This window comes from Jatropha curcas, chromosome 8 (assembly GCF_041381405.1).
Source record: "Jatropha curcas cultivar XTBG-Jc1 chromosome 8, XTBG_Jcur_1.0, whole genome shotgun sequence".
In the NCBI taxonomy this organism is placed as follows: domain Eukaryota; kingdom Viridiplantae; phylum Streptophyta; class Magnoliopsida; order Malpighiales; family Euphorbiaceae; genus Jatropha; species Jatropha curcas.
This window is the reverse complement of record NC_143158.1, coordinates 6,088,479-6,190,343: the sequence shown is the minus strand read 5'-3', so window position 1 is coordinate 6,190,343 and position 101,865 is coordinate 6,088,479. Positions and strand designations below refer to the sequence as shown.

Below are 101,865 nucleotides of genomic sequence, written 5' to 3'. Positions count from 1 at the left end.
AAATATTTTTACATACACTCACAATTTTACCTTTGCAAACAATGTATTTTGCAAATCTCAAAAAATTTTCACTCTTTATTTTACATCTTTCCTTATTTTACACGCAATCAAACATAACGTTATTCTCGTTGTCAATACCTGCAGACAAATCACCTTGTCTTTAGAGGTTGATGCTACGGCGTACTACAAGATCAAACGAAAATTCTCTTTCTCCTAATATTATCTCATGGATGGGAAGAGTTTTTTTTTTTTTTTTTTTTTTTAAGTATCTACTCTCTCTCTTCTAAAATTATAGTCTTGTTTTTTATATGCCTCAAAATAATAGTCATATATAAAAATAATTTTCTTTTATTTTCCATAATATCTTTATATAACAAGAGTATGAATAATTAATATTGGTTGAATTTGGAAAAAATTTTTAAAATAATTTTAAATTTTTATTATATTAATTATTTATCCTATTTTAAAAATCTCAATAAATCATTAATATACTATAATGTTTAGAATGTTTGACGGTATCTATGAAAAATAACAAAAATAATTAAAATCATAATTTTGGGACGGAGAAAGAATTATTTTTGTTATTCCTTTATAGAGATTGTTGAATGGTTTTTCTTTCGAATAAATGAGTGTAAATAATTGTTCACTGGAAAAAAAAAAAAAGAAAAGCATTTTTTTCTTCTTTTTGAAATGAAAGTTATTCGTTGATCGGCCGTAGATAAGTATTTTCTTTTTTTTTTCTAAATAAATATTATATTTTCTTAGACTGTTTTGAAGTATTGGAATTTAATACTAAAAATTTAAAATTAAATTTATTGCTAAATTTAAGGAATCAAAGTTGTTTAAAAGCATGAAATTAAATTATTGAGACCAAAATACAGTCGGAGATTATTTGCAGAAAATTCAAAGAGAGATAGAGAGAAGTCATTTCATTTCATCGTTTTTGTGAGGTTAAAAGAAGAGATTTGATGCAGCATCGTCTCGTTAAAGTGCATAACAACATTGTATAATCTCCATAAAAAACACATTATTCGAAATTCTTTTTTTTTAAAGTATGATAATATTTTCTTACTGGCTTACAATTATAGTCAGACCGTTCCTAAATTACTCGAAATTCGACTTTAAATTTTGAGTTTAGTAAAAAGCTTATTCGAACTTGTTTAATAGGTTTAGTAAGTCAAATTCAAATTTATTTAATAAATCTATTTAATAAATAAATCGAGTTCAAACTTACGTAAGGTTAATTTTTTTAATTATAAATTATAAATGAATCGAATTTGAATTTTTTAAAAAATTAACATATAAATTTATATGATAATATAAAATACCAAAGGTATAACTAAATCAACACATAATGATAGCTTAGGTTAGACTTAATAACAAAGCTATTGATTGTATGGAGGCAACCTAATGATTGAATGCTTGACTGGGGCAATCTTCTATTTTCTTTTTTCTTTTTTTCTTTTTTTTTTAAAAAAAGGGGTTCCAAACCTTAGCTATATATCTTTTTGATTAAAACGAAATTGACGTGTAAAATTGAAATTGCTCTAACCATCAATTTTAACGTAAATCTGCGGATTTTTTTTATTTATTTACTTTGTCACATGATTTTACGTGGCAATTAAATTTTCTAGTTGCAATGTACTCGAGGTCCTGCCTGCTAATTAGGTGTGATTTGATTGGTCTTTTTATTTCTTGTAAAAGATATAAAAACTGAGAATTCTCGACCATAAAAGTTATCACCAAGTCAGTGAATATTATTTAAAAGGAAGGATAGCTGTGAAGCCCACCTCCCATGTATATAAAAAAAAAATGTACTCAGAGGTCATTTTGGGAGTTACTGGTATGTAATATCTTTCCTAAACTTAAATATATTAGGGTTTAATCGCACCTAAATTTGTGAATTAAAATTTAATTGCCATAATTTAGGATAAATTTGAACATTAAGCTAATTAAAATTGGATAAGAGTTGACTTTCTTGGACTAAAAGGAACCACGCGTTACCTTGCTAACACAGACCTGAAAATTTTTCAAACTTTTTTTGGACAGAAAAATTTTCAAAGTTTAAGTTCATCATCTTTTGGGTGCAATATTAACGGTAAATAATAATAAAAAAACACCTTTGCTAAATGGTACAAATTGTATCTGGTGCAATCTGTGTAAATTTACAAACATACCCTCAATGCGACATCAATAATATTTAAACTGTTAAGAAGTTTTTAAAGGTCTTTTCACTTGTATCGGGTCCGGTACAAATTGTAAAAAAAAATGTTTTCCCAAAAAAAAAAAAAGTAAAGGAAGGGTTAGTTGCTTTCTAGTAAAGAATCTTGAAAGAAATATTGTTTAATCATTTTAAGCAAGAAAGTGAATAGAAATACTAGTGGTGGAAAACTATTTAATCCTTCAAAGTCAATGCCACCTCATCTAATTATAATTATATAATTTTAAATAATATTTATAAATTGTATGTTTGATTAATTAAATAAAACAGCTGCTTAATTATTTAATTATTTATTATTATTTTTTAAGTTAGATGCAGAGCATTTCTCCTTGACATATATGACAACCAATTGCCAGCCAAATAACTTCATTAGCAACCAGTTGAAGTTTGAGCCGGCCACGTGATATAACAAGAAATTTTTTATTTTCTTTTCCCTTTTACTTCCCATATTACAAATTTATCCAAGAAAGAAATAATTATAACTGCTAATTAAGCATAATAGATGTCGAGTGTTTTTGGTACTTTTTTAGTGGGGTTATTAGTTTCTCTCGTTTTATAAGATTGTTCTTTTTTATTGAAGAGTTTTTGTGTGGATCTTTTATTTTTCGGACAGTTTGAAGATGATGAATTATTGATTGCTTGTGGTTGGAGACTTCAGATCTTTAAGTTCGGGTAAGTTCATTTTACTAATTGAGTCAGATAGTGCGGTTTGTTCCTCTATTAAAATTTGATGTATTAAACTCTTCTGTGATAATCAATTGTAATAAGTTTTCGAAAAAAATAATGTTCCGGACAATATTATGAAATGTTTCTTTTGTTGTCCTATTTGAAAATGGATCAGTTTTTATCCGAAAGATTAATATTTTCTGCCAAGATAAGAATATCTCCAACCAGAATATTTCAATTTTTTATATTTGTATTTTTTATTCCTATGGGAATATTATGATTTACTTAACTTATATTCATTATTAATGAATTGTTAAATTTTTTTTAAACAATATTATTCTTATATATTAAATTAAATAATGTAAAGATATTATTGTTTTAGTATTATTTATTTTAATTATATGAAGTAAATAGGATAAAGAGAGGGGAAAAAAAAAAAAAAAGAGAAAATGGTAAAACTTAAAAGAAAATTTGGAGGAGGCATTGAAAAGGAAAGGAAAGAAGTAGTGTGGGGAGGACACGACAAATCCTAAAATCAAAAAAGGTGAAAATGGAAGAGCTTCAAAAAAGGGTGAGAAGAAAACGACATGGAAATGGACGAATAGAGATATTGATTGACATTCATAGTAGTTAATTTTCTTGCAAATTAATAAAACAATTTTGATAGCATACAATTTAAAATATAATTAATTTCACAAAATTAGCAAGACAAAATTTAAAATAAAATTCAATTATATTAAAAACAAAAATATGAAAGTATATGAAGAATCCTATTCTAATCAATAATAATCCAAAAGGCCTCATCGAAAGGAAATTAAGGAGTACTATTTTCAAAAAAAAAAAAAATAATAATAATAATAAAAAGGAAAGGAGTACAATTTGGAGGTGAAGTGGTTAGGTGATGGGTATACACAATAAGTAAGAAGTGAATAGGAGTGATAGCAATAGTTTGTGGCTGAAGGTAACATGCACAGTCAGGGAATATGAAAGGTTAGGTATAATTTATGATTTCAATTTTTATTATATATATAAATATATAAGTGGGAATAGGATTTTAATTTTATTAATTGAAATTTAATTTAATTGGTAATATTGATTTTTAAAATTCTATTAGATAAAATAAAAATAATATTATATATTAAATAAGGTGTATATTGAATATGGATAGAATATAATATTTTTAAGGATTTTATTTTATTGATTAAAAAAATAAAAGTGATTTAATTTTGATTGATTATATTATAAAAATTTAATTGTCAAATTATAATTATAATTAATTATTATTTATATTTTTTTTTATTTTGTGAATGCTCTTAGATTTGTAGTTCATAATATTATATTTATAATAAAAATTAATAGAAAATTATCTATAAAAATTAAATTATATTTATTTACAACCAGTAAAAATCATCTGCAATGGATTTTCCAGGGAAATTTTTTTTTTTTTTTTTAAATTAATATTTGGGCAAGGCATCATCAATTTGGAGCATAGTATATAAAGACAAAAGAAAGAAATAGCTTTGAATATAGTGATATAAGCAATGTTGATGCTTTATCAGTTATTGCAGATAAAAAGACAAAGGCCCAACTCACTTATATATTCCCTTTCTTTGATGTGGTCAACATTTATCTAATTTAAGTAATAAGCTTCAACTTCTTAAGGTAAGCTCTAAATACAATTCTATCCTTTTAAAACCAATTCTTTCTTCTGTGCTCCACCTCATCTTTCGTAAAATATTCTAGGAATTTTTGAGGATTTGACATATTATTATTTCATAAATAATATATATTTTTTAAAAAAAAATTTCATTGGCTGATAGCTGTGATTGTGTAACTTAATTGGTGCAGCCTCATCCTATTTATGATTTCAAAATCCATCAAAACAATGGAAAATGATTAATGAGAGATCAAAATTTTGAACAATTCATTAATTTTATTCTGCTTTTGTTATGCCAAATATGAAAAAAATGAATTGTTTGCCACATAATTTTATTATACAATAGATGAAAAGCTTATCCTTTGTCTTTAACTGTCATTAATGCTACAATCTATGAATAAGAAAACATGTATAGGCTACAACAATCACAAGATTCAAACCTTTGTTCCATGTTCAATTGATTCTTTGTTCCATGTTCAAGGCCCACCAACCATTACCCCACCCCACCCATGAGAAAAGTCTCTTGGACCCACTAAGCTCTACTACTATTCTTAACTTGTATTTTAGAAGAGTAGGCATATACGAACCAGTCAAACATGTCTTGTATTAATATAAAGTTATAAGCCAACAATCATAGAAGTAGAAAAAGGAAATAAGATTTCAAGCAAAATTCATAGAATTCAATAAATGATAATGTGTTTTCTACCGAGCGAGATTCTCGAATTTTAATACTAAGCGAAAGTCTCAAACTTTAATTATATAATAAAATAATCCTTTAATTAAATATTACTTATTTTTGAATCGGTATTAAGTAACGCGATAAATTCTTGATAAATTTTCGATCAGTTAGTAAATTCTATCAAGTGAAATAATAACCGGTCAAATGGCTTAGCTTTGTATACAGTAACTCATGTTTAAATAATAATAGGGACTAGCCATGTAGCTTAGACATCCATTGAAAAAAGGGTTTCATAAAGTTGGGAAATTGGTAATTTTCAAAAAGTATATTTTTTTTTAGAAAAGTATTTAATTATATGGGAAAAAAAAAAAATCAATCCCCCACTTTAAAGTTGAAAATGAAAGTAGTTTCAATCAAAGGGTAATTAAGTGGATATGCCCTCGATCATTTTCTTAATCAAATTGGTAGAATGCCTAGCTTCCTAAGAAAATATTTTGTTTCCTTTTTGTTTGGAAAACAATTATATTTTATAGTGCCAGAGTGTAATGGCCAATGTGGATTCCATTATGTAAGTAAACAAATAATTATTATATAATAAAATATAAATTTATTTATTTTATATTAAATTTGTGAGTGTTAATTCACAGTATGCTACATGCATCCAAGTCTCTAATAGATCTCTAAAATTTTAAGGTACTGTTTTATTTCCAGAAAATATTAATTTTGCTGAGCTAGCAGTTTAATAATCACAAGTAGCTATACCTATATTTTTTTATTTATATAAATATTTTATTCCCTTGTGCCTTTGATTTAATAATATTATAGGCAGACAAGAGCCCCATTTCATGGTATTGAAAAATCATATTTTCTTTTAAACATAATTTTCTAGAACTTTCATTAAAAGATGATATATGTTTTTGATTCTTATTATAATTATGTTTTGAGATATATATTTTTTTGGTATATTGAGATAAAAAATATGAATTTTTTTTTTCTTTTTTTTGTCACTAGAAAAATTGTTTTTTTAATTATTCTTGTTGGGTACTAAAAGGGAGAAATTTTTTTTAAAGATTATTTTTATATAAAAAAAAAGAAGAAAAACCCTTAATACCCTTTGAAATCCCACTCCTTTTATTCACTTGAGACAAATTTCATATGCACCCATTTGAGACAAAAGGCTTCCTACAGTTTACCATATTTTTTCTCTCCCAAGAGAAACAGCCTCCATTTCATTTATTTATTTATTTTGAGATGAAACTCTAATTCATGATGGTGGGCTTGTGAGTGGTACTTTCATTTCAGGTTGAAAAGATTAAAGTGTACATAATAATGAGCATATAAGCACTTGGTTGGATGCCTGATTATTACTACAAATATATAAAAAGTCAACTTGTGGATTTAGGTCAAAGGTGCAAACCCCTCTTGTGACTCTTACTATTCAGGAAATTTTCACCAATTTAATTTAAAAATAAAGCAATTTTCTTCCAATAGGTAGAAGGAACAAAAGTCAACTTCCTATAAAAAGTCAACTTGCCAACTAGTTTAAATGTTTAATAAGGGGGAAAAAGGAGAGAAAGGAAAAAATTATGTTGGGCCTACAAGAAGTTGGGCTACTCCTCCATCAAGATATGAGCCCTGTTGCTATTGGTATTGGGTTATGGACTCATTGAGATTTTATAGGGCCTTGAAACCTCATGTAAAATTAAGATTTTATACTATGTTCAAAGAGGAGAAAGAGAGAGAGATTGAAAATTTTGAAACTTGATAGAATTGTTTGGGTCACCATATTTCAAGAATAAAATTTGTACTTATGTTCAGCATTTTTGAGAATTTGGTGGGTTGTTTACTTATCATTTTCCATTTTGAGAATTGCTCAATTTTAATCACTGGAAAATTCTTGCCTATAATGGGCATATATGCTAAAATTTTCACTTTGTTTCCAGGAAAAAATGCATGAGACCCAATCCACGTTTTCTATGCCAATGTTATTGCCAAACACAGCCTTCATCTAATAGTATTATCTATCAACATATCCTTGTGATATCGTTTTCAGGTCCTGAATCCATTTCCATGTCTCAGAAGATGGATCACAATTGCAAGTTCAGACTGCACAGGAAGAGAGACAGAAAATCAAAGGAAATTGCGTTGGAAGACAAACAGAAAGAAAAGATATTAGGTCAAAAGCAAACAAAATGTAACTTTCATGTATTTGCTTTTCTGAAAATGATGAATAGATTTTATACAGGCCAATTCTGTCAACTTATAAAAGAAACCCAGATAAGCATATATCTCTTTCATTTTCAAATAGCACACTAGCTACATTGCTTTCCAAAACAGCTACAGAAGCTCCTAGCCTAAAAACACCTAACAGGACCTGGATCAAACAAACTAGTTGCAAATTCCTATCATCTGTAGAAACATACCAAGCAATAACAAAGCCTGGCTGCCTAAATGCCAAGTCCGTGAAGCAAGCAAATCCGATCTTCAAAATAGGCTCACCTTGCAATGAATCTATACCTGTATTGATTAACTACATTTGAGTTGCTACCTTTTTGCCCATCTTAAGCACTTATTATGTTTTACATCAATGCTTGGATTAGAAGTGAGCTGCTTTGTTGGTTGCATCATGGCAATTTTCTCCATAGCATTTATAAACTTCCGCAAGTGCTTGATATATTCAGGGTATGTTTCAAGGTTGCAATGGCCGCCACCTTTGACCCATAGGGGCTCATACTTTTCCTTGGAAAGTTCCCATAGCCGCTTCCCATGAGACCAATCAACTATGTCATCATTTGTTCCCTGAGAATGTTTAATTATTAGATGATGATGATGCAAATGTGCGTATTCAAGCCCAAAATCAACTAGAATCATGGTAAGACTAATAAGACAAACATATACTTGCATTTAAAATGGGCGTTTGATACCAGATAGAGAAAAACAGTTGATCCCACAGATAGAGGCAGAAATGACAGAAACCTGATTGTCAAAAAATACTTGGTTTTGCTCATAGACTGTCTGCATTCTCTGTATTCTTGTTTCAGCAAATACAAATGCTTGTGCTTCTAAGATCAAGAGTTGCCGAGTGGCCTCCCTTAATTAAAACTTAGAAGCCAACTAAAAGAGCATATTTAATTAACTAACCATGTGCAACAGGTGCCCCGTGAAAATTAGAAGGATTTGGGAAGCAAGTCATGAGAGCATATGGTTCATGTCTTTTTTTATTTTTTTATTTTTGTTGTTGTCCACTCAAGTTTGGTTTGTCTTAAATCCAGAAACAAGCATCTCAATTTCAACCATAAATCTGCATTGCCATAGTCCTACAGCCATGAATATGTTCAATTCCTGTTGATTCAAAACTCTTTTTTTGTTTCTTTAATGCTTCCAATGATTGGTGACATGCAATTCTTAAGAGATTATCCTATTGATGAGAAGGGTACTGTAGATTTTAAATTTTTCACAATTGTTCTTTTGTCATGTATAAATTTAGCAGAAAACTTTCTAAGATTTTACTGTGTCTCCTACCAAAAATATAGAAATTTACTGCATTTCTTATTCATTCCTATTAAAAAATATATATTTTCAACAAATACAACTTTATAGAGCTCTACAGTGACGATGACAAACAAAATTCCGAAGAAAAGAAAAAATTCACACTCGTATTGTTCAGCATTGGCTGCAAATTATCACAAGCAGTTTAATATGCTAGCAGTGTCATTTGCATCATGAACATAAATAGGCAAAAGTATATTATTAAACAAAGTTAGAAGCTGGAAATAATGACCAAAATAATAAAGAGAGGAACTTACATGTATAACCAGAACTGGACAGTTAACATTCCGTATTTTGTCTATATTCTGTAAATAACAGACAGTTTCTCCAATTAAAAATGAAGAACGGAACTAAGTTAATATCTTAAAAAGAACAAGAGATTGAAGGAACTGGTGCTAAACTTGCCTTGAAAATGTCAAACCAAAATGTCATCTTGACAGGATATAAAACCCGTATGCCCGAAAGGATTGCACTATGAAGAACAACACCTCTCAATTTATGTAAACGAGAAGCTAAATGCAGGGTTGGTCCACTTCCAACAGATTGTCCATACAAGATCAAATCCTCTTGCTTGACTTCATAATCATTTTTCAGACAATTATACACAGCCTCAATGTCATAATATGTGTTGAATTCAGACGGCTATTAAAATTATAGAAACAACGACTGATCAGGTGTGGAACTAGTCACGTATATAGGCGAAGAGACAAATGGAGACATGTAGGTAATCAAATTATTGACTCAAAATCTAGGGTTTATAGAATGCTTTTAGTTTATACCTTGCCAGAAGATGCTCCATATCCTGAATAATCATAGCTGCAGCCAAAATAGCAAAATGTCAAAATAAGTGCCAAAAAACATAACTTGCTATAATCTTAACAACAAAGGCTTAGCAGCAGCATATGAACTTATGAAACCTCAGAAAATTATTTTCTCTAAACCTTAACATGATGGCTTTTCGTTTTATTTATTTAATTTTTTTGCATGTATTTGGGATTAAGGCTTAGCGTTGTTGCTGTATATTGGAATGATAAAAAAGATATAAAATCTCGATTAGCTAAATTTGAGTATATACTCAGCATACAATCACAAAATGGAAAAAAAAATAAAAAAATAAAAATTCAGATAAATTTTAACACTTTAACACAAAAGCTAATTTGAATTAGCAGATAGTGACAAATGGTGCAACAAATTTCCAAAGAGATCGGGATAACACCAGAAAATATCTGGCTTATGATCAAATTTAATTTAGAAAGGACAATTTATCAAATTCCTTTGGGGTGTACTCAGAATCTAAGGTCACAAAAGTGAAAAAGAAATGCTTATAAATCTGCAAAATTATTAAATCAATGCCCAGATAAAAATTGGCCCATGATTCTAAGTCTTCCTCTCTATAAAACCAACAGATACGATAGCACCGACAACCAACAAATCAAAAGATAAAATAGGAAAAAATAAATAAATAAATAAAAGAGAGAAATCACGATCAGCAAATGATGGGTGTTGAAGTAATTGCACAAACAAAACAAAACAAATAAAAGCAAACCCATTAATCCATAACTAAAAAATAATTAATACCCAGAATCGATTATTATCCCCAGTCCAAAACAATCATTAAATAAAAGTGAGCCACAAAATCAGAAAATTAGTATTCAAAACAACCACCAAAATATGAACATAGAACAGGATTGAAATCGAAAATCAAAAAATCAGAAAAAGAAAAGAAAATACTCCCAGAAATGAAGCAATAATGAAAGAAAATGGGCAGAGAAATAATTCCAAAAAAAATCAAAACCAATAAACCAGAAAAAGAAAAACAATTATACCTCATAATATTAACCCTTAAATGAGCTCTAAGCTCAATAAACAGCTCAAGCATTTGGCCAAGGTCAGCTGCGTTCCCATGGGAATATAAAAGGGTAAACCTCGCAAAAGGGTGTTTCCAAAACGTTGCCACAATTTTATTGCCGGCTTTTGTCTCCAACAAGTGAACGTCCATATTCTTATCAGCTGTGACTCCAGGCAGAATCAACCTCCCATCTTCTTCTCTACATATATCATAAGTTGGCGGGTCAGGCGGGAAGAAAGCGAATTTCGCTGCCACATTAGACGTTACATTTCCCATTTACTTTCCTTTTTGTTTTTCCTCTATTACAAAAACAAATTCTTCAACGCAAACCCAGTTCAAAAATATGGCGTATATACAATAAATGATCGTTAAAGAAAAAAAAAAAAAAGATAAAAGATTTTTATCTGGTTTAAGTAAATTTTGGTTATGATGTTTTTATGGGTTAATGAGAAAAGATCCAATTTAAGAGGGCGAGTTGAAGATGGCGGTGATGATGGTGGTGAGGAGGGAACAGAAACCCAGAAAATGAATAATGATTTGGATACGAAGTTTTGGAGGACAAATGAGAGAGGGAGAGACAGAAAGGAAAAATATGTTTTGGTTTAGAGTTTTGGTGGATGATGAATTGTTAGTGTAAACCTGCTTCAATTTTTTTTTTTTTTTAAAAAAAAAAACCTGCTTTTGTTATTTATCTATTTATTTATTTAAATTATTTTTGTATCTTTGACCTGTTTTCTATTTTTGAGATGATGTTAGAAAGTACAGTTTTGACCCTTTTTTTCTTGTACACTCCATCAATTATATGAGCAACAAGAAAAAAAAAAATTGTCTATTGGTAATTTATTAACTTTTGAAAATTAATTTTCTTCAAAAGCAATATTTTTATCATGAAAAATAAATTTAAAACTCTTATTGTTAACAAATAAATTTAAAAACTTTATTTAAATATTTTCATGTTTTTTTAGGTTACTTGTGTCAAATTAATTTTTAATAGTCTCTTACTAATATATTCTTGGATTATACCTTTTGAGTTTTAATTTTATTATGCCAATATAGCTTAAAAGAAAGAAATAATGTTAGTTTTCATTTTTCAAAATGGAGGTGGATATATTATTTATAGTAAAAAAAATAGAATTATTCAAAATTTTGGGTCAATTTTGGTATATTTCTTGTTGTTTCCTTATTGTTTAATATGATATTTATTATTAATATAATATCTTAATTTTAATTCAACATTAGACATTTGTAGTTTGTGCAATTATAAATAAAGTTCTTTGAATGGAGGAAAACGTGTCAACTTGTTTAACTAATAATTAATCATTACTATTAAAAAAAGTAATTAATATTGCTTAAATAATAAATTTTATTTGTATTTTTTAATATATTTTTTATTAATTTAATATTAGATATCAGAAAATAGATAACCGAATAAGAAAATTATTTATGACGAGGCATATGAAATTAAGAAAAAAAGAGAGATAAATAAAAAAGAAAATCATTTATTTTTACTCAAAGGTGATATATAATTTTTTGCACATAAATCGCAATTTTGTCTTTTCAACATAAGTTGAAAGACGTCTTAAAAACGGAGGCTACGTCCTTCAAAAAAAGTGTTCTTAAACGTTAATTCCTTAATTAATTAAAAGTAATATAAAGATGAAAAAAAGAAAATAAAAAAGAGGGCATGATGATGGATGGACGGCAGAGCTTTGGTCAAAGGCTGCCGGAGGATCTGAGCCTGTGGAGGAGAAAGAGAAATGTCAGTGTCAGACATTCTTTCTTTCAATTGGTAAGCCCATTGTTTGCAAATCTTAAAATTCTTATGTGCATAAATAAAAATACAATACAAATATTTATTTAAAATATAAAAATAATAAAAAAATAAAATAATTAACTCTAATCTCAATGAGAAGATTGATTGGTTGGTTGGTTGAAATGTCTTCCTTCCTATCATGAATTTCATCTATTTGTTTTGAGAATTTTAGAACATTAATTCAAAATTGAAATTATCATATTTGAGAATGTTGATATTAGGATGTGATCTTGAAAATTGTTCTTTTATTCATAAAGTCTATTTAATAATAATTACAAAGTTTTGTTTTATTTTTCCTAATAAAAGATCCAAATCATAACTTCAATTGTTTTTTTCTTAGATATTTGGTTGAGTGAATAAAGAATATGACAGTGATTAGGATTGGTAATCTAAATCTTATTTTGTTTTTTTTTTTCTTTAGGAATAAAATCTTAATTTAATATTTGATTGAATATAAATTTAATTATAACGTGGAAATTTTCAAAATAAATGTTTTTAATCAAATTAGAAATTTCATTAAAAAGTTAAAATAAATTGTATGTGAAATACAGATCAATATGTTTTTATATTTTTATATAGAAAGTCTAATAATAAATTACTTATACAAAAACTAAAAAAAATACAATCTTGATTTGAAGTATCTGATTGAGCTGACAGAGCATAATATTTGCATAATATGTGATCGGTTGTTCCATGATCATTCTACAGTCCGATATGATCACTTTCAAATTTATTTCTTCTATTAAAAAGAAGATTTACATTTTTTCTGCATAACCGTTCAAATAACAAAATACCCTAAACTGAATATTAAACTATATAAATTACAACTCAACTATTATATTAACCTATCATTATCCTTGATATATAATTTATTTTATATATAAATGATGAAAGCCTGTATTATCTCAAACTTCAATATTATTGTATTAGACTAGGAAAATATATAAATGGATAGAGGAATAGAAATGCTATGTTTTGTCATAGACAATTCGGTAGGTGGTGAAATAGAAATATAGAATTGATTGACTAGTCCTTAAAGAATAGGGGACCCCACAAGGAGGGGACCTAATTAAATTCTATGGAGATAGAGAATTTGTCAATTATTAATTGGAGGTCCTTATCAGGAAAATGAAATTTGATTATTCCAATGCCAAAAATAGATTTTGAGGGACATATTTGCTATGTTCACTCCAAACTGAGGCACATGGTCTTTGTATTTATTAGAAGTTATATTTTCATTAAAATACATAAAGTGGATTCACATGAATTAAGATAAATAAATAAATAAATAAATAAAGTTAAAAGCCAATGGTCATCAAGTGACCCAATTACAGGAGTCACTGAAACAAGTAAAGCTGACAGCAGACAAAACAGACAAAACCAACTAATTTCAATCTTATGTCCCTTAAAATATCATAGACCAAGTGACTGTTATTTTTTTTTCCTAAAAAAATTATTTCAAGAAAAATAAAATTATTTTCAATACAAATAAATTTTAAAAAGGTTGAATTTTAGAAAAAAAATTGAATAATGAGCAACCCACAAAGTGCATTTTTCTTGCTTTTTGTAGAGACTATCTCCTCGTTACAAATGAGCAATTTTATCATTACATTATTACATTACAAATGGAGAAATATTTTCTGTTTATAAATATAGTTATTTGAGATAGTATTTTTATGCACAAATATTTATCGCTTTTGAATATTAAGAAATAATATTCTTTTCTTAATTAACAATCAGTAATTTGGTCAAAATAACGAACAGTTTAAATAATTTTTTAAAAAATTATTTTCTTAATTAAAGTGTAAAAAACTTAAATGACATATATTTATAGACGGAGGGACTACTTAATTATTAACATATTAACAAATTTATAATTAGTAATAATTCAATAATTTCGCAAGACATTTTACCATAAAATTTTGTTTGATATTTTTATTATTCTTTAATAGTAATAAAACACTAAAAAACTTTACTAAATTAAACAATATGATCCATAGATTTTAATTTTACTAAAAGTATTTGCAGTAATTTTTTAAATTAACCTGAGTAAAATTTAGGTTGAGTCCAAATTGGTAGACCGAGTCAAAAAGGCCACAACACAAAGTGCTTGAAAGTTGGTGCACAAAACAAAAGGGAAAAAGAAACTGAAAAGCAAAACCTTGGTCTTAAAGGATCGCTAAAGACAGAAATGCCACTTCTAAAATAAAATAGTACACAACTGTTAACAGGATATACAAGAGCCCACAAAATTACAATAAGATCAGATGTACTTCAACTCCATCATTGTATAATGGATCATCACTATCATGTCCGCGATACTATTAAAATTTTTACATTCATGGGACGGGACCAAGAAAATTAAAGGGGCGGCCGGCCGGCGGTAGTTCCACCATTGATGACATTAATTCGCTAATTACTGTCGATCGATTTAGAATTTAATTTTCAAGGAACATAATGAAGAAAATTGAATAAGTTAAAGGTTGACACTAAGTACGGATGTACAAGAAAATTGCTATAACAGTTTATAGCTCAGCAAAATCGAAGCAGTGAAGGTGGTGAAAGTGGAGCATGTGCAGTGGTTTGGAGTATGAGAAGCAGTGAAAACTGAAAGGTATAAGAAATTGAAATTGTGAAAGTTTATTTTCCCTAAGACTTATTTTTAATATTTTAATAACAGGCCTGGGTTAATATTCAAATAAAAATAATAATAATGTAAAATGAATTAACTTTATGTCAGGAATATGAAAACATACTCCTATGGCCTATTTTACAAAACTCAGAGAATAAGGCTAGCTATCTGCAATATATCACATAAACACAAGCACAAACAAGAAACATACTCTTATAAAAAATTTCAAACTTGGAAACTTCCTTTGTTTTTCTTTCTTTCTTTATTCAGATTACCCGATTAACATTGCATATAAGAACTGAAACAGCTGTTTATCTTATTAACATCGCACATAAGAACTGAGACAACTGTTTATTATATTTAACAGTACCGGTCCCCATAAATTTAAAAAAGAAAATTGCCCAAAGCACAGAACAAACAACTCATTTTAATACATAGAACCAATGAATAAGATGCAATAATAAAGTGGGCTGCAGCAATATAGACTTACTTTTGAGAGAACTTCTGAGTACACCAGGAATCGTGATTTCCCAAAATAACAGCTTTAGGAAATTTAAGATCTGCAACACTTTGGACGAGCTCTACATTCTCATTACCAAAATCACCTAAACAAGGCCCAAGGAGATGGGAGGACAAGAAAACATAACAAAAGGCCAAAAAGTCTAATAGGTTAGATTTACATTTTACTAGTAATGTTGCAAACGCATACTCAGAATGACTGGTCATGGTACATATAAGGCTGATTTTCATAATTCTCATGAACATGCATATAGTGCATCTGCATGCACTATATGTCAATATGAACTGAAAATTGTTGGTGTCCCACATGGAACCAGATCCCTTTTAAATATTTCCTTGACATTTGGCTTGTCAGTGAAGACAGTCAAAAAGGGTTGTGAAGGCACCGTGTATGAATTAAATGAGGACCAGCCAAAGACACCATACAGGTAAAAGGTGATGGAGAAGAAAACCTGCCTGTAAACAGCACCAAATCCAGCTGCATAATGCAACATATATTAGGTAGGTAGAGGATAGCTATGCACAAAAATAATAGGAAATGCTCACGGAAATCTGAAAGAAAATTGAGAGAAAAAAAAAATGGATGCTTAAAGGCAACAACACCAAGCTATAAAGAGTTTGTTGACCCTCAACAACTTAATCTTACATAGAATTTTTACTAAAATCAATTTTTAGAATTCTGAAATGAATCTCAAGATGGACTCCCAAAGTTAGCTAAACTCAAATAGGCACTACAAAAAGCTTGAATAGTCCATGGCCCAAATAAGCACATAGCAACCTCAACTTAAACTCAATCTCAGTCCTGCTTATTAGCATCCTTAATGCAGGATTGTTCACCTGTGTTACATTTTTCCTACACCAATATTTTTAAATATGAAATGTATGCATATGTGAGTGTCTTTAGTTCCAGCAGAAACTATCCTTCAATGCAGAAAAAGAGAAACACAAGAAAAGGGGCACTATGATGAGCATCAACTTAATTAAGGGTGTCTTTTGCATGCCAAAGTTTAGTGGTTTTAACTGATACAGACAACCCAATATAATGTCGGCATAACCACCTGTGTCTCTTGATTGCAATTGGGAGACGCAATGGTTGGCACCAGCATCAAGTTCATAGAAACCCTACATTGAAATTCTGTACTTTCAATGTGGGATCCAAGTCCCATAAATTATAATTGGGATAATAACATCATCTTTTTCTTCTCTTGGATCCTTGGATCCATGGATCAGGCCCACCAAAGTACGGCCATCCATTATCGTCTTTGTCTATTTCTCATGACTCCCAAATTCATGTTCAACGATGCCATCTAAATTCACTTTCCATAGATATATTGCATTTTGGCCCATTAATGAACCCAAAAACTCTGCAAAACCTCTACAGAACACCTAAAATGAATTGTGACAGATGACTCCTATTTTCACATTACAAATCCCAAAATCAGTGCAGATGTTTTCTCCTCAATTACAAGGAAAATTACTTTTTAGTTATGAACACGAATATATAGAATTATAGAGTAATAAACGCCCATCCCCCCGACAGACACACACACACAAAAAGCGAAGAGAAGTACCTGCAGAAGTTGAAGAGCCTTTGTATCCTCTTCCAGATTCCAATCATCATGCTTCAAAAAAACCCCAGAATTTTCAAACAAAGCAACATAATTTGCTGAATAAAAATTTTCCAAAAATGAAATGATTCCACAATTAAAACTTATATTAATCAATTGCTAACCACACCAACAAAACCAAAGATAGGGTTTCCAAGTTGAAAACGGAACACATGCTTCGAAGAGCAAATAAATGCGAGAGAGAGAAACTCACTACGTCTCCGACGACAGCTACTCGAGCCGACGCCGACATTGAAGAGCAATCGGTGGTTCGCTTAGAGGAAAGGAAGGGGCGAGTATGAGAACTGGACAAAAAGCACGGAAAGGGCGCGTGAAGAAACGCGCTTAAGTTTGACATAACATAACCTTCGCTTCCAATTTCGCGCGCTATTTTTACTGGCAAATACTAGAGTAGGTGGAACTTTAAGCCGTTAAACTAATACTATTGCTGTCCACGTCACTGCCGTTCCGTGTAATTATTATTTTTTTATTTTTATAAATTTTTGGGAGTTGAATTCATTTCGAAGCTAAAACTTATTTGAGTTTTAATTTAATTTATTTCAACAACAAAGATTTAAATTTTTAATATAATTTTTTTTATGCTTAATATAATAGTTAGAAGTGTTTTCAAACTAATTTATGAGCACTGCGATTAAATTTTCTTTAAATATTTTAATTTTAATTGAGTTGAATTCAATAATGGAAATTAGAAATCAATTTTTACCATGTGAATTAGAAAATACTGCCAAATGTCAATCTCAAGCTATGACTCATTTTTCAAAATTAAATGGCAATTTTTCAGAGCATGTGATATCAAAGCATTTTGCAGCATCCTTACTGTTTCCTAAGTCAATTTTTCATCTTCTGTTATTGTAACACGTCAAAATGTCAATATGAAGCTGAAATATCTCAACCCAAATTTCTCTAAGCTACATCCAAGATTTTTCCCTAATTTAATATGTCTATACAAAGATTTTTCTCTAAGCTGAAATATCAAATTTCTCTAATTTGATATATCTAATTTTTACATTTTACATTATTTTTACATTGTTTGATATATGATTTTTCAAGTTGGAAGATTACGTATGGAAAAATTATATCTAAAATATATCTGTCAAATATCTGACCTATCCAATTCTCTCATTTAAATATTTTACCAAAAAAAAAAAAAAAAAAAAAAAAAACAGTTACGTGTCAGAAGACTTGAGCTATCGTCGAAGTCAAAACATAAATGGGAAAACAAGAACTTTTCTTCATTAAGAACCTTACAAGAACCTAAATTCTCAGGCACAAATTAACAGCTAATAAGTATAAGCTCTTTCTTTCTTCTTTCATGGCTACCAAAACCACCATTACCCTCCTAATATTTCTAATCACTCTCAATTTTCATTTCTTGGGGGCAAAAGATTGGATCAAAGCAGCCTACTATGATTCCTCGAGTAACCTCCCTGCATCTGAAGTAAATTCTGCTCTTTTCACTCACATTTTCTATGCTTTTGCTGCTATAAACACTTCCACTTACCAGCTTTCGTTCCCCTTCTCTACTGAATCATCTCTCTCGACTTTCACAGTTAACATTAAACGAAATAACCCATCTGTCATTCCAGTTCTGTCAATAGGACTCGCATATAGAGACTATTCAACATTTTCTTCCATGGTTAGCAAACCTTCTTATAGGAAGTCTTTTATCAAGTCTTCAATGAAAAAAGCCAGGTTTCACGGATTTGGTGGCCTGGACCTCTGTTGGCTTTGGCCTAACACAACATCCGACATGGAAAATATTGGAGTTCTTTTAGATGAATGGCGTGAAGCTATAAATTTTGAGTCAAGAAACAGCAATGGTACTTCTGAGCCAAAACTTATCCTGACAATGGCTATTTATCGCCAGCCAACTATTGCCAATACGAGTTTCCCAGTTGAATCCATGCAAAGAAACTTGGATTGGGCAAATCTTGTAGCCTATGATTATCATTTGCCTTTAAAAGAGAATATTACAGGTAATCATGCAGCTTTATTTGATCCTTTAGGTCATATTAGTACTGATTCTGGTATAAAGGGATGGTTAAGGAGAGGATTGACATCAGAAAAGCTGGTTTTGGGTTTGCCTTATCATGGCTATGCATGGAAATTAGTGAACTCAGATGACAAGTACTCCATTGGTGCACTAGCATCAGGACAAGAGGTTACAAAGGATGGTTCAATAGGCTACAAGTTGATCAAATCTGTAATCCGTGATTATGGCTATGGAGCCATTTCAAGCTACAATGCTACATATGTAGTTAACTACTTTAGAATCAAATCAATTTGGATCAATTTCGATGACGTTGAGGCTATTCAGACTAAAATTTTATATGCCAAGACAAAGGGATTGCTTGGGTACAATGCTTTTCAGCTTGGAAACGATGATAACTGGGAGCTTTCTCGAGCTGGTATGGAAATTGTTCATCTATTACCTAAGTTCTGTTTGATACTTTTTGTTAAGAAAAGTAATCATAAAAGCTTGAAAGCAGCTAAATAATACTCTCCAACTACTTTTTCTAACAGCATAAAAAATTTTATTTTTCTGAAGAAATAGTTGCAATCTGTATGCCAGACAATCGTATATATAATTATATGCACTGGAATGAGGTATTTAAATAATTTCTGTAAGTTGTTTTGTGTATCTTTCTAATACCTGGAATAAATTGGCAGCTTATGAGGTTGGTGAAGTTCATGAAAGGAAAAAGCATTTATGGATTAGAGTTTCAATCCCAATTGCAATTATTACTCTGCTGATCCTACTTGGGTTTCTATCATATTATGTAAAAAGCAGAAAACTTGAATCAAAAGGTAAAGATTTTCTTATTTTTGCCTACATAGACTCCATTGTTTTGCTTTCTTTGGAAATAGGTAAATATCTATGAACATGATTCTTGACAGCATTTGGATTCTCTGTGTTTTATGTTTCAGGGAAACTGAGTTTTGGTGATACAGCAGTTGATGAATATCAGTACCAAAATGCTCCAAATTTGCAAATATTCAAGTTTTCTGAAATCAAAGCAGCTACAGGCAACTTTTCATGCGAAAATAGGCTTGGAGAGGGTGGATATGGACCTGTTTACAAGGTGAATTTCAACAAATCCTTCATTTTAGGTGCTTCTTATAAGGTTAATAAAACTAGTAACTATATATATGTATATAAAAATGAACTTGGAATGAATATATTCAAATTGCTATGTATTTGAATCATTGGGTGTAAGAAAATTCCATATTGACTATTTTGTTGGGCTTCGTCAGGGTAAACTTGCAAAGGGAGGGGAAATAGCAGTGAAAAGGCTTTCAAAAACTTCACATCAAGGATTTAAGGAGTTCATGAACGAAGTTAAACTTACAGCAAAGCTGCAACATGTTAATCTAATAAGGCTTTTGGGATTTTGCACTGATAGAGGAGAGAAAATGTTGATATATGAGTACATGCCTAACAAAAGCTTGGATTTCTATTTGTTTGGTAAATGATATATTATTTATTTCCCTATTTGGTTCTCTCTCCAGATTAGAAATAATAAAAGAAGCTTAGGCTCGTAACTCTGTTTTTGATGCAGATCAAAAGAGAAGATTGGAATTGAATTTGGAACGACGCGTTCATATCATTGAAGGGATTGCTCAAGGGCTTATGTACCTTCAAGAATACTCAAATTTGACAATAATTCATAGAGATATTAAAGCTAGCAACATTTTACTAGACAATGAGATGAAGCCAAAGATTTCTGATTTTGGTATGGCGAGAATTTTGCAGAAGGAGAGCAATGAAGCCAACACAGGCCAGATTGTTGGGACATAGTAAGTAAATTGCTTCTTGAAAAGCAATGTATTTCATACCATCTAACAAATACATACATACTTATATATACATATATGTGTGTGTGTGTGTGTGTGTGTGTGTGTGTGGCTTAATGATCTCATTTATTCATGAAAAATTGCAGTGGCTACGTACCTCCTGAATATGTGAAAAGAGGTACCTACTCCATGAAGTATGATGTTTATAGCTTTGGAGTTTTGCTTCTGCAAATCATAAGTGGGAAGAGAAACACATGTTTTTATGGTTCAAGTGAAAATCTAAACCTTCAGGAATATGTAAGTCACCTTCTTTACACTTGCTTTGACATATTAGGCAATTGGTAGATTGATCTTGTTTCGCGCATTGCAGGCGTACGAATTGTGGAAAGAAAATGGCGGTGAGGAATTTATAGATCCAACATTAGATGATAAATGTTCTTCCTGTAAGCTCTTGAGATACCTGCAAGTAGCCCTGCTATGCGTGCAAGAAAGTCCATTGGATAGACCTTCAATCTTGGAAGTTTATTCCATGCTGAAAAACGAAAATGATGCTATTGCTCGTCCTAAAAGACCTGCATTTTCTGTCCTGAATTGTGAAGACGAAGAAAATAGACACACACCAGGTCAAGAAATTTGTTCAGTCAATGATGTGTCCATTACCGAAATGTTGCCCAGATAACATAGCTTTGTCTTTTTCAAATGAAATTGTATAAACAGGCATACAATTGCATTTTAGAGTAAACAATTTCTAATCCATGGATGCTAACATTGCAATATGTTAAAACATCACCTATTAATTGACATTTTATTCCCTTTTTCATTCTAATTAACCCCTTCATTTGCATTTAGCAAACATTAGTATTTAATTAAGATGATTTTTTATCATTAAATAATAGAAATACAAACTAATGATATCCAATGGAATTATAATTAATAACCACTAAATAATGAAATTACAGTAATGTGACTAACTAATTGAATTGAAATATAATACCAATTTATTAAAATTTTGCCTTATAATTAAATCTTTTTGTATTTTATTTAATTATAAAAAATTAACAAATTAATAAACGTTTCAATTGAAAATATGAAGTTTCAAAAAGAAGAAAGTAAAAAGGACATAATTTATTTTATAAACATTTCAAATATTTCAATCTATTAATTAAAAATTTCAATTTATTACTTGAAAATTTCTAAACGGATGTAATTTCACATTTTATCATTTAATTAAAATAAATTATTTAAATTAAATCAACAACAGTTTTCTAAAAACATTTATCCTTCAAATTGTTTTAAAAAAATATACAATTACACAATATGCCAACCAGAATTATATAAACATACTACTACCAGTAATAAACTCAAAACTCTATTAATCTGGAGTCGTGGATTCATTAGTTAACTACCAAAATAAGGGCCAAAAAGAAATTATTAACATTTTTCTCCAATTAATCACTAAGATTTTTTCAATAAAAAAAAGGGAAAAAGAAAACATTTGTAAAAAGAAAATCCAGACCAAGAAACGTTTTGAGTCGAGGCTCAGATTTTATTGTGTCAATCAGGAAGGTGAACAGAGCTATGGCTGCAACAAAGAAACTAAGTGGGAGTGAGAGAGTTGGAGCCAATATAAATAAATAAATAAATAAACAAAGGGAAAGTAATTATTTAGTCCATGAGGTTCGAAGCAAACATTGTGCAGCCAAAAACGTTATTACCCTTTTGAGTGTCTGATTTCGCTGATCAGAAACATCATCACTGCCTCAAAAACACAAAGATAGATAGGAACATTTTGGTCATTGTACAAATTTTCCTGTGAAACAAACAAGGCTTGAAGAGAAAGATAAAAAGAAAAGGAGGCTCAGATCAGATATCCAAAGAATTGGACAAGAAAGAAACACCATTAAACCATGACTGCAATTAAGGAATGACAGAAATTGAGAGAAACCTCATTTTGCTTATTTCCAAAGATTGCCCCGCCAAGATAAATGGTTATTTATATCTAATCCTGATTTTTGATTACTGATATATCATCATAGCCTCATCAAATAGACATTATGTATATTATCTATGTTGCATGGAAACGCAGGAACGGAAACGGACAACATATGAGAAATATCCAGTTTATAGAAATGTATTTTCGAGAGGGGAACAGAGCTTCCAAATTGCCCCGAGGAGTTTCCAAACATTTCCGTGCGACATAGTATATTATATATAGATAGACAGAATGCAGAGGAAGTTGATTAATTAATTAATTAATTTTGTTTAATGGCTGTTGCCAACATAAAAAAAAATGAAATCATCGACTTAGCTAACAATCTAACAGGAGGAGTCAACCACCCTGAAACCTGCCGCCTGCCTGAGAGCAAAGCCTCATTCCCAAATTAATGAGATACAAGTTTCCAATGAACCAAACAAGGAGAGAAAGAAACCAAGGGATTTGGTAAATCACAAGGCCCCATTTACAAAATGACATTTCAAATGAATTTTCATTTGCACCAAACATGAAAGTCTAGATTTGTAAATGAATTCATTTAAAATTTTGTAGAATTCATTTAAACCAAGAGAGACGACGGATGGAAATAAACCACACTCATACTGGTTAAGTTACTCCCACTGCCAAAATTGACAGACAAGCACAAGGACATCTGGGAAATAAACTCTAACCTGCCTTGAGAGGTAGGCTCAGATTCGCCTTTGGTCAGACAGAAAAGAGAACAACATGACCATGGCTGCAACAAAAACAGGGGAAAATCAAAGCTCAAAGTTGCCTAGCCAAAGCTCTGTTCCTTACAACGTCTGTTTTCCACTAAAAAAAATCATCACAGCCTCATAAAAAGGAAAAATTTCAGCAAACCAAACAGATACTTAACAGAGATAGAGAAATCTGAAGAAAGACAAGGTTCAGATCAGATATGCCTTTGAATCAGACAAGAAAGAAACAATGGCATCACTATGGCTGCAGCTCGCAAAGGCTGCCCCGCCAAGAATGCTTCAGTTCTCTCGAATCTGATCTTTTGGGTCACTGAATATATCATCACAGTCTTATTATTATTATTATTACTACTACTATTATTATTATTATTGTTGTTGTTGCATATATATATATATATATATATATATATAGAGAGAGAGAGAGAGAGAGAGAGAGAGAGAGAGATGTTTTATTTTCCTTTTTCTTTCTTTACCTTTTCTTCCTTTTGGGGCTGTTGGTAATCTAAGAAGTGAAAAATCACAGGCTCCGCTACCGATCAGAGAGGCGGAAGTCAACCACCCGGAAACCATCCATATCTCTCTGAGAGCAAAACCTCATTCTCAGCTGGAATTTCCCCTACCAAAGAGAGAAATACCTAGCTCTTCTCATCTTTTCATTTCAAATTCTCTATTTATGGCGATATCACCTTGATTTGATTATTCCATGCTTAGCCTTCCTTTGTGCTGTATTTTGTGGAAAACTGAGGGGTATTATTGCCAATCTATTATCATTATTGCGATTGGTAAAAAGGGAATCAAATGGAGGTCAATTTTGTAATCACAAGAACCGAAGTACTCATGTTCATCTTTTTACGAGACCGCCACTGGCCTTGGTTATACCCGTGTGCTTAATGCGTGAGCGGGAGTAATGGTTATCGCTTTCTTGCACCAAAATCGCGAATAACAATGCTCCTCTTTACACTTCTTTGAGGATAAATATTAAATTTAATCCTTAATATTTAATTAATTATAAAAATTCTTTAAATTTAGTCACTTTTATTAAAAAATTAAAAATTATCATTTCTTTTATTAAAAATATTAAATGTTAAAATGGAAAAAAAAAAAACTCAAATATAGAATGGGAATAAATAGCTTTATCTTTTCTTTTCAAACAAATTTCAACCAAAAAAAAAAAAAAAAAATCAATTAAATATTCTATTAGTTTGAACTTAAATTATTAGATCAGCTCAAGTCTGATTATTTTAAGTTTAACCGGATATCCAATCAAGAAATAAAAAAATTAATCAGTCCAAATTGTCAATTTCCCACTCTGTTAAGCTCATACAGTTCACACGCAGTCCCATTGCGGTCACTCGCCGCCGTTTGGTTCAAAGTTATGGCCTCTTCCGGTTGCCCATCACCGGCAGTTATGATCATTGACTAAAAAAAAAAAATTGAAAGTTCCATATGAGCTGAATTAAAAAAGAACTGATCGAGAAAAAAGCAAAAAGCTGAAACGAGAGGGAGATAATTAAGGAGGCGGCTCAGATCCGGATACTATATGATGAGGCAAGAGAAAGGTGAAGCACTACCGCCATGGCTGCGAGAACCGGTTGCCAGCGAAAATGGTCGTTTTCATCGGCCATCCGGGTCGCCCCGCCGATAAGAAGCGGGTACTTTCGCCATTTGTTGCCTGATTGGACACTCTGGAAAGGAACGTATCATCACAGCCTTATATGTATGTGTTTGCATCAGAAAGGGAATGATAAAGAAAAAGAAAAAGAAAAAAAAAAAAGAAAAGAAGAGAACACTTTGTATGGAGAGAGAGAGAGAGAGAGAGAGAGAGAGAGAGAGATTGGACCGATGAAATCATCGGCCCCGATAAGAGCCTCATTCGTTTTCCAGTCAGTGTCAAAACCCTAGGTTGGTCTCTGCTCTTTGTTTAGAGGGGGCTTGGTTTTCCAATCTTCCGTTTTTGCCCTCTGGTGGTTGGCTTTGGGCTTCTGGCTTTTTAGTCGTTAATGGATATTGGATATGGAAGGAATCTTTTGAGTAATTTTCGTACGATTAAGTGCACGTCTCAGTTAAACTTAATTGCAATATATTAATGAGAGGGTTTAATTAAGTATTAAGTCTTTGAACTTTTATTTCTATTAAAATTAAGTCTTTATTTTATTTCTGCAACCATGACAGTCAGTGGCCCGAACTAAAAAAAATAATTAGAGAGAGCAAAAAGAAAATTTCAAAATTGAGAGGTACGGTATCAAAAGAAATCATTATTTTATAAATAAAAAGTAAAATTTTCTATATTTTAAAAGGTAAATTTCAAAAAGAAAAATTTAAAATAAGGGGACAGCCGGCGGTAGCTCCACCACTGATGACATTGAATAAAGTTCAAGGTTGACACTAAGTATGGATGTGCAAGAAAATTGCTATAACAGTTTATAGCTCAGCAAAATCGAAGCATTGAAGGTGGTGAAAGTGGAGCATGTGCGGTGGTTTGGAGTATGAGAAGCAGTGAAAACTAAAAGGTATAAGAAATTGAAATTGTGAAAGTTTATTTTTCCCAAGTCCTATTTTTAATATTTTAATAACAGGCCTGAGTTAATCGGGTATGTGCGAATTGATCGGTTTAACAATGGATTAGCAGAATTCAGTTCTTTCTTATATGGTTCAAAAGTAGACTCTGGTTTATAAGGAAAAAATTTGAAATCAACGACAAAGTAGAAATTCGAAAACAATAAATTTATAAGGAAAAAATTCCACAAATGCAAAAATAAACAAAATCCTCTGGAAATGGAAAAAATTATCAACTCCATGAGCAATTACACGCTTATCTCTATATATATTCCAATGCGTAATCTTAACACCATTAATTGAAAAATTATCTAGATCATCATAGTCAAAATTAATTTTATGAACTAGATTGCAAATATTCGATTCAACAGATTCTTTGAAAGTGAATCCTGAATTAAAAACCTGTTGATCAACTTTTGCAAGAACAATTTGATGGGCGAGATCAATCTGGTCCTGCAAATCAAGAATAGCTTCATTTCGAGCAGCAAAGAAGGTGATAGAAACGTTTTTTCTTACGCTATGGCTGAGAGGGTCGCGACGAGCTCTGCGCTGGGTGTAGCATTGGGTTATTAAATTGAAACCTGAAGCTTCAAGTGCTTTTGCCATTAAAAGGTTGAGTGAATCATTTTCTTTTCCACCGTACAATTTTAGGGAAAGTATATTTTACATCAGTTAAGGCTCCAGTTTTGAGGAAAAAGTCGGTTACAGTTCTGGGATTACGTTGCTGTGATGCTTAAGATGAGGAGGAGGAAGAAGAGAAGAATGGATTGGATTGCTATGATTGCAATTGGGAGAAGCAATGGTTGGCACCAGCATCAAGTTCATAGAAACCCTAGATTGAAATTCTGTACTTTCAATGTGGGATCCGAGTCCCATAAATTATAATTAGGATAAAAACATCCAATCTTTTTCTTCTCTTGGATCCATGGATCAGGCCCACCAAAGTACGGCCATCCATTACCGTCTTTGTCTATTTCTCATGACTCCCAAATTCATGTTCAACGATGCCATCTAAATTCACTTTCCATAGATATATTGCATTTTGGCCCATTAATGAACCCAAAAACTATGTAAAACCTCTACAGAACACCTAAAATGAATTGTGACAGATGACTCCTATTTTCACATTACAAATCCCAAAATCAGTGCAGATGTTTTCTCCTCAATTACAAGGAAAATTACTTTTTAGTTATGAACACGAATATATTTACTTATAGAGTAATAAACGCCCATCCCCCCAACAGGCACACAGACACACAGACACACACACACACACACACAAAAGCGAAGAGAAGTACCTGCAGAAGTTGAAGAGCCTTTGTATCCTCTTCTAGATTCCAATCATCATGCTTCAAAAAAACCCCAGAATTTTCAAAAAAAGAAACATAATTTGCTGAATAAAAATTTTCCAAAAATGAAATGATTCCACAATTACAACTTATATTAATCAATTGCTAACCACACCAACAAAACCAAAGATAGGATTTCCAAGTTGAAAACGGAACACATGCTTCGAAGAGCAAATAAATGCGAGAGAGAGAAACTCACTACGTCTCCGACGACAGCTACTCGAGCCGACGCCGACATTGAAGAGCAATCGGTGGTTCGCTTAGAGGAAAGGGAGGGGCGAGTATGAGAACTGGACAAAAAGCACGGAGTGGGCGCGTGAAGAAACGCGCTCAAGCTTGACATAACATAACCTTCGCTTCCAATTTGGCGCGCTATTTTTACTGGCAAATACTAGAGTAGGTGGAACTTTAAGCCGTTAAACTAACACTATTGCTGTCCACGTCACTGCCGTTCCGTGTAATTATTATTTTCTAATTTTTATAAAATTTTGGGAGTTGAATTCATTTCGAAGCTAAAACTTATTTGAGTTTTAATTTAATTTATTTCAACAAAAAAGATTTAAATTTTTAATATAATTTTTTTTATGATTAATATAATAGTTAGAAGTGTTTTCAAACTAATTTATGAGCACTGCGATTAAATTTTCTTTAAATATTTTAATTTTAATAATGGAAATTAGAAATCAATTTTTACCATGTGATTAGAAATTAAATGGTTCGAAAATACTGTCAAATGTCAATCTCAAGCTATCACTCATTTTTCGAAATTAAATGGTAATTTTTCAGAACATGTGATATCAAAGCATTTTGCAGCATCCTTACTGTTTCCTAAGTCAATTTTTCATCTTCTGTTATTGTAACACGTCAAAATGTCAGTATGAAGCTGAAATATCTCAACCCAAATTTCTCTAAGCTACATCCAAGATTTTTCCCTAATTTGATATGTCTACACAAAGATTTTTCTCTAAGCTGAAATATCAAATTTCTCTAATTTGATATGTCTAATTTTCACATTGTTTGATATATTATTTTTCAAGTTGGAAGATTACGTATGGAAAAATTATATCTAAAATATCTGTCAAATATCTTACCTATCCAATTCTCTCTCATTTAAATATTTTGAAGGCATAAACCAAAAAAATAAAAAAAAAACAAAAAGCAGTTACATGTCAGAAGACTTGAGCTATCGTCAAAGTCAAAACATAAATGGGAAAACAAGAACTTTTCTTCAACAAGAACCTTACAAGAACCTAAATTCTCAGGCACAAATTAACAGCTAATAAGCATAAGCTCTTTCTTTCTTCTTTCATGGCTACCAAAACCACCATTACCCTCCTAATATTTCTAATCACTCTCAATTTTCATTTCTTGGAGGCAAAAGATTGGATCAAAGCAGCCTACTATGCTTCAGCAACTAACATCCCTGCATCTGAAGTAAATTCTGCTCTTTTCACTCACATTTTCTATGCTTTTGCTGCTATAAACAATTCCACCTACCGGCTTTCCTTCCCCTTATCTACTCAACCAACTCTCTACACTTTCACACGTATCATTAAACGTAATAACCCATCTATCATTCCAGTTCTGTCAATAGGACTCGCATATGAAGACTATTCTACATTTTCTTGCATGGTTAGCAAACCTTCTTATAGGAAGTCTTTTATCGAGTCTTCAATGAAAAATGCCAGGTTTCACGGATTTGGTGGCCTGGACCTCTGTTGGCTTTGGCCTAACACAACATCCGACATGGAAAATATTGGAGTTCTTTTAGATGAATGGCGTGAAGCTATAAATTTTGAGTCAAGAAACAGCAATGGTACTTCTGAGCCAAAACTTATCCTGACAATGGCTATTTATCGCCAGCCAACTATTGCCAATACGAGTTTCCCAGTTGAATCCATGCAAAGAAACTTGGATTGGGCAAATCTTGTAGCATATGATTATCATTTGCCTTTAAAAGAGAATATTACAGGTAATCATGCAGCTTTATATGATCCTTTAGGTCATATTAGTACTGATTCTGGTATAAAGGAATGGTTAAGGAGAGGATTGACATCAGAAAAGCTGGTTTTGGGTTTGCCTTATCATGGCTATGCATGGAAATTAGTGAACTCAAATGACAAGTACTCCATTGGTGCACTAGCATCAGGACCAGAGATTACAATGGATGGTTCAATGGGCTACAAGTTGATCAAATCTGTAATCCTTAATTATGGCTATGGAGTCATTTCAAGCTACAATGCTACATATGTAGTTAACTACTTTAGCAACAAATCAATTTGGATCAATTTTGATGATGTTGAGGCTATTCAGACTAAAATTTTATATGCCAAGACAAAGGGATTGCTTGGGTACAATGCTTTTCAGCTTGCAAACGATGATAACTGGGAGCTTTCTCGAGCTGGTATGGAAATTGTTCATCTATTGTCTAAGTTCTGTTTGATACTTTTTGTAAGAAAAGTAATCATAAAAACTTCAAAACAGCTAAATAATACTCTCCAACTACTTTTTCTAACAGCATAAAAAATTTTATTTTTCTGAAGAAATAGTTGCAATCTCTATGCCAGACACTCGCATATATATTTATATGCACTGGAATGAGGTATTTAAATCATTTCTGTATGTTGTTTTGTGTATCTTTCTAATACCTGGAATAAATTGGCAGCTTATGAGGTTGGTGAAGTTCATGAAAGGAAAAAGCATTTATGGATTAGAGTTTCAATCCCAATTGCAATTATTACTCTGCTGATCCTACTTGGGTTTCTATCATATTATGTAAAAAGCAGAAAACTTGAATCAAAAGGTAAAGATTTTCTTATTTTTGCCTACATAGACTCCATTGTTTTGCTTTCTTTGGAAATAGGTAAATATCTATGAACATGATTCTTGACAGCATTTGGATTCTCTGTGTTTTATGTTTCAGGGAAACTGAGTTTTGGTGATACAGCAGTTGATGAATATCAGTACCAAAATGCTCCAAATTTGCAAATATTCAAGTTTTCTGAAATCAAAGCAGCTACAGGCAACTTTTCATGCGAAAATAGGCTTGGAGAGGGTGGATATGGACCTGTTTACAAGGTGAATTTCAACAAATCCTTCATTTTAGGTGCTTCTTATAAGGTTAATAAAACTAGTAACTATATATATGTATATAAAAATGAACTTGGAATGAATATATTCAAATTGCTATGTATTTGAATCATTGGGTGTAAGAAAATTCCATATTGACTATTTTGTTGGGCTTCGTCAGGGTAAACTTGCAAAGGGAGGGGAAATAGCAGTGAAAAGGCTTTCAAAAACTTCACATCAAGGATTTAAGGAGTTCATGAACGAAGTTAAACTTACAGCAAAGCTGCAACATGTTAATCTAATAAGGCTTTTGGGATTTTGCACTGATAGAGGAGAAAAAATGTTGATATATGAGTACATGCCTAACAAAAGCTTGGATTTCTATTTGTTTGGTAAGTGATATATTATTTATTTCCCTATTTGGTTCTCTCTCTAGATTAGAAATAATAAAAGAAGCTTAGACTCGTAACTCTGTTTTTGATGCAGATCAAAACAGAAGATTGGAATTGAATTTGGAACGACGCGTTCATATCATTGAAGGGATTGCTCAAGGGCTTATGTACCTTCAAGAATACTCAAATTTGACAATAATTCATAGAGATATTAAAGCTAGCAACATTTTACTAGACAATGAGATGAAGCCAAAGATTTCTGATTTTGGTATGGCGAGAATTTTTCAGAAGGAGAGCAATGAAGCCAACACAGGCCAGATTGTTGGGACATAGTAAGTAAATTGCTTCTTGAAAAGCAATGTATTTCATATCATCTAACAAATACATACATACTTATATATACATATATATATGTGTGTGTGTGTGTGTGTGTGTGTGTGTGTGGCTTAATGATCTCATTTATTCATGAAAAATTGCAGTGGCTACGTACCTCCTGAATATGTGAAAAGAGGTACCTACTCCATGAAGTATGATGTTTATAGCTTTGGAGTTTTGCTTCTGCAAATCATAAGTGGGAAGAGAAACACATGTTTTTATGGTTCAAGTGAAAATCTAAACCTTCAGGAATATGTAAGTCACCTTCTTTACACTTGCTTTGACATATTAGGCAATTGGTGTATTGATCTTGTTTCGCGCATTGCAGGCGTACGAATTGTGGAAAGAAAATGGCGGTGAGGAATTTATAGATCCAACATTAGATGATAAATGTTCTTCCTGTAAGCTCTTGAGATGCCTGCAAGTAGCCCTGCTATGCGTGCAAGAAAGTCCAATGGATAGACCTTCAATCTTGGAAGTTTATTCCATGCTGAAAAACGAAAATGATGCTATTGCTCGTCCTAAAAGACCTGCATTTTCTGTCCAGAATTGTGAAGACGAAGAAAATAGACACATATCAGGTCAAGAAATTTGTTCAGTCAATGATGTGTCCATTACCGAAATGTTGCCCAGATAACGTAGCTTTGCCTTTTTCAAATGAAATTGTATAAACAGGCATACAATCGCATTTTAGAGTAAACAATTTCTAATCCATGGATGCTAACATTGCAATATATTAAAACATCACCTATTAATTGATATTTTATTCCTTTTTTCATTCTAATTAACCCCTTCATTTGCATTTAGCAAACGTTAATATTTAATAAACATTGATTTTTTATCATTAAATAATAGAAATACAAACTAATGATATCCAATGGAATTAAAATTAATAACCACTAAATAATGAAATTACAGTAATGTGATTAACTGATTGAATTGAAATATAATACCAATTTATTAAAATTTTGCCTTATAATTAAATCTTTTTATATTTTATTTAATTATAAAAAATTAACAAATTAATAAACATTTCAATTGAATATATGAAGTTTCAAAAGTAAAAGGACATAATTTAATTTATAAAATTTCAAAATATTTCAATCTACTAATTAAAATTTTCAATTTATTACCTGAAAATTTCAAAACGGATGTAATTTCACATTTTATCATTTAATTAAAATAAATTATTTAAATTAAATCAACAACAATTTTCTAAAAACATTTATCCTTCAAATTGTTTAAAAAATATATACAATTACACAATATGCCAACGGAAATTAATAAACATACTACCAAAATCCGGAATCATGGATTCATTAGTTAACTACCAAAATAAGGGCCAAAAAGAAATCATGAACATTTTTCTCCAATTAACCACTAAGATTTTTTCAATGAAAAAAAGGGAAAAAGAAAACATTTGTAAAAAGAAAATCCAGACAAAGAAACGTTTTGAGTCGAGGCTCAGATTTTATCGTGTCAATCAGGAAGGTGACCAGAGCTATGGCTGCAACAAAGAAACTAAGTGGTACTGAGAGAGTTGGAGCCAAAATAAATAAATAAACAAAGGGAAAGTAATTATTTAGTCCATGAGGTTCGAAGCAAACATTGTGCAGCCAAAAACGTTATTACCCTTTTGAGTGTCTGATTTCGCTGATCAGAAACATCATCACTGCCTCAAAAACACAAAGATAGATAGGAACATTTTGGTCATTGTACAAATTTTCCTGTGAAACAAACAAGGCTTGAAGAGAAAGATAAAAAGAAAAGGAGGCTCAGATCAGATATCCAAAGAATTGGACAAGAAAGAAACACCATTAAACCATGACTGCAATTAAGGAATGACAGAAATTGAGAGAAACCTCATTTTGCTTATTTCCAAAGATTGCCCCGCCAAGATAAATGGTTATTTATATCTAATCCTGATTTTTGATTACTGATATATCATCATAGCCTCATCAAATAGACATTATGTATATTATCTATGTTGCATGGAAACGCAGGAACGGAAACGGACAACATATGAGAAATATCCAGTTTATAGAAATGTATTTTCGAGAGGGGAACAGTGCTTCCAAATTGCCCAATTTACAGAAATTGCCCCGAGGAGTTTCCAAACATTTCCGTGCAAGATTGTATTATAGATAGACAGAATGCAGAGGAAGTTGATTAATTAATTTATTTATTTTGTTTAATGGCTGTTGCCAACATAAAAAAAAAAATGAAATCATCGACTTAGCTAACAATCGGACAGGAGGAGTCAACCACCCTGAAACCTGCCGCCTGCCTGAGAGCAAAGCCTCGTTCCCAAATTAATGAGATACAAGTTTCCAATGAACCAAACAAGGAGAGAAAGAAAGCAAGGGATTTGGTAAATCACAAGGCCCCATTTGCAAAATGAATTTTCAAATGAATTTTCATTTGCACCGAACATGAAAGTCTAGATTTGTAAATGAATTACTTAAAATTTTGCAGAATTCATTTAAACCAAGAGGGACGACGGATGGAAATATGCTACACTCATACTGGTTAAGTTACTCCCACTGCCAAAAATGACAGACAAGCACAAGTACATCTGGGAAATAAACTCTAACCTGCCTTTTTTGAGAGAGGTAGGCTCAGATTCGCCTTTGGTCAGACAGAAAAGAGAACCACATAACCATGGCTGCAACAAAAACAGGGAAAAATGAAAGCTCAAAGTTGCCAAGCCAAAGCTCTGTTCCTTACAACGTCTGTTTTCCACTAAAAAAAAATCATCACACCCTCATAAAAAGGAAAAATTTCAGCAAACCAAACATATACTTAACAGAGATAGAGAAATCTGAAGAAAGACAAGGCTCAGATCAGATATGCCTTTGAATCAGACAAGAAAGAAACAATGGCATCACTATGGCTGCAACTCGCAAAGGCTGCCCCGCCAAGAATGCTTAATTTCCTCGAATCTGATCTTTTGGGTCACTGAATATATCATTATTATTATTATTATTATTATTATTATTATTATTGTTGTTGTTGCAGCATAAATATATATATATATATATATATATATATATATATATATATAGAGAGAGAGAGAGAGAGAGAGAGAGAGAGAGAGGGAAAGATGTTTTATTTTCCTTCTTCTTTCTTTTCCTTTGGGGCTGTTAGTAATCTAAGAAGTGAAAAATCACAGGCTCCGCTACCGATCAGAGAGGCGGAAGTCAACCACCCGGAAACCATCCATATCTCTCTGAGAGCAAAACCTCATTCTCAGCTGGAATTTCCCCTACCAAAGAGAGAAATACCTAGCTCTTCTCATCTTTTCATTTCTAATTCTCTATTTATGGCGATATCACCTTGATTTGATTATTCCATGCTTAGCCTTCCTTTGTGCTGTATTTTGTAGAAAACTGAGGGGTATTATTGCCAATCTATTATCATTATTGCGATTGGTAAAAAGGGAATCAAATGGAGGTCAATTTTGTAATCACAAGAACCAAAGTACTCATATTCATCTTTTTACGAGACCGCCACTGGCCTTGGTTATACGCGTGTGCTTCATGCGTGAGCGGGTGTAATGGTTATCGCTATCTTGCACCAAAAAAAAAAAAAACAGAACATCAATTTTGCTCTCGCCATCTCAAGATTGTTTGTGTCTCCATCTTGACTACAACCCTGGATGCGCTGCAAACCGATCACAATGAATAATTAAAATGAGCACAGATACAAAGAAGAATTGCTGTTTGTGGGTATTACTGCAACTTTCTAGATTGGGGTTGTTGGATTCTCGATTTTGAACAGGATGTAATTATGGGTCTCGTTGAGTAACTTATCACCTGGGATGGTTAATCTCTCTTGCGCTATGCATGTTGATTTTCTTGCAATTGCATGTGCGCAGCTATGTCAACTAGTTTCTTTCTTGTGAAAGTTCAGGAGGAATCATGAATATTCTTTGTTGGAACTGCCGAGGACTTGGTCACACTCGAGCAGTTAATGCTCTTAATGATCTTATTCGATGCCATAAACCAACGGTCACCTTTTTGTCTGAAACTTTAGTTGCTTTGAATAAAATTGAGCAGCTCCGTTGTAGACTTCATTATGATTCCTGCTTTGCCGTGGATGCTGTGGGACGCAGCGGTGGCTTAGCAATCTTGTGGAATTGTCAGGTTAATTTAGAAATTCTGCGTTATTCTTCGCATTTTATTGATATGAAAATTACGGAAGCTGCAGGTTTTACTTGGCGCCTCACTGGTTTTTATGGCATGCCGGAAAGACATCGTAGGCAAATTTCGTGGAATGTCCTCCGATCTTTAGCTAGGTTGGAAAATCTCCCTTGGTTAATTTGTGGCGACTTTAATGACCTAATGTTCGCTGAAGAAAAGAAAGGGCGTAATCCTCATCCTCCATACTTACTACAGGGTTTCTCAGATACTGTGGCTGATTGTGGTCTGATTGACTTGGGAATGTCGGGGTATCCTTTTACTTGGGCTCACGGCAGAGGTCAAAATCGGGTAGAGGAAAGATTGGACAGAGCTTTGGGAAATATTACTTGGCAGAATCATTTTGCTAATTATCAGGTCCAGAACCTAGTCTCAAGTAAGTCTGATCACTCCCCTCTTCTGATTCGTACTTCCCCCAGAGTCAGAAATTTTAGGCCCCAACGTTTTCGATTCGAGAATTTTTGGCTAGAGGAGTCTGATGTGGATTCTATGGTTAGAGAGAGTTGGGCCAATAATGATGGTGTTGATGTAACGCGGAAGATAAAGGTTTGTGGACAACGTCTACAGAGTTGGGGTAGGAGACTAAAGCTTCGGTTTAGGAAGGATGCAAAGCAATTGACAGTGCAACTTGAGAATCTTCGGATCAACGGTAATATTGAACAATTTGAAGGTGTGCAGCGTAAGCTTGATGATGTTCTGTACCGTGAAGAGATCTTCTGGTCCCAAAGAGCGAAATCTCATTGGCTGTAATCAGGGGATATGAACTCTCGGTACTTCCATGCCACTGCTAAAAAACGGAAGAAATCAAAGCAGATATTTCGGTTGAAGGATGCTAATGGCGAGTGGATAAGCGATAGCACTATGTTGACAGGTATGGTGAGTGACTACTTTGTTAATCTATTTAAGGCAGGGAATGCTGACTTAAGTCCTGTTGTGGGTTTATTCTCTCCTCTGGTTTCGGATAATGATAACTTTATGCTTCTTAGAGATATTTCTATGGACGAGGTTAAATTGGTAGTGAAACAGATGCACGCGGATAAAAGCCCCGGAATAGATGGTCTAAATCCTAGATTCTATCAGAGATTCTGGGATATTGTGGGTCATGATGTTGTTCAGGGTTGTCGAGACTGGTTTAATTCAGGTGTCTTTCCGGATAATCTCAACGATACCTTAATTGTGCTAATTCCAAAAATAGAAGACCCAGAGGCAGTGAAGGACTTTCGACCTATTTCTCTTTGCAACGTAGTTTACAAAGTGTTTGCTAAGATTCTGGCAAACAGGTTGAAGACCATCCTACCTAATCTTATCTCACCATCTCAGTCAACTTTTGTCCCGGGCCGGTTGATTTCAGATAATGTGTTAGTTGCTTTTGAGCTAATCCACTCTATGAAAACACGAATGACCGGTCAGCGAGGAGCTTCCACACTGAAAGTTGATATCTCTAAAGCCTATGACAGAGTAAACTGGTGCTATCTACGAGCTGTTATGCAGGGTTTGGGTTTTCACGAGCGTTGGGTGGACTTGATCATGACGTGTGTCTCCTCTGTTAAATACTGGGTTGGAGTGAACGGGGATGAGATTGGCCCGATTATTCCAGAACGTGGGTTGAGACAAGGTTGTCCATTATCTCCCTACTTATTTATACTCTGTGCTGAAGGACTGTCAAAGCTGTTTAGTAAGTCTGAAAATGAAGGTCGCCTCACCGGCTGTAGAGTCTCGAGAGCTGCGCCCCGGTTATCTCACTTGTTGTTTGCAGATGATAGTTTGTTCTTTTTCGAGGCATCACGAATTCAAGCTCTAGAGATAAAAAATATCCTAGTTACTTATGAAGCAGCTTCGGGTCAAGAGGTAAATTGGCAAAAATCCGGCATTTTTTTCAGCTCTAACACTTCGGCAGTGGATAAGGATGCCGTGACAGAAGTTTTTGGTGTACTTGCTCCTTTGAACCACGGAAGGTACCTGGGCTTGCCCTCGTTAGTTGGTCGGGAAAAGAGGCGTATCTTTTCTTTTTTGAAGGATCGAGTGAGGAAGTTGGTTAGCGGTTGGAACCAGAAACTTCTATCGAAAGCGGGCAAAGAGGTGTTAATAAAGTCTATAGCACAAGCTATTCCTTCATTCTGTATGAGTGCTTTTCTTATACCGGTATCCCTCTTACTAGAGTTACAGAGATTAATGAATTCTTATTGGTGGGGAGGGAAGATGAGATGGTTGAGTTGGGAAAGGCTGTGTGCAGCGAGGGAAGAAGGAGGTTTGGGTTTCAGACATTTGCACAGTTTCAATCTAGCCATGTTAGGAAAACACTGTTGGCGACTCTTACACAATACAAATTCTCTCCTTTACCGCTCTTTCAAATCTAAATATTTCCCAGGTGGGAACTTTCTTGGTGCAGGCGTTGGCCGTAATCCAAGCTTTGTCTGGAGAGGGATTTGTGCAGCTAATGATGCTATCTGTTCAGGTTTTCGGTGGCGGATCGGAGATGGTCAGTTAGTAAATGTCTGGTCTGAGCCGTGGCTATTACGAGATAACCAGTTTCGAGTTGACTTGCCTATTCTTCCTAGTTTTGAGCATATAAAGGTTTCGGACCTTATCTTGACACAAGGGGAACGCGCTTGGAATTTACCTCTGATACATGGTCTTTTCAATCCTTCAGTTGCTGAACTTATCACTTCTATTCCTTTGGCTACAAATATTCAGGACGACACTCTCATATGGCACTGGACAGACTCAGGGATATATTCGGTGAAATCGGGATACAAAGTAGTAGCATCTCAATATGTGGATGTTGAAGATGACTTGCGGTCCAGCTTTTGGAAATCTCTTTGGTCCCTTAAAATTCCGCCGAAGGTGAGGCATTTCCTCTGGAGGTGCTGTCGAGACATTCTGCCAGTTAAAACAAGTTTGGAAAGAAGGGGAATGGAAATTGACACAGGATGCGACTACTGTGGTGCTGCTGAAACGTTAGCTCATGCCCTTGTTGAGTGCCCAAAAGCAAGATTTTGTTGGCAGTTTTTTGGTGTTGAACTTCATATTGGAAATTTTTCAAATTTCTTACAGATGTTCGAATATTTACACAAGGTATGGGAGAGCGAATTTTAAGAGAGTTTTATCATGTGTCTGTGGAGTGTTTGGCTGAGCCGTAATGAACTAAAATGGAACCAAGTGGAAGAAGGACCTTATCATGTGGTTACTCGAGCTAGAAGAATATTGGCATCTTGGAAGAAAGCCCAGCTGAAGCTGTCAGGTTCGGATACCGGCATAGGTACCTCTGGAGGTAGTCAATGGTTCCCGCCACCTACTGGTACTTTTAAAATAAACTTTGATGCCGCTCTTCTCCCCTCTGTCGGCCATGGAGCTGTTGGTGCTGTAATCTCAAACTGCCATGGCGGGTTCGTTTCAGCAGCAACGTCATCACTACAAGGCTGTTCTTCTCCAGCAGTAGCAGAAGCTCAGGCACTAAGAAAAGTATTATCATGGGTGCTTTCCGGTCATCCTAATCTGATGATTCAGGTTGAGACTGACTGTCTGCAAGTTTATCATGCTATGAAAAGTTCTGCAAACGACTGGTCTGAGTTTGGCGTTGTCATTTCTGAATGTAAACTACTATTAGTCCAATTGCCTAGTGTCTCCTTGGCTTGGATTAGAAGACAAGCAAATGATATAGCTCATGTGTTGGCTAAATCAGTTCCTAGTGAGGCTTGCTTTCAAATTTGGGATGATGCTCCCAATTGTATCGCTCATTTCTTTCATTAATAATATGAATCATAATTCAAATGTCAAAAAAAAAAACAATGCTCCTCTTTACACTTCTTTGAGGATAAATATTAAATTTAATCCTTAACATTTAATTAATTTAAAAAATTCTATAAATTTAGTCACTTTTATTAAAAAATTAACAATTTTTCCTGTCAAAAAACAAAAAAATTAAAAATTTTCTTTTCTTTTATTAAAAATATTAAATGTTAAAATAGACAAAAAAAACTCAAATATAAAATAGGAATAAATAGCTTTATTTTTTCTTTTCAAACAAATTTCAACAAAAAAAAAAAAAAAGAATTTTCAATTAAATATTCTATTAGTTTGAACTTAAATTATTAGATCAGCTCAAGTCTGATTATTTTAAGTTTGATATCCAATCAAGAAATAAAAAAATTAATCAGTCCAAATTGTCAATTTCCCATTCTGTTAAAGCTCATACAGTTCACACGCAGTCCCATTGCGGTCACTCGCCGCCGTTTGGTTCGAAGTCATGGCCTTTTCCGGTTGCCTATCACCGGCAGTTATGATCATTGACTCTAAAAAAAAAAAAAATTGAAAGTTCCAAATGAGCTGAATTAAAAAAGAACTGATCGAGAAAAAAGCAAAAAGCTGAAACGAGAGGGAGATAATTAAGGAGGAGGCTCAGATCCGGATACTATATGATCAGGCAAGAGAAAGGTGAAGCACTACCGCCATGGCTGCGACAACCGGTTGCCAGCGAAAATGGTCGTTTTCATCGGCCATCCGGGTCGCCCCGCCGATAAGAAGCGGGTACTTTCGCCATTTGTTGCCTAATTGGACACTCTGGAAAAGAACGTATCATCACAGCCTTATATGTATGTGTCTGCATCAGAAAGGGAATGATAAAGAAAAAGAAAAGAAGAGAACACTTTGTATGGAGAGAGAGAGAGATTGGACCGATGAAATCATCGGCCCCGATAAGAGCCTCATTCGTTTTCCAGTCAGTGTCAAAACCCTAGGTTGGTCTCTGCTCTTTGTTTAGAGGGGGCTTGGTTTTCCAATCTTCCGTTTTTGCCCTCTGGTGGTTGGCTTTGGGCTTCTGGCTTTTTAGTCGTTAATGGATATTGGATATGGAAGGAATCTTTTGAGTAATTTTCGTACGATTAAGTGCACGTCTCAGTTAAACTTAATTGCAATATATTAATGAGAGGGTTTAATTAAGTATTAAGTCTTTGAACTTTTATTTCTATTAAAATTAAGTCTTTATTTTATTTCTGCAACCATGACAGTCAGTGGCCCGAACTAAAAAAAATAATTAGAGAGAGCAAAAAGAAAATTTCAAAATTGAGAGGTACGGTATCAAAAGAAATCATTATTTTATAAATAAAAAGTAAAATTTTCTATATTTTAAAAGGTAAATTTCAAAAAGAAAAATTTAAAATAAGGGGACAGCCGGCGGTAGCTCCACCACTGATGACATTGAATAAAGTTCAAGGTTGACACTAAGTATGGATGTGCAAGAAAATTGCTATAACAGTTTATAGCTCAGCAAAATCGAAGCATTGAAGGTGGTGAAAGTGGAGCATGTGCGGTGGTTTGGAGTATGAGAAGCAGTGAAAACTAAAAGGTATAAGAAATTGAAATTGTGAAAGTTTATTTTTCCCAAGTCCTATTTTTAATATTTTAATAACAGGCCTGAGTTAATCGGGTCTGTGCGAATTGATCGGTTTAACAATGGATTAGCAGAATTCAGTTCTTTCTTATATGGTTCAAAAGTAGACTCTGGTTTATAAGGAAAAAATTCGAAATCAGCTAGAAAGTAGAAATTCGAAAACAATAAATTTATAAGGAAAAAATTCCACAAATGCAAAAATAAACAAAATCCTCTGGAAATGGAAAAAATTATCAACTCCATGAGCAATTACACGCTTATCTCTATATATATTCCAATGCGTAATCTTAACACCATTAATTGAAAAATTATCTAGATCATCATAGTCAAAATTAATTTTATGAACTAGATTGCAAATATTCGATTCAACAGATTCTTTGAAAGTGAATCCTGAATTAAAAACCTGTTGATCAACTTTTGCAAGAACAATTTGATGGGCGAGATCAATCTGGTCCTGCAAATCAAGAATAGCTTCATTTCGAGCAGCAAAGAAGGTGATAGAAACGTTTTTTCTTACGCTATGGCTGAGAGGGTCGCGACGAGCTCTGCGCTGGGTGTAGCATTGGATTATTAAATTGAAACCTGAAGCTTCAAGTGCTTTTGCCATTAAAAGGTTGAGTGAATCATTTTCTTTTCCACTGTACAATTTCTAGGGAAAGTATATTTTACATCAGTTAAGGCTCCAGTTTTGAGGAAAAAGTCGGTTACAGTTCTAGGATTACGTTGCTGTGATGCTTAAGATGAGGAGGAGGAAGAAGAGAAGAATGGATTGGATTGAAGCCATTAAAAGAGAAACTGAAGAAGAAGAAGAATATAAACAAACTGAATTGGCCACATAAACAAACAGAGAAATGGAGACATTTGTTAAGTTATTGACTGAAAATCTTAAAACTTTTTCTTAGAAAAAAAATCGAAAATAAAAGGAAATTAAAAAATACAAGCACAAACGCGTAGCAGTTAACAAATTTATTTCCACTAATTCTTTTGGAATGGTAAAAAGATGTAAAATCTCTAAGGTCTCAATTTGAGTGCAACTATTTTTATTCATTCTAATAAAACTTACTGTAACTTATCATCTGAAACTTTCTGTTATGGACATTGGCGCCCAGAGTGTCATCCGCATAGTGAATTCTTTGACTGTACTTTTAACAAGGTTATATTATAGGAGGTAATGCTGTTACGGGAATTAAAATCTTCGAAAAATTAACCCAAAGCGATAATTACTAAATTAATTCATCACCAGTGGTAACCATCTCCTTACTATGATCCCCACATGCTAGTATGGATGATCAAGCTACACAAGATATTCATAGTTTAAAAGTTTGTTTATTTCATAGTTGAAGGTTAAATGAGAGGTAATGTTGTTATGGGAATTAAAACCTCCGAACAATTTATCTTTAATAAACCAACAAATTTGGGCGGATATGGAGTTAGAGGCCTACAGGTTATAAATGATGCAGGATTTGGATGTGTTAATCTCCATTTTAAAATTTTGTATCCGGTCTATTTGAATTTGCTTCTTCTAAGTGGTGATGAAAGCTGCGTCAATGAAAACATAACTCTAATTCCTCAATTCGGTAATCAATTCTTTTATTGTATTGGTAACATGATAAATCCTCATTACGGATACAACGGAACAATGTACTGGCACTACTATATGTAGTTCCAGTACATTGCATTCGTATTGAGGATCTATCATGTTACTAATACAATAAGAGAATTGGTAACTAAATGGAGGAATTAAAGCTTATGTCCTCATAGCAGCACTAATCATCACTTGGAGGGAGAAGTCCAAATACACTAAGTACAAAAACTTGGAGGGGAGGATCAACCTTTTCAACACATGCAAATCCTACACCATTTACAACCTACAGGTTTTTGAATCCATTTCTGCCCCAGTCTACTTGCGTTACTAAAGATAAATTTTTAGGAGGGTTTAATTCCCATAACATCATTATATCTCATATAACCTTGAACTATGAAAAAAAAAAAAAAAAAATGAGCTTTTGAACTATGAACATCTCGTGCAACTTGATTGCTCGTACTAGCATTTAGATTGTAGTAAAGAGATGATAACAAATGATGAGAATTAATTTAGTAATTATGGATTTGTGTTAATTTGGTAATGTCAGTGGTAAAAGTAAATGTAAAATTAATGGTTAATGTGATGAAAACAATCACTCAAAGAGAGAAAATAAGTGTTAAGAAGAGCTTGACTAAATTTCATGTGATTTATGTATATAATTGGACATGTAATGCTCTATGTGATCACATTACATGGATGAATTGTGCAGTTTAAAAAGCAAAACACTCACACTTTTGAGCAACCAATTCTGAATATGCACATTTCAAATGCAATACCTAATTCAACTAAAAAAGGACATTATTATTCGTATGATCAAATTAGAATATTATTGGTCAATATAAATTAATTGGTTACTTCAACATTAACCTAATTAATTAATTAAAAAAAAATTTACGTGCTATTCTTATCATCATGTCATTCAATAACTTGTAAGAAAAAAAATTCCATAAAAATGCAAAAATAGACAAAATATTATTAGATTATCATGAAAATCAATTCTCTAGAAATGAAAAAAAAGTTGTCAACTCCATGAATAATTATATGATCATTTCTATATATATTACAATCCGTAATCTTAACACCATTGATTGAGTAATTATTTAAATCATGATCGTCAAACTTAAGTTTATTCACTCCATTGCAAGGAACAATTCAACATATCCACCAAAAAGAATACCCAGAATGGAAAACTTCTCGATCAATTTTAGCATAAACAGTTTGATAGGTAAGGTCAATCTGGTCTTTAAAATCAACAATAGCTTCATTTCGAGGAGCGAAAATGGTGATAGTAAGGTTGTCTGCACCAAGGCCGAGATACTTATGGTGATCTCTTTGCTGAGTGCAGCATTGAATTAAAGGATCTCTGGATCATTTTCGATTGTTTTAAGTATACGGGGGAGTCTGGGTTTAAACTGAGTTGGGACTCTATAGAGATATGTTGGTGTGGAGCTTAATATGAGGAGAAAGAGAAGAATGTATTGAATACAAGTCATGCAGCTGAATAATAATAATAATAATAATAATATTATTATTATTATTATATGTTTATTTTGTTTACTGGGTTTTATAATTCTCAGACTCATGGAATTAGGATTTGTGATCAAAGACTCCCTATTCGATATTCTAAAGGATATGCTGACGTTCAATTGTCAATTTATAGATAATTTTAAAACTTTTTTTTTCCTTTTCAAATATATAATTGATTTTCAGAAATTTGTATTAGTGGGAATAAAACCCATAAACTCAAGTGTACATAATTTGTTCACAGAAATAAGTAATGATAACTAGTTAACAAGAATCACAATAATGCAATGAGATTAAAACGAACATGCATTTTTTTTTTTTTTTTCTGTCAGTGGTAAGAGTTATTTTTTAAAATTCTTCAACTTAGGATTTTATTTTATTTTTTTCCATTCTATATTTCAGGAATCAAAAACATTGTTAGTAATTCTCAATAAATACCTCAATAGATGAATCCCGCGCGTATATGAACATCAAACTAGCTAAAGAACATCAAAATGTTGTTTCTTTTCCAAATAGTATCTAAAATGGTGTTTTTTTTCATAATGCTAAGTAGATTCTAACCAAAGGATAGCATTTTCCATTGGTGGAAGTGCAAGGGCCATGGAGAATTCACAAGAGAAATTTCTTGCAGTAAACTGACAGCTAATTCAAGACAGGCTAAGATAATAAGATCATTCCATTATGATGCTATGTTGCCACATTTGAATAATATATGCTCTTCTTCTATTGAGGTTATATCTCCATTGACAGAAACCCAAGTTTCTGCAATTTTGTCCACTGTCCCTTCAAGAATCTCAACCAAAGTAAATCCTCGCCATGTCCCTCTAGAGTCCGTTGAGCTTCTGTCGTCACCGCTGATTCTTTTAACTCTGGGAACAATAGCCCCATTCAGGTATATAGTCTTGTCACTGCCAACCACAAGCATTTTTCGTAGACCATTTCCATATGCCAGCTCTTTATGCATATGGCCGAACACAATCAGAGGGATATTCAAACTGGTCTTCTCCTTTAAGTGGGAAATTGCTTGAGCTAGATCTGTACCAGAGGATGAGGATGTTCTTGTAAATATAATGGGGTGAACATTTATTCTATATTATAGACAAATACATTGCATCTTATAACACATTTTTGGTTTTGTTCCCTATGCATATCTAATGACTTCATGCTCCTTTTAAGTTGCTAATCATTTAAGGCTAAACTAATTATACATAACAATCACATCAATGCCCAGAATGAATTGTATTGCATGGTGCACTAATTTAGTGAATTAACAAAGCTGAGACACCTATAAAAGCACATGAATTCAAAAAAGTTACCTGGATCACCATAATCACCGCCGCCAAACACCCAATCTTTTCCACAAATGTCGTTCAAATTAGAACCAAGACCTGAAAAAAGGCAATTAAGGCCAAAAATAGATATCAATAAAAGCTAACATTTTGTCGTGAATTTTGGCCAGCTGATCACCTGTGGGCCCATTATGTGCGAGCAATATAAGTAGATGGTCTTCTGGAGTGCCCAAAGCGGTATGATAGATTCTCATGGCACTTCCATCCATGTCCTGGACTCCATATCTGAGAGAGTATTCCAATTTTAGAAAGTTGCAGAATGAGCAATAAAATCAAGCAACAGACTACATGGAAAAGAAATTAAAGAAAAAAAGATTCAATATTAGCTAATCCATTCATTCATTTGAAATCTAACTCGGGTCTAGTGAAGTCACACGAATTTGAATTGCAAAGAAACATGATTAAATTTTGTGATTTTAATATCAAGGCAAATACTAAGCAAGATATAGGAGAGCAAGTCACTGCTGAATTTGTTTCTTTGAAAAATAAGAAAGAAAACATGAAGAACTGTGACATTTAAAGATTAAAATGCCATAAACCTTCATTCTTTTCGGGTTTTATAAGTAGACATGAAAAGTCCACAATAATGAATGGAAAGAAAACAAAGAATAATCGAATTTTGGAATTTACTTCAACCAATACAAACCTTGCAGACAGAAGTTTATTCCGAAATAGCTGCTCACCACCACATGAAAATGGCCGTCCACCAACAACACTAAGTTTAAGCTCAGGGAAATCCAAACGTTTGTAACCTACATGTTCTTTGCCAAGACTGACCATTTCCAAAAAGGTATTTCATTCAACAAATAAATTACTTCAGAGTAGAGTCCCAGCATGATGTGCAATGTGCTGGAGGAGATGTATTGAAACAGTTCTATATCTTTCTATCACTATATTATATATTGCATGCACGCAATTTGTAATGAAAGTGATATTGAAGGCCATATATAAATGACTCAAATACGAGTAGATGCATATATGCAATATCCTCTCATTATTTGAGATATTTTTTTTATTTAATTTTTCATAGAAGAAAGGAATAGATGAATTATTTGAAATATACATGACTTACACTCTGTATGGAAAAAATATCCAGTCCAAAGGAATAATAACAGTTCACAGATATTATAAAACCTTTCCAAGTCAATTTACCGTTCCCCCTTTCTTCTCTCTCTACCCTTCCTTCTACATAGCCAGTTTCATATTCAATACCAACTGTCTAAGTAGGAAGCGGATAACAATACTCCAATAACACCAAAGAAATGAATGAAACAGTAATCCTACATGATTCTTAATGCTGACATGTCAAGCAATATAAAGAAAGAGATACTATAAGCATAAAGATAAGAGCAAAATTGGAATATTTTTAGATGTAAACATCTACTTCATGCTAATGAAGCTATAAAAAGCAGCATATAGAACATTTGCGTTGCTCAGGGACAAGATAAGCTCACCAATCCAGCTGAAGTTGAACACCATCCTTTGTCCTAATATTCAAATAAAAATAATAATAATGTAGAATGAATTAACTTTATGTCAGGAATATGAAAACATACTCCTATGGCCTATTTTACAAAACTCAGAGAATAAGGCTAGCTATCTGCAATATATCACATAAACACAAGTACAAACAAGAAATATACTCTTATAAAAAATTTCAAACAACTTGGGAACTTCCTTTGTTTTTCTTTCTTTCTTTATTCAGATTACCCGATTAACATTGCATAAAAGAACTGAAACGGCTGTTTATATTATTAACATCGCACATAAGAACTGAAACAACTGTTTATTATATTTAACAGTACCAGTCCCCATAAATTTAAAAAAGAAAATTGCCCAAAGCATAGAACAAACAACTCATTTTAATACATAGAACCAATGAATTAGATGCAATTATAAAGTGGGCTGCAGCAATACACACTTACTTTTGAGAGAACTTCTGAGTATACCAGGAATCATGATTTCCCAAAATAACTGCTTTAGGAAATTTAAGATCTGCAACACTTTGGACGAGCTCTACATTCTCATTACCAAAATCACCTAAACAAGGCCCAAGGAGAGGGGAGGACAAGAAAACAAGAAAAAAAGGCCAACAAGCCTAATAGGTTAGATTTAACATTTTACTAGTAATGTTGCAAACGCATACTCAGAATGACTGGTCATGGTACATATTAGGCTGATTTTCATAAGTCTAATGAACATGTATATAGTGCATCTGCATGCACTATGTGTCAATATGAACTGAAAATTGTTGGTGTCCCACATGGAACCAGATCCCTTTTAAATATTTCCTTGATATTTGGCTTGTCAGTGAAGACAGTCAAAAAGGGTTGTGAAGGCACCGTGTATGAATTAAATGAGGACCAGCCAAAGACACCGTACAGGTAAAAGGTGATTGAGAAGAAAACCTGCCTGTAAACAGCACCAAATCCGGCTGCATAATGCAACATATATTAGGTAGGTAGAGGATAGCTATGCACAAAAATAATAGGAAATGCTCACGGAAAATCTAAAAGAAAATTGAGAGAAAAAAAATGGCTGCTTAAAGGCAACAACACCAAGCTATAAAGAGTTTGTTGACCCACAACAACTTAATCTTACATGGAATTTTTACTAAAATCAATTTTTAGAATTGTGAAATGAATCTCAAGATGGACTCCCAAAGTTAGCTAAACTCAAATAGGCACTACAAAAAGCTTGAATAGTCCATGGCCCAAATAAGCACATAGCAACCTCAACTTAAACTCAATGTCAGTCCTGCTTATTTACATCCTTAATGCAGGATTGTTCACCTGTGTTACATTTTACCTACACCAATATTTTTAAATATGATATGTATGCATATGTGAGTGTCTTTAGTTCCAGCAGAAACTATCCTTCAATGCAGAAAAAGAGAAATACAAGAAAAGGGACACTATGATGAGCATCAACTTAATTAAGGGTGTCTTTTGCATGCCAAAGTTTAGTGGTTTTAACTGATACAGACAACCCAATATAATGTCGGCATAACCACCTGTGTCTCTTGATTGCAATTGGGAGAAGCAATGGTTGGCACCAGCATCAAGTTCATAGAAACCCTACATTGAAATTCTGTACTTTCAATGTGGGATCCAAGTCCCATAAATTATAATTGGGATAATAACATCCAATCTTTTTCTTCTCTTGGATCCATGGATCAGGCCCACCAAAGTACGGCCATCCATTACCGTCTTTGTCTATTTCTCATGACTCCCAAATTCATGTTCAACGATGCCATCTAAATTCACTTTCCATAGATATATTGAATTTTGGCCCATTAATGAACCCAAAAACTCTGCAAAACCTCTACAGAACACCTAAAATGAATTGTGACAGATGACTCCTATTTTCACATTACAAATCCCAAAATCAGTGCAGATGTTTTCTCCTCAATTACAAGGAAAATTACTTTTTAGTTATGAACACGAATATATAGACTAATAGAGTAATAAACGCCCATCCCCCCGACAGACAGACAGACAGACAGACACACACACACACACACACACACAAAAGCGAAGAGAAGTACCTGCAGAAGTTGGAGAGCCTTTGTATCCTCTTCTAGATTCCAATCATCATGCTTCAAAAAAACCCCAGAATTTTCAAAAAAAGAAACATAATTTGCTGAATAAAAATTTTCCAAAAATGAAATGATTCCACAATTAAAACTTATATTAATCAATTGCTAACCACACCAACAAAACCAAAGATAGGGTTTCCAAGTTGAAAACGGAACACATGCTTCGAAGAGCAAATAAATGCGAGAGAGAGAAACTCACTACGTCTCCGACGACAGCTACTCGAGCCGACGCCGACATTGAAGAGCAATCGGTGGTTCGCTTAGAGGAAAGGGAGGGGCGAGTATGAGAACTGGAAAAAAAGCACGGAGTGGGCGCGTGAAGAAACGCGCTCAAGTTTGCCATAACATAACCTTCGCTTCCAATTTGGCGCGCTATTTTTACTGGCAAATAAAGGAGTAGGTGGAACTTTAAGCCGTTAAACTAACACTATTGCTGTCCACGTCACTGCCGTTCCGTGTAAAATACTGTCAAATGTCATTCTCAAGCTATGACTCATTTTTCAAAATTAAATGGCAAAAAAATAACATGGTCAAAGAAAAAAAAAAAAGATCAACCAAGATGGATTTGAGCATGTGATATCAAAGCATTTTTCAGCATCCTTATTGTTTCCTAAGTCAAATTTTCATCTTCTGTTATTGTAACACGTCAAAATGTCAATATGAAGCTCAAATATCTCAACCCAAATTTCTCTAAGCTACATCCAAGATTTTCCGAAGGTGACATCTTTTACTACAAAATAAATTGTTGACTATAAAATAAATTGACTGTAAAATTTTCGTTGTTTCATCTTTATCGGTCTTAATCAATACATTGTTCACTCTAAATATATAAAAATATAAAGATGCACATATACACTCGTAGAGACAATATAATAAAATATAAGATTCTTAGAGCCAGTTAACTTTTATATATATAATATTTATTTTATATTTTTAAAAGGATATTTTTTATATTTTTCAACTATATCTAATTTGATATATCTAATTTTTACATTTTACATTATTTTTACATTGTTTGATATATAATTTTTCTAAGTTGAAAGATTACGAAATTATATCTAAAATATATCTGTCAAATATCTTACCTATCCAATTCTCTCATTTAAATATTTTACAAAAAAACAAAAAAAAAGAAACAGTTACGTGTCAGAAGACTTGAGCTATCATCAAAGTCAAAACATAAATAGGAAATCAAGAACTTTTCTTCAACAAGAACCTAACAAGAACCTAAATTCTCAGGCACAAATTAACAGCTAATAAGCATAAGCTCTTTCTTTCTTCTTTCATGGCTATCAAAACCACCGTTGCCCTCCTAATATTTCTAATCACTCTCAATTTTCATTTCTTGGAGGCAAAAGATTGGATCAAAGCAGCATACTATGATTCATCAAGTAACCTCCCTGCATCTGAAGTAAATTCTGCTCTTTTCACTCACATTTTCTATGCTTTTGTTGCTATAAACACTTCCACTTACCAGCTTTCGTTCCCCTTCTCTACTGAATCATCTCTCTCAACTTTCACAGTTAACATTAAACGAAACAACCCATCTGTCATTCCAGTTCTGTCAATAGGACTCGGATATGGAGACTATTCTCCATTTTCTTCCATGGTTAGCAAACCTTCTTATAGGAAGTCTTTTATCAAGTCTTCAATGAAAAAAGCCAGGTTTTACGGATTTGGTGGCCTGGACCTCTGTTGGGTATGGCCTAACACAACATCTGACATGGAAAATATTGGAGTTCTTTTAGATGAATGGCGTGAAGCTATAAATTTTGAGTCAAGAAACAGCACTGTTACTTCTGAGCCAAAACTTATCCTGACAATGGCTATTTATCGCCAGCCAACTATTGCCGATACGAGTTTCCCAGTTGAATCCATGCAAAGAAACTTGGATTGGGCAAATCTTATAGCATATGATTATCATTTGCCTTTAAAAGAGAATATTACAGGTAATCATGCAGCTTTATTTGATCCTTTAGGTCATATTAGTACTGATTCTGGTATAAAGGGATGGTTAAGGAGAGGATTGACATCAGAAAAGCTGGTTTTGGGTTTGCCTTATCATGGCTATGCATGGAAATTAGTGAACTCAAATGACAAGTACTCCATTGGTGCACTAGCATCAGGACCAGCGCTTACAATGGATGGTTCAATAGGCTACAAGTTGATCTTAATTATGGCTATGGAGCCATTTCAAGCTACAATGCTACATATGTAGTTAACTACTTTAGCATCAAATCAATTTGGATCAATTTTGATGATGTTGAGGTTATTCAGACTAAAATTTTATATGCTAAGACAAAGGGATTGCTTGGGTACAATGCTTTTCAGCTTGGAAACGATGATGATAACTGGGAGCTTTCTCGAGCTGGTATGGAAATTGTTCATCTATTACCTAAGTTCTGTTTGATACTTTTTGTTGAGAAAAGTAATCATAAAAGCTTGAAAGCAGCTAAATAATACTCTCCAACTACTTTTTCTAACAGCATAAAAAATTTTATTTTTCTGAAGAAATAGTTGCAATCTCTATGCCAGACACTCGTATATATATATTTATATGCACTGGAATGAGGTATTTAAATCATTTCTGTAAGTTGTTTTGTGTATCTTTCTAATACCTGGAATAAATTGGCAGCTTATGAGGTTGGTGAAGTTCATGAAAGGAAAAAGCATTTATGGATTAGAGTTTCAATCCCAATTGCAATGATTACTCTGCTGATCCTACTTGGGTTTCTATCATATTATATAAAAAGCAGAAAACTTGAATCAAAAGGTAAAGATTTTCTTATTTTTGCCTACTTAGACTCCATTGTTTTGCTTTCTTTAGAAATAGGTAAATATCTATGAACATGATTCTTGACAGCATTTGGATTCTCTCTGTGTTTTATGTTTCAGGGAAACTGAGTTTTGGTGATACAGCAGTTGATGAATATCAGTACCAAAATGCTCCAAATTTGCAAATATTCAAGTTTTCTGAAATCAAAGCAGCTACAGGCAACTTTTCATGCGAAAATAGGCTTGGAGAGGGTGGATATGGACCTGTTTACAAGGTGAATTTCAACAAATCCTTCATTTTATGTGCTTCTTATAAGGTTAATAAAACTATATATATATATATATATGAACTTGGAATGAATATATTCAAATTGCTATGTATTTGAATCATTGGGTGTAAGAAAATTCCATATTGACTATTTTGTCGGGCTTCGTCAGGGTAAACTTGCAAAGGGAGGGGAAATAGCAGTGAAAAGGCTTTCAAAAACTTCACATCAAGGATTTAAGGAGTTCATGAATGAAGTTAAACTTACAGCAAAGCTGCAACATGTTAATCTAGTAAGGCTTTTGGGATTTTGCACTGATAGAGGAGAGAAAATGTTGATATACGAGTACATGCCCAACAAAAGCTTGGATTTCTATTTGTTTGGTAAGTGATATATTATTTATTTCCCTATTTGGTTCTCTCTCTAGATTAGAAATAATAAAAGAAGCTTAGATTCGTAACTCTGTTTTTGATGCAGATCAAAAGAGAAGATTGGAATTGAATTTGGAACGACGCGTTCATATCATTGAAGGGATTGCTCAAGGGCTTATGTACCTTCAAGAATACTCAAATTTGACAATAATTCATAGAGATATTAAAGCTAGCAACATTTTACTAGACGATGAGATGAAGCCAAAGATTTCTGATTTTGGTATGGCAAGAATTTTGCAGAAGGAGAGCAACGAAGCCAAGACAGGCCAGATTGTTGGGACATAGTAAGTAAATTGCTTCTTGAAAAGCAATGTATTTGATATCATCTAACAATTACATACATACATATACCAGAATCCTCTCCTTAACCATCCCTTTATACCAGAACCAACCCAAATTTCTCTAAGCTACATCCAAGATTTTCCGAAGGTGACATCTTTTACTACAAAATAAATTGTTGACTATAAAATAAATTGACTGTAAAATTTTCGTTGTTTCATCTTTATCGGTCTTAATCAATACATTGTTCACTCTAAATATATAAAAATATAAAGATGCACATATACACTCGTAGAGACAATATAATAAAATATAAGATTCTTAGAGCCAGTTAACTTTTATATATATAATATTTATTTTATATTTTTAAAAGGATATTTTTTATATTTTTCAACTATATCTAATTTGATATATCTAATTTTTACATTTTACATTATTTTTACATTGTTTGATATATAATTTTTCTAAGTTGAAAGATTACGAAATTATATCTAAAATATATCTGTCAAATATCTTACCTATCCAATTCTCTCATTTAAATATTTTACAAAAAAACAAAAAAAAAGAAACAGTTACGTGTCAGAAGACTTGAGCTATCATCAAAGTCAAAACATAAATAGGAAATCAAGAACTTTTCTTCAACAAGAACCTAACAAGAACCTAAATTCTCAGGCACAAATTAACAGCTAATAAGCATAAGCTCTTTCTTTCTTCTTTCATGGCTATCAAAACCACCGTTGCCCTCCTAATATTTCTAATCACTCTCAATTTTCATTTCTTGGAGGCAAAAGATTGGATCAAAGCAGCATACTATGATTCATCAAGTAACCTCCCTGCATCTGAAGTAAATTCTGCTCTTTTCACTCACATTTTCTATGCTTTTGTTGCTATAAACACTTCCACTTACCAGCTTTCGTTCCCCTTCTCTACTGAATCATCTCTCTCAACTTTCACAGTTAACATTAAACGAAACAACCCATCTGTCATTCCAGTTCTGTCAATAGGACTCGGATATGGAGACTATTCTCCATTTTCTTCCATGGTTAGCAAACCTTCTTATAGGAAGTCTTTTATCAAGTCTTCAATGAAAAAAGCCAGGTTTTACGGATTTGGTGGCCTGGACCTCTGTTGGGTATGGCCTAACACAACATCTGACATGGAAAATATTGGAGTTCTTTTAGATGAATGGCGTGAAGCTATAAATTTTGAGTCAAGAAACAGCACTGTTACTTCTGAGCCAAAACTTATCCTGACAATGGCTATTTATCGCCAGCCAACTATTGCCGATACGAGTTTCCCAGTTGAATCCATGCAAAGAAACTTGGATTGGGCAAATCTTATAGCATATGATTATCATTTGCCTTTAAAAGAGAATATTACAGGTAATCATGCAGCTTTATTTGATCCTTTAGGTCATATTAGTACTGATTCTGGTATAAAGGGATGGTTAAGGAGAGGATTGACATCAGAAAAGCTGGTTTTGGGTTTGCCTTATCATGGCTATGCATGGAAATTAGTGAACTCAAATGACAAGTACTCCATTGGTGCACTAGCATCAGGACCAGCGCTTACAATGGATGGTTCAATAGGCTACAAGTTGATCTTAATTATGGCTATGGAGCCATTTCAAGCTACAATGCTACATATGTAGTTAACTACTTTAGCATCAAATCAATTTGGATCAATTTTGATGATGTTGAGGTTATTCAGACTAAAATTTTATATGCTAAGACAAAGGGATTGCTTGGGTACAATGCTTTTCAGCTTGGAAACGATGATGATAACTGGGAGCTTTCTCGAGCTGGTATGGAAATTGTTCATCTATTACCTAAGTTCTGTTTGATACTTTTTGTTGAGAAAAGTAATCATAAAAGCTTGAAAGCAGCTAAATAATACTCTCCAACTACTTTTTCTAACAGCATAAAAAATTTTATTTTTCTGAAGAAATAGTTGCAATCTCTATGCCAGACACTCGTATATATATATTTATATGCACTGGAATGAGGTATTTAAATCATTTCTGTAAGTTGTTTTGTGTATCTTTCTAATACCTGGAATAAATTGGCAGCTTATGAGGTTGGTGAAGTTCATGAAAGGAAAAAGCATTTATGGATTAGAGTTTCAATCCCAATTGCAATGATTACTCTGCTGATCCTACTTGGGTTTCTATCATATTATATAAAAAGCAGAAAACTTGAATCAAAAGGTAAAGATTTTCTTATTTTTGCCTACTTAGACTCCATTGTTTTGCTTTCTTTAGAAATAGGTAAATATCTATGAACATGATTCTTGACAGCATTTGGATTCTCTCTGTGTTTTATGTTTCAGGGAAACTGAGTTTTGGTGATACAGCAGTTGATGAATATCAGTACCAAAATGCTCCAAATTTGCAAATATTCAAGTTTTCTGAAATCAAAGCAGCTACAGGCAACTTTTCATGCGAAAATAGGCTTGGAGAGGGTGGATATGGACCTGTTTACAAGGTGAATTTCAACAAATCCTTCATTTTATGTGCTTCTTATAAGGTTAATAAAACTATATATATATATATATATATATGAACTTGGAATGAATATATTCAAATTGCTATGTATTTGAATCATTGGGTGTAAGAAAATTCCATATTGACTATTTTGTCGGGCTTCGTCAGGGTAAACTTGCAAAGGGAGGGGAAATAGCAGTGAAAAGGCTTTCAAAAACTTCACATCAAGGATTTAAGGAGTTCATGAATGAAGTTAAACTTACAGCAAAGCTGCAACATGTTAATCTAGTAAGGCTTTTGGGATTTTGCACTGATAGAGGAGAGAAAATGTTGATATACGAGTACATGCCCAACAAAAGCTTGGATTTCTATTTGTTTGGTAAGTGATATATTATTTATTTCCCTATTTGGTTCTCTCTCTAGATTAGAAATAATAAAAGAAGCTTAGATTCGTAACTCTGTTTTTGATGCAGATCAAAAGAGAAGATTGGAATTGAATTTGGAACGACGCGTTCATATCATTGAAGGGATTGCTCAAGGGCTTATGTACCTTCAAGAATACTCAAATTTGACAATAATTCATAGAGATATTAAAGCTAGCAACATTTTACTAGACGATGAGATGAAGCCAAAGATTTCTGATTTTGGTATGGCAAGAATTTTGCAGAAGGAGAGCAACGAAGCCAAGACAGGCCAGATTGTTGGGACATAGTAAGTAAATTGCTTCTTGAAAAGCAATGTATTTGATATCATCTAACAATTACATACATACATATACCAGAATCCTCTCCTTAACCATCCCTTTATACCAGAACCAACCCAAATTTCTCTAAGCTACATCCAAGATTTTCCGAAGGTGACATCTTTTACTACAAAATAAATTGTTGACTATAAAATAAATTGACTGTAAAATTTTCGTTGTTTCATCTTTATCGGTCTTAATCAATACATTATTCACTCTAAATATATAAAAATATAAAGATGCACATATACACTCGTAGAGACAATATAATAAAATATAAAATTCTTAGAGCCAGTTAACTTTTATATATATAATATTTATTTTATATTTTTAAAAGGATATTTTTTATATTTTTCAACTATATCTAATTTGATATATCTAATTTTTACATTTTACATTATTTTTACATTGTTTGATATATAATTTTTCTAAGTTGAAAGATTACGAAATTATATCTAAAATATATCTGTCAAATATCTTACCTATCCAATTCTCTCATTTAAATATTTTACAAAGAAACAAAAAAAAGAAACAGTTACGTGTCAGAAGACTTAAGCTATCATCAAAGTCAAAACTTGTTCAGTCAATGATGTAGCTTAGAGAAAATCTTGGATGTAGCTTAGAGAAATTTGTTCAGTCAATGATGTGTCCATTACCAAAATGTTGCCCAGATAACATAGCTTTGCCTTCTTCAATCGAAATTGTATAAACAGGCATACAATTGCATTTTAGAGTAAACAATTTCTATTCCATGGATGCTACCATTGCAATATATTAAAACATCACCTATTAATTAATATTTTATTCCTTTTTTCATTCTAATTAACCCCTTCATTTGCATTTAGCAAACGTTAATATTTAATAAACATTGATTTTTTATCATTAAATAATAGAAATACAAACTAATGATATCAACTGGAATTATAATTAATAACCACTAAATAATGAAATTACAGTAATGTGATTAACTAATTGAATTGAAATATAATACCAATTTATTAAAGTTTTGCCTTATAATTAAATCTTTTTATATTTTATTTAATTATAAAAAATTAACAAATTAATAAACATTTCAATTGAATATATGAAGTTTCTAAAGTAAAAAGGACATAATTTAATTTATAAACATTTCAAAATATTTCAATCTATTAATTAAAAATTTCAATTTATTACTTGAAAGTTTCAAAACGGATATAATTTCACATTGTATCATTTAATTAAAATAAATTATTTAAATTAAATGAACAACAATTTTCTAAAAACATTTATCCTTCCAATTGTTTAAAAAAAATATAAAATTACACAATATGCCAACGGAAATTATATAAACATACTACTACTAGTAGTAAACTCAAAACTCTATTAATCTGGAGTCGTGGATTCATTAGTTAACTACCAAAATAAGGGCCAAAAAGAAATTATTAACATTTTTCTCCAATTAACCACTAAGATGTTTTCAATGAAAAAAAGGGAAAAAGAAAACATTTGAAAAAAGAAAATCCAGACCAAGAAACGTTTTGAGTCGAGGCTCAGATCTTATTGTGTCAATCAGGAAGGTGACCAGAGCTATGGCTGCAACAAAGAAACTAAGTGCGACTGAGAGAGTTGGAGCCAAAATAAATAAATAAATAAATAAACAAAGGGAAAATAATTATTTCGTCCATGAGGTTCGAAGCAAACATTGTGCAGCCAAAAACGTTATTACCCTTTTGAGTGTCTGATTTCACTGATCAGAAACATCATCACTGCCTCAAAAACACAAAGCTAGATAGGAGCATTTTGGTCATTGTACAAATTTTCCTGTGAAACAAACAAGGCTTGAAGAGAAAGATAAAAAGAAAACGAGGCTCGGATCAGATATCCAAACAATTGGACAAGAAAGAAACACCATTAAACCATGACTGCAATTAAGGAATGACAGAAATTGAGAGAAACCTCATTTTGCTTATTTCCAAAGATTGCCCCGCCAAGATAAATGGTTATTTATATCTCAGCCTGATTTTTGATTACTGATATATCATCATAGCCTCATCAAATAGACATTATGTATATTATCTATGTTGCATGGAAACGGAAACGTAGGCGCGTGGAAACGCAGGATCGGAAACGGACAACATATGAGAAATATCCAGTTTAAGAGGGGAACAATGCTTCCAAATTGCCCAATTTACAGAAATTGCCCCGAGGAGTTTCCAAACATTTCAGTGCAACATAGAATATTATAGATAAACAGAATGCAGAGGAAGTTCATTAATTAATTTATTTATTTTGTTTAATGGCTGTTGCCAACATAAAAAAAATGAAATCATCGACTTAGCTAACAATCGGACAGGAGGAGTCAACCACCCTGAAACCTGCCGCCTGCCTGAGAGCAAAGCCTCATTCCCAAATTAATGAGATACAAGTTTCCAATAAACCAAACAAGGAGAGAGAGAGCAAGGGATTTGGTAAATTACAAGGCCCCATTTGCAAAATGAAATTTCAAATGAATTTTCATTTGCACCGAACATGAAAATCTAGATTTGTAAATGAATTCCTTAAAATTTTGTAGAACTCATTTAAACCAAGAGGAACGACGGATGGAAATAAGCTACACTCATACTAGTTAAGTTACTCCCACTGCCAAAAATGACAGACGAGCACAAGTTCATCTGGGAAATAAACTCTAACCTGCCTTTTTTGAGAGTGGTAGGCTCAGATTCGCCTTTGGTCAGACAGAAAAGAGAACAACATAACCATGGCTGCAACAAAAACAGGGAAAAATCAAAGCTCAAAGTTGCCTAGCCAAAGCTCTGTTCCTTACAACGTCTGTTTTCCACTAAAAAAAAATCATCACAGCCTCATAAAAAGGAAAAGTTTCAGCAAACCACACATATACTTAACAGAGATAGAGAAATCTGAAGAAAGACAAGGCTCAGATCAGATATGCCTTTGAATCAGACAAGAAAGAAACAATGGCATCACTATGGCTGCAACTCGCAAAGGCTGCCCCGCCAAGAATGCTTCATTTCTCTCGAATCTGATCTTTTGGGTCACTGAATATATCATCACAGCCTCATTATTATTATTATTATTATTGTTGTTGTTGCAGCATATATATATATATATATATATATATAGAGAGAGAGAGAGAGAGAGAGAGAGAGAGAGAGACACAGAAAGATGTTTTATTTTCCTTTTTCTTTCTTTTCCTTTTCTTCCTTTAGGGCTGTTGGTAATCTAAGAAGTGAAAAATCACAGGCTCCGCTACCGATCAGAGAGGCGGAAGTCAACCACCCGGAAACCATCAGCATCTCTCTGAGAGCAAAACCTCATTCTCAGCTGGAATTTCCCCTACCAAAGAGAGAAATACCTAGCTCTTCTCATCTTTTCATTTCTAATTCTTTATTTATGGCGATATCACCTTGATTTTATTATTCCATGCTTAGCCTTCCTTTGTGCTGTATTTAGTAGAAAACTGAGGGGTATTATTGCCAATCTATTATCATTATTGCGATTGGTAAAAAGGGCATCAAATGGAGGTCAATTTTGTAAAAGAACCAAAGTACTCACATTCATCTTTTTACGAGACCGACACTGGCCTTGATTCTACGCGTGTGCTTCATGCGTGAGCGGGAGTGATGGTTATCGCTATCTTGCAACATATCCGCGAAAAACAATGCTCATCTTTACGGTTTTTGAGGATAAATATTAAATTTAATCCTTAACAGTTAATTAATTTTAAAAATTCTATAAATTTAGTCACTTTTATTAAAAAATTAAAATTTATCTTTTCTTTTATTAAAAATAATAAATGTTAAATAGAAAAAAAACTCAAATATAAAACAGGAATAAATAGCTTTATCTTTTCTTTTCAAACAAATTTCAACCAAAAAAAAAAAAAAAAATTTCAATTAAATATTCTATTAGTTTGAACTTAAATTATTAGATCAGCTCCAGTCTGATTATTTTAAGTTTAACCGGATATCCAACCAAACAATAAAAAAATTAATCAGTCCAAATTGTCAATTTCCCTTTCTGCAAAACTCCTACAGTTCACATGCAGTCCCATTGCGGTCACTCGCCGCCGTTTAGTTCGAAGTCATGGCCTTTTCCGGTTGCCCATCACCGGCAGTTATGATCATTAACTGAAAAAAAAAAAAAATTGGAAGTTCCATATGAGCTGAATTAAAAAAGAACTGATCGGGAAAAAAGCAAAAAGCTGAAACGAGAGGGAGATAATTAAGGAGGCTCAGATCCGGATACTAAATGATCAGGCAAGAGAAAGGTGAAGCACTACCGCCATGGCTGCGACAACCGGTTGCCAGCGAAAATGGTCTTTTTCATTGGCCATCCGGGTCGCCCCGCCACTAAGAAGCGGGTACTTTTGCCATTTTTTGCCTGATTGGACACTCTGGAAAGGAACGTATCATCACAGCCTTATATGTATGCGTTTGTATTAGAAAGGGAATGATAAAGAAAAAGAAAGGAAAAAAAAAAAAACAGAAGAGAACACTTTGTTTGGAGAGAGAGAGAGCGAGAGAGAGATTGGACCGATGAAATCATCGGCCCCGATAAGAGCCTCATTCGTTTTCCAGTCAGTGTCAAAACCCCAAGTTGGTCTCTGCTCTTTGTTTATAGGGGGCTTGGTTTTCCAATCTTCCGTTTTTGCCCTCTACTGGTTGGCTTTGGGCTTTTGGCCTTACGTACACTACAAGGGGGGGGGGGGGGGGGGGGGGCGATTTAGTCATTAATGGATATTGGATATTGGATATATAGAAGGAATCTTTTAGTAATTTTTGTACGATTAAGTGCACGTCTCAGTTAAGCTTAATTGTCAACATATACTTTGAATGATAAAAAAAAAAAAAAAAAGAATTAAAATCCACTATTTAATAAATAATTTTTGTTCAAAAATGGGTGTGATAATCGCCCAATAGAATACAATAACATGTTAATGAGTAATTAAATCATAATCGTTACGTTAATTAGCATGTTAAAATTTAAAATGTCTTTAAAGCAGATCAAATAAGCTCATTTAAAAACTTTATTGAAAGCACATTTTCAAGCTTAGAGAGGCAAAAGACAATGCAATTATTCAAATATTTGAATTTCTACAAAGAGAATATATAACAGAATTCTGAATTAAATCAAGAAGATCGATCATTTAACATTTATCTAGAAGCTCTAAGCAGCAAACAGATTTCAATAAATTGTGAATCGAACTGAATAAAACATTACCTAGAATCGCCACAAAGCTGAAGACTAGATTGTAATGAATGGCATTTTTACACAGGAAAAAATAATGCTAGACAAAAGGAAAAGTTGAAAGCTTAACAAGCAAGAAGGATTCGCACCATAGAATGGGTTCTTTCAATAATTAATTTACATGATCTCTTTACCCCCTTGTTGGATTAAATTTTTGTACACCACCTCCCCTCTTGATGTAACGAAGTAGGTTGCCTGCCATTGAAAGATAAATGATATCAGGGTTTTGCCAGAATCAAAAGGCATTTAGGAATCTAATAGAACATTAAAATAACCCACCATGAATCATATGAAATTAATTTTAGTTTGTTCTATTACATCATCCTAAAAGTGCACTAGGTTTTTTCCGAACTGATCAATGTAATGGAAAATGATAAAGGATTATATACTCACAATTTCTAGAGAACCAACTCTATGAAGCAGAAACCCATCATCCATTTCCCTGATGCAAAAAGTATCATATCATAGTTCAAGTTGCCAAACTGGAATATTATAAGATGTGGCATGAGTTGAGTATTGACATCGAGTATGGAGAATCAAAGTACTCACCCTTGAAAAGCTGAACTTCCGTTTAAAGAAGCCTCGTAAGGCTTGCTCTTATTAGGATCAGCAATGCCTATGTAAGCCACACCACCTTGAAAGGTATGGTTAACACAACCCTGTGTGCTTAAGTACACGTTCTGAAGAGAAAAAACAATAATGAGTCATTTTCACAAAGATAGCAACAGAGACTTGCTAAATTTTTATGTTCTTAAACAATATTAATTTAGTCTATTCTTGTTTGTTGAGAGGTTTTCTAATTCGACTGAATCCAGTAGTTAAAAGCATACGCATGGAGATTTTTCCTTAGATATTGAATATGGAGAAGCTTCTCTTCTTACCACTCCATATTTCAGGAAAATATGGTGCAGAGGCTCGTAAAGTTGTTGTGCTTCAGTTTGCTCTTCTTTCTCTTCACAAACAACCACTGGGTCATATCCAACAACCATTAACCTGAATTTACATTACAGAGTAAAAAAATTCATTAAATAACAGAGAACAAAAATTGAGAGCATTTAGGGCTAGAATAGCAAGTCATGAAGACAACAGAGGTACACTGCAATAACATTAAATTCATTTGATATCAAAATGAAAATCATACTAGAAGATTCTGCAGGAAGAAAAAACGGATAACTGAAAACAACAACTAAATCTTAGTTCCAAATTAGTCGGGGTCAACTATATGAATCCTTTATTTCCAATATCTACTCTGATGAGTATCAATGCAAAGCAAAGTTTAGTCAGGAAAAAATAACAAAACACAAGCAATTACCACTAACTAGGATAACTGAAAACAAAATGTTAAAATCTTTAAATCTTCGTAAGCATCTAAATCCCTGCTAGGTTAATCCAAAATATCTAAGGGCAGCAAGAACATGAAAGTAAATGATATGACAATGGCTGTTTTTACCAGCTTTCGGTGGCAGCCTCTAGTGTTTGTGTTAGCCAATTTGACTCATTGTTTCCAAAGCTGCTTGTTGATCCCGCCAGCATCAAATCCTTAAAAGTTTGAACTTATGTTGGCTTCAGAAAAAGACAGGAAAAATACTACAGATGATAATAGCATAACAATAACAAAATACCAAGGCAAACAAGAGAAGTATCTTCTACACCAATAATCCTTAGATATAGAATATGCCAATGAATCACATAAATTCAGAAAAATCAATGCCAGTGAAACAACTTACACCTAACATAAATGCCAATTAACAAAAAGCCCTATCCTCATTTGAGACCCTGGTGCTCATGTCTAAACTGTCAACTTGGTGGCAGAATTGCAGCAATGATCTTGATGAGGTGAAGAAAGGGTAAAAATAGTCCATTAACATACCAAAGGCCAAAACAGGTTTGTTGAATCCAAATCAACTCCATTAAGAAGAGGCTAGGGAATATAAGCCCCATATTGTTGAGAATATAAGCCCCATGAACTCAATGTGGATCCAATGAAAATGGACAAATAGAAACACAATAAATTCCACATATTAAAGAATGTAGAAAAGTTGCATGGCCAAATAAACAGCGACAGAAACAACATGTGGCAATTAACCTGAGATCTGATCTATCAAAACATTACCCAAAAAGAATAAAGCAGATGACAGTTGTCAAGGAAGAATTTCAGAATTCACACAAACAACTTCAGCTGTTGTGATATATCATAAAGAATACTGCAAAGGGGTCGTACATCATAATAATATCTTGAGATGTCTATGATAGACAACTAGTGTAAATTTAATGGATAAGCATATACCTGCAGAGACTTAGTATCCAAACCAGAAACGGTTAACATTTTTCCATGAGTTACATTGATCTGCTTGAGGAAGCAATCAACTTTCGAACCCTTTGAAGCTCTAGTAGTATACCTACAAGCGTTACTGTTGATCAATACCTACTGAATCAAAGTAATTGAATAAAAAATGGGAATCATCTATCAGGACTATCCAAGATATAGCAGGAACAAACATTTGCAAGCAATAAAAATGTACCGAAGAGAAGTAGTGATTGCAACTCTATGGTATACCAGGAAATATTCATTGATGAGAAGAGTCCGCTTGCCTGCAAAATATAAATGTAGAGCTGTTGAAATTGATGAAATTTATTAAACTGTGAGGAAACTTTTGCAATCATTATTGCTTATGGTGAAATGAGGCTGAAAAATCTCATGGCTAAAACATATCCACATTTATTTACATCATGAAGAGTCCCACAGAGAACTTTTTGCAAAATACTATCACAGTAACTGAATGTTTGGGTGCCGAAGGGAAAAAGAGCAAGGAGAAAGAGGGAACAAAAGGAGTCTTACATTCCGTGTGAGCGGATCCTCCTCTCCAAGCTCACTAATGTTCACCACGAACTTTGCTTTGTAAGCTTTTGCCACATTCTCCATCTTCCATCACATCAAAAAAATCCAGTCAAGCTATATAAAGTATACCAAATATCAAATGCCAACAACTTTTCCAACTTGAATAAACCATAATCACATATTACGTCTGTTTTGAATTGTTGTTTGAACTGCTATTGAGAAGAATGCTATATTGAGAATGCTGAGTAGAGCTCATTAGTTTTTTTTAATTTCTTTTTTTAAATGAATTCACATGTTCTGGTCATTAAAATTTCAAAACAACTAAATAACTTCCAAATTGCTTTTCTTCAAAGGCATCTTAAATAGTGTCTTTCCACTAAGGAAGTTACCACAGTGCCAAAAGGACTAGCACAAAACAGGAGACGGTAAGTACTTAATTTAATAAAGATGTAAAACCCAAAAAGAAGGATATAAGCCAATCCCTCCGGTAAGAACAGCACAAATTTCAAAGCATTTGGAATAGCGATAAACACCAACGTGAAACTGAGTAGTTATTAAACCAAACAATTTACGGAGATTAAAATGAAAAACTGAAGTTAATAAAGTAGAAAGCATTGAGCTTCTAATCTTTTCGCTCTTAATTAAACCAATTCCAACTATTAATCCAAAGGAATAAGAAAATTTTCTCCTACCCAAAAACAAATCCAGATCCCTGAAGCCATACTACAAAACAACATAAAAATTTTCTAAAATGAAACGAGAAAAAAACAGAATTCAATGAAGAAAGATTAGAAATTTACCAGTTTGAGAAGATGGGTCTGTCGTTTAATAGACCTATAGCCTCCTCTAACACTAAGAAAATAAGCATCAACAGGTCTGATACTGGTACTGCCATCTCCGCTATGATAAATGAAATTGTGGGGTTCCCCCAAGTTGAGAGAAATATATGTGGCAATACAAAGAAAAACCTGCACAGCCAGAGTGCAAGCCCAAGATCGTTTCTTGTCCATTTTTACACAGATTGATCCAACCCCAACTTTCTTATTATTCGTAACAGGTTATGAATAAAATATGTACTATAATATAATATAAATACTTAACAGTGAATTTTCCTGTTAGATCTAAAAACTGGCCATGAAAAGGCCTGACTCCTGAGGTGGAGGAGTCGTCCAGTACCCAAAAAATGATGATAGATGAGAGAAAGGGTGGCGTTCAACAAGAATTCTCCGATTTTTGTTTAGCTGTCGACATTATTTGTCCAAGATTGAGATTTAACTTTGTTTATTCTAATTCTAATTCTAATAAAATAAGAACATGGAAAGAGTATTCACATGGATATAAAAAAGACATTATTGATTTTTTTTTTTTTTTATCAGGATGGATTACAAAACAGTCCTTCAATAATTTATCAAATTAGCTAAAATTTTCATAATCAGAGAATATGAGTCTTATAGCATTCGATAAGATATGCTAATTTTTTGTAATCTAATTAATTTTTTTAAAAAAAATTAATTAATATTTTATTTTGTTTCTGACTGAGTCCGCATTAATATCTTTTGAAATAATTTTCCTCATGCGTGTGATTTTACTCTTAGGTCTATTTTTGTCGGTTTCAGTACGAGTAGTGCTAAGTGAAGGAGCTTAAAAAAGTTTATATATAAACTCTTCTAAAAAAGAATTATTTATGAAAAATATTTTTGTCGTTAGTAAATGAATGCTGCCTATGCCAGCCGGAGATAGTGACACATTGAGGAGAGGATACAAAACCTAAGTACGTACAAGAGATGAATACGACTAGGCCATTTCTAGAGGAATCTTAACCAACCCAACATCCCATTGCCTATCCAAAAGAGCAACACATAGATATTTAAAAATCACAGCAGTCTTTCTATTTGTTGCATTAGCTTGTTCCCAATATATTTAAAACATAGTCTACGAAAAAACAATACAAAAAATGTAAAGGAAAAAATAGAAATTTAAATAAAATTTAAAAAATTAACATTCAACTCAAAGCAAGCACATATATGTAGAAGAAATAAAATTAAACCTTAGTGTCGAACCAATTTGAAATAACTATGGATCATTTGTTTTCAACATCCCGCTCTGATTTATTAATGTAAAAGCAAATTTTAATCAGGGAACAAAAATTGGAACCTTTGCTCTGATCAACAATATGCACACCAGCTATTGCTGGTGGAACATTTGTTCTGTTTTCGTCGTTGAACTTTCTCCATTTTAATCAACAATGCCTCTTGATTGGAGAAAAATGACAATAAAATTTAATAATATTCCTGGTAAGGACAATCATTGCTTTTTTGTCATTTCAACAAACCATCAGTCTATTCAATATAAAAGATATGTAAGTTACTAATAAATTAGAGAAAATGAAAAAGGTCATTTGATTTTATATCTCCAACAAAAAAGCTGACTGATAGTGCTGTGCAATTCCTTCAGAATTTTAAACGTTTCATTGCTACGACTTCACATCAAGCTCAACTAGTGGAATCAAAGCAACCTAGTTTAACCAGCCATGTTAATAAATAGAGGAATCAAATAAGAAAAAAAATACCTTAGTAGAGCAAAATATTAGTCTGAAAAGGGCATGAAAAAAGAATACAGCAACTTATTTTAATAAAAAAATTCACCAGTACAGTTTCGAAAAAAGAAAAATCAACCGGACAGACTGATGTAATGAAGAATTAGCAAACATATGCTCTGGAAGGACTCACACTAGGACTAGCGGTAAAGAAAAATTTCAGTAAACAACAGACCAAACATAGAATTAACACACTTTGCTGCTATCCGCAAATCCACAAAAAAAGATTCTGTAAACACTTCTTTTATTTAAAATGTCTTATTTTTAGGCCCCAAAGGAACAGACTTCATTGCAGCCTAAAAATACACTTGCACATTCACACAGATAGACAGATCATTGATACAGATAGGTACTTACGTATTGACGTTAGCAATCACAGCCTTTGCCGGCCACATATACGAGGTAAAATGTTTTCCACGAATCAAACAAAGTTTAAACAGAGAAATTTAGAGTAAAGGAGGCTCAGATCAGATATGCCTTTGTATAAGACAAGATAGGAACACCATGGCTGCATCCAAGAGCTGGCAGGAAGTGAGGGAAAACCCTTACTCCTCTGATTGCCAAAGGCTGCCATGCCTAAAGAAATAATGTGTTTCTCTTTTTTGGGTCACTAAATGCATTATCAAACCCTCATTGCTATTATTATTAATGTTATTGTCAACGTAATCATCATCATCATCATCATCATATAAAGGGCTGTCGTAGGATGTGAAATCACCAGCTCCGCTACCCATTTGAGAGGCAGAGTCAACCACCCTGAAACCATCCGCCTCTCTGAGAGCAAAACCTCAATCTTAAACTAATGAGCTAGAATTTACACCGAATCATCATTGCCTCATTTGCTGTTGTTATCAACATAATCATTTTCACCATCAGCATATTCAGGGCCGTTGGTAAAATAAGATATGAAATCACCTGAAACCATCCAACTTTCTAAGAGCAAATACCACATTCTTAAAGAAACAAGCTAAAATTTCCACTCCATAAAAAGAGAGGAAAAAAAAAAGAAATGGAAAGAGAAACGGAGCTCAGGACTTAGGTATTAAAAATAGTAGAATGGTCACAACAAAGATGAAGATCAAAGCAAGAAGAATATAGTGGGATTTACAATTAAATATGGTAAATTTTAGTCAGTCTATAATGTGACAACTGAACGGATGTCAAGTGAGTTTTTCAAACTGAGACTTATGAGAGTGAAGAAAATGTATGAGAAGTGCTCACTGTCGCTATTTTAGACAACATCAAATATTTTTCTAAATACTTGATCATAATGCTTTGAAATTAAGACACCAAGCTATAACCAACACCGCATATAATTTATTAACAAAAGGAACCATCCAATACGTTTTCCTCGTTCTAACTAAAAGATTAAAAAATATTAACAAGCAAAAAGTATCTACATGTTTTTCCTGGGTTTGATTGATACATTAATGACGTAAAGGGTGATCCCTGCTAAAGCAATTCTTCACTACTTGACAGTATAAATCCCTTGCATTGTGATTGTTGACATTTCACCTCTAAGCTTAAATTGACAGTTCTTGACCCATGGACTAAAATTGACAATCACAATCTATGGTTCTAAAAAACAGTTCAACATAATATCTCACTCACAAAGGAAGATTGAGAAACAGAAATTAAAATTAAGCCAAACTTTGTTCACATTCCAACAATGTTCAGCAAATGTTAAAACTCAATTCTACCTTGGTTTAAGCATATAAAAGGAGGCTCAGATTCGCCTTTTTCCAAACAGAAAAGTGAACAGGACAACCTCACCCTTGCTTGAAATATTTTCCGGAAAACAAACAGAGCCTAAATAGAGAAATGCACAGAAACGGAGGCTCAGATCAGATATGCATTTGAATCAAACAAGAAAGAAACACCACCACATCATGGCTGCAGCCAAGAGCTACCAGGAAAAGGAGGGAAACCCATATTCCAGCGACTCCAAAGGCTACCCCGCCAGAAGAATGATGTTTATATTCTAGTCTGATTCTATGACACTGATATATCATCATAGCCTCATTACTTTACCTTCATAAACCTTCCATCATCTCATCCTTGGTCAAAGTACAAAGTTAGGGGTGAATTTATATATTCGGCCACTCTTTACATGAGAGGGAGGATGGCTGTTGGCAAAATAAGAAGACAAATCACGGGCTCCGCTGCTTATCAAAGAGGTGAACTCAACCACCGTGAGACCTTCCACCTCAGTGGAGCAGAACCTCATTCTTAAACCAATGAGCTACAAATGTATTTGAGAAAAAAAAAAAAAAAAAAGAAAAAGAAGAGATGAAATGAGGCTCAGATTCGCCTTTAATCAAACAATAAAAGGAACAGAGTGACTGTGGCTGCAAAAATGGAGCTCTCTACAAAGAAAACATCCACATTGCCCCGCCAAACCATCAAATTGTTCTTTATTGTTAACTTCTTGCACTCTAGAAAAATGAAAATCATCATAGCCTCAGCAACAACAGAACCTCCACAGAGAAGATTATGTACTGCTGTAATGTAGATCAAACCTTAGGGACGAAATAATAATTTACCCAAAAATATATATACACATACATATACATATACGCAAGAGCGATTGATTCATAAAACGACGGTGAAATCATCGGCTCCGCAGTCGTTCAGAGAGCAGAGCAACCGCCAAACTCAACAGTCTCTCTGAGAGCAAAGCCTCATTCAGAAGAGGGCTTGATGCTGCTTTGCATCTTCTTGCATTTTATTGTAGGCTAGACTTCTATTCCATTACTACCCTTTACCCTTTCGAGTAAACTGAGTCCCGAGACGCCGAGGGTATCTTTAACCTTTGGTCATTGTAATTTTGTTTATTTATTTGTCGGCAAAATCGAAGATTTGGGTCCCTTTCATCAAAAATATTCTCAGAACTTTTTGATTTTTAAATGTCCAATTTTGAAGAATACTTATATTTCATGTTAATTAGTTATTGTAGAAATCTTCATTACATCAGTACTCATGTTTATATGTACGATATCTTATATTTTCATATAAAAATATTTTAATATTACAATCAAAATTTAAAAAAATTACTCAAAATATTTTCCTAAAAAAGGATAAAGCCAGCTCCTTCGTCGGACTGAGCATTAGTTACTCACCGAAAACTCAAAACCAAATCAACCTGAGCAACTTGGTTTCAATTCAATTCAACAGGAACAGTTCGAATTGGGATCACCAAATTTCTTTTTCAACATTTAAAATGGTAAAATATTAGCAGAGCGAACCAAATTGATCCAAATAAAATCAGTTTAGTAATATTCTTGGTTTGCTTGGTTTCAACTGCACACATTCTTTCTTCAGTTTTCAATCGATTTGATTTGAAAACAGAACCGGCCAATGCACACGAGCAAGGGAGAGAAACAAGAATTTTTATACTCTGGTATACATTATAGTTGTCGAAAACGATAGCCACCTTGCACCCTTCATTCCCAGAAAGATGAACAAAAATAATTTCTCATTTGTTTTCTCCACATTGACAACTTTTCCGGTAAACTAAAGAACGCAAAATAAAAATATTCTTCAAACATTTATATTAAACAGGTTCAAAAGAATATTCAGAAGAATATTTATATTCAACAAGGTTTAACCAACAACTAAAATATGGAATCATCTCATTGTACCAAATACTACTCATCCAGATTTGGCTTCATATCAAATGACAGAAGGATCTTCTACAACCAGAAAAAGTTACAGCAACCTGAACTAGTTGAACAAGAACTGAATTCAATTATCATCAGATTTCCGCTTGATCGTGCATATTTACCAAAGCTATCCTTCTTGGGACGAGGGTTCTTACATATAGAGCTACAAATGACGTGTAGCAACAAATTATTGCATAGAATTTATTTTTCCCCTTATGGTTACAACTCCAAGCGGAAGATTGCTCATCCAGCTAAACATTAATCACTCTAGGCCAAAAAACACAAATCCTATCAGCTTCTAGGATGTTCTACTGACATTATAAGGCACATCCAAAACTTGCAACTCTCAAGGCTTAAAACCAAAAAATATTAAATTAAATATAATTCTAATGCTGACCTTATAGGAACACAGTTTTTGTTTAGTCTTTTAAAGTTTCCTAAAATTCAAACAAATACAGTCAATAGGCAATTTTCAATAAAATATTCCATAAACTCCAGCTGAATGTAAAGGAAAATAAACAGCAATTTTAAAAAACTAGAAATTGATATGACAGTGACGCCAAAACATAGTGGAACAAGAATGCAGCTCTGCCATATCATTACCCTTGGCAGACATTCCAAGACCAGGGATGCTACTCCATGAATTAACACCGGCACAAAATAAGCCAGAACAACGAAATACTTCATAAAGCGGACTTTCATGTGTAGTTAAGCTTTAGCAGCTTGCATCCAATCATGGACACTCAAACTACTACCAAACTAATTCCCCTTCGGCATCATGCTAGCAATGAAAGCAATAAATGACCAACATAAGAACATTCAAAATCAAGGGCAAGGGTGAAAAGGAATTAAGAATGGCCACATACTACTCGTAAGCAGGCAGCAAAGAATTTCCCATATCACATGGGTACCACATAAAACTCATCAAGAAAACAAGAAAAATGCAAGGGTAAGCAGGCAGTCCATAGTTGTCAAAAATACAAGTTTGGGGCAGTAGGCCATAACACTATCAAGGAAGTTATAATTATTTTAAAATGTGCAATTTATAGTTGATAAAAAGGCCAGAAGTGTACAAATCACACACAGTAGGAACCAAAAATGGAAGTGAAAGAGAAAATGAATCCAGAAATTGTTTTCAAAACAATGATAATAACTTTAATTTCGTGATTGACCTTCTTCCTCTCCCATACCCACGGAACAAAATTCAAATTCTCGGGGCAACATATTAAAAAACATGTCACATGATTTATGTAAAGAAACCATGAAAAAACACATTTTCAAGAAGGTTAATAAGACAGTAAAAAGAAGGCTCAGATTCTCATTTTACCCGACAGAAAGGCCCGGGTACTGCAAATGAATTCCAAAGAATTCATCTTTAATTTCAAATTTCATGTTTGGTATAAACTAGAAAGTTCTTTTCTATCATCAATAAATGAAATATATACATGAATTCATTTATACAACACATCCATGGCTGCACAAATAGCTATTTGTCAAATAAGACCCTCAAGTCACCCCTCCAAAGGAAGCATCTGTTCCTACAAATTTACAAATGTTATAAAGATATTTTGCATGAAAACAAGAAAAGCCCAAACAGAAACAGAGAAATCTGTAGAGATAGAAGGCTCAGATCAGATATGCCTTCAAATCGGACACGAAAGAAACACCATAACAGCATGGCTGCAACCATGAAAGGTCGCCCCGCCAAGAAATCGAGTATTTCTCTTCGAGTCTGATCTTTAAGGGTCACTGAATATATCATCAAAGCCTTGCCAACCAGCCACTCGCGCACACAAAAAGAAAGAAGGTATGTATATATATATATATATATATGATAGATATGCAAGGGCTGTTGCCAACGAAAAAAATGTAATCAGTAATCAGTGGCTCCGCTATCTATCAGAGAGGACGGCGTCAACCACCCTGAAACCCACCGCCTCTCCCTGAGAGCAAAGCCTCATACTTAAACTAATGAGAGCATTTTTTTTTTTTTTTTTTTTTTTTTTTTTTTTTTTTGAGAATAGATAGATTGAGGGATTTGAATCCCTGGCTTTTTCCATTTCCTGATCTCTGTTTATGGTGATATGATAGCAACATAAATTATATATTTACCCTTCGACGTGCATCCTGTTTGGATAAAGAAGATGAAGGGGGTATTATGATAATTTTAAGCATACATAATTCACCGTTCACAAAATAACCCTCCGCGGACCGCAGTCGTAAATTTCAAGCAATGTTTATTATTTATAGTTATGCTTTAATCGATTTAACCCATAAACCGAGCATTGAATAAAAAATTTTGTTGAAAACAGATAATAAACTATTGAAATGAATAAAACCAATTGGATTTGTAATTTAATTCTTTAATCTATGTAATTTATTCATTTTATATTTAATTAATTTTTTTCAAAAATGTATATAAAAATAAGAGAAATAAATTTGAGAACCTTACAGTATTTACACATTTATCTAAATCATTATAAGAATAAAATTTTATATTTTAAATTAACAAGAAAGCAGTTATAGCATGATCTACCATTCAATTTGCTAAATCCATATAACTTCTGATTTATGTATATTGAAACATAATAATTCTTTAAAAATTACTCTCTAATCTAGCCAATGGCTCTCAATGTTCACTTATAGTTTTTATGATTTTAAGCATAATAGTTTTTTAATTCTATGACTTTTAGTGTTCTCTCTTATTACGATTTATATTTTATGATTTTTATAGCTTTAAAAAATTATGACTTTAAAAATAATGGCTTTTAATAGTTGTTTTTATGAGTTCTTGAACTCTTGAATATTGATGCTCTTATTAGTGTTCTCTCTTTTCAGATCTATTTTTTTCTCTTCAGAAAAAATAACATACACATTATTAGCTCAAAGAGTGAGACTCTATCTAACGAGTGAGAGTCTCTAAAATTTGAGCATTTAGTATTAACTTAGTTAGGAAAAATTGAAGAACTTGTAGAAAAACCGTCTCCCTTACCTTTCTGATTTCTGGATATTAAACATAATACCTCTTTAAAAATTATTCTCTAATTTTGACCTTTATAGCTTTTAAACAAAAAATAATTTTTTGATATTCTCTTATGATTTTTTATAGTTTTTACGCAGATCCTTCTTCATAACTCTTGATATTCTATCTAATTTATGAGTTCTGTGACCTAAACACAATAACTTGTATTTCTTGTTATAATTATAAAGACTTTAAAAATATTGACTTTTAATATTTTTTTTACGAATTTTACGACTCTTGAATATATTATTGTTCATGTTCTTTATTATTGTTCTCTTTTTGAATTTATTCTCTTGAAAAAAAAAAAAAAAAACCTACAGAGTCTTGCAAAGCACTGAAGACCTCAAAGTCTAGTATTCAGTCCAACCTTGAATCGATGCCAACTACCGAATATCCGATAACAAAAACAATGACTATAAGAATAAGGTTGATGATAAAGAAATTGTTGAAGTTAACCTAAAATTTCTATATAGTATGAACGTCCAATTCTGCCTAGTATCCACCTAATATAATTTGATTCAGACAAAACAAAGTGCTGGTTCATTCTTCGGATACTAGTCTTTTTTACGACAGGTGTTGCATGCACACTCATTTTTTTACTCTTCTAATTTTTATCTATATAATACTAAAGCATAAATTTTTTATTTAAATTAAAACAAATACAATTGATTAATTTGTATTGAACTTTGTTGTCCAAGCTACTTATATAATATTATTTTTTATGTACTTAATTCTATTTTATATAATGAAATGGTCTGAAAACAAAAAGTTGAGTCCGATTTCTAGATCTAATATTTCAATCCCGAATTTATAAATAAAGATTTTTAATGCCAAGAAAAAAAAATCAAGTCATGACTCAATCTTTAGCCTCTATCCTCAACTCCAAATCAATATTTATATAATACTATAGTGAAAAATAAAAATAAAAATAAATTATTTTTTTCTACTAGGTAAGAAAGAAAAAGAAATGAGAAGATATGTGAATTAATAATGATATTCACTTTAGCTATAGTGATAATACCACTATCTAGTGCGTTAGAAAAAAAATATGCACATAATAAATTCTTAACACCCTAAAAGATAACTCAAATCAGAAATATAGTTTTTTTTTTAAAATGCATAAATACTATTTTCTTTCAAATCAAACAGATTTAGAATATAAGAGAAAAAAATATTTAAAAAATTAAAAATACTTAATCATCTATTTATTGCAATAGATATATAAATCTCTTAATAAAATAAATAGATATATAAATCTCTTAATAAAATTAAAGTGATAACAATTACAAATTAATTCAATAATAAAAAAATTATATATATATAATTTTTATAAATTTTATCTAATCAATTAATAAAATGTAATTTTCTAATTAGACTAAAATATTCTAAATTTCATTAAAGGCGTTATTGAAATTCTCATTAATCCTCTATTCCCACATTTATATAGATATAGATATATTTATGAAGAGCAAAAAACTCCCCTATTCTTACATTTAAATATAATATAGATATATTTATAAAGAGCAAAAGGCTCAGCCACTTTGCCATCAACATGATACCATGAAAAAAAAAATACATTAAAATCATTATAAAAACTTCATAATTTAAAAGGGAGATTAAAGTGTTAATGGAATCATAATTTTAAAAACTTCATGGTTTGTTGAATAATAAAAGCTTAATATTTTAGCAATCAATTTCTCAAAACGGACAATGAAAATAGACAATTTTCTTTAAATTTGATATTGAGGAAAGAATCAAAGTATTGATAAAAATAATAAATTAAAAATCTCATTATTAAATTAAAACAAAGATCCTCATATAGGAACCTCATATAATAAGAAGCTCCATAGTTAATTTGAATTTTTCTCTAATAGCTTTTTTTTAAATGGCTGAAAAATAAATATAAAAACTATTATTTCAATAGTTGCATGAACTTTATCAAATCAACATTTCTATTTTATATATAAAACTCAAAACTCTAAAAATGGTTATTATTAATTTTAATCTGAAATGCTGTAATGTTCTGAAAATTTAATTCAAAAAAAAAAAAAAAGAAAAAAAACAAAATTTATTGTCACATGTTGAAGCAGAATCCATTGAGGAAAAATTTGAAATGATGGAACATATAAAAGACAAGACGCTTCTTACCTTATGTAAAAAAGAAAACGCAAACGATAGATAGTAGGGCAGTTCGTAGGTCGCTTTAACTCGATTTGAACATAACAATGGAATCAAACTTAAAATACCGGTTTGAGAAAACTTAAAACCAAATCAAATCAAATCATCAAAAATTTCAAACCAATCCAAATCCTTTAGCAGCAGTTTAATTTGGTTCGGTTTTGCGGTTTAGGCGATTTGAACAAAAAAAAAATTAACATTCCACATTTATCTGGTAAACAAGGAAAAAAAAAAAAAACATCATGCAAAATATGAAAAATAAATTCAGAAAAATTATACCATCAAATACATATGACTTTGAATAGCTATTAAAAGCTTTTGAATTAAATTTTGAATATGTATTTTTTTGGTATATAAAAGTGAAAAATATTATATAAAATTTAAATTTTGATTTAAAAAATTATAATTTTAGTCGCATATAGTTTGTACATGTATATCTAATCTAAGTCTCTACGTTGAAGAAGACTATCTAAAATTACTAACTATAGTTGACTTATTAAGCTCATAAACTCCCAAGTACACTATTAACTATTATTAATAATAGGCATTAAGTACATAGAGACCCTCTAACATTGCAAATTAACTAAGCTCATAAACTAAGCAGACTACTAATTAGGTCTCCAAGATTAAGAAGACTACGTAAAATTACTAAATAATTAGTTTAATTAACTATAATTAATTATACTATTTACTGTAGTAACTATAGTTACTTTACTAAGTATAAACTAAGTTGACTATCGAAATTATAATATAACTACAGTTAATTTTATTAACTCATTTTGTCGAATACCGTCACTCTCCCTTCACATTGCATACAGAAAGTTGCTCTCTAAGGCCTTACCTATACGCTTCTCTCTGGAAAAATCATATCTTCTTTTTAATGATTTTTTTTTTTTTTAAGTGCTCAATCAACTCAAGGACAATGATAATTTATGCCATTTCTTACCTCTGCCCTTGACGAGGAAAAAAATTACAAAAACTACCCAATAACCTACGACACAAATCTGCATAGTTTATCACTCATGAGTCATTTGGGTCCCAACAAAAATTTAAAAAAATTCCCCCGAAAGACGGTTCTCTTCGAATAATAAATATATCACGGCTAGAAAGAAAAATTTCACTTCCATCGACATAATGGAACATCTCACATGCAATTTGGCCAAAAGTGACATCTTTCAATAAAGTGATATGTATTAGAGTGAAAAAAAACAAAAAAATCAAAGCTGACCAATGTTGTCTTAACTGCAGTTAATTCAAAATACTTGACCATGTGGTTGCGTCAAGGTAGATCACCACCGAGTTTAAGAAAAAAGTTTATCTTTACCGGTATCATTTTCTATGATACTTGGTACAGAGCATAATTCCCTCGTATTTTTTTAATTGTCTTTTCATCTCTCTAAAACTTGAATTGATAGTTCTTGAACCAGACTAAAATTGACAAATGCTACCGACAATATTCAACGAATGTAAAATTAAAGTGAACCTTGAATATTCAGAAGCTCACGAATCACCCACCAAAGTTCGCCAGTGTTTATTCAATTGTCTAATTTTCACTTAAAAATAATAGGATCATCTCAGCCATGCAAAGACACGCAAGAGAGAGAAAGAGAAGATAGAAAGATGATATGCATACCAGCTGTTGGTGAGTCCTTTGTTTTGTTTTCATTTTGACCTTTCTCAACTTTGTCCAACAATGCCTCTTGATTGGAGAAAAATGCATATAATCTCATAAACCTCATTTTAGAATGCATCAAATTTTTTGCACATACTTTAACATAATGCTTTGACATTAAGACCCTAAGCCATGAGTAGCATTTTTTCTTAGTTTTGACTAAAAGATATAATTAAAAAGCAGCTTTCTCAATTACTTCTCAATCTCAAAATTTGTACTTTTGGGATCACCACTACCACACAATACAATAAAATGCATCCTATTCACTTGACAGTCGATTGATACATTAAAAGCATCAAAGAACGATACCTGCTACAGCAATTCTCATTACTTGACCGCATAAATGCCTTGGATTTTTTTTTTTTTTTTTTTTTTTTTTTTTATCGCTGTCCTTCCACCTCTCTAAAACTTGAATTGACACTTCTTGAACCACGGACTAAAATCGACAATTGCAAACGATGGTTCTAAAAACCAATTCAACGCAATATCCCACTCAGCATTGCAATCAATCAGAGACGAAAATTATGCCAAACCTTGTTCACGTACCAACAATGTTCACAAAATGTAAAACTAAAGTGACCTTGATATAAGCATATTAAAGGAGGCTCAGATTCGCCTTTTTCAAGCAGAAAAGTGAACATGACAACCAACCATGGCTGCAACAAAAGAGCTCAAAATCAGAAGCTCCTGAGTCACCCACCCAAAGTTGCTAGTGTTCATCCAATTGTCCGATTTTCATTAAAAAAAATAACAGCATCATCACAGCCATGCAAAGACCCACAAGACAAAGAAAGAGATGATAGAAAAAGATAGGTATAGATATTGACAAACAAGGGTCAGTTCTGCAATCAATCAGAGTAGCTCTCCAAGAGCTAAGCCTCACTTTTCACTTGAAATATCTCCCCGAAACAAACAGAACCTAAACAAAGATATTTGGTGAAATGGAGGCTGAGATCAGATAGCCCTATTATCAAACAAGAAAGAAACAACACCACATCATGGCTGCAGCCAATAGCTACCAGGAAAATAGGGTGAAACCCATATTTAAGGACTGCCAAAGGCTGTCTAAGTTCAGGAACCACGAGTGGAGAGTTAAGCCGCTGCTTCAAAAGCCTACCCCGCCAGAGCATGGATGTTTCTTTTCTAATCTGATTTTAGGCCACTGATAATATCATCATAGCCTCATTAAGTTACTTAAACTTCCAACCATTCCATCCAAACAAAGGGTAGAAGTGCAAAGTTGAGGGTAGATTTATGCATTTGGCCTCTCTGTATGTACAGGGAGAAGGAGCCGTTGGCAAATAAGAAGATAAATCACAGGCTCCACTTTTTACAAGAGAGACAAAGTCAACCGCCCTTAAAACCTTCAATCTCACTGAGAGCAAAACCTCATTCTCAAACTAATGAGCTAAAATTTCCACTGTACAAAAAACAGAGAAAGAAGAGGTGAAGTGAGGCTGAGATTCGCCTTTAATCAAACAGCAAAAGGAACAAAGCGAATGTGGCTGCAATGATGGATCTATCTGCAAAAGATAGAAAATATTCACATTGCCCCGACAAACAATCAAAATTGTTCCTTTAACGTTTGGATCTTGCACTAGAAAATAAGAATCGTCATAGCTTCTTTGTAAGCAGCAACAGAACCTTGGCAGAGATTGAACGTATCAGATCTCCGATCAAGTTACGCCGGTAATATAGTATTAATGGAACAGAGGGAGTAATAATTGACAATATATATACGTACACATACGCGATTGTTTTATAAACCGACGGTAAAATCATCAGCTCCGCAGTCGTTCACAGAGGAGCAACCGCCATACTGGGCCATCTCTCTGAGAGCAAAGCCACATTCTTAAGAACATCATTAGTCCATGTGGCCTTGCATATTCTTAAACTAGTGATGGCCTTGCATATTCTGAGAGCAAAGGTATCTTTGTCCATTGCATGTTATGTGTTGGCAAAATCGTAATAACTTGCAAAAGATTAGGCGTTTGACGAAAATATTCTGCTACTTGCCCTTGTTTTTTCAGTCGAAGGATAAACGCATCAAAAAGGTGGAGAGAAACAGAGCAGAGCCAACTTTTTGATGAAGGACAGCAGAGAGTCAGAGACCAACCTACAGCTACAAGAAGGTGAAGAAGAGCCATGATTTATATAATTAATTGATTTTGATAATACGTAAGACTGATAAGCCAGGCTCAACTTAGGCCCTTCAAGAAATCTACCAACGTGTATAAATGACGTTTTATTTGTTATTTTCGGGAAATTTTTTTATTACGATAATGTTATATTTGAATATCTGGTATCAGTATTTTTTTACTAATTATAAACTCCAAAGATTCAAACTCACAACGACACCAGCAAAACCACCAAGCTAGTGAGAAATTATATCATTTGCTATATCTCCAAATTGAAACAATTTTTTCCAGTAAATTCTAAATAAAATAAAAGAAATTATTCTTCAAACAAACATTGACATCTAACAATTTTCCAACCAACAAACAAATAAAAATCCATCTCATTTTACGAAAAAACCAATCATCCATGTCTGGCTTCAAATGCTGAAAGATATTCCAGCATAAGTTGCAGCAAACCCTATATAAGCACATTGTTTGTATCAACTTATCTTTCAAAGTTGCTAGAATTCAACAAATAAAAAAAAATCAATAGGCAATTTTCAAAATCTATCCATAAACAGCAGCTGAATGTAAAGGGAAAGAAACAAAGATCCTAAAAAACTACAAATTCATACAAACAATCATGTCAAAGAAGCGGAACAAGCATCCAGCCCTGCAAAGCAAACTTTCAAAGACCAGAATGACACTCAAACAACTATGTACTAATTCTCCTTCGGCAACATGCTAGCAATGAAAGCCAGAATGACAAAATAAAAATGTGCAAAATCAAGTGCGAGCATGAAAAGGAACTGAAGTACCTGTTATGTTAACCTTTTTTACGGCTATCCATAAAGAAAACAAGAAAAAATACAAGGGTAAGCAGACAGCCTTTAGTTGTCAAAATACAAGTTGGTCGATGTCGGCCAGAACACTATCAAGGAAGTTACAATTAATTAAGAGTATACAAGTTCACAATCAAAGTGAAACTACTAAGTGGGGATTCACTAGACCAGTGTGACAAATCAGGAGAGCTAAAACATCATAGATGACTCAGGCTCGAAGGACTGTGAAGCAAATGCATAAAAAGATTTTAACGAAAAAGCAGAATCATTAAGAAGACACATAGCTGAATATGATACACTGCCTGCTATTTGTTTATGTACTATAGATCAAAACAGAAACGATAAACTAGCATCCCACTCAATTGATACATCAAAAGCATCAAGAAGGATGCCTACCACGACAATTCTTCATAAATTACAACTTCATTCTCACGGTTGGCCTTCTACTCTCACACGGACCGAAATTGACAATCTTAGTGCAACATATTGGAAAAAAAGTTCAATATAAACTATATATATATATATATATATATATAAACTATATATATATATATATATATATAAACTCACAAATTTGATTTTTTAATATTGAATTTTCATGTTCGGTATCAACTACAATGTAAAATTTAACATGACTAAATCAAATTATATGATTTAAATTAATTTATGCCAAACAAACAAAGGATAGTAACATCACATCCACAGCTGAGGCCAAGAGGTATTTGTCAAACAGACAAAGCAAAATCAGAAGCTCAAAGTCATTCCCCCAATGGTCGCATCTATTCCCTACAATCAAAGTCACCCAGAAAATGGTATCATCACAGCCTCAAATACACAAACAAATTATATGATTTAAATTAATTTATGCCAAACAAACAAAGGATAGTAACATCACATCCACAGCTGAGGCCAAGAGGTATTTGTCAAACAGACAAAGCAAAATCAGAAGCTCAAAGTCATTCCCCCAATGGTCGCATCTATTCCCTACAATCAAAGTCACCCAGAAAATGGTATCATCACAGCCTCAAATACACAAACAAATTATATGATTTAAATTAATTTATGCCAAACAAACAAAGGATAGTAACATCACATCCACAGCTGAGGCCAAGAGGTATTTGTCAAACAGACAAAGCAAAATCAGAAGCTCAAAGTCATTCCCCCAATGGTCGCATCTATTCCCTACAATCAAAGTCACCCAGAAAATGGTATCATCACAGCCTCAAATACACAAACAAATGACATGATTTAAATTAATTTAGACCAACAAACAAAGGATAGTAACATCACATCCACGGCTAAGGCCAAGAGATATTTGTCAAACAGACAAAGCAAAATCAGAAGCTCAAAATCATCCAGCCAATGGTCGCATCTATTCCCTACAACCAAAGTCACACAGCAAATGGTATCATCACAGCCTCAAATACACATGCACATACACAAACAAATGATATAATTTAAATTAATTTAGACCAAACATACGAAGGATAGTTACATCACATCCACGGCTAAGGCTAACAGCTATTTGTCAAACAGACAAAGCAAAATCAGAAGCTCAAAGTCATCCAGCCAATGGTCACATCTATTCCCTACAATCAAAGTACCCAGTCACCCAGCCAATGGTATCATCACAGCCTCAAATACACATGCACATACACAAACAAATGATATGATGTAAATTAATTTAGACCAAACAAACAAAGGATAGTAACATCATATCCACGGCTAGGGCCAAGAGCTATTTGTCAAACAGACAATGCAAAATCAGAAGCTCAAAGTCATCCAGCCAATGGTCGCATCTATTCCCTACAATCAAAGTACCGAGTCACCCAGCAAATGGTATCATCATCACAGCCTCAAATACACATGCACCTACACAAACAAATGATATGATGTAAATTAATTTAGACCAAACAAACAAAGGATAACATCATATCCACGGCTAGGGCCAAGAGATATTTGTCAAACAGACAAAGCAAAATCAGAAGCTCAAAATCATCCAGCCAATGGTCGCATCTATTCCCTACAATCAAAGTCACAGCAAGTGGTATCATCACAGCCTCAAATACACATGCACATACACAAACAAATGATATGATTTAAATTAATTTAGACCAAACAAACAAAGGATAGTTACATCACATCCACGGCTAAGACCAACAGCTATTTCTCAAACAGATAAAGCAAAATCAGAAGCTCAAAGTCATCCAGCCAATGGTCGCATCTATTCCCTACAATCAGAGTCACCCAGCATATGGTATCCTCACAGCCTCAAATACACATGCATATACACAAGCAAATGATATGATTCAAATTAAATTAGACCAAACAAACAAAGGATAGTAACATCACATCCACGGCTAAGGCCAAGAGCTATTTGTCAAACGGACAAAGCAAAATCAGAAGCTCAAAATCATCCAGCCAATGGTCGCATCTATTCCCTACAATCAAAGTCACCCAGCAAATGGCATCATCACAGCCTCAAATACACATGCACATACACAAACAAATGATATGATTTAAATTAATTTAGACCAAAAAAACAAAGGATAGAAACATCACATCCGCGGCTAAGGCCAAGAGCTATTTGTCAAACAGACAAAGCAAAATCAGAAGCTCAAAATTATCCAGCCAATGGCCGCATCTATTCCGTACAATCAAAGTTACCCAGCAAATGGTACCATCAGAGCCTCAAATACACATGCACATACACAAACAAATGATATGATTTAAATTAATTTAGACCAAACAAACAAAGGATAGAAACATCACATCCACGGATAAGGCCAAGAGCTATTTGTAAAGCAGACAAAGCAAATTCAGAAGCTCAAAGTCATCCAGCCAACGGTCGCATCTATTCCCTACAATCAAAGACACACAGCAAATGGTATCATCACAGCCTCAAATACACATGCACATACACAGACCGAGAGATACAGCTGAAAACAGGGACACTTCAGTTTTATACTTTTCAGAAAAAGATTTTCAAAGAAAAGGCCCAAACAGAAAGAGAGAAATCTGTAGAAAGAGAAGGCTCAGATCAGATATGCTTTCAAATCAGACAGGACAGAAACACCACAACACCAGGGCTGCAACAACAAAAGGTTGCCTTGCCAAGAAATTGAGTATTTCTCCTTGAGTCTGACTTTTCAGGCTCACTGATTAATTATATCATAGCCTCGCCAGTCCCAGACAGCCACTCACACACACAAGAAAGAAAGCAGGCATATTTGTATAAGGGCTGTTGCCAACATAAGAAACGTAATCAGTACTCGCTGGCTCCGCTACCTACCAAAGAGGACAGAGTCAACCACCCTGAAACCAACCGCCTCTCACTGAGAGCAAAGCCTCGTACTTAAATCATTCACCCGCAATCTTAACAAAATTCATGCAAAAGCAATCGCGAATGTTTTTTTAGAAAAATGTTCAAAATCAAGTGCGAGCAAGAAAAGGAACTGAAGTTGAAGTACCTGTTATGTTAACCTTTTTTTATGGCTAGCCACATACTAGCCATCAAGAAAACAGGAAAAATACAAGAGTAAACAGGCAGCCATTAGTTGTCAAAATATAAGTTGGTCGATATAGGCCAGAACACTATCGAGGAAGTTACAATTGATTAAGAGTATACAAGTTCACAATCAAAGTGTAACTACTAAGTGGAGATTCACTAGAACAGCAGCAAATCATATTTCACTGTATTGTGTGACAAATGAGGAACTGTAAAACGTCATAGATGACTCAGACTCGTAGGATTGCGAAGCAAATGCATAAGAAGATTCTAACAAAAAGCTGATTATGATACATTGCCTGCCATTTGTTCATGTACTATATAGATAAAAAAAGATATGATAAACCAGCATCCTACTTAATTGATACATCAAAAGCATCAAGAAGGATGCCTACCACGACAATCTTCATAAATTGACAACATTGATAATAACTTCATTCTCATTCTCATTCTCATGGTTGGCTTTCTACTCTCATCCACAAGACCAAAATTGACAAGCTTAGTGCAAAATATTGAAAAACAGTTCAACGAGAAAAAATATAAAAATGAACTCCACACAATTGATTTTTTAATTTTGAATTTTCATGTTCGGTATCAACTGTAATGTAAATTAACATCACTAAATCAAATGATATGCTTTAAATTCATTTACAACAAATAAACAACGGATAGGAACATCACATCCACGGCTAAGACAAAGAGCTACGTGTCAAACAGACAAAGCAAAATCAGAAGCTCAAAGTCACTGAGCCGAAGGTTGGATCTACTCCCCTACAATCAAATTCACCCAGCAAACGGTATCATCACAGCCTCAAATAAACATGCACATACACAGACAGAGAGATACTGCTGAATACAGGGACACCAAACAACTGTAATGTAAATTAACATGACTAAATTAAATGATATGCTTTAAATTCATTTACACCAAACAAACAAAGGATAGGAACATCACATCCACGGCTAAGACGAAGAGCTATTTGTCAAACAGACAAAGCAAAATCAGAAGCTCAAACTCACCGAGCCAAATGTCCGATCAATTCCCTACAATCAAATTCACCCAGCAAATGGTATACCATCACAGCCTCAAATACACATGCACATACACAGACAGATATACTGCTGAATTTAGGGAAACTTTAATTTTATATTTTTTAGAAAAATATTTTCCAAGAAAACAAACAAGGCGCAAACAGAAACAGAGAAATCTATAGAAAGAGAAGGCTCAGATCAGATATGCCTTCAAATCAGACAGGACAGAAACACCACAACACCATGGCTGCAACAACAAAAAGTTGCCTCGCCAAGAAATTGAGTATTTCTCCTCGAGTCTGACTTTTCAGGGTCACTGAATACATCGTCATAGCCTCGCCAGTCGCCAGACAGTCACTCACACAAAAACAAAAGAAAGAAAGCAGATATATCGGTATAAGGTCGTTGCCAACATAAGAAACGTAATCAGTAGTCACTGGCTCCGCTAACTATCAGAGACAGAGAGGACGGATTCAACCACCCTAAAACCAACCGCCTGTCACTGAGAGCAAAGCCTCGTACTTAAACCATTCACACAGCAATCTTAAGGTAAACATATTTCATGCAAAAGCAATTGCGAAATTTTTTATTTTAGAAAAAAAAATAACAGAACAAAATCGAAGAAAATGAAGAGCGAGAGATCGTAGAGGATGGAGGCTCAGATTCACCTTTAATCAGACAAGAAAAGGAACAAAGGGACTGCGGCTGCAGAAATGGAGCACTCTATTTGAGAAAAGAAAAATGCCATTGTCGAATAAAATCTCCATACTGCCCCGCCAACCGTCAACCTATTCCTTAACGTCTTTCTTTTGCACTCTAAAACCCAAAAATCGTCACAGCCTCTCTACAAGAAAGAAAGAAAGCCAGAAAAAGAAGAGAATGATGATGATAATGATCTATCTATCTATATATATACACACAGACAAACAGCGGCTATTACACAAACGACGGAGAAATCATCGGCTCCGCAGTCGTTCAGGGAGGCGGAGCAACCACCTTCTCTGCAGCCTCTCTGAGAGCAAAGTCTCATTATCAAGAGTGCGTACAATGGGCGCATCTTGCATTTTATGGTAGCTTCGTGTTTTAATTTTATTTTATTCCGTGATTGCCCTTTTGACTGTGCGACGTTGGGCGGTGAAGCATAACGGTAACTTGGTCATTAAAATTTTAAAATTTTAAAATTTTATGATGGATATAAATAAAACTGGGAGAGCAATAAGTTCAAGGATAATTTGTTAAATAAAACCATACACGCGTAAAATTCACTTCTCCTCCCATCACTTGCATCATAAACAGAACAATGGCAAGTTTTGAATAAATAGCTTCTCATTCAATTCCATGGTAAAACAAATAAATAGATAAATAAATAAAATAAAAGTTTTGAATCAAGAAATAGTTACACAATCCATTTCATTCAAAATCAAAATCCTTTATTCATTCCTATGGCTTCACATCCAGACAGCAAACTGTTCTGTTACAACTAATGCAAGTTCAACCAATTGAACCAGAACAACTTAATTAGCTTATCCTGCAGTGATGGAATTTCACGAGATATCGGCACGATCAAGCATATCTACCAAAGTCATCCTTCTAGGGAACCTCGGAGGCAGTCTCAAATACATAGCATCCTCAATCTCAATTGGCAAATGCGTTGCAACAAACACAATCCCTCCCTTCTTTCTATGCTTTGCAATAATATATTCGAGCAATTTCATCATATAATGCGACAGAAGGCTCATCCAGTAACCAAATTGGTCGGTCAATGGCCAGTAGTCTTGCAAGTTGCAGCCTCTTCTGTTGGCCCATTGACAGCATTCTTGCCTTCTCTTTTGCCAATCTTCCAAGCCCCATCAACTCAATAGGAGGCATAGAATTCCCTTGCTTGCCTTCAAGAATCTCAAACCACTGAACATTGTCAAGGACGGTAAACTTTTCTTTGATGGCATTTTTCAAAGAGAGCCAATTAAGTTGAAGCTTATATTGGTGGAAAACTCCAGATTCTGTCACGTCATGACCATTCCAGAGGATCTGACCTGCAGAAGGCTTAGAAAATCCAGCCAGCATACGTAAGAAGGTGGTCTTGCCTGAGCCATTGCTATCGGTTAGAACAAGTGCCCCTCCATCATGAACAGATACATTTACATGTCGCAAGATTTGTTGGGTATTTCTCATGCAGAAGACATTGTCAAGAAGGATCCGAGGAAGTGGTGGCTTTCGAAGAGACATCAAGCTTTAAAAATAAAAAGGACTTTTGGTACTTCCAATTTTGCAGAGACTTTCGCTGTTTAGAATCTGAAGATGATGTTAGGAGCCAACCCTACTAATCCTCTAAAATAATATCTTGCAGAACAACACTTAACCCCGCAATAACTTTAATGCGAGTGGGGAAAAACAAAAGAAACCTGGCATCATATACAATAAAAGCAAATCATTAGTTTGAAGGTGGACTGGAAAAGGTGGACAACTAAAAGTAGATCACTGCGCAAAATAAAGTTCAAAATAGTAAGGAAAATGTGTTATATAATGAAACTAGCTACTAGTCAATATTCTGAAAATAGATTTCATTTGAACCAAAGAAGGAAGATTGATTGTAGGTGGTTACTTCGCAAAATGATATTATGCAAATCAACTAAACAAATTAGCAAAAAAATCCAAGAGAGCAAACTGAATTGAACTTTGTACTTATAAATGAAAACTGAAAATGAACTACGCAAACAACAGAGACACAGAGCTTTAACAATTTGCTGTGGATCTATTAGCAAATGAGAATTAAGCTACCAAATCCCATTTAAAAGATCAGAAGACAATATCAAAAAATATTGAGATTGACAACCGTCAATCATATTCTCAAGATAGCTTTGTATAAAGTAAGATGAAAAACAACTAATTTCTCATTAGAGAGCGGTTTCTACATAAAGAAAAATGAAAAACAACTCCATTCTTTATTAGGATAATGCACTGCAAAATTGGTTACCAGGATGCTTCAACCACTTCTAAATGCTTTGATTAACATCCAGAGATAATAATTCATAAATAAAAGGACCTTTGGCCTTAGAGACCTCAAGTATTATTATTCTTGACACTTGCAAGTTGCATCCCCCTAATATATTTCTATATGCAAAAGTAGAATTCGAAGTAAGCTATAAATAATATAAATAATTTTATAGGCTTTCAAAATGAAAAGTGAAGGAAACTGATGAATAATTATACTAAATCAATAAAAAATCGATCTCTAACGATGACAAGTACTAAAAACCCTCCATTCAAGTGCATTCAATCAAATGATTCTCAGAATTTTTCCAATTGCTTGCATATGTCACTAATCACTAAATCAATATCAAAGGGCTAATAAAATAGGACAATTTCAAAAATTAAAACAGTAAAATTTGTATGTGCCATACTCTGACAGATAAAATGGGCATTCAGATTTTTATAATGTCCAAGATAAAACCTAGTAATTGTAGTCAACAAACAAGTGAAAAATTAAAACAGGATTACCATTTTCCAATTCGTCTAAATTTTTCATGCCAAGAAAACCAACTCAAACTTTCCATTTGGATGTGCCATAAACCATCATTGAAAACACAAATTATCAAAATTGGTTTGCTTCAAGATGAAATAGTGCAGCACGGAGAATGAAATGAGTCATGAAACTTATGGAGATGCAGATGCAATGTTAAAATTTGCAGAGCAAACGATATTCATATTCGCGGCCATAACATTTTTTCCTCAATTCCAAATGAATTGGGTAAAAAATCGCAACCAAATACAGGAAATTAATTACATGAAAATCCACAAAAGAAGAGAGACCCATAAAAAATTTGAAACCCACTCATAGAGCATTAATCTCGTCACCAACCAAAAGAAAAGATTAAAAAATATATATATTAAGAGAAGCTTACCTCAAAGAGAATCGAGTGAGCTAAGAGGAAAGAAGATCAAACACTGGTCTTGTTGAGTTGTGAATTGCGAGAGAGAGAGAGAGAGAGAATCGAGAAATCAACAGCTGAAGAGAGAGACTCGATTGGAGACTAGTCACAGCAGAGAAACAGAGAAAGGCGAGACTGATGCAAAAACGATTTGCTAAGCAGAAGCGCCAACATTAAACATCCGAGAGTGCTAAGATTGAATGCATGAGCACGTGAGATTGTCGAAAGAGGATCAAAGAGCTCTTGGGCTTAGTGCTTCAGATGCGTTTGGGTTTCATTGATTCTAGCCTGAGAAAGATGTTTTTGTTGGGGAGGCGCTAAGTTGAGAGAACGTAAAGAGAGAGAGATTTAATAAATCAGCGGGGATAACCAATCAGAATCACTTTCCACTTTCCCATGTAATTAATTAATCAAAAACCAATTGGTATTGGCTACCATTTTGCGTGCTTTCTCACATGCAAGCTAAAACTGTATCAGGAGATAGAGAGAGATGACAGATAAAAATTTTTCATTTTTAATCAATCGCTGACTGTAACTCATTCATGAAAATACAAGATCTTCTACGTGTGTTTCCAACTTCTTGCTCAAACAAAAACTATGCGGAAAAAAGGGACATACAGATACTATATAGACTCACTAGTCCTCATCTACAGATACAGAAAATTTTTCTGTTTCTCCCTTTCCTTTCAACCTCAATTTCATCTCAACTTGCAGACCCTGGCATCTTCATGCGGTCCAGATTCTGTTTCCACCTGCGGCCATTCGACAGGTCTTGCAATTCTAGTCCTCCGCTCCCTTCAGATTTCAATCTTAGTACAAATTTGAATCGACACTAAAAAGCAATTCTGAGCCACCACAAGATGGCAAGTTCAATGTTACATCTGTTAGTATGTACACAGTATTTAAATAAGTATGGGTTACAATATTATATAATAACTACAGCTGAGGTACATGGCCATTCCTGCAAGCCTACAGATATTATTATCATCCAAAAATGGCATGATCTTCAAAAGAATTGGATTGGGCCAAGCACGGATTTCCTCGCTGACAAAAGCAATGCACCTTAAATAGAGATTGCTGATTTTAATTTTTAGTTACTAATCCACCTTCGTTTCCGAGCTGGCCGCTCTGGCTTGACCTCTGAGTCCACAGGGGCGTCGGTTTTGACAGAAGGCAACGCTTCATTTCCTGATCTCTGTTCATGGTGATATGATAGCAACCTAAATTACATATTTACCCTTCGACGTGCATCCTGTTTGGATACAGAAGATGAGGGGGTATTATAATAATTTAAGCATAATTCACCGTTCACAAAATAACCCTCCGCGGACCGCAGTCTTAAATATCAAGCAATGTTTATTATTTATAGTTATGCTTTAATCGATTTAACCCATAAACCGAGCATTGAATAAAAAAATTTGTTGAAAACAGATAATAAACTATTAAAATGAATAAAACCAATTGGATTTGTAATTTAATTTTTTAATCTATGTAATTTTTTATTTTTTTATTTAATTAATTTTTTTAAAAAATTTATATAAGAATAAAGAAAATAAATTTGAGAACCTCACGATATTTACATATTTATCTAAATCATTATATGAATAAAACCTTACCTTTTAAATTAACAAGAATGCAGCTATAACATGATCTAACCATTCAATTTGCTAAATCCATATAACTTCTGATTTATGTATATTAAAACATAATAATTTTTTAAAAATTACTCTCTAATTTATCGCTTTTCTAGCTTTTAAATACAATGGCTCTCAATGTTCTCTTATAGATTTTATGATTTTAAACATAATAGCTCTTTAATTCTATGACTTTTGTTGTTCTCCTATTTTGATTTATAATTTTATGATTTTTATAACTTTAAAAAATTATGACTTTAAAAATAATGGCTTTTAGTTTTTTTTTTTTTTTTTTTTTATGAGTTCTTGAACTCTTGAATATTGATATTCATGCTCTTACTATTGTTCTCTCTTTTCAAATCTATTTTTTACATGTTATTGGCTTGAAGAGTGAGACTCTATCTAAAGAGTGAGACTCTCTAAAATTTGAGCATTTGATATTAACTTGGTTAGGAAAAATTGAAGAACTTGTAGAAAAACCTGTCTCCCTTACCTCTCTGATTTCAGGATATTAAATATAATAACTAAACATAATACCTCTTTAAAAACTATTCTCTAATTTTGACCATTATAGCTTTTAAACAAAAAATAACTTTTGATACTCTCTTATGATTTTTTATAGTTTTTACGTAAACTGCTCTTCATAACTCTTGATATTCTCTCTAATTTATGAATTCTATAACCTTCAAACATAATAACTTTTAATGTTCTTTCTTGTTATATTTAAAAGGACTTTAAAAATAATGGCTTTCAATATTTTTTTTTATGAATTTTACGGCTCTTGAATATTATTGTTCATGTTCTTATTATTGTTCTCTTTTCGAATTTATTCTCTTGAAAAAAAAACCTACACAGTCTTGCAAAGCATTGAAGACCTCAAAAGTCTAGTAGATTTTTGAAGTCCAACCTTTAATCGGTACCGACTACTGAATATCTGATAACAATAACAATGACAATAAGAATATGGTTGATGATGACAAAGAAATTGTTGAAGTTAACCTAGTATTTCTATCTAGCATGAAAGTCCAATTCTGTCTAGTATCATCTAATATAATTTGACTCAGACAAAACAAAGCCTATTAGTATCACCTAATATAAATTTGATTCAGACAAAACAAAGTGCTGGTTCATTCTTTAGAATACTGGTTTTTTTTATGACGGGTGTTGCACGCACACTCATTTTTGTACTCTTTTAAAAAACACCTAATATTAAAGTATAAATGTTTTAAAATTAAAATAAATACAATTGATTAATACAACTATTTTATATAATGAAATGGTCTGAAAATAAAAAAGTTCAATCCAATTTCTAGATCTAATATTTTAATCCCTAATTTATAAATAAAGATTTTTAATGCCAAGAAAAAAAAATCAAGTCATAATAACTCAATCTTGAGCCTCTATCCTCAACTCTAAATCAATATTTATATAATACTATAGTGAAAAATAAAAATAAAAATAAAAATAAATTATTTTTTTCTGCTAGGTAAGAAAGAAAAGAAACGAGAAGATATCTGAATTAATAATGATATTCACTTTAGCTATAGTGATAATACCACTTATCCAGTACATTAGAAAAAAAAATGCACATAATATAAATTCTTATTCACTTTAGCTATAGTGATAATACCACTTATCCAGTACATTAGAGAAAAAAATATGCACATAATAAATTGTTAACACTCTAAAAGGCAACTCAAAACAGAAATATAGTTCTTTTCTTTTTTTAAATGCATAAATACTATTTTCTTTCAAGTCAAACAGATTTAGAATATAAAAGAAAAAATATTTAAAAAATTAACATATTTAATCATCTATTTATTGCAATAGATATATAAGAACAAGGGAAATAAATTTGAGAACCTCACAGTATTTAAACATTTATCTAAATCATTATAGAAATAAAAACTTACATTTTAAATTAACAAGAATGCAAATCTAACCATTCAATTTGCTAAATCCATATAACTTCTGATTTATGTATATTGAAACATAGTTTTTTAAAAATTACTCTCTAATTTATCGCTTTTCTAGCTTTTAAATACAATGGCTCTCAATGTTCTCTTATAGTTCTTATGATTTTAAACATAATAACTCTTTAATTATGACTTTTGGTGTTCTCTTACTATGATTTATGAATTTTATGACACTTCAAAAAAAATTATGACTTTAAAAATAATGGCTAGTATTTTTTTTTTATGAGTTCTTGAATATTGATGTTTATGCTCTTACTATTGTTCTCTCTTTTCAAATTTATTTTTTTCTCTTGAGAAAAAATAACATACACATTATTAGCTTGAAGAGTTAGACTCTATCTAAAGAGTGAGACTCTCTAAAATTTGAGCATTTGATATAACTTGGTTAGGAAAAATCGAAGAACTTGTAGAAAAACTCCCTTATCTATCTGATTTCGGGATATTAAACATAATACATCTTTAAAAATTATTTTCTAATTTTGACTTTTATAGCTTTTAAAACAAAAAATAACTTTTGATATTCTCTAACACAATAACTTTTAATGTTCTTTCTTGTTATATTATATCTATTGCAATAAATAGATGATTAAATATTTAATTTTTTGAATATTTTTTCTCTTATATTCTAAATTTGTTTGATTTGAAAGAAAATAGTGTTTATGCATCTGAAAAAAAGAAAAGAACTATATTTCTGTTTTGAGTTACCTTTTAGGGTGTTAAGAATTTATTATGTGCATTTTTTTTTTTCTAATGTACTGGATATGTGGTATTATCACTATAGCTAAAGTGAATAAGAATTTAAATATTGATTTGGAGTTGAGGATAGAGACTAAAGATTGAGTCATGACTTAATTTTTTTTTTTTTGTTGGCATTAAAAATCTTTATGTATAGGGATTGGATTGAACTTTTTATTTTCAGACCATTTAAAAAAAATTATGCTTTAATATTATATAGATGAAAAAAATTAAAAGAGTACAAAAAATGAGTGTCAACATCCATCATAAAAAAAACCAGTATCCTAAGAATGAACCAGCACTTTGTTTTGTATGAATCAAATTATATTAGGTGATACTAGGCTTTGTTTTGTCTGAATCAAATTATATTAGGTGACACCAGGCAAAATTGGACTTTCATACTAGATAGAAATATTAGGTTAACTTCAACAATTTCTTTGTCATCAACCTTATTTTTATTGTAATTGTTATTGTTATCGGATATTTCGTAGTCGATACAGATTCAAGGTTGGACTTCAAAAATCTACTAGACTTTGAGGTCTTTGGTGCTTTTGCAAGATTATGTAGGTTTTTTTTTTTTTTTTTTTTTTTTTTTTTTTCAAGAGAATGGATCCGAAAAGAGAACAATGATAAAAATATGAATAATAATATTCAAGAGCCGTAAAATTCGTAAAAAAATATTGAAAGCCATTATTTTTAAAGTCTTTAATCTCTTAATAAAATTAAAGTGATAACAATTACAAATTAATTCAATAATAAAAAATTATTTATATATATATTTATTTCAAAAATAATTTTTATAAATTTTATCTAATCAATTAATAAAATGTAATTTTCTAATTAGACTAAAATATTCTAAATTTCATTGCACTATTGAAATTCTCATTGTTCTCCTAATCCTATATTTATATATAATATAGACATATTTATCAAGAGCAAAAAACTCCCCGATTCTTACATTTAAATATAATATAGATATATTTATCAAGAGCAAAATGCTCGGCACTTTGCCGTCAACATGATACCATGAAAAAAAAAAAAAAAACATTAAAATCATCATAAAAACTTCATAATTTAAAAGGGAGAGATTAAAGTGTTAATGGAATCATAATTTTGAAAACTTCCTAGTTTGTTGAATTATAATAAAAACTTTAGTTAAATTATAATAAAAACTTAATATTTTAGAAATCAATTTCTCAAAACGGACAATGAAAATAGACAATTTTCTTTAGATTTGATATTGAGGAAAGAATCAAAGTATTGATAAAATAATAAATTAAAAATCTCATTATTAAATTAAAACAAAAATCCTCATAGAGGAACCTCATATAATAAGAAGCTCATAGTAATTTGAATTTTTCTCTAATAGCTTTTTTTTTAAATGGCTGAAAAATAAATATAAAAACTATTATTTCAATAGTTGCATGAACTTTATCAAATCAACATTTCTATTTTATATATAAAACTCAAAAACTCTAAAAATGGTTTTTTTTAAAAATGTATATAAAAAATAAGAGAAATAAATTTGAGAACCTCGCAGTATTTACACATTTATCTAAATCATTATAGGAATAAAAATTTATATTTTTAAATTAACAAGAATGCAGTTATAACATGATCTACCATTCAATTTGCTAAATCCATATAACTTCTGATTTATGTATATTGAAACATAATACATAGTTTTTATGATTTTAAGCATAATAACTCTTTAATTCTATGACTTTTAGTGTTCTCTCTTATTACGATTTTATGATTTTATGATTTTTATAGCTTTAAAAAATTATGACTTTAAAAATAATGGCTTTTAATAGTTGTTTTTATGAGTTCTTGAACTCTTGAATATTGATGCTCTTACTAGTGTTCTCTCTTTTCAGATCTATTTTTTTCTCTTCAGAAAAAATAACATACACATTATTAGCTTAAAGAGTGGGACTCTATCTAATGAGTAGACTCTCTAAAATTTGAGCATTTGGTATTAACTTAGTTAGGAAAAATTGAAGAACGTGTAGAAAAACCGTCTCTCTTACCTTTCTGATTTCTGAATATTAACATAATACCTCTTTAAAAATTATTCTCTAATTTTGACCTCTATAGCTTTTAAACAAAAAATAATTTTTTGATATTCTCTTATGATTTTTTATAGTTTTTACGCAGATCCTTCTTCATAACTCTTGATATTCTCTCTAATTTATAAGTTCTATGACCTTTTTTAAACATAATAACTTTTAATATTCTTTCTTGTTATAATTATAAAAGACTTTAAAAATAATGACTTTTAATATTTTTTTACGAATTTTACGACTCTTGAATATTATTGTTCATGTTCTTTATTATTGTTCTCTTTTCGAATTTATTCTCTTGAAAAAAAAAAAAAAAAACCTACAAAGAGTCTTGCAAAGCACTGAAGACCTTAAAGTCTAGTAGATTTTGAAGTCCAACCTTGAATTGGTGCCAACTACCGAATATCCGATAACAATAACAATCACAATAAGAATAAGGTTGACGACAAAGAAATCGTTGAAGTTAACCTAAAATTTCTATATAGTATGAACGTCCAATTCTGCCTAGTATTCCACCTAATATAATTTGATTCAGACAAAACAAAGTGCTGGTTCATTCTTAGGATACTAGTCTTTTTTACGACAGGTGTTGCACGCACACTCATTTTTTTATTCTTCTAATTTTTTATCTATATAATACTAAAGCATAAATTTTTTATTTAAATTAAAACAAATACAATTGATTAATTTGTATTGAACTTTGTTGTCCAAGCTACTTATATAATGTTACTTTTTATGTACTTAATTATATTTTATATAATGATATGGTCTGAAAACAAAAAGTTCAGTCCGATTTCTAGATCTAATATTTCAATCCCGAATTTATAAATAAAGATTTTTAATGCCAAGAAAAAAAAAAAATCAAGTCATGACTCAATCTTTATCCTCAACTCCAAATCAATATTTATATAATACTATAGTGAAAAATAAAAATAAAAATAAATTATTTTTTTCTGCTAGGTAAGAAAGAAAAAAGAAATGAGAAGATATCTGAATTAATAATGATATTCACTTTAGCTATAGTGTGATAATAACACTTATCAGTGCATTAGAAAAAAAATATGCACATAATAAATTCTTAACACCCTAAAAGATAACTCAAATCAGAAATATATATATATTTTTTTAAATGCTTACTATTTTCTTTCAAATCAAACAGATTTAGAATATAAGAAAAAAAATATTTAAAAAATTAAAAATACTTAATCATCTATTTATTGCAATAGATATATAAATCTCTTAATAAAATTAAAGTGATAACAATTACAAATTAATTCAATAATAAAAAAATTATATATATATTTATTTAAAAAATAATTTTTATAAATTTTATCTAATCAATTAATAAAATGTAATTTTCTAATTAGATTAAAATATTTTAAATTTCATTAAAGGCGTTATTGAAATTCTCATTAATCCCCTACTCCCACGTTTATATAGATATAGATATATTTATCAAGAGCAAAAAACTCCCCTATTCTTACATTTAAATATAATATAGATATATTTATAAAGAGCAAAAGGCTCAGCCACTTTGCCATCAACATGTACCATGAAAAAAAAATACATTAAAATCATCATACAAACTTCATAATTTAAAAGGGAGATTAAAGTGTTAATGGAATCATAATTTTAAAAACTTCATGGTTTGTTGAATAATAAAAGCTTAATATTTTAGCAATCAATTTCTCAAAACGGACAATGAAAATAGACAATTTTCTTTAAATTTGATATTGAGGAAAGAATCAAAGTATTGATAAAAATAATAAATTAAAAATCTCATTATTAAATTAAAACAAAGATCCTCATATAGGAACCTCATATAATAAGAAGCTCATAGTTAATTTGAATTTTTGTCTAATAGCTTTTTTTTAAATGGCTGAAAAATAAATATAAAAACTATTATTTCAATAGTTGCATGAACTTTATCAAATCAAAAACTCAAAAACTCTAAAAATGGTTATTATTAATTTTAATCTGAAATGCTGTAATGTTCTCAAAATTTAACTCAAAAAAAAAAAAAAAACAAAATTTGTTGTCACATGTTGAAGCAGAATCCATTGAGGAAAATTTTGAAATAATGGAACATATAAAAGACAAGACGCTTCTTACCTTATGTAAAAAAGAAAACGCAAACGATAGATAGTAGGGCAGTTCGTAGGATGATTTAACTCGATTTGAACATAACCAAATCAAACTTTAAATACCGGTTTGAGAAAACTTAAAACCAAACCAAACCAAACCATCAAAAATTTCAAACCAATCCAAATCTTTAGCAGCAGTTTAATTTGATATGGTTCGATTTTGCAGTTTGGGCGATTTCAAAAAAAGAAATTAACATTCCACATCTATCTAGTAAACAAGGAAAAAAAAAAAAACATCATGCAAAATGTGAAAAAAAAATTCAGAAAAATTATACCATCAGATACATGTGATTTCGAATAGCTATTAAAAGTTTTTTCAATTAATTTTTGAATATGTATTTTTTTGGTAGATAAAAGTGAAAAATATTATATAAAATTTAAATTTTGATTTAATTACATCTATTACTAAACACTAAAAAAATTATAATTTTAGTCGCATATAGTTTGTACATGTATATCTAAAATTTCTTACTAGAGTATATCTTACTGACTTGCTCTATTGAGTTAGATTTTCTAATTGTACTAATCTAAGTCTCTACGTTTAAGAAGACTATCTAAAATTACTAACTATAGTTGACTTATTAAGCTCATAAACTCCCAAGTACACTATTAACTATTATTAATAATAGGCATTAAGTACATAGAGACCCTCTAACATTGCAAATTAACTAAGCTCATAAACTAAGCAGACTACTAATTAGGTCTCCAAGATTAAGAAGACTGCGTAAAATTACTAAATAATTAGTTTACTTAAATATAATTAATTATACTATTTACTGTAGTAACTATAGTTACTTTACTAAGTATAAACTAAGTTGACTATCGAAATTATAAAATAACTACAGTAAATTTTATTAACTCATTTTGTCGAATACCGTCACTCTCCCTTCACATTGCATACAGAAAGTTGCTCTCTAAAGCCTTACCTATATGCTTCTCTCTGGAAAAATCATATCTTCTTTTTAACGATTTTTTTTTTTTAAAGTGCTCAATCAACTCAAGGGCAATGATAATTTATGCCATTTCTTACCTCTGCCCTTGACGAGGAAAAAAAGTACAAAAACTACCCAATAACCTACCCAATTAAAAGCATTAAAAGCATCAAAGAACGATACCTGCTACAGCAATTCTCATTACTTGACCGCATAAATCCCTTGGATTTTTTTTTTATCGCCGTCCTGTCACCTCTCTAAAACTTGAATTAACACTTCTTGAACCACAGACTAAAATTGACAATTGCAAACAATGGTTCTAAAAACCAATTCAACGCAATATCCCACTCAGCACTGCAATCAATCAGAGATAAAAATTATGCCAAACCTTGTTCACACACCAACAATGTTCACAAAATGTAAAACTAAAGTGACCTTGATATAAGCATATTAAAGGAGGCTCAGATTCGCCTTTTTCAAGCAGAAAAGTGAACATGACAACCATGGCCGCAACAAAAGAGCTCAAAATCAGAAGCTCGTGAGTCACCCACCCAAAGTTGCTAGTGTTCATCCAATTGTCCGATTTTCATTAAAAAAAATAACAGCATCATCACAGCCATGCAAAGACCCACAAGACAAAGAAAGAGATGATAGAAAAAGATAGGTATAGATATTGACAAACAAGGGTCAGTTCTGCAATCAATCAGAGTAGCTCTCCAAGAGCTAAGCCTCACTTTTCACTTGAAATATCTCCCCGAAACAAACAGAACCTAAACAAAGATATTTGGAGAAATGGAGGCTCAGATCAGATAGCCCTAGTATCAAAAAAGAAAGAAACACCACCACATCATGATGGCTGCAGCCAATAGCTACCAGGAAAATAGGGTGAAACCCATATTTAAGGACTGCCAAAGGCTGTCTAAGTTCAGGAACCACGAGTGGAGTTAAGCCGCTGCTTCAAAAGCCTACCCCGCCAGAGTATGGGTGTTTCTTTTCTAATCTGATTTTAGGTCACTGATAATATCATCATAGCCTCGTTAAGTTACTAAAACTTCCAATCATTCCATCCAAACAAAGGGTAGAAGTGCAAAGTTGAGGGTATATTTATGCATTTGGCCTCTCTGTATGCACAGGGAGAAGGAGCTGTTGGCAAATAAGAAGATAAATCACAGGCTCCACTTTTTATCAGAGAGACGAAGTCAACCGCCCTAAAACCTTCAATCTCACTGAGAACAAAACCTCATTCTCAAACTAATGAGCTAAAATTTCCACTGTACAAAAATCAGAGAAAGAAAGAGATGAAGTGAGGCTGAGATTCGCCTTTAATCAAACAACAAAAGGAACAAAGCGAATCTGGCTCCAATGATGGATCTATCTGCAAGAGATTGAAAATATTCACATTGCCCCGCCAAACAATCAAAATTGTTCTTTTAACGTTTGGATCTTGCACTCTAGAAAATAAGAATCGTCATAGCTTCTTTGTAAGCAGCAACAGAACCTTGGGAGAGATTGAACGTATCAGATCTCCGATCAAGTTACGCAAGGGAGTAATAATTGATAATATATATACGTACACATACGCGATTGTGTTATATATAAACCGACGGTAAAATCATCGGCTGCGCAGTCGTTCAGAGAGAGGAGCAACCGCCATACTGGGCCATCTCTCTGAGAGCAAAGCCACATTCTTAAGAACGTCATTGTTGTTCATGTGGCCTTGCATATTCTTAAACTAGTGATGGCCTTGCATATTCTGAGAGCAAAGGTATCTTTGTCATTGCATGTTATGTGTTGGCAAAATCGTAATAACTTGCAAAAGATTAGGCGTTTTACGAAAATATTCTGCCTACTTGCCCTTATTTTTTCAGTCAAAGGATAAAACATTGACATCAAACAATTTTCCAACCAACAAATAAATAAAAATCAATCATCCATGTCTGGCTTCAAATGCTGAAAGATATTCCAGCATAAGTTGCAGCAAACCCTATATAAGCACATTGTTTGTATCAACTTATCTTTCAAAGTTGCTAGAATTCAACAAATAAAAAAAAATCAATAGGCAATTTTCAAAATCTATCCATAAACAGCAGCTGAATGTAAAGGGAAAGAAACAAAGATCCTAAAAAACTACAAATTCATACAAACAATCATGTCAAAGAAGCGGAACAAGCATCCAGCCCTGCAAAGCAAACTTTCAAAGACCAGAATGACACTCAAACAACTATGTACTAATTCTCCTTCGGCAACATGCTAGCAATGAAAGCCAGAATGACAAAATAAAAATGTGCAAAATCAAGTGCGAGCATGAAAAGGAACTGAAGTACCTGTTATGTTAACCTTTTTTACGGCTATCCATAAAGAAAACAAGAAAAAATACAAGGGTAAGCAGGCAGCCTTTAGTTGTCAAAATACAAGTTGGTCGATGTCGGCCAGAACACTATCAAGGAAGTTACAATTAATTAAGAGTATACAAGTTCACAATCAAAGTGAAACTACTAAGTGGGGATTCACTAGACCAGTGTGACAAATCAGGAGAGCTAAAACATCATAGATGACTCAGGCTCGAAGGACTGTGAAGCAAATGCATAAAAAGATTTTAACGAAAAAGCAGAATCATTAAGAAGACACATAGCTGAATATGATACACTGCCTGCTATTTGTTTATGTACTATAGATCAAAACAGAAACGATAAACTAGCATCCCACTCAATTGATACATCAAAAGCATCAAGAAGGATGCCTACCACGACAATTCTTCATAAATTATAACTTCATTCTCACAGTTGGCCTTCTACTCTCACACGGACCAAAATTGACAATCTTAGTGCAACATATTGGAAAAGAAGTTCAATATATATATATAAACTCACAAATTTGATTTTTTAATATTGAATTTTCATGTTCGGTGTCAACTACAATGTAAAATTTAACATGACTAAATCAAATTATATGATTTAAATTAATTTAGACCAAACAAACAAAGGATAGTAACACCACATCCACAGCTAAGGCCAAGAGCCATTTGTCAAACAGACAAAGCAAAATCAGAAGCTCAAAGTCATTCCCCCAATGGTCGCATCTTCTCCCTACAATCAAAGTCACCTAGAAAATGGTATCATGACAGCCTCAAATACACAAACAAATGATATGATTTAAATTAATTTAGACCAACAAACAAAGGATAGTAACATCACATCCACGGCTAAGGCCAACAGATATTTGTCAAACAGACAAAGCAAAATCAGAAGCTCAAAGTCATCCAGCCAACGGTCGCATCTATTCCCTACAATCAAAGTACCCAGTCACCCAGCAAATGGTATCATCACAGCCTCAAATACACATGCACATACACAAACAAATGATATGATGTAAATTAATTTAGACCAAACAAACAAAGCATAGTAACATCATATCCACGGCTGAGGCCAAGAGCTATTTGTCAAACAGACAAAGCAAAATCAGAAGCTCAAAATCATCCAGCCAATGGTCGCATCTATTCCCTACAATCAAAGTCACAGCAAATGGTATCATCACGGCCTCAAATACACATGCACATACACAAACAAATGATATGATTTAAATTAATTTAGACCAACAAACAAAGGATAGTAAAACATCACATCACGGCTCAGGCAAAGAGCTATTTGTCAAACAGAC

At 32.5% G+C, this 101,865-nt stretch overlaps 8 protein-coding genes, 4 long non-coding RNA genes and 2 pseudogenes across 34 annotated transcripts; 7 read left to right on the top strand and 7 right to left on the bottom strand.

The window, feature by feature from the left end:
- Window positions 1-7,408: 7,408 nt before the first annotated feature.
- On the bottom strand, window positions 7,409-11,260 carry LOC105633482 (uncharacterized). Its single transcript, XM_012216078.3, has 5 exons — window positions 10,599-11,260; window positions 9,552-9,588; window positions 9,178-9,414; window positions 9,030-9,077; window positions 7,409-8,022 (listed from the first exon to the last, which is right to left on the bottom strand). Exons 1-5 carry the CDS (start codon window positions 10,895-10,897, stop codon window positions 7,768-7,770), a joined length of 876 nt encoding a protein of 291 aa, XP_012071468.1. The 5' UTR covers window positions 10,898-11,260; the 3' UTR covers window positions 7,409-7,767.
- Window positions 11,261-15,358: 4,098 nt separating this feature from the next.
- Window positions 15,359-34,766, bottom strand: LOC105633484 (uncharacterized). Of its 17 annotated transcripts, none has more exons than XR_016322313.1 (7): window positions 31,577-31,711; window positions 24,194-27,625; window positions 23,673-23,737; window positions 21,166-21,594; window positions 17,407-20,285; window positions 17,157-17,207; window positions 15,359-16,063 (listed from the first exon to the last, which is right to left on the bottom strand). It is a non-coding gene; the product is annotated as an uncharacterized LOC105633484 (long non-coding RNA). The 17 variants fall into 17 exon arrangements; XR_016322316.1 differs by having other exon boundaries at window positions 21,166-21,580; XR_016322304.1 differs by adding an exon at window positions 34,056-34,766 and having other exon boundaries at window positions 21,166-27,625; window positions 31,577-32,000.
- LOC149494074 (putative cysteine-rich receptor-like protein kinase 16) lies at window positions 18,526-21,762 on the top strand. The gene is made up of 7 exons (XM_089725506.1): window positions 18,526-19,621; window positions 19,884-20,021; window positions 20,142-20,296; window positions 20,469-20,679; window positions 20,774-21,011; window positions 21,155-21,305; window positions 21,379-21,762. The coding sequence occupies exons 1-7, from the start codon at window positions 18,526-18,528 to the stop codon at window positions 21,685-21,687; spliced, it is 2,298 nt and encodes a 765-aa protein (XP_089581632.1). The 3' UTR covers window positions 21,688-21,762.
- LOC105633483 (G-type lectin S-receptor-like serine/threonine-protein kinase At1g61550) lies at window positions 28,463-32,220 on the top strand. 2 transcript variants are annotated; one of them, XM_089725505.1, is made up of 7 exons: window positions 28,463-30,029; window positions 30,291-30,488; window positions 30,549-30,703; window positions 30,876-31,086; window positions 31,181-31,418; window positions 31,566-31,716; window positions 31,790-32,220. In XM_089725505.1, the coding sequence occupies exons 1-7, from the start codon at window positions 28,934-28,936 to the stop codon at window positions 32,096-32,098; spliced, it is 2,358 nt and encodes a 785-aa protein (XP_089581631.1). In that variant the 5' UTR covers window positions 28,463-28,933; the 3' UTR covers window positions 32,099-32,220. The 2 variants fall into 2 exon arrangements, with proteins under 2 accessions (XP_089581631.1, XP_089581630.1); XM_089725504.1 differs by having other exon boundaries at window positions 28,465-30,029; window positions 30,291-30,428.
- A 615-nt stretch (window positions 34,767-35,381) lies between the features above and the next one.
- LOC149494073 (uncharacterized) lies at window positions 35,382-36,410 on the top strand. Its single transcript, XM_089724945.1, has one exon. It carries the CDS (start codon window positions 35,382-35,384, stop codon window positions 36,408-36,410), a length of 1,029 nt encoding a protein of 342 aa, XP_089581071.1.
- A 2,358-nt stretch (window positions 36,411-38,768) lies between these two features.
- Window positions 38,769-39,410, top strand: LOC149494072 (uncharacterized). The gene has a single exon (XM_089724944.1). The coding sequence runs from the start codon at window positions 38,769-38,771 to the stop codon at window positions 39,408-39,410; it is 642 nt and encodes a 213-aa protein (XP_089581070.1).
- Window positions 39,411-39,806: 396 nt separating this feature from the next.
- Window positions 39,807-41,056, bottom strand: LOC149494071 (uncharacterized). The gene is made up of 2 exons (XR_016322301.1): window positions 40,107-41,056; window positions 39,807-39,952 (listed from the first exon to the last, which is right to left on the bottom strand). It is a non-coding gene; the product is annotated as an uncharacterized LOC149494071 (long non-coding RNA).
- A 3,545-nt stretch (window positions 41,057-44,601) lies between these two features.
- LOC105633485 (Calcineurin-like metallo-phosphoesterase superfamily protein) lies at window positions 44,602-49,488 on the bottom strand. The gene is made up of 9 exons (XM_012216083.4): window positions 49,305-49,488; window positions 49,055-49,105; window positions 47,920-47,941; window positions 47,433-47,547; window positions 46,962-46,994; window positions 46,154-46,279; window positions 45,626-45,732; window positions 45,475-45,546; window positions 44,602-45,193 (listed from the first exon to the last, which is right to left on the bottom strand). The coding sequence occupies exons 1-9, from the start codon at window positions 49,446-49,448 to the stop codon at window positions 44,838-44,840; spliced, it is 1,026 nt and encodes a 341-aa protein (XP_012071473.2). The 5' UTR covers window positions 49,449-49,488; the 3' UTR covers window positions 44,602-44,837.
- Window positions 49,489-50,079: 591 nt separating this feature from the next.
- Window positions 50,080-52,945, top strand: LOC149494070 (class V chitinase-like; annotated as a pseudogene).
- A 250-nt stretch (window positions 52,946-53,195) lies between these two features.
- On the top strand, window positions 53,196-56,133 carry LOC105633609 (class V chitinase). Its single transcript, XM_089725503.1, is given in 6 exon segments — window positions 53,196-54,457; window positions 54,460-54,660; window positions 54,925-55,062; window positions 55,185-55,339; window positions 55,507-55,717; window positions 55,812-56,133. Coding segments are annotated over 6 exon segments (1,827 nt in total). The 5' UTR covers window positions 53,196-53,574; the 3' UTR covers window positions 56,051-56,133.
- A 1,462-nt stretch (window positions 56,134-57,595) lies between these two features.
- Window positions 57,596-69,548, bottom strand: LOC105633486 (Calcineurin-like metallo-phosphoesterase superfamily protein). 4 transcript variants are annotated; one of them, XR_016322300.1, is made up of 11 exons: window positions 64,967-69,548; window positions 64,167-64,250; window positions 63,885-63,919; window positions 63,615-63,726; window positions 62,778-62,866; window positions 62,209-62,320; window positions 61,877-62,007; window positions 61,721-61,769; window positions 61,417-61,522; window positions 59,633-60,207; window positions 57,596-59,520 (listed from the first exon to the last, which is right to left on the bottom strand). XR_016322300.1 is itself a non-coding variant. In XM_037637177.2 (10 exons), exons 1-9 carry the CDS (start codon window positions 65,174-65,176, stop codon window positions 61,445-61,447), a joined length of 900 nt encoding a protein of 299 aa, XP_037493105.1. In that variant the 5' UTR covers window positions 65,177-69,548; the 3' UTR covers window positions 57,596-60,207; window positions 61,417-61,444. The 4 variants fall into 4 exon arrangements, 3 of the variants coding, with proteins under 3 accessions (XP_037493105.1, XP_012071474.1, XP_089581628.1); XM_037637177.2 differs by having other exon boundaries at window positions 57,596-60,207; XM_012216084.4 differs by lacking the exons at window positions 57,596-59,520; window positions 59,633-60,207 and having other exon boundaries at window positions 61,186-61,522; window positions 64,967-67,677; window positions 68,463-69,546.
- An 8,440-nt stretch (window positions 69,549-77,988) lies between these two features.
- Window positions 77,989-79,573, top strand: LOC110009398 (uncharacterized). Its single transcript, XR_002284286.3, has 2 exons — window positions 77,989-79,223; window positions 79,327-79,573. It is a non-coding gene; the product is annotated as an uncharacterized LOC110009398 (long non-coding RNA).
- On the bottom strand, window positions 78,094-85,868 carry LOC149494069 (uncharacterized). Of its 2 annotated transcripts, none has more exons than XR_016322212.1 (2): window positions 85,464-85,868; window positions 78,094-81,437 (listed from the first exon to the last, which is right to left on the bottom strand). It is a non-coding gene; the product is annotated as an uncharacterized LOC149494069 (long non-coding RNA). The 2 variants fall into 2 exon arrangements; XR_016322211.1 differs by lacking the exon at window positions 78,094-81,437 and adding an exon at window positions 81,926-82,127.
- Window positions 85,869-86,150: 282 nt separating this feature from the next.
- LOC149494068 (ABC transporter I family member 1 pseudogene) lies at window positions 86,151-89,940 on the bottom strand (annotated as a pseudogene). Its single transcript, XR_016321964.1, has 2 exons — window positions 88,698-89,940; window positions 86,151-87,197 (listed from the first exon to the last, which is right to left on the bottom strand). The product of XR_016321964.1 is annotated as an ABC transporter I family member 1 pseudogene (transcript).
- Between the last annotated feature and the right edge of the window lie 11,925 nt (window positions 89,941-101,865).

What these genes read in the sequence shown, in the direction of transcription:
- LOC105633482 (XM_012216078.3), bottom strand. Translation starts at nt 10,897, where the DNA reads ATGGGAAATGTAACGTCTAATGTGGCAGCGAAATTCGCTTTCTTCCCG. An exon ending in TTAAGGGTTAATATTATGAG is followed by an intron (nt 9,589 to 10,598) that starts GTATAATTGTTT and finishes TTTTGGCTGCAG; the next exon opens with CTATGATTATTCAGGATATG. An exon ending in TTTGGTTTGACATTTTCAAG is followed by an intron (nt 9,078 to 9,177) that starts GCAAGTTTAGCA and finishes TGTTATTTACAG; the next exon opens with AATATAGACAAAATACGGAA.
- LOC149494074 (XM_089725506.1), top strand. Translation starts at nt 18,526, where the DNA reads ATGGCTACCAAAACCACCATTACCCTCCTAATATTTCTAATCACTCTC. An exon ending in CAGAAAACTTGAATCAAAAG is followed by an intron (nt 20,022 to 20,141) that starts GTAAAGATTTTC and finishes TTTATGTTTCAG; the next exon opens with GGAAACTGAGTTTTGGTGAT. An exon ending in GATATGGACCTGTTTACAAG is followed by an intron (nt 20,297 to 20,468) that starts GTGAATTTCAAC and finishes GGGCTTCGTCAG; the next exon opens with GGTAAACTTGCAAAGGGAGG.
- LOC105633483 (XM_089725505.1), top strand. Translation starts at nt 28,934, where the DNA reads ATGGCTACCAAAACCACCATTACCCTCCTAATATTTCTAATCACTCTC. An exon ending in TTTGCTTTCTTTGGAAATAG is followed by an intron (nt 30,489 to 30,548) that starts GTAAATATCTAT and finishes TTTATGTTTCAG; the next exon opens with GGAAACTGAGTTTTGGTGAT. An exon ending in CTTGGATTTCTATTTGTTTG is followed by an intron (nt 31,087 to 31,180) that starts GTAAGTGATATA and finishes TTTTTGATGCAG; the next exon opens with ATCAAAACAGAAGATTGGAA.
- LOC149494073 (XM_089724945.1), top strand. Translation starts at nt 35,382, where the DNA reads ATGAATATTCTTTGTTGGAACTGCCGAGGACTTGGTCACACTCGAGCA.
- LOC149494072 (XM_089724944.1), top strand. Translation starts at nt 38,769, where the DNA reads ATGTGTCTGTGGAGTGTTTGGCTGAGCCGTAATGAACTAAAATGGAAC.
- LOC105633485 (XM_012216083.4), bottom strand. Translation starts at nt 49,448, where the DNA reads ATGGCAAACTTGAGCGCGTTTCTTCACGCGCCCACTCCGTGCTTTTTT. An exon ending in TAGCTGTCGTCGGAGACGTA is followed by an intron (nt 49,106 to 49,304) that starts GTGAGTTTCTCT and finishes GTTTTTTTGAAG; the next exon opens with CATGATGATTGGAATCTAGA. An exon ending in CGCACATAATGGGCCCACAG is followed by an intron (nt 45,547 to 45,625) that starts GTGATCAGCTGG and finishes GCCTTTTTTCAG; the next exon opens with GTCTTGGTTCTAATTTGAAC.
- LOC105633486 (XM_037637177.2), bottom strand. Translation starts at nt 65,176, where the DNA reads ATGGACAAGAAACGATCTTGGGCTTGCACTCTGGCTGTGCAGGTTTTT. An exon ending in TGGATACTAAGTCTCTGCAG is followed by an intron (nt 62,867 to 63,614) that starts GTATATGCTTAT and finishes CAAACTTTTAAG; the next exon opens with GATTTGATGCTGGCGGGATC. An exon ending in TTTTCCTGAAATATGGAGTG is followed by an intron (nt 62,008 to 62,208) that starts GTAAGAAGAGAA and finishes TTTTCTCTTCAG; the next exon opens with AACGTGTACTTAAGCACACA.